The 144,179-nt window shown below is 40.4% G+C and overlaps 2 protein-coding genes across 4 annotated transcripts; both read left to right on the top strand.

Annotated features, from left to right (window-relative positions):
* The first annotated feature begins 55,954 nt into the window (after nucleotides 1-55,954).
* On the top strand, nucleotides 55,955-94,637 carry AGTR1 (angiotensin II receptor type 1). 3 transcript variants are annotated; one of them, XM_069975389.1, is made up of 3 exons: nucleotides 55,955-56,068; nucleotides 75,861-75,912; nucleotides 91,208-94,637. In XM_069975389.1, exon 3 carries the CDS (start codon nucleotides 91,252-91,254, stop codon nucleotides 92,338-92,340), a length of 1,089 nt encoding a protein of 362 aa, XP_069831490.1. In that variant the 5' UTR covers nucleotides 55,955-56,068; nucleotides 75,861-75,912; nucleotides 91,208-91,251; the 3' UTR covers nucleotides 92,341-94,637. The 3 variants fall into 3 exon arrangements, with proteins under 3 accessions (XP_069831490.1, XP_069831489.1, XP_069831491.1); XM_069975388.1 differs by lacking the exon at nucleotides 75,861-75,912 and adding an exon at nucleotides 56,145-56,177; XM_069975390.1 differs by lacking the exon at nucleotides 75,861-75,912.
* Nucleotides 94,638-110,996: 16,359 nt separating this feature from the next.
* On the top strand, nucleotides 110,997-125,033 carry LOC138794943 (carboxypeptidase B-like). Its single transcript, XM_069973880.1, has 11 exons — nucleotides 110,997-111,089; nucleotides 111,165-111,240; nucleotides 113,129-113,253; nucleotides 113,421-113,517; nucleotides 113,601-113,702; nucleotides 114,728-114,829; nucleotides 115,070-115,180; nucleotides 115,269-115,359; nucleotides 118,757-118,959; nucleotides 124,191-124,275; nucleotides 124,736-125,033. Exons 1-11 carry the CDS (start codon nucleotides 111,025-111,027, stop codon nucleotides 124,918-124,920), a joined length of 1,242 nt encoding a protein of 413 aa, XP_069829981.1. The 5' UTR covers nucleotides 110,997-111,024; the 3' UTR covers nucleotides 124,921-125,033.
* Nucleotides 125,034-144,179: the final 19,146 nt, after the last annotated feature.

Below are 144,179 nucleotides of genomic sequence, written 5' to 3'. Positions count from 1 at the left end.
AAGGTTTTCCTTTCTCTCTGTGCTGTGGCGGTGCCAACTGTCTGTGGGTGGGTCTAACACCACTCCAGGCTACTGTGACAAGTGCCCAAGTAATCCTATCCCCCCCCCCAAGCTACCGGCTACCACATAAGGACTCAACATGCAAAAAAGAGCATTTTTTTTTAGCAATTTAAACAATATTTACTTAGCAAACCTATGCAGACAAGAGCTGCCGGCAATCTTCTAATTAATACAAAAATTCCAATTCAATTGGGTTGTATAGACACATTAGCATATAATTATAATAGATGTTAAAAGCTGCAAATGTATCCCCTTCAGCAAAAATGTAAGACGTGTGTGGCCTGGCCAGTGTTACAAAAAGATGTAAAATGTAGAATTTTACCTCGCACACTTCTATTGTTTACCGTCTATGGTATATCTTTCTGCTATTCTCTCATCCTCTTTTCCTCTCAGCAAGGAGATAGAGTAAAACAGGTTGAATTCTCATATCGACATTATCATTTCAAATCTCAGGACATTTACCATAAGGCAGCAATTGTGAATCTAGTGTGTTGTTTCAGATTTGGGATAAGGCTAAACTGAGGTGCAGAGTCTGAGGGGTCACCTGGTAGGCAACTTTCAACCCCTGAAAAGGGATCTAGACTTTCCTGCAGAAAAGCCTGGGTGACTCTGCTCAAAGTAATCTTTGAAGGCAACATCCAACATACATAAACATGGGCGGAGATTTATCAAACATGGTGTAAAGTGAAACTGGCTCAGTTGCCCCTAGCAACCAATCAGATTCCACCTTTCATTCCTCAAAGACTGTTTGGAAATTAAAAGGTGGAATCTGCAACCGAGCAAGTTTCATGTTTGATAAATCTCCCCCATGGTGCCAAAAGAGTAGACCGATTGTGTATCACAATATAACAAAGAAAAGGCACAATATAACAAAGAAAAGGCAAAAAATAGAGTAGTAGAGTAGTAAGAGAGAATATATATATATATATATATATATATATATATATATTTGTGGTGGAAGATCTTCAGCACACTCTCCTGAGCTTAGAGTTCCTGGCATAATCATTTATCATGTTGCCATTAGTTCTGAAACAGTTTAAATGTTTGCGCTACTGTATTGACACAGTGCGTCCCCATAAGGTCCTCATACACCATAGACTATTGTTGGCTGTGCCCGCCTCTGAGAGTTCAGCTGTCAGTTATTGAAGGTGTTAGGTGTATGGCCAGCATGCTATGGCAAAGACTACGCAACAACAGAGGTCAGGAGAAGTGATGCTAAAGAAGGTTTATGACTGTGAAGGTGAAATGTTTATATATAAGAACAATATAAGCTCTTATATGAAGAAGAAAAAATCTAATAAATAAATAAGGGGGTTGGGAAGGGGTTAATGAATTACAAGTATGTATGACAGGCCGTTTATTCCATCTACAATCCCACACTTATGCCAGTACACAAGGGGAGTACTGGATGATTCACAATATATTAGAGTGCTGTCAGACTGTACGGCTGTCAAGTTGGCATTTCATGCATGTAACATTAGAGAAGCAATAAAATTGTTATTACTGAATATAGAGAATGTCTGTCATGGGAAATGAGGGAAATGTTTACTTCAAAATCAAAAACAGATAAAGTCAGTTAGAAAACAAATATACTGTGAAAAATATGAACATATAAACATAAGTTTCTTGCAGGTCAAGTTTTCCTTTTTTTTATTAACACCCTTCAAATTACTATATATTATATTTTGAAGCTAAAAAAAAAAAAAAAAAGGATTTGTTCTACGAAATTAAAAAAAAAATGCAGTTTAGCAATACAATATGTTCTTTCAGCTCCATTTAAAATTACCTCCTTTTTTTTAAGTCTAAAAAAACGGACGTCATTTAGCTGTTTGGCTTCCCCTGGCAATGACAGCTGTTGGTCTATTATTCTAGTTTGGGTTACTAATTGGCCTTTGGGTGTGGCTTAATTAAAAGGCCATTGAATTTAATAGTAAAAACGGTGAAAGGACAGTGACAAAAGAAAAACTGTGTACGAACTGCTAATATAAACATCCGCTGTTTGCAAAAGATGTCCGAAAATAATCATCATGATCATTATTTTTTGATGCATCAAAAGAGGTATAGAGGCTAAAGATGAGAACATAGTTTTGCCTCTTTATAAATCACTGGTCAGACCACACATGGAATACTGTGTACAGTTTTGGGCACTGGTATATAAGAAGGACACAGCTGAACTGGAGCGGGTGCAGAGGAGGGCAACAAAGGTCATTAAGGGAATGGGTGGGTTACAGTACCAGGAGGACAGCTTATCAAGCTTGGGGTTATTTACACTAGAAAAAAGACGTCTTAGGGGCGATCTGATCACAATGTACAAATATAGGAATGGACAGTACAGAGATCTTTGTAGTGATCTTTTTACTCCTAGGTCTGTAACCATGACAAGGGGGCATCCTCTACGTCTAGAGGAAAGAAGATTTCATCATCAGCATCGACGCGGGTTCTTTACTGTACGAGCGGTAAGACTGTGGAACTCTCTGCCACATGATGTTGTCATGGCCGATTCATTAAATAAGTTCAAGGGAGGCCTGGATGCTTTTCTTGAACAATATAATATTACAAGTTATGGGCATTAGATTTCCGGTGGTGCGTTAATCCAGGGATTGTTCTGGTTGCCATTGGAGTCGGGGGGGGGGGGGGGGTGTCTCCCTGTGGTGGGGTAGTTGTCGTCTGCCTCATGGGGGTTTTTGCCTTCCCTGGATCAGCACAGTGGGATTTCCCTGGGTTGAACCTGATGGACTCTTGTCTTCTTTCAACCTTATTTACTATGTTACTATGTTATTTTGAAGTTTGCGGTGATAACGACCATTATTTAATACATTGTGTGCATTGGACGTCCCTCATCCCATTGACTGCAATGCATTGCATTGCAGTCAGTTAAATCACGGCAATAACAGACATTATTTTAAATTGCAAAAGTGTCCAGCTTTTCTCCACTTTTGACATTGTGTGAACATAGCCTGAATCTAACAATGTTAAATATGAATGATTTCTGTTTTGGTTTACAGATAATATTAATAACTGTAATAACAATATTAATATTCTTATTTATTATTATTATTATTATTATTATTATTATTAATAATAATAGAGCACCCTTAATTCCAGAGTGCTATACAATAGATAGGGGTAACGATCAGAAACAACAAAAGATCAAAACACATTACATGGAGGCAAATGGCAGACTGCTACATGGTGAAGAGGACCCTGCCCGCCAGGGCTTACAATCTATAAGATTTAAATACGCTTACTGCAACATAATAAAGATGACATCTGTCGTTGAAACCACCCTCAAATGATAATGAGATGTCTCTGTTAGCCCTGTTCTAGTCTATAAAGCACAGCTAAGAAGTAAACTGAGTGCAGGGATGCCAGCCCATTGGGCATTTGCAAGTCTCTAGTGAGTAAACTTTTCTAGAATCATACTTGAAAATAAGCATTTAATTTTTACATGATACAAATAATAAGTATAAAGTTTTATTCAAATAACAAGTCAGACAATCTTTTTATTATTACAGTTAAAAAGTTTAATAATTAATTTGAATGTCTCAGTCTTATTAAAAGTGTTCTTGATCATTGTAATGAACAGCTCCATAGTTGTCTTCAACTCAGTATGAGACAAATTAACACGTCTTTAAAAAGCATCAGCATGTTAGTGCAGATGACGTGTGCAACCCTATTAAAGAACCTACGAACCATCAATCATTCTATTTCTGGGGAATGGAACAGGATATTGCCAATTTTAATAATACATTTACATGACAATTGAAGGAGGGGGGGGAGACTTATTTTTTAGGAGGTGTAATGTTGCCCATGGATACTGTTTACATGTTCTCATTTTTTAAGCATGGTGCTGTGTTAAAATGTCCCTAAGTTTAACCTTCCCATGCCTAAATTTACATTGGAATGATAGGTACAGGGTAAACCATTCTCAAAGAGGCAAATATCTGCCACCAGATATTTGCCTCTTTAACTTATTGTAGTTGTTTCACTAAGATGCATGGCAATAATCTTAGCTAGCACAGGTAAAATGAATTGCCAGGTGTGTAATGCCTAGGCATGCCAGGTCTACCAAAATAAAATCGCCCCTCAATAATTTACATGTGAACTAATGGGGTACATTGTGTATGTTATTATGATTTATGTAAATCAGAAAATAAAACAAAACCCACAGGGCCTGTCAATATAATCAGAGTGGGAACAAGCCAAAAAGACAGAAATGGCTGCACATCGCACCCATGGCTGACACGAAAGCTTAATGAGCTACATTTAAAACCAACATCAGAAGTTAGTATATAATTTGGCCAAACCATATTGCCTCATGTACCACGTGCAGGTCTTCTGATACACATGAGTCCCCAACCAAAAAACATCACTGTGCCGGTCAGCGACCACAATCCCCGCAAAGCGTTTGCAAGCAGAGAAGGGGGGCCACGGAATGGCCCTGCAACCCCATTGTCACAGGACCAGACCCTAAAGGGCCCCCCCAGACCCCGCAGGCGCCACCGGTGGAAAAAGTGGACGCCAAGCAACACAAGTGTGAACAAGCTCTTACCTCTCTCCATTCCTCTGCAGGTAGAATGGGAGAATAATAAAATTTAGCCTAGGGGCACTAGTATCAGCCATAGGTGTGAGGTGCAGCGCTCTTTTTCTTCCCTGAACCACATTTTGTTTCTCTCTTTTCTCCGTGTTTTGCACTCCTCCTGGTGAGACCCACATGACCGCAATTAGCAGGAGACACCTGAGTGCACATGGTTTTAATCCCTCCTTTTCCCATTCTGTCTGCAGCAGCTATGGCGAGCGCAATACCTCATCCAGACTTGTGCTATTTGGGGGCGGCCTTCTCCGCCGGCGGTGCTGGCCGGGTTCTGGTGTGGTGTTTTTGGGTCTGGTATTGTGGCATGGGGGTCGCAGGGCCGTCCCATGGCCCCTGTTCCCTGACTGTGCACGCCTGCGGGGTTGGTAGCCACTGACTGGCACGGTGTGGACTTAGTGTAGGGACCCATGTCTATCAGATACCTGCACGATGGTACAAGGGGCAGTATGGCTTGATCAATTCATACACAAAATTCTGATGTGTTTTTTATTTAGCCCAGGGGCACTAGTATCAGCCATAGGTGTGAGGTGCAGCGCTCTTTTTCTTCCCTGAACCGCATAATCAGAGTAGGCACTTACTTTTGGGCATAGGGGTGTTAGGAGAGATGAGTCTAAATTTAGCTTGGAACACCCATTGGGTTTTATCTCCTGATTAAATGGCTAATGGTTATATCTCGGCACTGAAGCCACAGACTAAAATAAGAGTTATTTTGACAGATTTAGGATAATAAGTCCCATCATATACTCTTTTACTATCAAATTTATTTGTCAGCAAAAAGCTGCTGACCAGTCCACTTTAAAGTTTTTGATTTGCTATTTTCTGTATTATATCTACAAACTTGACTGTTTTTGTAACTCTTATTAACTTAAAAAAGAGAGACAGGCACTTTGTACCTGATCCCTTCAAAATAGGAGGAGGTTACAGTTAGTGATAAGGGAACATGTTCGTAAATGTTCGTATATTCGTACAAACAAGACACTAATTGTTCGTGTTCGCGGATCACAAACAATTTGTTCAATGATCGGAATAGGTATAACGATCATTTTCAAACATATTTGAACATGCGGACATTTATCTTGCGATGCACAATTTACGCTTTGCACCTGATAATCTGTACAAATGTGCATCACTCTAGACCAAAATGTACGCACTGGCGTTATTTACACATTGCACCTTATAATCTGTATGCATGTGCGTAGACCAAAAGGTATGTTTCTGCTGTACTTTCATTATTTGTTCATGAATGTTTGACGAACTCAAACCGATCAAAGACATTTTTTTATGTTTGTGACTTTCTGATCGATTGTTATGTTTAATTTGAAGTCTGATGCTTGTTAGATTTATGTTCTTTGTTTATTTTCCATTGGTTCCAGTGTAATTTGATGCAAAGTAGTTTTGGAATAATTATTAACTTTTTGACAATGTGAATAACAGAGAGAAAGATAAGCTAGGATACTGTCCAGAAAGCTGTGGTGCCACGTGTCAGAAACTGATGTTGCTTTTTTAATGGTTTTATTGTTCATATTTGGATTTAGTATTTTGTATTTATACTGTAGGGATTCACACAAGTCCAAACAAATGGTATGTCAGTCCATGTCTGCTATTTTACTTTGGTAACAGAAGATTTCTTGGTTTATTTGTTAGGTCGATTTTGGGTCTGAATTTATGAAACAAAGACTAAAATTGGTTTGGTAGGTTTCACTAAACTAAAGTCTTCATTTTGATCACAATTGCTATAAAGCTAGGTAAACACCTTTTTTTCTCTTTAACCACATACTGAAGATCACAGTGAGGCAAGACAGGATATCCAGCAATAGTATCATAAGCCAGAGGTAGCTAGAGCTTAACTCTCTAAAAATAAAAAGCTTCAGTATATTCACCTGTTCCATTTCCCTAGCTGTCCCAGTCTCTGGCCCTCTCAGTTTTTCCAATTATGTTGTATCGATACAGGAACTTTCCAGCTCAGCCAATCAGTAACCAAGGTGAGACCCTGCCCTGGCTACTGATATGTCAAGCAGGGCAGATCCTGCATAGTTTCAACATTATGGGAACCAGGAATAAACCCAAACAAGCCCTTTTAGTTGTTAATGCTTCCTTTAAGTAGTTACGGAGGGCCATGAGGGACTGATGATTTTTTATTGCAAAATGTTTAATGTTTCCCGCACGAGGACGTAACTGTACGTCCTCGTGCGGGTGCGGGCATTCAGAGCGGGGCTGCGCGGCGACCCCGCTCTGAACCGCCGCGATCCCGGGTGCCTCATGTAGTCCGGGATCGCGGATATTAGATAATCGGAGGCAGCTGTCAAAGATGACAGCTGCCACCGATTACCGGATTCAGCCGTTCCCTGGTGTCTAGTGGGGGAGATCGCTCCTCCGGGACGTTGTCGCGGAGCAGCGATCTCCGTTACTGAAGCTGGCCGGGGACCTCTCCAAGATGGCGCGTCCCCGGCTCGGCACTCGTTTGTTTTCGACTGCAGCAGCCGAAAGCAAACGAGTGCCGATCTCATTGATCTTTGCTGTATAACTATACAGCAAAGATCTCAATGAGAGATCAAAGTGTATATACTAGAAGTCCCCTAGGGGGGCTTCTAGTATATGTGTAAAAAAAAATAAAATAAAGTGTTGTTATCAATAAAAAGCCCCCTCCCCTAATAAAAGTCTGAAGCACCCCCCTTTTCCCAGGTTATAAATAAAAGTAAATAAATAAACAAACATGTTTGGTATCGCCGCGTGCGTAATTGCCCGAAATATTAATTAATCACATTCCTGATCTCGCACAGTAAACGGCGTAAGCGCAAAAAAAATCCCAAAGTGCAAAATTGCGCATTTTTGGTCGCATCAAATCCAAAAAAATTGTAATAAAAAGCGATCAAAAAGTCGCATATGCGCAATCAAGGTACCAATAGAAAGTAAACATCATGGCACAAAAAATGACACCTCATACAGCCCCATAGACCAAAGGATAAAAGAGCTATAAGCATGAGAATGGAGCGATTTTAAGGGATATATATTTGTTAACAATGGTTTGAATTTTTTACAGGCCATCAGATAAAAGAAAAGTTATACATGTTACATATCGTTTTAATCGTAACGACTTGAGGAACCTATAAAACATGTCATTTTTTCCATAGGACACATGGCGTAAAAACACAAAGAAAAAGAATTGTGTTTTTTTTTTTTCAATTTCACTGCGCATATCATATGCTGGTTTCGCAGCATATTTTATATTTTAAGCCTGGTCCCGAAGGGGTTAAATGGCCAGTAAATCTTTTTGATTTGTTACATTTTTTTTCCTTACTAGATGAATTTTAGGATTTATTTCTAGTTCTGGTGTCTCTAGATGAGACTGTATCTAGTCAGTAGTGTATTCCCTTTTATGTGTGGTAACACACTTCACATAGCACATATAACCTAACCTAAGTAGCTGACTATTATATGGTCACTGTATGGAAGTGTAATCAGTTATGATTTTGACCTTTCCATAATTGTAGGGTAAACCAGGTTAAGTATATACATATCTATGTCTGTGTAGATCAGTGTTTTCTTTTTATTTTTTCACTAATGACACTCCCCCCCCCCCCTCCCCTTGGTATTTACTGCGCTGGTTGCCCATTCAGCATAGAATACAGTTTTAACTTCTCACTCTTATCTCCAAAGCTGACCACAATGCTGCACATCCCTGCATCTCCTTCTTAGTCCCCTAGCCACAAAGAAGTCCTTGACTTGTACAATAGCATTTATATTTTCTTAACACTATGTTTTTCTTGCTATCATGATGGTATTTCTCCAGAAAGCAGCATTTACCTCTTACTATTCACACATGTGGTGAAAATCTGTATATGAATTGTCAAAGTGGACAAATCAGCAACTTTCTGGTGTCTAAAGACTGAGATATCACAGAAATGTGAAGGGCACAAGGTCCAGACATGCAGTTCATGACATATGGTGTGGAAAAAATGTAGGACTATTCCCTTTCTTGAGTAACACTTTCAGTTTTCTGTTTTATATTCATTTTCAGGTAGACCTGTCATTAGCTTTTGCTCTCTAAAGTAAAGTGTACAATAGGACTTCTTACCCTAAATCTCAATCCATCGTGCCAGAGCTGAGACAAAAACTTTAGAAGTGTTATGCAAATTAGGGCAGCAAATACTTAGCCCAGGGGAACACCTGGTGGCCTTTATTTTGCATCATAAATGGACGGAATTTAAATCTCAGCACTTGAACTACAAATTGCAACATGTTATATCTAGAGATGAGTGAACCTCGAGCATGCTCAAGTCCATCCGAACCCGATCGTTTGGCATTTGCTTAGCAGGGGCTGGTGAAGTTGGATAAAGCCTTAAGGCTATCTAGAAAACATGGATATAGTCATTAGCTGTATTTATGTTTTCCAGACAACCCTACAGCTTTATCCAACTTCAGCAGCCCCCGCTAATCAAATGCCGAACGATCGGGTTCGGATGAACTGGAGCATGCTCGAGGTTCGCTCATCTCTAGTTATATCTTCAGAATAAGAGTAAGAAGTCCTATTGTACAGCAAATTTACTATAGCCTTCAAAAAGCTGCTAATGGGTCAACTTAAATGTAGTGATATACCTCTTCCATTGCACTTACATTTTACTAGCTACTGTGCGTATGAAATAGTAATTGATTAATAGAATGGTTGTAAGTAGTTACAGTTTTTGCACTTGCACTTTAAGGCTATGTTCACACATCGTAAGAGACCGGCTGGTCTCTGAAAAGATCATCCCGGCTGGTGCTGCAGTACCGGCTGGATGATCTTTATGGCCACAGAGTTCTGATGCGGGCACATCCGTGCACCCCCACATTAGAACTCCCCACAGCACACTATAGAGCGAGCGGCTGGAGCCGCTCGCTTCACAGTGTGCACTGCGCTCTGTAGTGTGCTGTGGGGAGTTCTAATGCGGGGGTGCACGGAAAACTAACATTTCAGTTGTTTGCAGTGCCACTAGAGATCCCGGACAGAGCGTACACTATTCCATAAACAGCAATGCAACGTGTATTTTAGTAATAATCACAGCTGTTGTACAACGGTCATGATTTTACGAAATTATACGTTGTGTAAACATAGCCTAAATATGCATATGTTACTCCTTTACCTCTATACTCTCTATTTCTTCACAGGCATTAAATTGATATTTTATAGTAACTTTGGATCATCCACTAATCTATAATGAGTGATATTTTATAATGGATGTTAATTTGTTGTGCTACCAGTCACCTCCAAAGACTGTATTGTTGTTCTCTCCTTCTTTATATTATTTTTAATACTTTTTATTTACTTATTTATTATCTTTTATAAAGATAAGTCTTCAAAAATGTTTGCTGGGTATAAGTTTATGTGTTTGTAAGATTTTTAGGCAGACCTACTCTATATCCTTTCTTAATCCGTCTCCCCTACTATCACTATGCCCTCCATCCATTTTCTTAACAAGTTCTATTACTAATACATTCTTACACATATTTTGTAAGTAATATTTCCATAGCTGCCCTTTTTATCTAAGAAACATTAATTCTAAGTTTTAAACTATCTCTTCAATGTTACGCTATCTATTGAATCTCTACAAAGCTTTTTCTAAATTTCACAAGTTATTAAGTCCTTGATGTAAAGAATCTTTGGAAGCTTCATTTACAATGTTTTACTTTGCTTTTATCACAAAACATTAATCCTGTGGGCACCTACTATATATTTGCAAAGCAAACCCTTCTTGATGTCGTGAAGAGGGTTATATTACGTACTGTAGTGTAACGGGGAAAGTTCAGACCCTAAAGGCTTAATCAGAATGAATTAGCTTTTTAATACAAAGACACAATAGAGCGAGTACACTTACTTAGGCTATGTTCACATTACGTATGAGACCGGCCGTTCCGTGACCCCAGCCGGGTCACGGAACGGCCGGTCTCTGGCCGGATCATCTTAAATACCGTCCGGGTGATCTTTCTGGCCGCAGAGCTCTGATGCAGGCGCATCAGCGAGCGCCCGAATCAGAGCTTCCCATAGCGCACAGTGAAGCGAGCGTCCAGAGCTGCTCGCTTTACTGTGTGAACTGACAGGTCTTTCTGCGGCCGGAATTCACTGAATTCACTAAACGATGTGTGTATGCTCTGGACGGGATCCCATTGCACATAAGGCTTTGTTACACACCACAAAACTACGGCCGTAGTTCTGCAGCGAGAACTACGGCCGTAGTTTTACGTTGTGTGAACATAGCCTAAGGCTGGGTTCACACTATGTATATTTGAGGCTGTATTTGTGAGGCTGTATAGCAACCAAAACCAGGAGTGGATTGAAAACACAGAAAGGCTCTGTTCACATAATGTTGTAATTGAGTGGATGGCCGTCATTTAATGGCAAATTTTTGCTGTTATTTTAAAACAACGGCTGTTATATTGAAATGATGGCAGTTATTTACCGTTATATGACGGCCATCCACTCAATTTCAACATTGTGTGAACAGAGCCTTTCTGTGTTTTCAATCCACTCCTGGTTTTGGTTGCTATGAGGACCTGACTTGAGGACCAAATACTGCCTGAAGTATACAGTGTGTGAACCCAGCTTAATACTGTATACTGAACAGTTTTACTATAAAGTGGTCAACCCCTGTTTTACACCTATGCATACTGTTGGATCAACATTTCTGAAGTCTATGAGCATGCATCCTAACATCATGATTGATGGCCATCCTAACAAAAGGCTGTTAAAAATTACTCTACATGAACTTTAAAGATATGTCAAAAATGGTGTACAGGTCTCCCCATCACACACACACACACACACACACACACACACACACTAGGTCTCTCCTACACACATATGAAGAAATCTCTAGAAGTCTAGTCTAGCAGGGAGCAGTTTGCTATTATCTGGAGATAGAAACAAGGTTCCCCTCTAATATGAGGAAATTGGTCCCTACCAATCTTGTCTTTCCTTAAATCTAAATTGCAGAATAGTCTGGGGGCCAGGGAGGTGAGTGTAGGTTATTATTTTCAATCACCCCTTCACTGAGTATATAACTAAAAAGTCCCCTGCCTGGACAACCCCTTCAACATAAGATACATAAGATAGGTATCTAGGTACAATAAAAGTCTAGGCTGTGAAGCTATCTTATGTTGTGTGTTAGTGCAGAATACTATCGTAATTCTGTATGTTTATTTCCTTTTACAAAAACAAAAATTGATCCCTGGAGAAAGGAAGAAGGAAAACATTTCTTAGTCTTTCCTTTGGGAATGTATTTCTTCTTGGAAACCAACTATGCTGTTCTGTTGTAAACATTCCTAATGAATGGGAAATCAAGGTTTTAAAGTCAAGGATCACCATTGAACACTATTATAGTTAATTCATAAAAAATTGTAAGACTTTGTTTAGTTATTGGCAATGTATCAATAAATGAAACTTCTAAAACATTAAATTCAGTGACTATTGACTGAATCTATTTCAATGTGAAGGAGAAAAAGCCTATGACTTAAAGATAATAGGAATTTTGCTAGCCATACTTATAGAATGTCAGTACAGAATACACAGAACCAATGGTTGATGGTAGCTGGTCTCACAGCTTGTACTGTATGAACTGATCTTGTGAAGCATTAATCGTATCTTATGCCAATAATGTAATGAGATTTCATAAGATAAAAGCAGAGAAAATGTGGACCAAAACTTTTATAAGAAATTTCTGTGATCTCACTACTACCAAATGTATTATGGTTGATTTAAAGCGACTCTGTACCCACAATCTGTCCCCCCCAAACCACTTGTACCTTCGGATAGCTGCTTTTAATCCAAGATCTGTCCTTGGGTCCTGCAGCCCAGCAGCTATCAGTTTAACAGCGCCCATTGCTATGCAATGGATGCTGTTAAACATAGTGTGGACATAGCCTAATAAATTGACCATTAATGCACACACAGTAGATTAAAACTGCTTTAATACACAATTGTACAATTAGTACAATTGTAAAAATAATAAACATACTTATGGCTTGGCCATGGGCACCCTCTCACACATATGGATGGACTGCCTGTCTGTTAAAACATATTGGGACGCCATATTGGCCGCCGTTAAAAAAAAGTTACAGGTAAGCAATTTTTTTTTCCCGTTCGCTAATCTTGCTTTGGACCCCTTCTTCCGCCCTGGCTGGCATGATCTGGCAACCGATCTGCTCACTGCAGAAAAATTACTTATCCCAATAAACTGGAGGTCAGTAGACCCATCCATGTTTGACAACTGGCTATTAAAGGTGAACACCTTAAGTAGGATGGTGGGGTTTGAAAAAATGTGGTCTCCTTGGGAGTTCAGGAAGCTTTAAAGTGCTAATTAATAATATTAAAAATGCTTTACTGGATCTAAAACTTACTGCATATTACTACAGCTACGTACTATGAGGTAATTCCACATTTGCAGGAAATGTGCCCTGGTAAGCAGCTAATAACATCAATGCATTCTACTGTGCCTAACATGTATATAGTTGGTCTATTGGTCTATGACCATGGTTGCCACTCCCCCCCCACACACACACACACACACATACTTACCACAGGATAGGACTCTCATGGTAAAAGCTCATTGGGCAACAACTAATCTATATGTGGTGTTAGCAGACACTATAATATGCAAATATTGTAATATCGTACTGTACCTTGTTGGATGGATGTTAACTGAGTATTAGAGTTTTGGAATGACTATTCTCCCTATCGTCTCAATATTATGTTTGATATGATATTTTACCCTATCCTCTGTTTTCCTGGTGTTTTAGAAATGTTTTGGAAAATTTGCAAAAAAAAACTGATTTGGAAAATAAAAATAATAAACATACTCATCATTTACAACCAGCTTTTGCAAATAAAAAAAGCCTTTTTCACTCGTTTATCAAACATTGTTTTCACTCATAAATTACAGCCATATTTTTGTATAATTTTACCATGTGTGAACATAGCCTAAGGGACAAGCGTATTAAATGTAATCTGGACTGGAATTGTTAATGGTTGTATTTTCTCAGGTAATTGTCACCCAAGCGAGTAGGATGTCATGGTGTTGCACTGACAAAGTCTGACTGTTTATCTCTACACTAAATCGGAAATTAAAAATTGTATATTTTTGCCTAGTCCTTTTCCCCTGACTGTGTGTGTGTGTGTGTGTGTGTGTGTGAAGCATGTTCAAAACCAGTGAGAAAATAAAAATAAAATGCAAGTTCCCATGCCCCAGCGATGATTTTCCTGACTAGTCTCATTAAGCCTATGTAAGAGGAGCAAAACACAGATGGTCTTCATATATGCATCACTGTGTGTTTTACATTTCTTGACCTCATACTGAATCTCTACATGATTTCTGTGAATTTATGTTACAGAACACTTTCCAGGCATACTTACAGGAAGGTCAATATAGACATTCCCTCTGAGTACCAGATATAACATCTGACCTTAATTGCTTTAATCTTCTTGTATATGACAAAGGGTGAAACATAATAATCGTTCATTTGTATATGTCCTTTATTAGTGTAAGACATGATTTTGAATATACATTCATTTATTGATGTTAATTCTTCCCCAGGGTTTTAACTGTTCATTCTAACTAATTGAATGTTTCAAAGAAGAAGAATGCATTTATACATCTCACTCAAACCCCACTATTAATAATAATATGAATTGTGTTAAAAATTATTGAGTTACTATAACTTTCTTTAGAAAAAATAACAGTCTGTGACAGATATCCTTTCAAAAAATAACGCTGAAGTATATCACAATGTATAAACATGTAGTAAGTAGTGTCAGCTCACCGATTGCAATCTCTCTGGTGCCCGGACTCACATATGGCTCGATGCGTGGATATGCAACACTGAAGGAAAAGTTCAACAGTCCAGCACTTGGCAAAGAAGTTTTTTCATTTATTCAGTTTCATTGCAATAAACAGCAGAACATTAACATGCAGTGACCCCACAGATTAGACGCGTTTCGGGCGCATGCGCACTCTTGCTCACCTAGTGCCTCCCCCTCATTACCTCCCTTAAATAGTCACCATGCAGGTGTACATACAAGTGAATAGAGGAATACAATTAAAAGAACTAATTTCACATGCTGTGAATACATGGACAAAGAATATGGTTACTTGTTTGTAAGAGGAATAAGAATATTAAAGTCCATGCACCATATGAATAAAAGCACAAACATAAACATTAACATAGACATTAACCCCTTAGTGACCGCCGCACGCATATTCACGGCGGCCACTAATGGGCTTTATTCCGATGCGTAAGCCTTTTTAACGGTGGGCGCATCGGAAAAAATTACCACCCGGCAGCGGCTGCAGAGCGGCTGATCAGCGGTCAGTTTGACCGCTGACACCCTCCTGTAACTGCCCGGAGCGGAGGATTCTCTGCTTCGGGCAGTTTAACCCGTTAAATGCTGCTGTCAAACCATGACAGCGGCATCTAACTGGTGTCAGTGTGTCCCGGTCGGCGCCGCGGGTCACTTACGCGATCGCGATGTCCCGCGGCGCCGTCCGGTCCTCAGATGTCTCCATGGTGATCCCGGGGTCCTAATGAAGGTCCCCGGGGTCTCCATGGAGATGCCTCATGCTGACAGGGTTGGCCGTGGCTATTGCCTGTCAGCATGAGGCATGATACAATACATTGCAGTACATTAGGTACTGCTATGTATTGTATCAGTGATCAAAGTATTTTACACTAGTGTACAGTAATGTACACTAGTGTAAAAGTAAAAAAAAAGTGAAAAAGTGTGCACCAAACACAACACAGCCCCCCCCCCAATAATAAAAATGCATTACATTCCCCATACACAATAAAAGTTGAGATAAAAGTGATCAAAAACACAAATCATATACATATAGGTATTGTTAGGTCCGTAACGACCCAATCTATAAAACTATATCAATAATTACACCGCATGACACACGCTGTAAAAAAAAAAACAGTACCAGAATAGCAGTATTTTATCAATCTGCTTTAGAAAATATATTATAAAAGAAATCAAAAAGTCATATACATATAAAACTTGGTAATAGAAACTACAGATCATCCCGCAAAAAATAAGCCCAAAACCAGCGCTGTCACGCAAAAGATAAGAACACTATGGATCTTGCAATGTGGCCACAGTTTTTGTGGGTTTTTGCTAGTAAGATAGTTTCTATTGCGCCAAAGCGGTAATAGTTAAAAAAACCTACACAAATGTGGTATCACCGTAACCGTAGCGACCCAGAGAATACATGTATTATGTTATTAGTGACCGCCGATACGGATTTTTACGGCGATCACTAATGGGCTCTATCCTGCTGCTGAGGGGTTGAGGTAGAATGTGGGGTCAGTCCCGGCCAGTCCCCTCACCGGCGAACGCCGTTATTACCAGTATAACGGCGGCCATCTGTAACGGGCATTGCCAGCGCAGCTGAACGCTTTCATCTCTTCTCACAGTGAATCCACAATGAGAGGAGATGAAAACATGTCCCCCCCCTGTCCCCAGAATTAACCCTAGTGACCTGGTCACTGACCCTCCCCTCACTGGGCGGCCATCTGATCCTAGATGGCCGCCGCCATCACTGTGAACAGACTCTGTTCACGGTGATGGATTCCTAAAAATGATCAAAGCTCCATTCTCTCCACCACCGGAGGTGGCAGAGAGCATGGGGCAATGATCGGGGACCACCCGGTGTGGTCCCAGTACAAGAGATCAGCGGTATATACTATTCACTGCTGATCGCTTGTTCCAAATGGTGCCGGCACTTTTTTACCCCTGTCACCAAAGTCAAAAGCCGCCCCGGATTAGCTGTAACCACTCCAGATTACCCGTAACCACCCGAGATTTCCTGTAACCACCCCAGATTACCTGAAACCACCCCACATTACCTGTAACCACCCCAGATTGCCCGTCACCTCCCCATATTGCCTGTAACCACCCAGATTGCCCATAATCCCCCCCCAGACAGCCTGTAACCATCGCAGACAGCCCGTAACCACCACAGATTGCCCTTAACCATCGCAGACAGCCTGTCGCCATCCCAGATTGCCGGTCACCACCCCAGATTGCCGGTCGCCACCCTGATTGCCGGTCGCCACCCCAGATTGCCGGTCGCCACCCCACCTTTCCAAAATGGGGTGACTTTTGGGGGGGTGTTATTCTGCTGACACTACAGGGGCTCTGCAAACGAACCTGGCGCTCAGAAACTTCTTCAGAAAAATCTGCACTGAAAATGCTAATTGGCGCTCCTTCTATTCTGAGCCCCGTTGTGTGCCCATACAGTGGTTTATGCCCACGTATGGGGTACTGTTCTACTCAGGAGAACCTGTGTTACATATATTGGGGTGAGTTTTCTCCCCTGTTCCCCGTGAAATTGAGAAATTTCTAACTAAACAAACATATTATTGGAAAAATTCTATTTTTTCATTTTTACCGTCTTATTTTGAATACTTTCCTCTAATACCTATGTAGTCAAAATGGTCACCACACCCCGAGATGTATTCTTTTAGGGGTGTAATTTCCAAAATAGGGTGACTTTTGCGGGGGTTCTATTCTGCTGACACTACAGGGGAGCTGCAAACGCACCTGGCGCTCAGAAAATTCTTCAGCAAAATCTGAACTGGAAATGCTAATTGTCGCTCCTTCCCTTCTGAGCCCCGCTGTGTGCCCATACAGTGGTTTACGCCCACATATGGGATACCATTGTACTCAGAAGAACCTGTGTTACAAAATTTGCGGTGCATTTTCTCTCATGTTCCTTATGAAAATGAGATACTTTAATCTTAACAAATATATTATTGGAAAATTTCTATTTTTTTCCGGCCTAATTGTGAATACTTTCCTCCAGCCCCTGTAGGGTTAAAATGCTCATTATACCCCTAGATTAATTCTTTAAGGTGTCTAGTTTCCAAAATGGGGGGTTACAATATACAAGCCTCCTAAATCAACTTAAAAAAAGAACTGGTGCCTAAAAAAAATCAGTTTTGGAAATTTCATGAAAATTTCATAATTTGCTGATGCATTTATAAGCCCCGTAACACCCTAAATTAGTGAAATATGTTTACGAAATGAAGCCAGAATAAAGAGGACATATTCCATAAAGTGACTTACTAACTAATTTTTGTCATGTGACTTTCTGTTTTTTAGAAGCAAAGAATTTCAAAGTTCGTAAAGTGCAAATTTTTCTAATTTTTCATGATATTTTGATGTTTTTCACAAAAAAAAACACAAGACAGTGACCAAATTTTGTCACTAACATAAAGTACCATATGTTAGGAAAAAACATTCTCAGAATCGCTAGCATACGTTAAAGCATCACTGAGCTATAAGCGTATAAAGTGAGACAGGTCAGATTTTGAAAAATGAGCCTGGTCATTAAGGCCCAAATAGGCTTGGTCCCTAAGGGGTTAATAAGTACATTTCGTTCAAAATAATTGAATGGATACATATTAGATATCAGGCACTATTATGTGCGATAATGTCTGGGCTATGTGAATAATGCCCTAGCTGTATCTCAACTAACTAACTTTTCTGGCTATCCCAATATATTTGTGTTTAGTACTTTGCATGTATGTTGTGACCTTTTCCTTTAGTGTTGCATATCACAATGTATACCAGGAGGACATAATATGTCGCAGCAGTTGGTGTGAATAAACAGTCACTTTTTCACCTGAAAGGCTGTCTCCACCATTATTTATTTTATTATGTCCGGACACAAAGGGTCCAGTCTGGTGAAGCCATCCATTTTTTGCTACTGATTTTGCTTAACCCTTAGGCGACCTTGGACGTACCCGTACGTCCAGGGCCGCCTCCCCGCATTCAGAGTGGGTGCCGCATGTAGCCCGGGATCGCGGCTATTAGCGGGCATGGTGTGATCGCCGTGCCCGCTAATCAGGTAATCGGATGCAGCTGTCAAAGATGACAGCTGCCTCCGATTACCGGCTGCAGCACTTCCCTGGTGTCTAGTGGGTGAGATCGCTCCTCCGGGACAACGTCCGGGAGCGATCTCTGTATCCGATTCCGGCCGGGGACCTCTCCAAGATGGCGCCGTCCCCGGCTCGGCACTCGTTTGTTTTCGGCTGCGAGTGCCGATCTCATTGATCTTTGCTGTATAACTATACAGCAAAGATCTCAATGAGAGATCAAAGTGTATATACTAGAAGTCCCCCAGGGGGGCTTCTAGTATATATGTAGTAAAAAAATAAAAATAAAAAAGTGTTGTTGTCAATAAAAAGCCCCCTCCCCTAATAAAAGTCAGAATCACCCCCCTTTTCCCATGTTATAAATAAAAATAAACAAATAAATAAATAAACATGTTTGCTATCGCCGCGTCCGTAATCGCCCGAACTATTAATTTATCACATTCCTGATCTCGCACGGTAAATGGCGTAAGCGCAAAAAAAATCCCAAAGTGCAAAATTGCGCATTTTTGGTGCATCAAATCCAGAAAAATTGTAATAAACAGCCCCATAGACCAAAGGATAAAAGCGTTATAAGCATGGGAATAGAGCAATTTTAATTGACATATATTTGTTAACAATGGTTTGAATTTTTTACAGGCCATCAGATACAATAAAAGTTATACATGTTATATATTGTTTTAATCTTAACGACTTAAGGAACATATATAACAAGTCAGTTTTACCCCAGGGCAAACGGCGTAAAAACACAAACCCTCCAAATAAAAGAAATGCGTTGTTTTTTTTTTTTCAATTTCACCACACTTTGAATTTGTTTCTGGTTTCGCAGTGTACTTTATGCAAAAATTCAGCCTGTCATTGCAAAGTACAATTAGTGGCGCAAAAAATAAGGGCTCATGTGGGTTTCTAGGTGAAAAAATGCAAGTGCTATGGCCTTTTAAACACAAGGAGGAAAAAATGAAAATGCAAAAATTTAAATTGGCCGGGTCCTCTAAGGACTTGTGATGTTGTTTTTTCTATGCAATGACGCTTTAACTGTCTAAATAATACCGCCATGTAACTGACAGAGATACAAAATGGCAACATAAAACTTACACCCAATAACTTAGTGTAATATCCCTAGAGACCATATAATACTCTTATATGTCTCCGTGTGGACTGAAAATAAAACGCTTCAAACTTACCTGCCCCGCTCCCCCGCCACTGTCACCGTCAAGTATTTGGATGCTCACTGTGCTGCTTGTCACTTTTTGCCCACACAGTTTCTGCTGGCACAAAACATCAGAAAAAGGAAGAAGGATAGGGATAACAAGACCAACCACTTTTTAATTATTTTAGATTTGTGATGCCGAGTACATACATCATAACGTGCTGTCCTAGTCTACTATTTCCTGAATATACTGTCACACAACACAACATACACAAATTGTAGCATTTAAAGTAATGGTAAATAGCAGGCAGTGTTTAAGAGAAAAAAACATTTTAATGCACTGTTAGACTTTATAGGACTACATATGTACGTGTACGTGGCATAAAGAGACTATTTTGTTCAGCTCGTCATCTTAGAGTGACATGAATTATAGTTCCTATGCAGCACATTGATCCTTTTATGGAAATACTGAAAGAAACGTTCTCTCTTCAGATCCACGTTTCCATTCATAAGTATTTGCATCTGTGTTTTGTTATATCATATTTAACTTCAACTGAACAGAACATGTGAAGAACTGAAGCCCAATACAGTATAAGGCTATGTTCACACTACGTATATGTCCGGCCGCATATTTTTCGCGGCCAGACATATAAGCGAAAAACTCCGGCCGGGATTTACGCAAGTTGCGAACGGCTACGTACGGTCCGCGAACTTACGCCCGTATGTACGTACGCTTCCCGAGCGGCGTCCGTAGCGATCTGACAGCGGTATTTTACTAGGATATCTTCGGCTAGCCCCGGACACCCCACAGAACCTTTTGGATCAGCAAATCAAAGTGTAAAAGAAAAGAACCACTCCGTACGGGACCGCATGTTATGCTACGGGCGTAAGTTACAGCATTTCCGTCCTGAAACAATGGTCTGGTTAATTTTATACGGCGCCGCATATGATCCGGGCGTAAGTTCTTACGTAGTGTGAACTGTACAGCCGTAGATCCTATACTTTCCATTGTACGTAAACTACGTAAATCTCCGGCCGCTTATTCACGGAGCGCGCTACGGTCGGAAACTTACGTAGTGTGAACATAGCCTAACTATGCAATAATAAAACAATAAATAACAAAGAAATGATGTGCATGCTATATGACAAGCAGTCCATCTGTTACCAGCTTTTGTACTTGTCATTATGACACTCCAGCATTTTATTGTAACGTTGAGTATGAAAAGCAGAAGAAAGTATTATTTGTCACTTTGTTAAAATATAGATATACATATAGTTTTTTTTATTTGTACTTGGTCAATTTTTTAACAATTCTTTATTTAAGGTTTTACAATTAACATCACAATTGGCATGTAATTGCTGGTGTACATACGTAGGGTACATATAGCTATTAGTGATGAGCGAACAGGCTCGTCCAAGTTTGGTACTCATTCGAGTATTAGGGTACTCGATGGTACTCGGATGAGCATCTTGCGATACTCGAGAAAATCTCATCATCCGTTTCCTGTAAGTTTTGGCGCTTTTTCTCAGCCAATAAACATGCAGGACACTCTTTGGTACATCCTGCGATCACGTGGGACCCATACATGTCGATAGCAGCGATTGGTTGGCCAGATCAGATGACCCTGCCAGATAAAAATCTCGGCCGCCGAGGCTCGGCTCACATGCGTGCTGGAAGAGATTAGGGACAGAGCTGCTGCTGGTCTGGGAGAGTGTTAGGGAGGGAATTAGTGTTCCAGTAGGCAGGGAATACTAGCGAAACAACCAAACAGCCCTTTCGTTACTCGAAACGAGCACTTGACTATCGGGAGATATTCGTCTCGAGTAATGAGCACCCGAGCATTTTAGTACTTACTTATCACTAATAGCTATACAAAAACAGTAAAGCGATCCATTAAGGGCGTAAACAAGGAAACAGGCGAACAGAGTGCCAAACGAGTGCCAAACAATCTTTAGGAGAAAACGACTGTCATCATGATCCAGATAGTGGACCTGCGAGTGATCAAAAGGCACAATAATAGGTCCAAGCTATGAAAAGAGCAATGGCCATGACTGGTCAAGGGATAACCTGCGAATCCAACTCTTGATTGACTGGTCAGTTGGTCAATTTTTAAAACGAAACAAAGAGCAGTTTTGCATGTACTAACCGGCTGGTATGGGGCTAATGATTACAGTGTTACCTTTCTTATCCAGATCTGTCGCACAGTTGTGTTGTAGATATATTATATATCGATAGGGCATGCTCTCTCATCTCTAATGCCTTGTCAATGTTCTAAGATCTAAAGATGGATTAATGGATTAACTTGAAGGAACGCCACCTTTCCTAGGTGTTGCGAGAGTTACTTGCATATAATTTCCTCCCAGAATTCCCAGTGGAGCAGGAATGGCCTTTGAGTCTTAACGTTTAGATTTTTTTTGTGAAAAACTCCAAAATGTTGTGAAAAATAGTCTCCGCCAATAAGGAAAACAGTAATACTACATAAATTATTCATTAATTCATATCTATAACATGTCTGCTTTATATTGGCAGCGTTTGGTGAACATGCTTTTACTTTTTTAGGATGCTAGAGGCTATAAATGTTTAGTAGCAATTTTACATTTTTCATGAAAATGTCAAACTCAGAAATTCTTCAGGCACCAGTTCAAATTTGGAGTATATTTTAGAGGCCTGTATACTAGAAACCCCCATAATTTACCCCATTTTGAAATCTTCACCCTTTAAAGTATTTAAATTGACAGTCATACAGTTTTTTAACCCTTTGGGCATTTCACAGGAATAACTCCAAAGTAAGAGGGAAAAGTTTAAATTAGTTTCTGTGCAGAGATTCCAATGTAATTTTTTTTTACCACACCAATTACCATTACCGATCCACCAACGCCGGTGATTGTCAGTGCTGGAACCCCTTTGGTGGTCAAGTGGCAGTTACACTAAACTGTCAGCTATCAGCGTGTCTCCCAGTCACTGTTTGTGTAAACATTGAGCATCGGAAGCAGGTCAGTATATATACGTATATAAGTCCTGGTCCTGAAACTGACCTCCTTTCAGGACCTTATATAACTGACTGGTGCAGCAGGGGTTAAGGAGGTCCCTTTGACCCACAAATGTAAAAAAAAATGTATCCAGAGAATGCTCTCAAGAAAAATTAAATCATTAGAAAATGGAGGGTCTTGTAGTTAATTGCAAGGTACCTTCAGTCATATAGCTAGCTAAGTGAAGGTCTTTCTTTTTACCCCAGAATGCACAGCTGTTATTTATTTATGCTATTGATTATATGTTATATTAGGTTTGTACTTTACTTTTTATGTTTCAATAAGGACACACCTTAGCTTTGCTCGCTTTACTTCTGTTACAATGCTTAACTACTAAGGCATCTGAGCTTTATGTGGTTTACCTCTATTAGCTCATGGCGACAATTGGCCTGATCCTTAAGGCCATTTCAGGCTCTGTCTTTAAGGGGTTAAGGACAAGATAGAAATTGTAAGCATGCTATATGTCTCACAGGAAAAGAGCTGCTCTACAGTTAAAACAATGAAGTCCAGATGGCTCTTTTAAAAGTGACCCAAAGCACATGTGCACATGAGGTGCACTTGTGGTCCGTTTACACGGAGCGATAATTTGCCCAATCGAACGATTAATGATTTCAAAGTAACGATGTGTTTTTTTATAACGATCAGCGATTAGATGGAACGATATATCATCATGTAGGGTCAATCGGTGAAAGACTGTTTAGACAAAGCGACCTGCGAATTTTCAGTGAACGACAAACAAAGATTTGAGAACTTGCTGAAAGATCACAATGAACGATTTATTGCTCGTTGCTTGATCGTTCGCTGTGTTTACACAAGCCGATTATCGCTCAAATGCAATCGTTATAGCGAAAATTAGAACAATAATCATTCTGTGTAAACTCAGCATTAGGGCATGGTGGTAACTTAATGTTCACCCTATACCACCTGCTCCTATTCCATCCTCTGCAGTAGCCATACCTATTGGTGACCACTTAGCTGTGATGAATACAACAATAACCAATAAAAGGTCAAGATCATTGTTGGGTTATGTTCACACTTATTATGTCTGTCATTGGTCCATATTTTTTTAACTAAAACCAGGAGTGGATTGAAAACACAGTAATTTTCTCTGTCTTTTTCACTACAGTTTTTGGCTACAAATACTGACAGAAATAGTGACTAAAACACTATGGGGTAAAGTGAAACTGGCTCAGTTGCTCCTAGCAACCAATCAGATTCCACCTTTCATTTTCCAAAGAGTCTGTGAGGAATGAAAGGTTGGATATGATTGGTTGCTAGAGGCAACTGTGTGAACGTAGCCTTAAAGGACAACTCCCACAAAAAATTTTTTTTGCTCATTTAACACACATTACAAAGTTATATAACTTTGTAATGTGGTTAAATACCCGGCCTGGCCCCCTTCCCCCACTTTCGGACCCCCGACCCCCCACCCCGGAAGTTAAGGAATGTATACATTACCTATTACGATCGTCACGGTCCTCTTCTCCGGGGCGGCATCTGGTGACGACGACGTCAGAGCCGAGGGGCGGTCCGGGTCTTCTTCCTCCTTGGCGTCTTCATGCAAAGTGAATGGGGATGAAAAGGCTGCTGGTGCACATGCGCACCAGCAGCCTTTTCATTGGCTGGAGCGCATCACATGGCTTCCAGCTTGCTCAGCCCTGATTGGCTGAGCTTGCTGGAAGCCATGTGATGCGCTCCAGCCAATGAAAAGGCTGCCGGTGCGCAAGCGCACTGGCAGCCTTTTCCATCCCCTGGACCCGGAAGTCGCAGACATCGCTGGATGGCGGACGGCGGCGACGGAGAGGCGGACGGCGGGCGAATCGAGTGGCGATCGTCACCGGAGAGATAGTGAGTATGGTGTCTGTGTGTGTCTGTGTTTTTTTTTTTTTTTGGGGTCCCGCGGGAGTTGTCCTTTAAGGTGGAGTTACTGCACTAGCATGAGATTTGAATTAAGCAACAACAGAGGGACGGCTCAGTCTTCTTCATTCGCCATAGCTATAGCAAGGAATGGAATGCAAGCAGGAGTGGGCAATGGGTTATTTGTATATTGCTTTAAAGTGGTTATACCAAACAACAAAGCAGCATATCAAGTTAATAATTGTACAGTTCTTCATATAGTTAAGTGCCCTATTAATCCATCCTAGTGGTTTGTGGGAGAGCTAGGTTTCCTGTACTATTTTAATTTTTTAACACAATTTTGAGCTACCACAACAGCACTGTTGCAAGCCAACATGGAGAGGGATCTTTTGTAAGATTTACCTTATATACATATACATTGAAAAGGATGAGATAACCTAATTTGGACCCTCTACTTACATTGGTTCTTTTGCAGCCAAATATGGACAGTACTTGTTATTAAGTATAATTGGATGCTCGATCCATTTCCAAACTGAATATACAAGAAAAAAAAAAGAAAAATATATATATTAAGTCAAAGATACATCCCTTTATAAAGAATGCTTTTAATATACTGCACAGTCCAGCAATGACTCTGTAGCATAAGCATATTGAAAAGAAAGGGTATAAATTAATGGATTTACCTCAAATAAAGTTACACAAAGCAGAAATTATGGCTCCTGTTTCATGGTGCTCTTTGGTGCAAAGGAGTAAGATACACGTTGATATAAACAGTATATTTCTTGTCTTGTACTCACATGGCCTGTATTCTGAGTGTGCTTATTCATGGAATCTGTAACTTGTAGGAGTGAGTCTTTTATATTGCTGCACCCACAGTCATATAAATCACCTCCCTTCTTTCTGGGAAAGGCGACTCATACAACATTGCTTCAGCAATAAATGGACAGTGCACGTACCATTTTATGCATTAGACAAGGTGTTCAATAATACTAGAAACATAGATTCAGAATATACAGACTATGTAGAGTAACAGATTTTTGTACAATTTTCATAAATATACTGTACATTTCCTACACTGCTGTTATTGAAGGAGAAATATTTTTTGTTTGAGCCCTTGTTCATCTCCTATGACTTTCACACCACTATCGTATTCTGGTGTGCATGGGTTGTCATGGAAATGTCCTTAAAAACGCTGAGATCTTGCCAATGCCTGGGACATTTCCACAGCAACCTAAATTGCACTTTGGCAGGTTCACTTTAACGCGAATGTGCTAGTTCAATCAACATATTAAGCTCTTTATACAGTCTTATGGGCACTGCTGTGCTCAGTGCCGGCATCAACACAGGGCAAGTGACGGGGCCCACAGCGCCTCCAGGGGCCCAGAGAGGGAGAGGGGCCTGGTGTTCTAATGTTCAGGCTACTCACTGTAATGCAGGGTGAGCACTGAACATAAAAAGACAGAGAAAGGACAGGGCATATGAGAATCCTGCAGAGAGAGAGGGATAAAGGACCTGATCACATGACCTGCAGGTCCTATAGGGCTGGGTTAACACTTTCGTTAAGAAAAAAAAAAAAGATCAAAATCTGGATCAAAACGCATCCGTTTCTAGCACACACAAAAATGTGATTTTTGCATAACCACATTTTTTTGTGTGCTGAAAAAGGGATATGTTTTAATTGTTTTTTTTTTTTATAATGCAAGTCAATGAAAAGGCATATCAAAATGGATACACACTTATGCTCCACTTTTTTTTATCTGTTTTTCATCCATTGTTTCTGGTAAACTGATCCATTAAATGGACAGCAAAAACACAGTGTGAACCCAGCCTTATTTGAAATCCGGGTTCAGTCTCCTGAAGGTAACTTATTGAAAAAAGAGATTTTACACAGGAAATTCTGGTCATTTGCATGCTCACAGAGAAGGCATTAGATTGACAGCTGCATTGAGCTGTGACAATCTGTACTGGCTAGGGCGCCCTGCGTTTGGTCTCTTTTTTTCAACCAGCGCAAGACTTAAAATCTGCCTTCAGGAGATCGTACCTGGGTCTCATGTAAGTATAGCTTTGTTTTACAGCATGGTAAAAAAAAATAATGATGAATTGCAAACTTGCTTTATTTCACATCCCATGCTGATTTAGATTTTATAACCTATAATGACAGTGCCAATTTAACCCCTTAACAACTGTGGGCATACATGTACGCCCTGCCGGGGGAGAGGGGGGTGACGCTGCTAAGCAAGCTCAATGACGGGCCGCCGCAACGCGTGACAGCCTGCCATTAACCCCTTTAATGCTGCAATCGTAAGTGACAGTAGAGTCTCCTGTCACTTACCGATCGGGATGGCCAATTGCATGGCCAATCGCATGGCCTGACTGACGGAGGTATACTGCTTACCTCTTTGCAGTCTGATCTTCAGTCTTCTGAAAAAGGGTTAAAAAAATAATTAAATTTTTTTAACCCTTTGAGGACCAAGCCCAAAATGACCCAGTGGACCGCGCCAATTTTCATTTTTGAGTTTTCGTTTTTTCCTCCTCCCCTTCTTTGATTTTCACTTTGATTTTCTATCTACAGGGCCATGTAAAGGCTTGTTTTTTTTCAGGAATAGGTGTACTTTGCAATGGCGTCTTTCATTTTACCATAACATAAATGACAGAACCCCAAAATTATTACTTATGAAAATATAAATTGGTGAAATTGTAAAAAAGAATGCAATATGGTAACTTTTGGGGGGTTCCTTTGTCTACATAATGGACTATATGGTAAAAGTGACATGATACCATAATTCTAAAGGTTAGTCCGAATACAACCATATGCAGGTTTACACAGATTCTTTTATGATATAGATATATATATATATATATATATATATATATATATATATATATATATATATATTTTTTTTTTTATGAAACCCTTTCTTTTTTTTTGCAATTAATTATTAATAAAATGGTCCTTTTGTGACTCTTATAATGGTTTTAGTTTTTCACCTATGGGGTAGTATGGGATGTCATTTTTTCTGCCATGATCTCTACATTTTATTAATACCATATTTATGTAGCTCAGACATTTTGATCATTTTTTATGAATTTTTTAATATATATAATGTAACAAAAAAATCGGCAATCCTGGCACTTTTTCCCTTTTTTCATTCGCAATGATGATTGTTATATTTTAATACATTAGACAATTGTGTACGCTATGGTATATATTATGTTTATTTATTAAATTATTATTATATGTTTTATTTATGAAATGTGATGGGGGTAATTTTAATTTTTATTGGAGGAGGGGCTTTAGGCTATTTTTTAAAACATTTTAACTTTTATTTTTTTACACATTTTAAGTCTCCTTGGGGGACTTATACATGCAATTATCATATTGCATACACTGATTATTGCTTTGCCATAGGCGTAGCATTGATCAGTGTTATAGGCGCTCTGCTGATTGCGCCTGTCTGTGGCAGACTCAATAAGCAGAGTGCCAATCAGACCGCACGCAGAAAGGTAAGAGACCTCTGGTGGTCGGTAAAATCTACTTCTGTCACTTACACTTAAATGCTGCAATCGCACCGCGATCACAGTGTTTAAGGGGTTAATGACAAGCTGCAATGCAATCAGTGCAGCCTTTCATTAACGGTGATGGCCCAGCTGCTCACTGCAGCCGGCACCCACCTGCTATGAAGCTCACTCTGCACTGGAGCGCTCTTCATAGCTCCTTAGAGACCCAGGATATACAGTTACGTCCAGGGTCGTCTGGTGACAGACACCCATGACGTAACTGTATGTCCAGGGTCGTCTAGGGGCTAAAAATGCCCCAAAGCCCCTCCCCCGATAAAAGTCTAAATCACCCCCCTTTCCCATTTTATAAATAAAACACATAAAAATAATAAAATAAATAAACATATTATATGGCGTAAACAAAAAGCGATGAAAAAAATGCCAGGATAGCTGATTTTTCATTACATTTATTAAAAATAATAAAAAGTGATCAATAGGTCCGATCTAAACAAATATGGTACTAATAAAAACTAAAGATCATGGCTCAAAAAATTACACCCCATACCGCCCTGTAGGTGAAAAAATAAATGCACTATAGGAGATACAATTGGGGCATTTTAAATATACCTATTTGCAAAAAAAAGTTTTACTGTTAATAACAATAGCAAAACATTAGAAAAGAATGTAAACATGCATATCGCTGTATTAAGACTGACCTAGAGAATAAAGATAAAATGTCAGTGTTGTTGTAAAGTGCATCACGTAAACACGGAACCACCTCCCACCCCCCCACCCACCCCCCCAAAAAAAACTTAATTGCATTATTTGTCCCAAATTCCCCCAATAAATGATATTTTGTTAGATCCATCATTAATTTTATGGTAGAGTAAAAGGCTGTATTACAAAGTACGCCTGTTCCTGGAAAAAAACAAGACCTCACATGGCCCTGTATTTGGAAAAAATAAAAGAGTTATAGCTTTTAGAAGGCGAGGAGGAAAAACAGAAATGTTAAAATGTAAATACACATTTACAAACAATTCAATAAAATATTTCATAACCCAGGAAATAAAATTGAAGTTGTCATTTTTATATTTTTAATCAGACAAAAATAACTTTTTCAAAGAGCCTGTAAGGGTTGTTGTAGTGACCCGGTACAAGCACCTTAGTCTCTATTGCACCTAAGTGGGGTAACTCCCTTGGGTTCACACAAGCAGGATTAGGTATCCACTGCAGTTAGTGTATTTCCCACTAGGTGAATTTGCTAGTAACTTGTTTCTATGCACAGCTGAAGCCTTTCAAGGGTTAACTATTGTATGTCACATGTTGCCTTTTATCCACTCATAGGTGCTTTACCTTCTTTCTCTAACTTATGCTTTCCTTCCTCTCTCTACACACACACACACACACACAAACACACACACACACACACACACAACCCACCAATCACAGGCAGGGTTAGACAAACCCCTTTAGTTAGGACTTATTTCCCGGTTAGTGCAGTTAGTTCAATTGTAGTCTGGATTCAGAGAGAGAGAGAAAGAGCACAACAGACAGGTCTCTACAGGATGTAAGCCATAGCCTGGCTTTGGCCAGGTCCTCTGAGAGGGATACAACTAAGTACACGTACAGTTTCTTTCTTATGAGCACCAGAAGCGCTATGCAATGCTAAAACTATACACGGGGAGAGGAGATACATAGGGATAACATTGTGTACACCAGGAACCTCTTTAAAAAGTGCAGGGAAGTTACCTAAGGAGTCATAGAAACTGACCCCAGTGGAACCAAGGTACAGAAAGTTTACTTACTCCACTGCACAGTGCAGGACAACTGGGAAGTCTCGGGAGTCTTCTTAGCCCAGATAACAAGGCCTGGGGCTCGTATTAACCACCTAGGACAGGTAGCCCGCAACTAGGGGGCAGAAAATGGTCAGACTAGAAGTCACCCATGAGTACGAGTATTCTCTATTTCTTCTTCTACACACCACTACTGTTCGAGCAGAGTACATTTCTTCATTGGATAAGGCCCCTCTGGCAACCCCTCTCCTCTATCCTCTCTACTGCAAAGCTCTCTTCTTTGAAGCACCTTACCTCTACCTCAACTACGAGCACCTGAGTCTCTTACAAGATTGTATCTTCTGTATTGCACTGGACTGTATCACAACCACAAGTATTTTCCTTGTATTGCACGATGTTCACCTAAGTAAACTATTCTATTTCACTAAAGCAGTGGGCTTTGGCCTATTTCTTTCGCATCCACACACACACCTGTACACTTGTGTTAATCACCTTTTTTGTGCTGGTAAGGTGCCAGACTGTCCGGGTTGGGTCCTACACCACTCCAGGCTACAGTGACAAGTGCCCAAGTGACCCCAGACCCGCTCAGCTACCACACCATGGTACCAGCTGACCCGGCAGGGAGACCACCAAAACAAACACTCCCCGTGCCTCCCCCATTGTATTTTTAAGTTTCTCAGGATATCTTAACAAACAGGTTAAAAAACAAGCTTCAAAATAATAGTGACAGTATTTCCTAAGAATAGTTCTGCTGTGTTAACTGCATTAGACAAATGTCATTTAAAGAAACACCAGAATGGCTCACCTGCTCCAGCGTGTTGTAGTGGAATGGCATCTGTTGACAAGTGCTCAGGAACCCTGCACACCATCAGACGAAAAGACAAATGTCCTCTTAGCTATCAGTTAAGTTTAATATTATGGAGTTTGGCTGCAGATGAATAAAATTGCTTGAGTGATCACCACATCAGTATATCAAACAAGGACCATGAAACTGTATTCAGATCTGGACACCATGACTAAAAAGTAAGTAATTATTTACTGTTTAAAGGATGCTTGATGTACTTTCTGATTCAGTGTCCCCAGATGTCTGCGCAAAGTAATTGTTAAACAACAACACAAGCATATTACTATTCTACATGGGGGATATTGAAAACTTTAAACATTGTTTGGTAAAGAGTAATAGCACCCAAATGTATTATAAATAGCCCAGCAAACATATAGGAATACAAGGGGCAATCAAGGCCAAACAAACCAAAGAGAAAAACTACAATACAGTTAACAGGCTCTGGAGAGAGGAGGTCCAAGGAAAGGAGACTGGAGCAAACAAATACCACAGAAATGTGGAGGATAGGGGGGCGGAGCCTAGCTGCCTATGGAGTAGCACGCGTTTCTTTGTGCTCCTCTACCAACTTTGGGTCTTCACATCACAGGGTGGAGCCGGACACCCCAGAATGAGCAGAGCCACCAGAGACAAGCACAAGAACACCCGCAGAACCTCTCGAGTGCGGAATCTGCAACCCGACATGGAGAAATACCTCAATAAAAGGTCAGCCTCTCCTGCTCCGGCCGGATCCAAGATGGCGTAGTCGGGGAAGAAGCAGCCCGCGCAGACCCGCGACTCTGATAATGATAGCGTGGGCGACTCTTCTGAGACGGGGGAAGAGGTAGAAGCCGGACCGGTCTCCAAAAGCTCCATGCGGAGGTTGGTGGCCACCATAATCCGTGAACTGTCTGACCTACGCCACGATGTGCAGCATATAGGCCTCAGAGTGGAACAGGTAGAGACTCAGCAAGCGGACATTATCCGCCATAGCGCCGTGGTCGCACAAAACCTTAACTCTTATGGGGCCCGACTGAATGATGCTATATTGGCCATAGAAGACCAGGAAAACCGCAATCGGCGGAAGAATATTCGCTTCCATGGTATCCCTGAATCCATTGCCCAAGAGGCCCTGCCCCAGATTGCGGCCTCTATATTTACAGACTTGCTGGGCACTGATAGAGCTGAACCTGTAAGAATTGAGCGCATACACAGGGCCCTGCGCGCCAAACCGGCCCAAGGCGAACCGCCCCGAGAAGTCATTTGTGGCTTGTTGGCCTACCCTGATGCTGCAGCTATCCTCAAAGCAGCGAGAGAAAAATCCCCCTTGTCTATAGAGGGTTTTGACTACCAGATCTTCCAAGATATTGCTGCCTCCACTCTCAGCAAGCGACGCCTGCTTAAGCCACTACTGGACGCTCTCCGGTCCCGAAACATCCCCTTTCGCTGGTTGTACCCGTTTGGACTGGGGATTATGCTACAAGGCAGAATGCTGGCGGTCCGCACGCCACCTGACCTAGACGCGCTCTGGACCAAGCTGGACATGGAGCCGCTAGACATCCCCTCGTGGCTCCCAGTGCCTCTGTTATCGGACCTACCTTCACTACCCGACCCTGCTGTTTGGTCGGTTAAAGGCAAGACCAAGTCTCCACGACAAAAGAAGGATCGCCGCAACCTGGGAGAGGGCTGATCGCCCTTTGATCGCTCTACAGTATCCTGACTTTCTACTTGCTTGCCCACATATACGTGAGACTCTGTTACTCGGCTCTCCGAGCTGTTCTTCACCTACGCTACTTGTTTATGGTTTGTTTAGTTCACTTTTAGTAGTGTTCACTCTTTAGTCCGGTTCCACTAATCTGTTTATATAGCTTTTTACCCTATCACACCCTTGGTTGGTAGTAGTACTAGGCCCATGGTTGTACTTTCTTCCCCTCCCCCCACTTGCCTCTCTACTCAGAGGCACGCTTATATTTTGCTTTCTCTAGTTATCAGTGGACCCTAACCCTGGGTCGTGTTGCACTATGTAAATAGGTTTGTTACCTTTGTTATCCTCCCCCCTCCCCCCCACCCCTCCCTCACCCTGTCGTGTCTCCCCCTGTCTGGTTTCCCTATGTCTGCGGTTTGCTCTCCTTTTGGGATGGACGCTGCACCATCTCCCACCATCTCTCATGATCATGGCTAGCTTGAACTGTATCTCTTATAATGTGAAAGGTATGAATATTCCACAAAAACGCTCGCAGGTGAATAGACTCATGAAGGCTCAAAAAGCATCTATCCTTTTTTTGCAGGAAACTCATTTTAGAGCTGCCAATTTGCCTAAAATGTCCAACGCGGTCTTCTCCCAGTGGTTTCATTGCCCACACCCTAACAAAGCAGTGGCTGGCGTGAGCTTTGGCATCTCTAAACATGTTCCATTTATACTTTCTGTTCAGCAGACTGACCCTAATGGCAGATACCTTTTCCTCAAAGGTTCTATTGCACATGAAAAATTCTCCTTTGCTTGTCTGTACGCCCCTAATGCAGATCCCGTTCCTTGGATTTGTGAGACCCTACGGCTTTTTTCTACTTTTTCAGAAGAGACCTGTGTGGTTGGCGGTGATCTCAACACCCCTTTGGAACCATCACTAGACTCGACTTCCACCTCCTCTCATGTTTCCTACTGCAAACTGGGCCGCCTGAAAAGAGAACTAGCCCACATGCACCTGGTCGATGTCTGGAGATTATTGCACCCCACAGGAAGAGACTTTTCCTTTTATTCTAACCCCAGGAACTCATACCACAGGATTGACTTTCTCTTTGTATCCCAAAGGATCTGCCAAAAGGTGAGGTCTGCTGAAGTAGGTACTATTACAATATCAGACCATGCCCCTGTTTCATACGTTATCTCCATACTTGAAGTGCAGTGGGCGCTAAACGAAACACTCCTCAGTGACCCCCAATGCTCCACTGATATACAAACAAAACTTAGATTGTTTTTCGCCGAGAATGATTCACCTGTCATCTCTGCCCCCATTTTGTGGGAAACCCACAAAGCAGTGATGAGGGGAGAACTCATTGCCCTGGCCTCGGCCAGGAAAAAGGAAAAAATGAAGCGACTTAATTCCCTTTTCTTACAAATTTCTACTCTAGAATCCCTCCACAAGAAATCCAGAGTGACTCAAACTTTAGCTGATCTAACCTCCCTACGTAACCAACTCAAAGACCTACTCAATGCGCAAACTGCTAGAGCCTTCATGAGATCTAAATGTAAGTTTTACCTACATGGTGATAAATGTTCACGCCTCACCTCGTTCCTACTGAGAGAACGAGCTTCTCAGTCCCATATTGGAGCCATTCGCTCCTCCAGGGGCTCTCGGGTTACTAAGACGGAGGATATTGCCTCTGAGTTCTCCGCCTTCTACCAGTCTCTCTATAATTTACGCCCCTCACCTTCTGAATCTGCCTATACTGAACACATATCTCAGATTAACTCTTTCCTGAACTCTGTCTCCTTACTCTCCCTCTCTCCCTCCCAACAATCCTCCCTTCTAACCCCCATCATCTCGGAGGAGGTGGAGAGGGTCCTCGGCTCGATCCCCTCAGGTAAAGCCCCCGGTCCAGACGGCTTTCCCATCCTATATTATAAAAAATTCAGTGATATCCTCATACCTCGCTTTGTAACACTCTGCAATTCTCTGCTAATGGGTCACCCCCTCCCTAAACAGGCCATATCACCATCATTCCCAAAGAGGGGAAAGACCCTGAACTGTGTGGCAGCTATCGCCCTATCTCTCTCCTCAACACAGATGTCAAATGGTGGGCTAAAATATTGGCCTCCAGACTGAGTAGCCTTTTACCCTTCCTCATTGGCGAGGAACAAGCGGGTTTTGTACCCGGTCGTGAAGGTAAACATAATACAAATAGGGTGATAGCTGCCACGCACTTTGCTAGATCTACCAAGACTCCGCTGGTCCTTCTCGGCACATATGCCGAGAAGGCTTTCGATAGAGTTAACTGGCTTTATATGAAGCATGTTCTACTAAAATTTGGCCTGCCCCCCTCTTTCGTCTCCGCTATTTTCTCCTTATATTCCTCCCCATATGCCAAACTAAAAATAAACGGCACCCTCTCCCCGATATTCCACATAACTAATGGTACCCGTCAGGGTTGCCCCCTGTCCCCCTCCCTTTTCATTCTGGTTATGGAAACTCTCATACAAAAAATCCGCTCTGACCCCAAAATCTCCGGCCTCAGGGTAGGCTCCTTAGAACATTCCACAGCTGCCTTTGCTGATGACCTCCTAATATTTCTTTCCAACCCCAAAAGCTCTTTTCCAGCCCTGATGGATATTTTTAATGCTTTTGGCCAAATCTCCGACTTTAAAATTAATTATTCTAAGTCTGAAGCACTGAACGTCTCTGCCCCCGCCTCTGTGATCTCCTACTTGAAAGCCCATTACCCCTTCTTATGGCCGGACAAGGGCATCAAATATTTAGGTGTATTTATCCCCCCCAACCCCTCTCATCTATTCTCAGTTAACTTCCCCCGCCTACTCTCTAAGATCTCCTCTCAGCTTAAAAACTTCCAGCTCCCGTTTATGTCCTGGCAGGGCCGGCCTTAGGGTAAATGGCGCCCTGTGCGAAACCTTTTTTTGGTGCCCCCCCCCCCCCTTAAGGTAATATAAAGCTCCTTCAGCCTCCCACCCCCGCCAGACAACACCCATCACCCTCCCCCCCAGCCATTCATACAACTACCACCCCCAGCTCCCCACACAACTATCACCCCCAGCCCTCCCCCACACAACTACCACCCCCAGTCAGGGGCGGACACAGACTGCAGTGGGCCCCTGTGCAAAAAATGGGCTTGGGCCCCCATAACCAAAACATACCCTCCTGCCTTAAAGTAGGGTACACACAGATTAATATGTTAGCCCAGCTATTCATAACAGGTTTCCTGGATTCCCAGGAGGGCCCTATGGAGGATTTTACAAAGTGAAACTGGTCATATAAGAAAACATAACATCATATGCTTACTTCTCTGCGCTCCTCTTGTGTCCTGATGCGGTGTCGCTGGTGTCTTTAGCCGACATTACTTCCCAGTTCATCTCGGGAGTGACAGCCCACTCAGCCAATCAATGGCCGTGGGACTTTTCCATCTCAGTCAAAGATTGTCTTGGGAGTGACAGCCTACTCAGCCAATCTTGTTTCGGATGTAACGGCGGCTAAAGACAGTGGGAGACACCAGCGAAACCACACTGGGACACGGGAGGAGCGCATAGAGGTAAGATCTTATGTTTTCTATGTTTCAATCACGCTGTTATGGTTTCTTATATGGCAGCATGATGTAAAAAGTGTGCAAATGCCGCATAACCCCTTTAAGGGGCTAAGAAAGTATACTAATGCTATTGAAAGTATATTTTTTCAGTATACCCTTGGCCTCTTTCAGGTTAATGGTGTGCACATCAGTCAGACTCACACACATATACACCACTATCCACCCTGCATCCACAGTCACACACATATACACCACTATCCACCCTGCATGGGCACAGACACACATATACACCACTATCCACCCTGCATGGGCACAGACACACATATACACCACTATCCACCCTGCATGGGCACGGACACACAAATATACACCAATATCCACCTTGCATGCACACAGTCACACACATATACACCACTATCCACCCTGCATGCACAGTCACACATATACACCAATATCCACCCTGCATGCACAGTCACACATATACACCAATATCCACCCTGCATGCACAGTCACACAAATACACCAATATCCACCTTGCATGCACACAGTCATACACATATACACCACTATCCACCCTGCATGGGCACAGACACACATATACACCACTATCCACCCTGCATGGGCACGGACACACAAATATACACCAATATCCACCTTGCATGCACACAGTCACACACATATACACCACTATCCACCCTGCATGGACACAGCCACACATATACACCAATATCCACCCTGCATGCACAGTCACACATATACACCAATATCCACCCTGCATGCACAGTCACACATATACACCAATATCCACCTTGCATGCACACAGTCATACACATATACACCAATATCCACCTTGCATGCACACAGTCATACACATATACACCAATATCTACCCTGCATGCACACAGTCATACACATATACACCAATATCCACCCTGCATGCACAGTCACACTTCAGTTCTCCTACTATAGTCACCCACCATACCTGGCTGGATCTCTTGGGCTTTTGCCTCCTGACTGGAAGCCTGGGACCATCACCAGACAGCAGAGGGGAAGGGCTGAATAACCTCTGACCTCTGTAACTTGTGCACCGGCAGCTATAGGTCTTATCAGCACACACAGAGATGCTGCTATATTTTATCTGCTGCCCGGACAGCTAGGTGAGGAGGTCAGCAGCTGAGCAGCAGCTCCTGACACATTGTACAGCGTCCCGCTTCTCCTGAAGTACAGTGTCAGGGAGAACCAGCCTCGGGACCCTGTGTGCAGAAAAGCTGCCTGACAATAGCACATGGAGCCTCTGGGGTCTAAGCCTGGCGGGGGGAGGGCGCTCCGGCAGACACACAGCACATCTAACTTTTATTTGTAGTTAGATGTGCTGTGCAGCTCTCTGCCGGAGCGCCCCCTAGCTAGCCGGGGGTGAGGCGCCCTGTGCAAGCGCACAGCTCGCACACCCCAAAGGCCGGCCCTGTGTCCTGGGTAGGGAGGAAGAACTATCTAAAAGCCTATATTATGCCTTAGCTATTATATCTCATTCAATGTGCCCCTGTCCATATCCCAAAATCCTACTTCACTAATGTGAGAAGATCCTTCTCTCGCTTTCTTTGGCGTAATAGCAAACCTCGTATTGCCTATGACAAACTCACCCTTCCCAAGACTATGGAGGGTTCGCCCTCCCTGACCTTAGGAAGTACTACGAGGCCTCTCTTTTAGCCAGATGGCTTTCCCTAGTCCGTGCCGCCTCTAACCCCGTTAGGCCTCCCCATATTGATTTAGAAATATCTCTTCTATCCCCGTCTAAAGAACTGTTGCTTTGGAACCCATCCTTATTGAGCCCTGCCTTATTACATAACTGCCCATTGCTGACGACTACCCTTTCAGTCCTCAAAGACCTGTGTGGTCGAGCCGAAACCTTCTCCATCCCTTCCCCGCTTACCCCTCTCCACCTTTTACCCGCTCTTCACTTTAACTCTCTAGCCCCCCCCCACCTCCTCTCTGGAAACATTTAACTAAACATCGCCTTAGGGACCTGTTTAGACAACTCAATCCACTTGATGTGTCTACTCTGTTACCCGCTAGGCACTTCCAATCTCAACATATCCAGAATCTATGTCAGTCCTATGTTTCTTTCACTCTGAACCTGAGAGGTACCAACTGGCTGGAGAGATTAGTGTTGTTTCCTAATAACCCATTGAGGCCTATCTCCAAAATATACACAGGTCTCATATACCCCCCCGGATGACCAGTTGCCTGGTTGCCTTTGTGAGTGGGAGCGAGAATTGCAGACCTCCTTCACGGCTGAACAAGCCAAATTCATGATGATACATTCACATGGGTTTTCCCCCTGTATTCGCATTCAGAAATCCTCATTCAAACTGTTCTCTCGCTGGTATAGGACCCTTTCCTATTTGACCATGGCATTACCCCCAATGACCTTTGCTGGAGGTGCCTAAGACACAGAGGGACCATCTCCCACATCTGGTGGTTTTGCCCACTCATTCAGCCCTTCTGGGACCAGGTCTTGGTGCTGATTGCATCACTGCCAGGCCCCACGTTGGACATCACCCCGAAACTAGTCCTGTTGTGGGCACCTTCTGCCCATTTTTCCCCTAAAAGGGAGAACCTAGTCACGCAACTTCTGGCCGCGGCCAAAATGATGATACCCTTATATTGGAGGTCAACTTCCCCTCCCCCAGTTGCCAGGTGGATAGAGAAAGTTGAGCATGTTAGGCGCTTGGAGGAGGTCTGTAGTTGGCAATCCCTTTCACACGACAAGCACTCCACCTTATGGTCTCCCTGGACATCTCTTCTGCAACGGCACTTTAGTCCATCCTCGTCTCAGTAGTTTGCCCACACATTCAACCCCATTACTCCCTCCCCCCCTGATTATGTCGCCCCCTGTACCCTGGTTTTCCCTTCCCTTATCCCTCCTGTTCACCCCCCCTCCCAACTGCCCTAGGTCCTTCACTGTACCGTTACCTGCTGTGGTTTTCCCCAATCTATGTATATCTTGTTTAATTGTATGCTTATGTGGATGGTTGGAGAGGCCCTCCCTCTCTGTTCCCTACCCCTTATGTTGTATCCTGTGTTTATATGAAAATACATGTTTTCAATAAAAGAGATTTGATAAGAAATGTGGAGGATAATATTAGCCTACGCCTAGTGGGATCCAATGCTAATCTTTTCTCACATCTACTCATGCCCTGCAGGTTACTAATGGATGAAAACTGATCAGAGCTATGGTTGCAATAATAAAGTTTAGCAGATGGCTCATTTCAAGCCCTAAAATCCTACAAATGCAGACTTTGTACTCTCAAAGAAAGGGCCCCAGCAGAAGCTGACCGTATACATGAGATAATATCTGACCAAAGTGGCTAATTTGAACCATTTCGGTTGTTAAGTATTTGTAAGTTAAACATGGACAATTGTTTGAAATGGAGAATAACTATGTATCAGTATTTCAATGGGTAATTCAGAGATATCAGTTTAGAATACAGGTGTCACACTTTGGCTTTGACTGTCATACTGGGATTGGCAGTTTATAAAAAGCTGAAGGCATTTATTGTGCATGTTGTGCATTTCTGCATGCATTCACAGATATATGATATTGATTCATTTTTGCTCAATAAATAATTTTAATATTTAATATTTTTGACACACTTCTTGAATCAGCTTTTTTTTCTACTTTTTTTCTGTAGTTTTAGGTCAAATGTATGAAAAATACAGAGAAATAGAGAATTCTGAAGGGTTCACAAACTTTCAGGCACCACTGTTACTGTTGCTAATCTCTGGATTGTTTGACCTAAGCTGGCTGTACTGTTTCTCTGATACAGTTGCGTAGCTACCAAAAAGGCAGACAATGCCACTTCTATGGAACCTGTGCACAAAGGGGGTCATAGGCTTCCTGCACTGACAGTTTCTCGTGTGGCCATGCCAGGTGAGTATGTGTGTCGGGCATACAGAATTCATGGTGCCCCTTGCAATTTTTTGCTATGGGGCCCCATGAATTCTAGTAACACCTTTGCTCTGATGGATTTGATTCTGGACAAGACAGGGCAACCTGCATGCAGTTTGCAAAAAGAAAGCAGTAAAGTACAGCTAAATGGGAAGCAATAATAAATAAAAACATGGAAGCAAAACAAAACATTCAGTTTTGAAAAAAGTCAAGTAAAAGAATAAATATTGTTTTTACTCCTAAGGAAAGCACTAGAAGATATGTTGCCTATCCAGTGACAAGTAACAACACAACTAATTGGCCATGCAAGAGAACACAAGCTGTTTGTCTCTTCTGTCTGAGGATTTTATTAATGACTCATTGTTAATTCCTGAACTAGATGTTCAATAATGATCGTTCTGTCGTCAGTCTCTTGTTAATAATTGAAAGTGAGAAACATTGCCTTCCGAACCCAGAAAAAGCAGAACTTTATCTGCAGCCGCTCAGTCAGTGTCTTTTGTAATAAGAAAGTAACCTCTTCTAAGTCATTAGTAACCATGAGCCCTACTGAGCCAATTTCCTATGTCTGATGTTAATGGTAAAAGTAATAGGTCCAGGTTCTATGTTTTTAAAATTAGGTAAGGGGAAATGAACACATTTATAATTTTGAGCTGCAGTGGGGTTCAGCCTGGATTTCCTGAACTGCCTGTGAGGATATTTCAGTAATTTAATTGTGCATAATTACTTTACAAAGACGCATTACATGGCCAATTAGTTTTCTTCTCCTTTTTAATTAAACACATTTAAAACAAGGCCTAAAGTTATCGCACAATTATGAGTCCATCATTTAGGAAAAGTGGCCGGATGGGCATTGTATGCATTATTATAAGTCTATTTTTATTATAGCTTGGCTGTATTAAAGCACTATGTTTTTTTTTTTAGCTTTGAAGTGAAATAAAGAAAAAAAATATTACATTTTTGATAAAACATACTGTAAAGTATGACATGTTAAAGATGTAGTCCAGAGGCTATTTGCCCAAACAGAGACCTGTGCACAGGCAGAGTTTTAAAAAAAAAAGCTGTGCCGATTAGTGTCAAACTTATTAGATTCGGCAACATTTTCCGAACCGGAACATTTGGCATTTGACTCCCGGCGGCTGGAAAAGGTGGATACTATTCTAGGGATTCCTGAAAAACATAGATACAATCATGGTCTGCATCCATGTTTCCCTGGCAGCTCTACTGCTGCATTTAACTTCTCAGCCAAAGGGAATCAAATGCAGAGTGTTTGGAAAACATTGCTAAACCTAAACAATTTCACAGGTCCACTCAGCACTAGTGCTGACCTTTCCTGATCTTCCGTCACCACAATGATCCACAGTCCTGCTGCACTCAGCACATCCTGTTGTTAGTCTTGATACAAGGAAGTGTCCACTCAGCCAATGACTGACCGATGTGGGACTATGACTTTAAAACCTTTCTGACATATGATAAATATGTGTGTCATTTGTTAGGTGGAGAAGAAAAAGCAGGCTATCAGCTGCCCAAAAAATACATCATACACAAAAAGCCATGGTCAGGAGCAACCCCAGCATCTAGGTTATTACAAGAATGGTGGTGTTCCTGTCCTCTCTTCTATCATCACCCCTTTGATGTAATGAAAGTTTGCCCTTGGTTGTCATGAAAACCAGGGGCCTTCTTAGGACCTCTGTGACTGCCATGTCAAATCTACTATTACAGGCTGTACTAGGAGATTGCAGATATGCAGGAGTTAGAAAAGGCTAGCAACATGACAAGTTATTTTGCATGCTTTTTCTAGGGAACATTGTGCCAAATACTTGTTACCAGCTGGATCGCCACCAGACAATAAAACACTAACAGACAGAATTGAAGAGGAAAGTATTTAAAGGAACACTAAGTGTATAAAATATCCCATAAAACACTCCTTGGATTTGCCACATTTACATAAATTTTCATACATTTGTTGCATGTGGGACTGTCCGTGTGTCGGACACTGAAAACAATGACAGCGAGGAGCTCGAGTAGATTTCATCAATTTACACTAGGAGGTTTAATTGTAATGACTTCTTAGATATTTTTAAATTAATTATATGTAACATTTTAAATAGTCACATAATTTGTGCACAGTAAAAGCACTCCATAAAAAAATGAGCTAATTTATCAGACATCATACAATATTAGGCCACATTCATATGCTGTAACACAGCGCCTTTTGTGTGGCACAGCCCTGTCACAGAAAGGCCACTGTCTGTGAAATTCACCCCAGCCGAAACTGCGGTACTGGCCGGATAAACTGAATTGAATTGTAATATGGGCACATTCGGGTGTGCCCGCATTTCTCTTAACCATAGCAGACAATGTAAAGTGTGGCTGGAGCCGTACTTTACATTGCCTGCACAGACAATTTCATGCAGCCGCTATTCAATGAATAGCGGCCGCACAAAATTGTCATGTCAGTTTTTTGTGCGGCTGAATGGAATCCTGGCCAGAGTGTATAAAGTGTGTATACACTGCGTCTGGGATTCCATAGAGTTCAAAGTGATCCGCCTCTGTCATTGAATAACATCCTTTGTTGCAAACCTTGCAAACCTGCAACAATGGTAGTTATTTATTGAAAATATGTTTTGTGAATGTGGCCTTACGTTACATTTGAAAAAAATTCAAACTAGCATAGAGTAGAAAGTGTAAGCTCAAAAAAGGAGTGTAAAAAAACTTGCAAACATGTAATCCCCTTTAGTGTGCCTGAGTGTTTTTTCTATTCAATTTTTATCATTCATTTTTAGGTTTAGCATTCTTTTGAAAGGAATTTTTTTACAAGATGCAAGAATTCTGCGTAAGGCTATGTTCACACTACGTATATTTTCATATAACTGCGACAGTTGTTGCCAATTGCACCAACGGCTGTGATTTATGCTAAAATATACGTGCCAGCCGGGATCCCTAACGGCACCACAAACAACTGAATAGCGTCCGCAGAAAACCCTATCAGTGCACACTATAGTGCGCTCCATAGTGTGCTGTGAGGACTTCTGATGCGGGTGCGGGGATCTTTGAGGTTTTTACATGCATGCTGCAATATTGTGTTTAACTTCTGTCATGATAAATTGAAATCAGTAACAAAAAGAAAGTGGATACATCTTTACAGCTATAGGTCGAAGTTAGCTTAGATTCTGCCATTGTATTGACCATAGTATCTGGATTGTTAGACACAAAGAAGCATTTTGCATGTGCAATTTTTAGGGTGTTGATTAGAGATGAGTGAACCTCGAGCATGCTCGAGTCCATCCAAACCCAATCGTTCGGCATTTGATTAGCGGTGGCTGCTGAACTTGGATAAAGCCCTAAGGCTATGTGGAAAACATGAATATAGTCATTGGCTGTATCCATGTTTTCCAGACAACGTTAGAGCTTTATCCAACTTCAGCAGCCCCCGTTAATCAAATGCCGATCGTTCGGGTTCGGATGGACTCGAACCCGAACCCGGTTCGCTCATCTTTAGTGTTGATTTATCGCCATGGTATCTTTAAATCACTCTATGTGACGCTTGACACTGTACCTGGTGATGTTAGACCTGTATGCATTCAGAGAGCTCTTTAGATTTTTTTCACAAATGTTTATAAATGTGGAATTCATTGGTGGGTGTCTGATTTTATAAAACAGTCAATAGGAATGAATAAAATACCTGAATTCTTTGTGCAAGATGGTGGGGCCCAAGTCTGTTTTACAAATAGTGTATATGGTACCATTTAATATTCTGACCAGCACAAGGAAGATTATCCAACCCAATTAATGGGGTTAGAAGATAAACAGATATATTTCTATATTATCAATCTTAGCAAGACATTTCCTGTAAAATAATAACGCAAAGACGCCACACTTGTCCCATTGCTTGTAATTATGACTATTACTCCACAGCCGTAGCCTGATCACAAGGCAGCAGCTGTTTGTGATGACTTATTCATAATGTGACCTCATGTAAATGAAGATGAAGACTTAATGAGCACGTTACAAAATTCAAAATGTTATTTGAAAATCAAGACAATTTACCGATTGTAATAATCCAGGACTTACTGAAGGGTTTAATAATTTGTTTGTGCGGAAGATCAAAATTAGAGATGTCTTTACTGAATGTTCCTTGTACTGAAACATAATTTATGTACAAAAGGTTAAATCTGAAGTTTTAAGTCAGATTTCTTTTTTCTTACCCCTGAAATCCGTGTGAGTCTCCCTAATAATAATGCCACAATAATGATAAATCAGGTTACATGAGCTAAGCCAGATAATTCATTCATATACTAGTATCCTGATTATGGAAAGAGGAGAAATACTAGATGTTCCCATATGGAGCGTTCAGCCATCCATATTTGGCAGGATCTGCAAGGAATTTTATGTACAACCATTTAAATGTGCAGTCATTTACTGGAAAAGATAACTTGTCCTATTATATTTCTAGTTCTCTATTGCCTTTGTTTACACAGACAGGAATGGATTTGAAAAGAGTAGAAATCTCAACCTTTCCATTAGAACCTGTTCTCTGTTTATAGTCTGTTACTGGTTTTGGCTTCAACAATCTGTCAGATAAATATGTCTCTATGTAAACATACCCTAATTAAGACCAATTCTAATATACATATGCAAAAGAAGAGCCAGTGGAGCCTCATTTTTAGAGGACTAGCCAGATATCCCTCCGGGAAGGACCCAGCCAAGGGGTGTCTCCTGTAGGAAAACCAGCATATTAAATGGCCCTGTAAGTTAATGTAATGACAAGGAAAAAAAACAGGCCAGGTATTCATCCACAGACAGCTGTTTCGGGGTGTTGCCCCTCATCAGTGTGGAGCAGGATTCTGGCTAGATGGGAGCAATGCCTAATAAAGCCATAAGAGAAACAGATCACTGATCTCAGGGACACCAGCCAAACGATAACACTGCCGGCTGCTGGCTAACATGCTCAATGCAGTGAAATCCTAGGTGCATTGCTCCCTGGGAAACATTAATATGCAAAAGAAGACCCCATTTAAGAGTCTCAAAACACAGGACTAGCCAAATATCCCTCCCGGAAGGACCCAGCCAAAGGGTTGGGATGGCCTTGGTTTTTCCCTGGTGATTACATTGATTTATAGGGCCACTTAATATTGTGGTTTTGGTGGTTTCCCTCCAGGAGCTGGCTGAGTCCTTCCTGGAGGAATATTTGACTAGTCCTGTGTATTGAGACTCTTAAATGAGGCTCCTTGGGTTCTTCTTTTGCATATTCATGTTTCCCAAGGAGCAATGCACCTAGGATTTCACTACATTGAGCGCTTTAACCGGCAGTGTTATGATTTTGGCTGGTATCCCTGAGATCAGTGATCTGTTTCTTAATTCTAATATAGTCTGCAAGGAAAGAAATAAAGCAGCCCAGGGAGGATGTAGCCTCTGATTGCCACAGCTCTTCTCCACTGCTTGAGTGTACATATTACTATGTGTGTGTAATGTATAAATGTTCCTGAAGTTGATATGTTGGAAGCAAAAAAAAAGGTTGAGGAGCCTAAAGATCTAAGCAACTGTGGTTCAGTCCAGGGTGCATAGGGGGAAAAAAATCTTATCCAGGTAGACCCCACTTCCCAATCTAAAAAATCTGCTGCTAATGTATTTGTGCCAGATACAACCCTTCCTGTGAAGCCTTGATGGGTCTATTTTGGTAGAATAAGGGGGACCTACTCAGTTGTATGAAAGTGATTAATTTGAAATGGCTTATAGAGTAAACACTGTACAGTATGTGTAGTGTGTTTATGTATATACTGTATGTATACTACAGTAGCATTATTTATGTGTGGAGTATAGTAGTGCAATATATACCTGCAAAGTGTATCAGTACTATGTCTGTGTGTTATAGCGGCACAATGTATGTGCAAAAATTGCGCAAGCATATTCACCTGGTACTGACCAGATGTCACAAATGATAAATTTGGTGGTAATCCCGAATTAAGCAAACTTTTTGCTGAATACTCAAAACAGGCAGATTTTTTTTTTATGGATCTCCACAAGACTCCACCATAAGACACTAACAGACAGAGAATTGAACAGTAAAGTATTTAAATGAAACACTAAGCGAAGAACATAACAATCAAAATATCCTAGTAATATATCCCATAATACTCTCCTTTGATTTAATTCTCATAAATGTTATACATTTGTTGCGTGTGGGACTGTCTGTGTGCCAGACACTGAAATCAATTGCAGTGAGGAGTTAGAGTAGATTTCAGCTACAATGTACACTAGGTGGAGAGGAAAGGTTTACTTGTAATGACGTCTTAAATATTTTTAGATTTATTATATGCAACATTTTAAATAGTCACACAATTTCTGCACAATTCTCCCCAATGGGTGGAGTAAAAGAACTCCATAAAAAATGAGCTAATTGATCATACATCATACAATATTAAGATATTGTTACTATTAATAATACTATTATTATTATTATTATTATTATTATTATTATTATTATTATTATTAGCATAATATTAATAATATCTAAACAAATTACATAAACACCAGTAAAAGTAGTTTTTTTTAGAATTTGAGGCATTTTATTAAGCATATGAGAAAAGCATTAGAATGCTTTTGAATCTGGTCTTCAAAGGGTTAAATAAACAAGTTACAAGTGACAGGTTCCCTTTAAGTCCTATGGCTTATATTCTTGTGCAGTGTATTTTCCCCTCTGATTGTTAATACCAGCAAAAAATTTTGTTCAGTTTCAAGCAAGTATTCATACGGTGCCATTATACTTTACCCTGTTATTACAGTTTGTGCCCCTTAGTGTTCATTTTTCCCAGAAAAAGTTATTGGGTATTTGAGAATATGTAACATAAAATAAGAAAACAATTTGACAAGTGAAAAAAAAGCTAAAGTACCGATTTTAGCCTGGAGTGAATATACCAATTGTGTGACTATATAGGAACAAAAGGCACAATAGAGGAGATTTATCAAACTAGTGTAAAGTAGAACTGGCTCAGTTTACCCCAGCAACTTTTTTTTTATTAATGAAAGTAATAATGCCATCCAAAACTGTCATATTCTACACTGAGTGTTTTTTTTTACAGTGCTGTTATATTTAAAGGAGAAGTCAAGTAAAAAAGTTTTTATTAAAGTACTAGAAAATGTGCCCGGCGCTGCCCGGGTATAAAGTGTCAGTGTGTATAGGGGGTCCTGTATACCTGTAGTATAGAGTTGGTGGAGGTGCTGTATACCTGTAGTATAGAGTTGGTGGAGGTCTTGTATACCTGAAGTATATAGTTAGGGGGTCCTGTATACCTGTAGTGTATAGTTTGAGGGTCCTGTATACCTGTAGTATATAGTTGGTGGAGTTCCTGTATACCTGTAGTGTATAGTTTTGGGCTCCTGAATACCTGTATAGAGTAGGTGGAGGTGCTGTGGCAGTGTTATCCAGTCACAGTATGGCGGTATTGGTCAGGCCTGATATGGCGGTGTTATCCAGTCACAGTATGGCAGTATTGGTCAGGTCTGGTGTGGCAGTGTTATCCAGTCACAGTATGGCGGTATTGGTCAGGTCTGGTATGGCGGAGTTAAATGTGATGTCTGGAGCTATTACCTACCAATCCTGATGCTAATTGGTAAGTGAGGATGGGGTGTCCTCAGGTTTAGCGCTTAGGGCAACAGCAGCTGGTAATACTGCCCTGTATACATGTACTGTATAGTAGGAGTAGGGGGTCCTGTATACCTGTAATGTCCTGTTTGCATGTACTGTATAGATGGAGTAGGGGGTCCTCTATACATGTACTGTATAGATGGAGTAGGGGGTCCTCTATATATGTACTGTATAGATGGAGTAGAGGGTCCTGTATACATGTACTGTAAAGATGGAGTAGGGGGTCCTGTATACATGTACTGTATAGATGGAGTAGGGGGTCCTGTATACATGTACTGTATAGATGGGGTAGGGGTTCCTGTATACATGTACTGTATAGATGGAGTAGGGGGTCCTGTATACATGTACTGTATAAATGGAGTAGGGGGTCCTGTATACATCTACTGTATAGATGGAGTAGGGGGTCCTGTATACATGTACTGTATAGATGGAGCAGGGGTCCTGTATACATGTACTGTATAGATGGAGTAGGGGATCCTGTATACATGTACTATATAGGTGGAGTAGGGGGTCCTGTATATATGTACTGTATAGATGGAGTAGGGGGTCTACCACTTATTTCTGTGGATCTATTGTGAGGCAGCTGCCCTAGCAACCAAAACTCCCTGTGAAAATGAAAGCAGTAATCCTATTGGTTGCTAAGGCTCCAATTGCCGTGTCTGCTGCAGCTAATTATATCACCTGTGTGTGCAGTGAGGAGATTTTCCAATTCATCTCTATGGGGCGCCGCTCTTCCCCCTCCCCCTCCTCTCCTGTACATCTGGCGGGGACGGGACCTTCGCTAAAACCTTCCCGGGCTCCCAATGTATCTGTGTGCCAAATTTGGGGTCAAACGGTTCAGGCGCTTGGAAGTCTGTATGGGACAGACGGACAGACAGACCGAAGGACAGACAGACAGACTTTCATTTTTATGATGTAGATTGTATTGCCCCTCAAAAGTTATACAAATCACCAATATACACTTATTACGGGAAATGCTTATAAAGTGCTTTTTTCCCTGTACTTACTACTGCATCAAGGCTTCACTTCCGGGATAAAATGGTGATTTCACGACCCGACTCCCAGAGCTGTGCAGGCTGTGGCTGCTGGAGAGGATGATAGCAGATGGATGCTCCGTGTCCTTCCAGTACCCTGTGTCCCTCAGTGTCCCCCTGCGATCATCCTCTCAAGCAGCCACAGCCCGCACAGCTCTGGGAGTCGGGTTGTGACATCACCATTTTATCCAGAAAGAGGCGCCTTGATGAAGTAGTAAGTGCATGAAAAAAAAACAATTAATTTTTTTGCTGGACTTCTCCTTTAAGTCTGTGTCCAAACATGTCATCATTGAAACGTGGAGCATCGCTAAGGGGTCATTCACACTACAGAATGTTTTTACATCAAACTTTGCTTTCGTCAAAGAATCCACCTTTTGCAGCAATTACAGCATTGCACACCTTTGGCATTCTAGCTGTTAATCTGTTGAGGTAAGCTGGAGAAATTGCACCCCACGCTTCTAGAAGCAGCTCCCACAAGTTGGATTGGTTGGATGGGCACTTCTGGCGTACCATACGGTCAAGCTGCTCCCACAACAGCTCAATGGGGTTCAGATCTGGTGACTGCGCTGGCCACTCCATTACCAATAGAATACCAGCTGCCTGCTTCTGCTGTAAATAGTTCTTGCACAATTTGGAGGTGTGTTTAGGGTCATTGCCCTGTTGTAGGATGAAATTGGCTCCAATAAAGCGCTGTCCACTAGGTATGGCATGGCTTTGCAAAATTGAGTGATAGCCTTCCTTATTCAGAATCCCTTTTACCCTGTACAAATCTCCCACCTTACCAGCACCAAAGCAACCCCAGACCATCACGTTACCTTCACCATGCTTAACAGATGGCGTCAGGCATTCGTCCATCATCTTTTCATTTGTTCTGCGTCTCACAAACGTTCTTCTTTGTGATCCAAACACCTCAAACTTGGTTTCATCCGTCCACAACACTTTTTTCCAGTCTTCCTCTGTCCAATGTCTGTGTTCTTTTGCCCATCTTAATCTTTTTCTTTTATTGGCCAGTCTCAGATGTGGCTTTTTCTTTGCCACTCTGCCCTGAAGCCCAAATTCCCGCAGCCGCCTCTTCACTGTAGATGTTGACACTGGTGTTTTGCGGGTACTATTTAATGAAGATGAGAGTTGGGGACCTGTGAGGCGTCTGTTTCTCAAACTAGAGGCTCTAATGAGACTCTTTTTCTACTCTGGTTAGAGCCTGTTTGTGCTGTCCTCTGAAGGGAGTAGTACACACCGTTGTAGGAAATCTTCAATTTCTTAGCAATTTCTCGCATGGACTAGCCTTAATTTCTAAGAACAAGAATAGACTGTCGAGTTTCAGATGAAAGTTCTCTTTTTCTTGCCATTTTGAGCATTTAATTGACCCCACAAATGTGATGCTCCAGAAACACAATCTGCTCAAAGGAAAGTCAGTTTTGTAGCTTCTGTAACAAGCTAGACTGTTTTCAGATGTGTGAACATGATTGCACAAGGGTTTTCTAATCATCAATTAGCCTTGTGAGCCAATGAGCAAACACATTGTACCATTAGAACACTGGAGTGATAGTTGCTGGAAATGGGCCTCTATACACCTATGTAGATATTGCACCAAAAACCAGACATTTGCAGCTAGAATAGTCATTTACCACATTAGCAATGTATTGAGTGTATTTGTTTAAAGTTAGGACTAGTTTAAAGTTATCTTCATTGAAAAGTACAGGGCTTTTCCTTCAAAAATAAGGACATTTCAATGTGACCCCAAACATTTGAACAGTAGTGTACACTCATGTTGGGATGCCATAAAGACTTGGGGAACTGGTAAACATCCATTTACTTATTATTATTTACACCTGTGACACTGATGATTGGGGTATGTGATGTAGGGGATACTGTATATGTATATTGAATGCATTACATACACAGTGAAGATATGTAAATTTATGTGATACACTGGATCACTGCTAAATATCTGTAATTAATACTTAATTAATACACAACTGTTACCATGGATTGTGATTGCTGTGAGCACATACTTAAAGGGGTTATCTAGTGCTACAAAAACATGGCCACTTTCTTCCAGAGACAACACGACTTTTGTCTCCAGCTCAGGTGTGGTTTGCAATTAAGCTCCATTCACTTCAATGGAACTAAGTTGCAAAACCCCACCCAAACTGGAGACAAGAGAGGGGCTGTCTGTGCAATTAAGTGGCCATGTTTTTGTAGCGCTGGACAACCCCATTAATTGTGAGCTTGGCACAATGTATTGATGGTTGATAAAAGGCTATTGTGTACAGTCGAAACATAACTAGGGTGTGAATAAAGCCACCAATTCTTTCACTTTTCAAGTGCTGTCTTCTTCTATTGATTTTTAGGTGTAGTATTGAAACCTCCATGGTTAAAGAAGTCCGGCCAAAACTATTTTTTAATATGTTATTACTTACGGAAAGTGAGACAAATTTCTAATGTACATTAATTATGGGAAATGCACATATATGGCTATTTCCCTTAATTTAGTAGATCAGGGAGACTTCAGATTCTCTAAAAAGAGATGACGTTACGAACCGGGGGTGTAATTACAATGGATCGCCTGCAGGGGCGCACTATATACTGTATAGAAGTCAATGAGTACCATTGACTTCTATATATAGTGCGCCCCTGCTGGACACTCCATTGAAATTACAATGGATGTGTATGTAAATGTAATACAGTATACAGTGTTTTTGATTGAATACATTTATGGAATACTTTGGGGAGCAAGTGTCCTTGCTCCCCAAAGTATTCCATAAATGTAATCAACCAGTACATAACAGTAAGCACGCCGCCGCCACCGAACGATCGCCGCTACCGAACGCCCGCCGAACCGCCGCTCTGGACTACGCTCAACTACTACTCTCATCAGAGAGAGTAGTTGCTGGGTTCTATCGTCGCTGCCGCTGCTGGGGCTTATGTCACCTTCGTAGGGCGGGTAACCCGACACTGCAGGGCAGAAGGTGGTTCTATCAACATTAAGGTCGAAACACGGGCACAAATATCTTCCTCTCAAGTATTCTTCTGAAGTATGTCTTCTCTCAAGTTCCGCCAGAGCACATTACTACACTGGGTTGGGGCTCTCCCGACAAACTCCTCTTACCTCCTCTAAACTCTTCTACTCTTCTCAATGCTAAACCAAACTAGCACTGCTATTCTACCTCAGCACTTAAGTATATCTCAGCACAGATTCAGTGAGCTTAAGTCACCTATTAAACAGCTATCCCGTTTTGCGATAGACTTTCAGTAAAATCACTTTATTTATACTAATTTGCCTCAGTGATCATTGCACCAGCACCTACATACACCTGTTACACCATCTTTGGGTTATTTTCCCCTTTCTGTGGGTGGCGGTACCGACAGTCCGGGTGGGTCAACTTCCCACTCTGGACCACTGTGATAAGAGCCCAAGGGACCCATCACAACCTGGAAGGTCATAAACAAAGCAGGTATACCATCACACCTGTGTGCTGAACTAGCACTGGAGTCAAAACAGTACCATCAATGGCTGAGCTATATTCCAACCACCGACTATCATCATCCCGGCAGTTGGGTACTAAAGAACAAAATAACGACACCGCACCCGGACCTTAGATCATAGCGGATCTTGCTGCAAAACACATAGTGAGATTTCCGCTGTGATACGTCCTGTGTGAAGGCACCCTCAACCAGTGTTTTCATGCACCATGCACCAATCATTCATCAAGCATTTTAGTTAGCACCACCAAATTGTATTGTTCTGTTTCAAGCAAACTGTTTTACACCACCATTAACCTTCAGCCTGTGTCCAAGTGAATATTCTATTTTTTTTTCTGATATGGAGCCTTGTGACAGTCAGGAAGATTGTGACACTACACTGTGGGGGCACAGGAACAAGCATAGATTCTTTACTGCCTACACTGGTCTATTTTTTTTTTTTTTTTTACGTACTCCTTTTATTCTTGGTTCTAATAGTGTGTTAGTGCTGCTACTACCTTCCTTACTCAGTCACACATAGCCTGTCTTTCCCATAATATCCTATATTAAACTGCTGCTACTACTACTGATAGCCTTGCACAGTCACTCATCTCCTGCTTGAGTTGTTCACCTTCTTAATGCCACCCTGACTACAGAGGACAACTCTCAACTGCTACCAGCTGCAGGGAGCTGCCACTAATAGCCAACATGGAGCAATCTCCAGGACAGCTATTTAATAAAGATGAGCGAGTATACTTGTTAGAGTATTGAGGTGTTCAAAAGTACTGAGTAATGCATGATACTCGTGTAAAATAGCAGGTCTCCACCCTGCATGTTGGTGGATTAAATTAGCAAATAAACATCCAGGGAAGGGACTGGCACATCCTGCTATACCGCAGCCATGATAGCTGCTGGTTTAGCAGTGATTAGCCAGCCGCATCAGTTTATCTGGGTGTATATAGACCTAGGTCACCTAATATATACATATATATTTATATATTCCATAGATATGTGCAATATACTATTATACAAGTGATATGTAAATTCAGGCTATTTACTTTGATTCATGTCCCCTCTCCCCAATTTTTGTGTGTGGTGCTGTTCCTTCGTCTCCAATTTTTAATGTAATTTTTAAATTGTGTAATAATAAAGATTTATTGTGATACATTATTCATTGTCCAGCAAAACATTTTTTGGGGATCCCCTAGGGATTCCTGTTTCTTTATGCTAATGCTTGATTTACTTGCATTCTATTAGCTGAGAGTGAGAGATGCTGGAGCAGGGTCAGCAGTAGTGTAAGACTTGGTTATTATTATTATTATTATTATTATTATTATTATTATTATTATTATTATTATAGTGCTTGAAAAGCACTATATTGTAATCCGTATTCTTCTTCTTCTTTTTCTTCTTCTTCCGTTTCTTCTTCTTCCAGCCATTTTTCTGTGCGTAATACAGCCCGAACTGCTTTGCGCACAGACTCCGTTCAAACTGCGTTTCAAAGCCCTCGGCGGTGTGTGGTGTGCTATCTATTTTTTATTTCGATCAGATTTGTCATTTTTAAATACCCCGAATTTCCCTTAGAATATAATGGCCTATTGCAAATAATGGCCACACTCTAACCGCTAACAGCCAATCACAACACATATGCAAATAGCTGAAATATAGCAGCCAATAGGAACTCTAAGGTCTTGTCAGGCAATGTCTCACACCATCCACAGTCACATGTCCACTATTGGCCAATAGAAGATGTAATATATGGAAGGTCCTTAACGATTTTGTCTCACTAACATGAGTAAGATTGTCATGGTAACCGAACAATGATCTTTACCATTATAAGTACCCAGGTCGCTCTTAAAGGGACCCAGGTCGCTCTTAAAGGGACCCATGTCGCCCTTAAAAGGACGCAAGTCGCTCTTAAAGGTAACCAAGTCGCTCTTAAAGGGACAGGAGCCATGTCGCTCTTAAAGGGACCCAAGTCGTTCTTAAAGGGACCCAAGTCGCTCTTAAAGGGTCCCATGTCGCTCTTAAAGGGATCCAAGTCGCTCTTAAAGGGACCGTACCCAAGTCGCTCTTAAAGGGACAAGACGCATGTTGCTCTAAAAGGGACCCAAGTCGCTCCAATAGATATGGGACCCATGTCACTCTTAAAGAGACCCATGTCGCTAGAGCAACCTGGGTCCCTTTAAGAGCGACCTGGGTCCCTTTAAAAACAACCTGAGTCCTTTTAAGAGCCACCTGGGTCCATTTAAGAGCGACCTTGGTCCCTTTAAGAGCCACCTGGGTACCTTTAGGAGCCACCTGGGTCCCTTTAAGAGCCACCTGGGTCCCTTTAAGAGCAACCTGGGTCCCTTTAAGAGCAACCTGGGTCCCTTTAAGAGTGAAATGGGTCCTTTTAAGAACAAAATGGGTCCCTTTAAGAGCAACCTGGGTCCCTTTAAGAGCAACCTGGGTCCCTTTAAGAGCGACCTGGGTCCTTTAAGAGTGACTAGTGTCCATTTAAGAGCGACCTGGGTCTCTTTAAGAGTGGCCTGGGTCCATTTAAGAGAAATGGGTCCCTTTAAGAGCGAACTGGATCCCTTTAAGAGCCACCCGGGTCCCTTTAAGAGCAAAATGGGTCCCTTTAAGAGCAAAATGGGTCCCTTTAAGAATGACCTGGGTCCCTTTAAGAGTGAAACGGGTCCCTTTAAGAGCGACCTGGGTCCCTTTAAGAGCGACCTGGGTCCCATGTTGCTCTTAAAGGGACGGGAGCCAAGTTGCTCTTAAAGGGATGGGACCCAAGTCGCTCTTAAAGGGAAGGCACCCAGGATTAAAGTTTCTCTTAAAGGGAAGTCACTGGTAAAGGGGTGCTCTTTTCAAGCACTATGTATTTCCCTGGAAATGCAAATCTAGTAATTATTAATATTTTTTTTTTTATTTATAGAGCGCCCTTAATTCAAGAACGCTAAACAACCCATAGGAGTTAACAAAGGTCTTGATGTGTGGATGAGATCCGGATGTGTCGGGTAGCGAGTTCCAGAGGATATGGGAGGCTCGGGCAAAGTCGTGGAGGCGGTTGTGTAAGGTACGAACAAAAGAGGGAGGGGGGAGAACTTAAGCAGCGACCTGGAAGATCGAAGGTCGGCAACTATTTAAAAATGCTTTATAGGAGTAGTAATATCCCTGTGTGACACAGGAAAAAAGCATCTGACATAGAGTATAGGACAATACAGTGCTCTTTGGAGTCTTAGGTGCATCCATGCATGCTCCCCCTGTGGTTCCTGTTCCATTTCCATGGTGTCTGTATCACTTTCTGAGGTTCTCAGGTGAACCAGACACTCACCCCTCTGCTAAGTAGGAGCTCCTGAAAAAAAGTTCTAATCTCCTATTAAGTTTAATAGAGTTCCTCACTCGATCTAGCATTCAAGTATTGAAAAATACTCACTTATCTCTACTGTTTAACCATTTAAGTGACGCTGTCAAAACTGACAGTGGGATCTAAATGCCACTGCTTTGTATCATTGGTGGTGCAGTTTACTGATTTACTTCTCGTCACGCCCCTTTAAGAAGGAGAGACAACTATTATTTGTTTGGAGTAGTGATTCATGAAAATATATGACAAAGATAGGAAAAGTAATCAGATTCTGTGACAAACTTTATTTTTTATTGCCTTTTTGAAAAAAAGAAATAAAAAACATGTTAAAAATTACAAAGACAACACCAGGAACCCTATGTAACACTTGTTTCTAAGCAAAATCTTCCAAGTGTCTTGTATTTCCTATGAAGGCACAAGGATTTCTATGCCTTTAAATGTTTGTTCATCCTGTGTTTTCCTAGACAGTGTAAGATGAGATCAGCAGAGGCGTGCCTTGCTTCTGATGTAAAGGATAAGGCAGAAGTCGCTCTAACTGCTGTACAGCTGGGAGTGAATGACCACAAAATTAACTCTGCTTCCCTGAACATCACAGATGTTAGTATCCTGGCTCTGTCACCTGGGCTCAGCTCTAGTTGTAATTCTGCACCTGAGGGCTGGATTCAGGTAAGAGAAGGACTGTATACTATTTTATGACATGTTGTAGTAGAGTGTATTAGATACTGACTAACTTTCCTTATAGGTTTTCTGCTTGTGTCCTCAACAAGTAAAACAAGTAAGTGCTTCTTTTCTTACTCTCCTTCAGTAACACTATACAGATACTGTATAGATATTACATTAAAGTTTGCTACAGTACAGTATGCTATGGCTTTAAATGTCAACTTAAATATGTCTCTATTGTGGTCTTTGGTTAAATATGAAGTTAAAGCTTACTACATGTGTATATTATGCTTATTCTGATTTATATGTTATCATCTGCTTCTTTCTGAATTACTGTTATATCTACTGTTAATGATGCTGTTTGTGCTGGGATAACAATAACTCACACAATTTTCCCTATTTCTTCTTCTTCTTCTTCTTCTTCTTCTTCTTCTTCTTCTTCTTCTTCTTCTTCTTCTTCTTCTTCTTCTTCTTCTTCTTCTTTTTCTTCTCCTCCTCCTCCTCCTCCTCCTTCTCCTTCTCCTTCTTCTTCCTCATCCCATGTGCAGCAGTAATAACAAAAAAGGTTTTTTTTTTTATATCAGTGAATAATGTCATGAGTAATAATCCTTTCCACTAGCTGTGATGTTCCTTTACAAAGCCATGTTTTCCAAAGTGACATGAAATAGTAATAAGCTTACAGCTACTTTAATGGAACTTTCTGAATATTGATACTTTTGAATTATTTAACGATTCAGTTACTTTAGTAATACCATTATATCGTTGTTGTTGTTGTTGTTGTTGTTGTTGTTGTTGTTATTATTTTTTGTATTGCAATTTAAATGACATTTCTGGAGTTTCTTTCCTTATAAATTGCTCATATCAGTTATTTCATACTGAATGTAAGCATATACAGTACTATAGCAGACAAGTCATGACAGCTGCCTGGTACGCTTTAAGAGCAGTGATGATAACCTTTCAAGGACTAGATACTACTACTACTGGATTATTGGCCATGTCATATTGATTAAAACAGATCTAAATCTTTCCAGGTCACTCTCTGATAGTAAAGCAGATAAGATGAGCTGCCAATATTAACCTTACATGTATGCAAAGGAGCAGGAGATATGTTAAGTTGTGATACATGTTCCTGAAATGTCTGCATACACCCAATGCAAAGTAATGACATATCATAGATGCTTTATGCTGAGTTCCCCCTTACATTAGCATCTACATGTGCTGTACAGTATACAGTCTTATTTCTGGCAGTAAAGTAACTGGCTACAAAGCCCGGTGTCTATTCAGTAATGAAACAGAAAATGGGCAGTATTAATTGCATTCCTTTCACTACAATATCCCCAATTTGCCTTTTCACATAAATACAGAACATCTGTTGCCGCACAGTTGCTGTGTTAAATGTTCCTTTAAATAAACATTGTAACACATTGTAGATTACATTCTTGATGATTCTAGATGTACATTCAGGAGACATAACAGCAATACACCGCTAACTGTCCCCAACTTGTGTATTTGTTTCTCTACTGAAAAGGATAATGCAAATACATACAAGTAATAGATCATGTTAATCCATCTATTCTATTAGAGAAACTCTGGTTTAGACTAAAAACACACTTTCCACCGTGTGATAATTCATGTGGGAGTCCTTTAGAATGCCCTAGTGAATCACTTCTTACATGTGTTGTTTGCCAGGCAATGGGCCAACAATCTTTAGGAGACTACAACTGGAAGGTGATATTGCTTAATATCTACACTCCTGTGGAAATCAGTTCTCATCCAGCTGAAGGACTATTGGTGTTTATTCATCAAAACATCCAGGTTTATGAAGGAAGATGCTAGCTAGCCCTGATGTGATAAGGAAAATGTATATGGAAATTGTAATGCTCCTCTTAATATCTGGCTAGGTTTGCCAGTGCTAACAGAAACCCCTGAAAACATAGCATCAGCATATCCGTTCCCAGCACCCAAGTGGGAAAGAAGACCATAATTCCCTGATGGGACAGTAACATTGGTTAATATTCATTTGTTTTTAATATGTAAATTCTGAGGAAGTGTAAAAGATTATCAAGAGACTATGAGTTATTTTCCAACTACATCTGGTCACCAAGTCTCAACGTGAATCTCTATAGTTAACCCTTTGGGGAGAACATCACACTATAAAATATTAAATACAGTAGTTTGGTGTCCCTCAGCCTGTTGCTAAACTTAAAACTATCATCATGCTCTCACGCCATTAGATTGTCCGTGCATGGTGGGAGTTGTTGTTTTGCTACAGCTGGAGAGCCACAGGTTGGGTACATAGCAGTACTTACCCACATATCTTATTCTCATAGCAGTACTTACCCACATATCTTATGCTCATAGCAGTACTTACCCACATATCTTATCCTGATAGCAGTACTTACCCACATATCTTATCCTCCTAGCAGTACTTATCCACATATCTTATCCTGATAGCAGTATTTATCCACATATCTTATCTTCCTAGCAGTACTTATCCACATATCTTATCCTGATAGCAGTATTTATCCACATATCTTATCTTCCTAGCAGTACTTATCCACATATCTTATCCTCCTAGCAGTACTTATCCACATATCTTATCCTGATAGCAGTATTTATCCACATATCTTATCCTCATGGCAGTACTTAACCACATATCTTATCCTCATAGCAATACTTATCTACATATCTTATCCTCATAGCACTACTTATCCACATATGTCAACAAATTTATTTTCTTCTAATGAGTAAATAAACATTTCATTTCATGAGTATTCTATGTCAGTAGTACATTCATTCCTGGTATGGTCAAGCGTGGACTTTTTTTTTTTTTTTTCATGTAGATGAGTTTGTGAAAGATGGAAGTTTTCCAAAACAAACTGAGCTTCTATATTAATGGTGAGTGGGTGTATAACAAATTAGAGTGTGGAATGCTGATTTTAACATGCCTGCCTGCAAATCTATCTAAAAGCGGAAACTAAAGTATAACTTTACATACACATCTCTTCATCTAGAGACATAGATAGATAGATAGATAGATAGATAGATAGATAGATAGATAGATAGATTTTTTTAATGGACAAGATAAGTTGTAGAAATTAAACTGCAAGTTGTATGGTAACAACAAATAGTGGAGTTATGTACAGCTCCACTCTGGATGTAGATTACAGAGAGCTTTTATGAAGTGACTGCTTGAGAATGTTTCCTACATGGTGATACAGAGAACACCCTGTTTATTTAATAAGAAATATTTCTGTCTGTGCTAATAAACAACATAAAATAAATGACCCTTAAATTCACATTCCATAATATATTATAAGCAACATAAGTCACAGGAAATCAGAGAATATTAGATGTTTGTTTATTCATGAAGAAAATGTTTTATTAACAGAAAACAAGTAAAAGTATTCAATATTGCCAAGATCAGGAATCCCAGTATTACCTTTCCCTAACTCACTGGCCTCATTGAATACACAATGCAGAGATTAGACTAGGTTTTTTGTGGTCTTACCAAACAAGTGAACATATTTTTTTTGGAACATTTTACGTCTTTTTATTACTAAACTGTATGTTCATAACATCTCCCACAAGATGCTGTAAATGTGTGACATTAGTGCCCTAAGTTCCCTAATCTTGCAGAAAGTATCAAATTATTTTCAATTGTCACAAACACATTGAGCAATAATTGACACAATTTAAAATAATGGACCTTTACTTATACTGCAAGACTACAACACATTATGGCTATGTTCCCGCACAGTATTTTTGCTCAGTATTTTGTAAAACCAAGAGTGGATTGAAAATACAGAAAGGCTATATTAACGCTCTGTTGAAATGTTATTTGACAGTAAATGATGGCCATCCATTAAATTTCAACAGTGTGGGAACATAGACATTCTGTGTTTTCAATCCACTCCTGGTTTTGGTTGTAAAATACTGACCAGATGATAAAAAAAGCTGTATTTTGCAATAGCAGGTTGTAAATAGTAGGCATGTTTATTATTTGGACGGTTGTAATCAATTATAGCCATTATTCTATGTTGCAATTTGCAACAACTGCTGTAATTAATTAAAAAAATACTTTACATTAGAAATGAACGGAATCCCGGCCGGAGTGTATACACATAGTATACACTCCAGATTGCAAACGGCCACAAAGAAAACTGACATGTCAGTTTTGCGCGGCCACTATTCATTGAGTAGTGGCTGCACAGAACTGTCAGTTCACACAATAGAACGTGCGGCTCCAGCCGCACTTTCCCTTGTGTGCTATGGTGAAATAGGATGCGCCCGCATCCTAATTCAACATAAATTAATTCATCTAGCCCCTACTGCAGTACCGGCCGGGATGAACTTTACTGACATCGGGCGTTCTGTGACACGGCCAGTGTCTTACAGCACGTGAACCAGGCCTTAGGCTACGTTCACATTTGGTATAAGACCGGCTGTTCCGTGACCAGGCCGGGTCACAGAACAGCTGGTCCCAGAAAAGATCATCCTGGTCAGTACTGCAGTTCAATGAATAGCGCCTGCAGAAAACTGACATGTCAGTTTCTCGCTGCGCCACTAGGGATCTCGGCCGTAGTGTATACCATTCCATAGACGGCAGCATAACATATATTTTCGTATTAATCACAGCTGTTGCAATCGGCAACAATGGCCGTACTTTTACGAAAATATACGTTGTGTAAACATGGCCCAATATTGTATTTTTACCTTAAAGTTAGGGCAGTAATTACCTTTATTTTAAAGTGTGTGAACAAGTAATTTTATTGACTTCTGTAATTTCTTTCCTCTAAAATATTTAACCATAGACATTAATGGCATACATTTTGTTAGCAGTTTTGCTTATCTCTCATGCTCTTACCAAGACTAGGATTCCTTATCAAATATTTATAGTTTATCTTGTTGCTATACCTTAAATGAAGGCGGACATTTAATAAGGTGATAGGACAATTTAAACCTTTGGCTTCGCTGATGGATATTTGCAGTTATTAAAGCGAGTTATCCCTTAAAAAAAATACAGCATGCATGCCTTCTCCCTCCCACATCCCAGCCCTGCCCAGCATGATGGATGTCCAAATGTCAGTTCCAGTACTGAGCTCTATATGTCAGATAGATGCCCTTCAAGGAAAAATAGCATCCTCATTCTATCTATCTATCTATCCATCTATCTTGGCAAGTCTTGCTTTTTCTTTCTGGATATGTGGTTGTTTGCTAATTACATTTATCAAGTATACTCAAGGTGGCAGTAATGGCTTATACAGTAGGCCAGTTGGTATCTAGGGATATTCAGGGGTTGAGAAACAGTTGACTTACAGTAACTTATGTGAAGAAGCACAGCTGCTATATAAATTACAATGGGGAGACAGATGAAAGGTAGAAAACACATTTTTGAGTCCTTGATAAAATTAGAACTAAAACTGGAAGTGTGTTTTAGACTCTACCGGACTAAAAAGAACATTAATTAAAATTGAGTCATAGTTATAGGTCAACTTGTGGTAGAAAAAAAAATAAAGATTAGACAAAGCTACAACTGCTAGAAATGATTACTGTACTGCTCTGCACAGATGCATCGTTATGTATGTAGGGGCAACTGGGGATCTAGTGGTTGGATGATCCATTACAAGACTACCTCCTTCATTACTACTGCTTAGCATACAGTATATATTGAAAATTGCAAGTTAGAGTTAGAGGAGGTAGCTGTCATGTGAGACAGGAATCAGTGCAGTCTTGCTCTTACCCACTCCACTGTGCCTACCTTCTTTGATGATCTAAACTTTAGTCCCCAACTTGGCAACAGTCCCTACACAGGGATATGTGCAAAGTAGAAGAAGATTGACATACCGCTGCAAAATATTGCTGCCCCGTTAAGCCCCCGAGGGCCTGAGCATACTGTACCTGCTCCTGATACTGTATCCTGCTGCAAGTTTGTCTTTCCATTTAAAATAACTGTTTAGGGATCCGCGGCGGAACACCAAGAGGTCAGGCAGGCTAAGTCAATACCCTGAGGTCACGTTGGGTCAAAATTGTGCCACAGCGCTTATTCTAGCAGTGCCATTTATTCCTCATACTGCCACACTGTTCCCGATATCGCCTCCTAAAGGGGCCGGGTCACCAGGGGGAGAATATATTGCTGCACTGGGGGTGCTGTGCCCACCTCCAGTGCACCAAAGTAGCACATTTGCATAGTTACTAAAAAAACAAAGATTTCGGGAACCAGGCACCAATATGAGGAATAGATGTTATTGCTAGAATACGTGTGGCTGCACTGTTCAGATGGTATGTTAATGTTTCTTTACTAAGTCTTGTGGTACCTTTCCTTTAAACGTGTTCTTAGAAGTCCTGATGTTGTATGAGAGAAGTTATGTCCTTTTAGCTCATATTTAAGCAGCTGTCATCTTGTGGAAAGAGAGCTGTGCTGCAGGAGCAGACGCCGATGTTGGCAACGGTTTGTTCCACAAAATGTTGCAGGTTTCGGTGTCTGCTTTTGCAACACAGGTCTCTTTCCACAAGATGACAGCTGCTTAAATATGAGCTAAAAGGACATAACTTCTCTCATACAGCATCAGGACTTCTAAAAGCATGTGTTGGGAGAATATTACCTTGTGCAACTGTATTTTATAAAGTATTGGATAAATACACGTGAAGCATATAATCGTTGGTGTATTTCTTCATTGGTTGGACTGTTACAAGGTTCACAAGCCCTCGATTACACACAAATAAGAGAGAAGAATAGTGCAGCTTTATTTGTTATATTGTTGGACATTACTGCAAGGAAGCATGGGATGCTGGTTCCTGCTCTGGTTCAGCATCTTACCTCTGACAAACTTATCTCTATCGCCAAGACAGACAACTCTCCTGACAACTAGGGAATGTCTCAGGGAGCGCATAGCAAAGGACAGATGGGGTGCAGAAGACAGGCCATGTAAGTTTCTGATAGTAGTATTGGTAAGTGACTTTTTTGTTTTATAGCAGCTAAAATCCTGCTGACACTGTTAGATTGCCGTTAGGCCAAGGAGACACATGGTACCTCTTATATATCTATCTGTGCTTCCACAACATGGAAATATGCTTTTATTTGTGAAAAGTAAGAAAGAGGCTTTTCCAAGCTCCTGACATTCTGGGCGTTGGATTGTTTCCTCATTCCCTCTCTCATCCTTCTCCCCGCTTAATCAAGAGTTATCTGAAAACTAAATCCCAAGCAGGAATAGTGATGGGGCGAAGCTGCAATTCCTCAGCTTGGGGAAACCTTTTTGACATATTGCACCAGCAAATAAAGGCATTTTATACATTATGGAAGCAAAAAAGACAAATGAAAGACAAATGAAATTTTTCACCCATTTTTGGGCTCTATTAATGCACCAGTATTCGACAGGTGAATATTTTTTAGATGCAACTTTTTTTCTGCCTGTTTTGTGTATTCACCCATAAATTCCCTTAATCTGGTATTTGCACCCAGTTTATCATTTGCAACCTTTTAATGGGAACCAATCAGCCCTGTGCAGTCTGCGGCACATACTAGCCGTGGCTGCAGCAGAAGCTTTATTCTAGAGAAAATGCTACAGGTGCGCAGCAGGCAAAGGCGGGCAGGTAGTCATCTGGGTGGCTCTCCTCCCTTGTCTAGTCATGATCTCTGCCTGTCAGCATGCTCACCCAGTTGACTGCCTGCCTGCCTGTGCCTATCACGCGCCAGCGGTTTATAACTTAGTTTTCTCCGGTGTAAAGCTGTTGCTGCAGCCACGGCTAGTATGTGCCGAGTTTTATACAGTGCTCCAGGGAACCAAATCAGCCCAATTGGGCTCATTGGTACCCTTTAAAAAGTTACAAAAACTGGTGCAGGCTTACATCTGGTCAGCACCAGGTGAATATGTTTGTGACTTTTTACTTAGACACATTTAATATGAAAGTGGACTTTTCCATAAATCACAAACAACATATTGGAACAAAAAAAACAAACAGTTTGGAACATGAATTGTAGCTGACAGATTAACACATGTATAAAACTTGGTTCACTTAAGCTCCTACACTTACTTTTAGAAAATGAACAGTGAAATTAAACTTCCCTTTCACAGTAATTATGGCTTGCACTGTATACAGCAAACACACGGGTGACTGTTTTGTATATTTAATATGTCCAAACATGGTATCAACTTTTCATGTTGGCTGTGAACAAGAGCACATGACATCTGCTAGAAAAACTTTGGCTAGCTCCATAACCTCCTAAGACTTTAATACTCCATAAAGGTTTAAAAATATATCTTTCCAATAGTACTAAAAATTACATTATTTTGTTGCTGAAGTTTTTGTGTGGCGCATGACTATAAGCTTCTGGAATTGTATCTAACATGAAGAAGAATTCAAAGGCATTCTGTTGGCTCCTGGGGCCAAGCTGGACGAACAAAAAGTATTGTTCCTACAAAAATAAACAGCAATTTTTTATACTGAGGTGCTCAAGACAGATATTATAACAGTCAACTGGGAGATCTCTAGCAAGGTACAAACTTCAAGGACAATCAAACACATAAAAAAACACACACACAACCCTATTAGAGCGATCAGTGTCACTCATGTTCATGTAATTGTAATTGTTCATGTAATTGTATCAAAACAAAATGTATAAATCCACAAACCTAATTACATACTATTGTAGAAACATGAAGCTGTGATGTCCCCCTAATGTTATCAGGGCCCGGGAGCTATACCATAAGAGATAAAATAGTAACTAGATAATGGGCTGTAATAGCGAGCTCCGGCACCATAATGTACTTAAGGAAGCGATTAATGAAAGTTAGTATTTTGCTTCGATAAAACAATACATTCTGAGTGGCACTTATCCTATAATCTGGTGTATATGACTGTACTTGTAGCATACGTATACATTAGCCATTTTATAACCAATGGCTCAAGAGTTGATTTTAATGATACTTTAATGTTGTTAGTAGATCTAGTTTACTATATAGAAAAACAAATCCATTACTGGCTGAGGGTATTGTTTCATCTTACAAATTACTATCACAGTTACTGTACATACTGTAAATCGGTTGAAGGCTGGAAAAGCAGTGAATACAGTCCCGGGGACGTTATGTTTACAGATGAAAGTCAATGGTGTAAAACTAAACTTGACTACTAGCATTACTAGAAATTTGCACACTGCATTTTGGTTCAGATTATGTACCCATTGTACAGATTCTGAAACGGCCTTTCCTAGCTTAGTGTCTAGTGCCAAATTAGTGTGGGCAAAAGTTGCATCTTTTGATTATTTTTTTTTACCAATGACAAAAATAAGCAATATAACTAGATGTCATATAGTTAGTGACAAAAATTATGGGGTGCATTGATTAAGACAGATGTACTTGTACACTAGTCTTAAATTAGGTCCCATCCCTATTCACTATACTGAACTAAGAGATGCACAAAAGGTGCAAAAATATACACCAGCTCTCAAGCAGGTGTAGACCTGTGCCATGATTTATGCCTGCCATTAGGCACGACTGACAAAGTTGTATGGTGATGGCCCACCACATTTGTGGCTTCGCTCACATGCATCTGTCACAATTAAGAACCTGCCCTGGCACCGCCCATCACCTTGGACAATGGAATCTATCAGGTAATGTTGGCACGGGATAGCAAGTTGAGTACTGGGAAGGTAATACCTTTTCAGCTTCTCACACAACCCACTAAAGTGCCTTGTAATGTGGGGTTTGGACTTGGTTTCTCTTAGAAAAAAGACAAGTGCAGACCAACATAGTAGCAATAGACCAGTGGACTGAACTTTTCCAAAATATTTTCCAACCAAACATGGCAGAAGTGAGAAGCTCCTGTTCCTTGTTACTTACTTTGTTAATCGCTTTCCGAACAAAAAAGCAACTTGATTAATTGATAATATTATTAGCTTCTGTTTGAACTCTCTGCAACTAAATATTTTAGTATGTCATGTACAACTATCTCAATGACCTATATGAATTTCTATAATAGCGTCTCCTCTAGGCGCCTGTGGTAAGTCATAGGTCATAGAAAATAATTCATTCTTCGTTTCTCACTTGAGTAAAATCTAGCAGCATTTAGTCAATGCAAAGATGAGATCATACAAAGATTAAATTATACTGATTTATTGTAAGTTGGTTAACACAGTTGACAATCTAGAAAGTCATCTTAAGCTAGCAAAACCTGAAACTCCTTTATGGCCATCTTCTATGTGGAGACTACTATGGTTTTCCTCCTAAAATAGCTAGGGGACAGTCAGGTGAATTTGGGCTTTCATCTTACCATTGAATATACAGACTCAAGTCACCCAGCCTCTTCTGCAAAAGAGATCACTTAAATGGTACTGTACAAATAATGTTTGGATAGGGGATACCTTTTTGTGCTATAACCCCTTTAAGCTGGTTTAGCACAGGTCAGCTCTTTCACTTGGGCCTTTTTTCGTGGCACACCCCATGACATTAACCTTGGTCGTCCCGTAACTCATTATATAACTTATTTCCAACTAAACACAACAGAAAGAGGACACAATTCTTAGTTGGGAACAGGTCAGAAAATATGCAAGAAAATATGACTTTACTGAAAGAAGAGTGGATGCTTGGATCAACCTTCCAGCAGATGTGGTTGGTAAATCTACAATAACTGAATTTAAACCTGCCTGGGATAAACATATATCAATCCATTAAAAGGGCAGACTGGATGAACCAAGTGGTCATTTTCTGCCGATAATCTACATTTTCTATGTTGTCTTCACTCAAGTGAACTGTATCCACTGATGATATAGCCTTCCTACTTTTTTTCACAAAGTTTTCAGAGGACATTCCAGGATAAAGCTAGATCTTAAAGCATGCATGACATAATCATTTCTGCAGTGTGTTTGAGAACAAGAGGGGTGATGGGAAAGGTATGAAAGAGCATCTGGAGTAAATGTGCCTTTCTCATTTATGTTTGGAAATCTGTTTTCCCTAAGGCATTGCTTTACATTTTGTAATATCCTATATATCCTGCATCCAGAAAGTTTGAGATACAATAAATATTTACGCCTCCTTAAGGAATTAGAAAAGGATATCACCCCTGAGAGAATCCCATGCCATTTTCATTGGAATGTTCTCCCCACAAAGAAGAATTACATATGTTTTCTATTTGCACGAAATGTGTATTTTGCATCCTTTTTACTGAATTCAAGTTTAAAATAACATGTTTATTGTTATCCAGTCTCATCCAGTGAGAAATTCTAGCTGAATCTAGTTTTAACAGCCTTTAACTAAAATCACGTACAAGGCTAAAGCTGGTATTCTGAGATTGATAATTAATATCAATTAGGCTAGGTTCACACTGCGTTTTCAGCATCCATTTAACGCATCCGTTTTTTGCAAAAAACGCATGAAAAACGGATTGCAAAAAACTGATTCATTTGTGTGCATCCGTTTTTCCATTGACTTCCATTATAAAAAAAAACGGATCCGTTTTTTTTGACGGACCAAAACGGACAAAAAAACGTTGCTGACCCTATTTTTCTGGACGTTAAAAAAAACGGATCCGTTAAACGGATGCTGAAAACGCAGTGTGAACCTAGCCTAATATATTATTTCGCCATCTTCTTTCCTTGGTTAATTATAATATTAGATGAGGACTATAAGGATTATCTCTATGTAAACTTTTTAGCACCAAAAAGTAGCTCCAATGACCTTAACCGCCATTTTAGACACTTTTTAGACACATCTGTGGCTTATTCGACAAGGGGTGTGGCTTAGTGGAAAGTGTGTTTGGCTTTGCATTTAAAGGGGCTTGGTTTGTGTTCAACCCCATGTGCAAATATTGTGACGTAACTTCTAGCACTCCAAGGCTTGGTTCACACTACATAAAACACTGTCCGTTCTGTGACCCAGCTGTGTCACAGAACAGACGGTGTCTGTGAAGATCATCCCAGCCAGTACTGCAGTACCGGCCGGATGAACTTCAATTCTATTGAATTGGGATGCGGGCGTATTCGTGTGTGCCCGCATCCCAATTCACCATAGCACACAATGAAAAGTGCGGCCGGAGCCGCACTCTCCATTGTGACAACAGTCAGTGGTGTGCGGACGCTATTCAATGAGTAGCGGTCACACGACACTGACATGTCAGTTTTTCTTGCAGCCACTAGGGATCCCGGCCGGAGTGTATACTATGTGTATACACTGCGGTCGGGATTTCCTCTGTCTGTAATGCAAAGTGAAATTCTATTGTTACAATGGCCATGATTAATAGAAATTTTACATTGTACAAACGTTGTGCATCACATTTATTAAACATAATTCTCCACTGCCTGCGTGAAACCAAACTACTGAGTATATGTAGGCACCAGCACTGGACATAAGGTGGATGTTCTCAGTGGGAATCAAAAGACCAGCGGTTGCCATAACAAGTATCCACCAGCAATATCTAGTCAAAGAAGTATTTTTTCTAATGGTTCTAGATAAATTTTGTTTAATGCATTGGTCACACATTAGGATTTGGATGGATTTCCAGTAATTTTGATGGCAAAAGTAAAGGAGTATGCATTTGTGGATAAATGTGTTTTATGGAAGAGAAAAAAAAGGGGATTGAGAAAGATCCTTAGACTTCACAGGCTAAAATGTGCTGGTTTCCTAACTTAACTGGCAATAAAAAAATAATAAATCCTATATTGCTTGGGGTTGATACAAGTAGGGGGGTAATGTTATATTACCTATCCTCAGTCCCCATAGCTCCAGCAAGACCTACTTATTCAGCCAAACCAAACACCACTACAGCCAGTGATTGGTTAATTGCACAGGTCCTACTCCGAGCCTATATATATATATATATATATATATATATATATATATATATATATATATATATAGCTTTTTTTGCTTTTTTTATACTGGCCAAGAAATAAGCTTTTTTTTAAATGCCAGAATACCCTTTAACCCGTTGACGACCCTGGATGTACCCATACATTCTGGGGCAGGTAGGGGGGTTTAAAGAGAGGTCACTGCTCTGAACTGTGTGGCTCCCACCTGCTATCAGCAGCCAGGGCCTGTGGCCATTAGCGGGCGTGGGTTGATTACCGCTCCCAGCTAATTGGCTATTTAAATGTAGCTGTCAAAACTTGACAACTTACCTGGCAGTCTAGTGGTAGGATCGCCTCTCCCCCACCCCCACGATGTGATCGCAGAGGGGCTATCCCTGCTTTTGGCCCCAATGATGCTAGTCCCAAGTTAGCAATCGCTTGCTATGGGCTCCAGCAGCCCATAGTAATCGCACACTGGTCTTATTGATGAATGCTGTACATATGTACTGCATTGATCTCTATGAGAGATCAGTGCAGTTATTAAAGAATCCCCCAGGCGGACTTCAAGTTATTATTAAAAAAAAAACAAAAAAAAAAACGTAAATTTGAATAAAAAAATCCTATCCCATAATAAAAGTTAAAATCACCTCCCCCCTTCCATTTTATAAACAAAATTAAATAAATAAACATATTTGGTATTGCAGTGTGTGGAATTACCCAAAAATTTTATGAAAAGTGATCAAAAAGTTGCATATACGCAAGGAAGGTACCAAAAGGAAGTACAGATCATAGTGCAAAAAAGACACCTCACACAGCCCCATAGACCAAAAAATAAAGGCGTTATGAGGATAGTAATAAAGCAATTTTAAACACATTGTTGTTTTTTTAAAGGTTTAAATTTTTTAAAAGCAGCAAAATAAAATAAAAGTTACAGTATATAAGTTGCCTATTGCTGTAATTGTACTGACTTGGGGAACAAGGCTGAACAGGGTAAGGTCATGTGCACACATCGTAAGAGACCAGCCATCAGTGCATCAGTGCAATTCCATATCAGAACTCTTCGCTGCACACTATGGAGCGAGCGGCTGGAGCTGCTTGCTCCACAGTGTGCACTGACATGTTAGTTGTTTGCAGCACCGCTAGGGATCCCGGCCGGAGTGTAGTATTTCTAGCGGGTAATGGCACGTATATTTCGTATAAATCACGGCTGCTGTACAAAATTTTACGAAAATATACGGTGTGTGAACATAGCCTAAACATGAAACCCCCAGAAATGAAATTTTTTTTTTTTTTTTTTCAATATCACTGCGCCTCATCCACTGGTGACTCCCTTGTGATGATAGTATAGTATCCTTTTTCATACATCTTTTACATGGCTGCAGTTGTATCTTGTACACATCTGAACAATTTGAGCAGATTTCTGCACATTAACCCCCACTACAATAAACATAGGATAGCTCCCACATTAAAAATGTATTCCTGTTCAAAACTAGAGAATAGGGTGTGTTTTTTTTACAAACCTTTTAGAACAATATTCCATGTACCAATGAACTCCAGAGAATGACACTGCAACAAAATTAACCCCTAGTACCTAGTCATAAAGAATACACTTGACTTAAAACAGTGAGCTTTCTTATGAAGAGCTGTACTGCGAGACATGCTAGATTTATTTATAGACAGAGATACATTTTTTTTGGTAATGTGGAATCTGTTTAGTGGTTAATGTTTGTGTAATAGTATCAGGAAACATTTGTAACATTATAAAACCACATGTAAAAACATTCAAAACAACTACTGTTGAGATCTACCACAATCTATCAAGTCATCTAACTTGTCAGATGACCCCAAAATACTATGATACTTCTTGTCCTGAGGCTGCACTAAACAACTCCCAAAATGTTGTTTATTTGGATTATGATTAGTTTGATACAAGATGATGATGATGATGATGATGAGATAGAGCATTCCAGATTGTGAGTGACTGCAATCTCCAATCATCCAAAGCATTGAGAAGCACAGACATGTACTCTGCTGCTGGACTAGCATAATAAAAGATTAAGACATCCACCGCAGCCTCTATAAAACCCAAGGACATATATAAAGGACATGATAATTGCCCAATGAAAGCCTAGTACACATTACTGCATGTGTGGGATATATAAAAAGTCTACTTGCTTTTCCACGCTCATTATGCAGACTATTTATGGCACTAGTAAAGCAGTTGTTTCAGTAACTTTGGTTTATTATTATACAGAGCCTTATCCTGCAAGTTATGCAACTGGTGTATTAAAAGCTGTAGTTTTACATGATAACCGCTTAATGCCTGTGCAGGCAGCGCTTAAACTTTTTTACTTACCCGAAGTATAAACTGCTTGCATGTGATGGCTTTCTATTCTGGTTCACAAACAAGGATGCAGAGTGAGGCATTCACCTTGTGATGTCCATAAGCCCTAATAAGGTTTACAGATACTATTTGCCCTCGTAAGACAACCTCTTTAAAAATGCTAAGTAGACATGTTCAACAATTAGGGATGAGCGAACCTAAAAGTTCAGGTCCGAATCTCTATGTTCGGGTCCCCAGAACAGAATATGGATTTCAGTGCAGAAATCTGTGTCTGGCATTTAGTTTGGCACAACAAGCTTTAAGGCTGTGGAAATGCATTACCACAGCCTTAACCCATTGGGTGGAGGGAGAGAAATTATACTTACTGTCCTGGGCTCCGTTCTTAACCAGACTGGCACACAGCACTTGCTGTGTTCCAATTGGCTCTTTAAATCGCTGTAAAGCCTATTAGCAGCTGCAGTGGTGTCCCGTCTGCATTTTGTCCCCATTTAACCCTTTGGGTGCCAGACTGAACAGTCTGGCCTCTAGGGGGTTAAGTCAGGATGCATAGCTTTCCCACTTAACCTGCTGGGAGACAGACTGTTCTCTGCTAAGAGGGAGTGGTTAAACTTACTCTCCATGGCTCCAAGCATGCAGCATCTTTTATCTTATCCTTCATCTGTGATCAGCCAGTGATCAGCCAGTGTGATCAGCCTGTGATCAGTGGTTAAAACAAGACACCGCTGCAGCCGCTCACTGGCTGAGTAAATATTAAAGGACTCTCTGCTCAGCCTATAAGTCGCTATAGCAGTGTTCCGCCTCGGCCGCTGATTGACTGATTGAAGATGAAGGAGTTGACCTCACAAAGATAGAAGATGCTGCACATGAGGAGCACAGAAGAGTGTTAAACCACCCCCAACAAAGTACAGTCTGGGCCCCAGGGGGTTAAGTGGGGATGCTGTGCATGTTAACTTAACCTCCTGGAAGCTAAACTGTAATTTTTTGGGCCAAAAATTTAGGTCCCCCTTGATTTCAATGGGCTCCGGATTTGGGTCTGGGTTCAGTCTAGGTACCCGAATCAGATTTTTTTTTTACCGGTTCAGCCAGTACTGAAGCGTTAGTGTGGTTCTTATATAACGTAGTCATTTCCTGCTATTACCTTTTCTGGCTGCATCTACAGTATCTTTTTCAGAACATTCTGCCCCCCCCCGTCAGAAGTCCAGTAGTTCATATTATTTTTGCAGCATGTCGACCCCTTTGTGTCAATACGTCATAGCTGGGCGCTGGCCAAGTGTCTGTCCCCTATTTAAGCCAGCCCACAGCTCTGCCTATGTATGTGACATAACTTCCTGGCTTCCAGCATCCAATGATTGCTATATGAGGGCAGGGATAGTGAAATACGGGGTGGGTATTTGCTATAATGGGTGTGTAGATTGGAGGACAGTGGGGCGTGCTGCACCTTGGGAGTGCTATGATGCAGAGACAGGGAGTGAATGAGATTTGAACACCTGGACGGATGCTGACCTGATCTGTATTTCCCAACCGTGAAAATGGTTGCCGGCATGTGCATGGGGCCTTACCTAATAAAAGTATCATGTCCCTGTCTTATCCTTTCCTTGAATAAGATTTCATTTTAACAATTCAGTTTTTGCAATGGAGACTTCTGAATGTGAGGGCATCTGAGCACAGTTCGGGATCTTCTATTGATGGGTGCAGATGCAAAACAGCAGTGGTCCTAAATAATTCTAAAAGATGAACTCAAGCAAAACAAATAGCATGTTTAAAATATATGAACATGTACTTGCCTTTGTCTTCTTGACCCTTTTTTTGGCAAGCCCCTAGACAGCTATTACAGCAGATGTTTTTTAAGATTTTAGCTGTGCTGTCATGTTCCTTGCTCTGTAAACTTCACATTAAGACAACTAAATGTATAATGGTGTTTGTGTGTTGTGTCCTGAGTTGCAATAATATAGTCAGCTTTATGTGAAATAAAGAAATTAGAATTTAACAAATTTATTCTTTATTTATGGACTTGGGGTGGCTTAAAATAATGGGGTCTGATTGTTCCGGCATGATAGACTATTCTATCCCTATTGCTCCTGTATACCGCACAACTCCTTCCTAGAACTCCTGTATGTTATCCCTGACACTCTGTCAGGCCACACCATCCCTAGTGCTCCTTTATGTCAAACTATTCCATGCCTAGTGCTCCTATATGTCTGACCACTCCGTCACCATCTCCCTTTGTATAAAACAGTCCTTTCCTCTCTTACATTCTACATAAGGCATAGTCTTTCCTAATTTTTTTAGATGCCATATTACTCATTTGTCAGCATTTATGTGCAATATACCAGGTAACCCTGGGATCACCCCGTGCCAAGAAATTGCTTCCTCCAATGATTTATGTGCCAGATCACTCTTCTCCTCCATCTCTTATAACACAGCACATTCCATTTCTAGCTATACGCCCCATGTCTGTTTTCTCAGCTTTTCTATGATCAGAGTACTTTTTCCCTAGGTCCCTTATATGCCAACCTATTCTTTCACCAAATCTCTTAAAAACCAGTCCATTCCTTTACCAACATTCTTATATACCACTCTATTTCTTTATCAGCTATACCAGTCAATTCCTTATCCACTTATTCTATGTACCACACCCATCCTTTTACCACTCTCACTTACTGTATGTCAAACAGCTCCTTTATCAAATATCCTATGTGCCCAACAAGTTCTAATTCCTTCTATATACCACACTGCACACTTTAAAAAGTTCACACTTCATTTATGGAGAAATCATTGATATCCATTAGGATCCCTTCAAAAAAAAGGCATGCTGATGTATACTGTGACAGAGCCCTATTTATTTCAATGGCCTGAATGTAGTCCCCTAGTGACTATATTTGATCCACTTTTCACCAATATCAGCAAATTTATTGGGACCCTGAGTTCCGGGACTATTGAGTTCCAGTAAATTACCCTATACCAATGGAAAGAGGCCCACATGTACTCACTAGGTGACTATGATTGGGCCATTGTGATCAAGAGTTTTTCTGAGAATTGTGAAATGTGAATTTGAAAAGTGAGGTAAGAGGAAACTGTGCAAGGGACCTGACCATGTTATCGTGATATACATGGTGTAGGTTAGGAGTCAATCTCCAGTGTTAAAGGGGTTATCCAGCGCTACAAAAACATGGCCACTTTCTCCCAGAGACATCACCACTTTATCTCCAGTTTGGGCGGAGTTTTGCTTCTCAGTTCTATTGAAGTGAATGGAGTTTAATTGCAAACCGCACCTGAACTGGAGACAAGAGTCGTGTTGTCTCTGAAAGAAAGTAGCCATGATTTTGAAGCACTGGATAACCCCTTTAAAATGAGTTTTATGTAGGACAGTACCTTGAACATAATAGCCTACATATATCAATCTGATGACAAAACTGTCAGAGTTTGCCATAGTAACTAATCTTCACGAGCTCTGGTAAAATAAAAGCTAAGCTGTGACTGGTTACTGTGGGAAAACCAGACAGTTTTTGTCCTCACATTAATAAATGTGGGCTGTTATTTTCAGGATACTGTTCTACATAAGACAGCTCTTGTTTTAACACTGGAGATTGACTCCAAACCTACACTGTGTACAGCTCCATAACATGTACAATTTCCTCTTACCTCACTTTCCCATTTCACAATTCTCCGAAATTATATCAAAAAGTCTTGGAAATGTTTGCAACAATTCCCCTGTATCAATAATGAGTTTTTTTCCCATGTACAAAGTTCTGTCTCACACTTTTGGCTGGCAGAATTTTTGTAAAGTTAATAGAATAAACAGTTTAAATAACTCCACAAATACATAAGTCTCTGCTCATAAATCCTGGACATGATATTTCTGGCCAGAAACTTCAAGCAACACTTAAAAAATAGATCCATGTGTGTGTTGGAATGTCGGAGGACCCAACTCCTCTTCTTACTTATAACATCACATTGTATGCAAAAGAAAACCCCAATAGTAAAATAAATCTTCTATGTTCCAATGTATTTGGTTTCATGAAGATCTTATTTTAAACTACTAGAAGGTGTTTTGGTTTATCCTTTTAATGTTTTTTAAATATCCTTAAATTCTGACATTATGTCTATGTATAGAATAGGGGACAATAAGCTGATAAGTGGAGGTTCAACTGCTAGGATAACCCCTTTAAGCTACTAGATTGGAGATACATGATAATTCATGGTCACATGACCAAAAATCTCTGCGTTTCACTGCCTATTGTGCAACCCCTTCACTCAGTAATAAAATAAAATCAGTAATCACATGTAGTCTCCGCCTCAAACATTATTAGACCTTTGTTTTATAAAAGGTGTGGATAACGCTGCCCCTTTAAGAGTAGGATATGTGATAAGATGTGATATGGTGTAAATAACCTTTAGCACGCTGTAGAAAAAATGTTCAGATGATCTATAACAGGTATAAAAAAAATCCCAACTGTATTTTGAGTCTTTAACCCGTTAGTGACTGTCTGCCCTATCTTTCCCATTCTGTAGTATACCAATATACTTTAGATTTCATTATAAAAAAAATATATTTACCTTATCCCAGAACCTGAGTTTGCTGAGTCTTTCCCAATATACATTTTCCTAAATTCTAGCAGGGTCATTACAAAGTCATCCAAGGCTTGACATCTAACCCTTTTTCTTCTTTTAAGATGTGCCAAAAACTTGCCACATGAGACATTAATTTGAGGACATCCACAAAAGGTCAGTACGAGTCTTACTTTTCAGTATTTTTACATATGTTTTCTATCCAGTTGCTCCTTATTTTGTTTAATCTTGCCAAACTTTCTCATGGTCTATTTTAGCAGATCTCATAAAACCACAGTGTTTCTTCTCATCTGTATGTTATGTTGGCGCAGCTTAATTTCAGGCTCAAAGGTATATTCCCGAGTATTCAAGGATCATGAACTGTGTTAGATCAAGCAATAAGATGTGCAGAGCACTGTCCCCTTTAAAGGGGTATTCCACTAAAGAGCTAAAAAAAAATTATATTCTCCGAAGTCCCCCTGAATATTTTGAAATGAATCCAATCTATCTAGCTGCCATCATCTCTGAGCTATACGTTTTTCTAAAAGCTGATCTATATGCAAGATGGCGTCGGCCAGGAAACTACATTTCCCAGCATGCATTGCACCTCTCCATCGCTGGCTCAATATGCTTCTCTTTTACATTGTAAACAAAATATCCATCTATCTATCATCCACAGCCACACTACGGAATTTACACAGTGCAAAACCCCACAAGATCCTTCTATGCCCCTCCTCTCACAGCACAGCTCTGTTAACTCCCTCACTGCTGGACAGCTAGCTATGTTGTGTGCTGGCGCTCTCTTAGGCTGGGTTCACACTATGTATATTTCAGGCAGTATTTGGTCCTCATGTCAGGTCCTCATAGCAACCAAAACCAGGAGTGGATTGAAAACACAGAAAGGCTCTGTTCACACAATGTTGAAATTGAGTGGATGGCCGCCATATAACAGTAAATAACGGCCATTATTTCAATACCACAGCCGTTGTTTTAAAATAACAGCAAATATTTGCCATTAAATGATGGCCATCCACTCAATTACAACATTATGTGAACAGAGCCTTTCTGTGTTTTCAATCCACTCCTGGTTTTGGTTGCTATACAGCCTCACAAATACAGCCTCAAATATACATAGTGTGAACCCAGCCTTAAACTGCAAGGCACAGGTAATTAATTAACCCTTGACAGTGTCAGACTAGCTTACCCTGGGCCACATATCTATCTACATAGATAGATCAGAAAGAGAGAGAGATTAAAAAATAAATAAAACTGTTTCCTTTTTCCTATACTGCTCTGGAGGCGGCCACTGCTACTGTTCTGTTGTTTAGAAATGAGGTGTTACAGCTTGCCTGGCAGTGGAAGAGACCAAGATCATGGGACTTTGGTCTCAGAAGGGAGGGGGAAACTGAGGAGCCGAGACCATGTGGACCAGGAAGTGAAGATTTTCTGCAGCTTCAGGGTTTAAGTCAGAATGTGCTGGAGACTAACGGTCCCATTCATGTAATAGACAAACGTACAATATACAAACAAGCTTAGGTTATGGGTGGTGATAGAACAGGGATAAATTTTATTAAGTGGAGTATCCCTTTAAGATATTCTCTCCTCTGTTATTAACACTAGCATGAACATAGTAATTAACCCCTTCACAGTCACCATACAACTATTTTTGTTACCAAATTCCAAAAATCTGCTTCCCCTGTTGGGTTTACTTGTGCAGGTTTCTCCTTTCCTATATCCCCAAAGAAAAAATGAGCATGTTGGAGGAGTTGGTGGACCTCCCTCCCCTCAGTACATCTTCCAGGTCATCACCCCTTAGGTTCATTACCCTTGTTTAGGGTCCAAGTAATCAGATTCAGCTTTTTCCCTGAAAGTGGAAGTTGTCGCCTTGCTCTCCTCAAGTTTCCTTGACCACTTTTCTACTTGGTCCATCACTTCCTGTCCTCTGAAAATACTTCACTTATCATGAGTGATTTTAACATCAACATTGACATCCGCATTGCAGACACCAGCAACCTTGCCATGCCAAGAATGCACTTTCCTCAGTGGTGCTCTAGGTGTACTCTAGGTGTGCTTTCTTCAGTGGTGTACTCTAGGTTACTGAAGATCTGTGGATGAAATCTAACATATCAGCACACTTAATCTATTATAAAAATCATTGTAACACTGCCATATGAGACTCACCAGCCAAACTCACCACTCTGCCGTACTCTATGCTCATCCCGGGGCTGCTTGTGTTTTCCGCTGTGTTCTTCCACATTCTGCTAGATTGACACCTCTAGCCATTAGGGGACGCAGGTGGCTAACTGCTCTGGATTTATAGAGTCTCCATGGGCTACTAGCCTATTTTTCTTCCTGAGAGCATTGTGGGATCTCAACAAAATATGTTGTAGTGGCTCTTATAATTTTAAAATGCACTCCCAGTGTCTGTTCCAGTGTTATGCTGCAGGTCTCACTGACTTTATTATAGAGAGGGCTCTCTCATTATTAGATAGTTACTTATATATAGACACTTGGGAGTGCTCATTTTTAAATCACTACTTTTCTTTTGTATGCCAATTTTAATAGATTTATTAAAAGTTATATTTTAATAGGGTGAGGTTACATTTAAGGGGGTATCTATGACTCACGCCTGCGGGCCTGTAGGTATTTGTTTTTTTTTGCAATTGCTACTGCCCCAACTCTGCCTCAGTGTTGGGGTATATGCACACAGAGTAATTCTGTTGGAAAACTCCCTCTCTGCCAGCACCATAGACTCCATTATATGCTTCGGTGGATTCCGCTGCCTGCCCAAAGAATTGACCCCTCCCCATAGACAACACAGGAGTACTTGGGCGTGCTGAATGCTCCTATATTTGAAGAGGACAGACGGCAGGCAGGATTTAAGTCAAGGACCTCAGTTATTGAGAGTATATGGCCACCTTTACACAGCCTTTTTTGGCTTCAAGTATTCTTCTCCTGGTTTCCAGCTTTTCTTCCTTCGTTCATGTTCAGGCAGTTTTCTTTCGCTACTTTTGCTCAGTGTGAACCTTAGAGCTTTATCCAAGTTCAGCAGGCACTGCTAATCAAATGTCGAGTGATCGGGTTCGGATGGACTCGAACCCGAGCCCGGTTCGCTCATCTCTAATTATTTCCAGTCTGACATGGTGCTCTTTGCGGCCACCTCTGTTTATGACAGGAACTGTCAAGAGCAGTAGCAAGTCCCCATAGAAACCTCTTCTGCTCTGGACAGTTCCTGCCACAGACAGAGGTGGCAGCAAAGAGCAGACTGAAGAGAATACACCACTTCCTGCAGGACATACAGCAGCTGATAAATACTGGAAGGCTTGAGATTTTTAAATAGAAGAATATTACAAATCTATATATCTGTCTGACACTAGTTGATCTTAACTCCTGGCCTGGGCTTCCATTTCTGCATTTTGTAAAACCAAGAGAGATAATCACAGTGAGGTCACCAGCAACTTGACCTCAGATTAACGCTTCCAGCATCACATAGTACAGAAACAGCCAGCCAGGGACACCGTTTACTTGATAAGTCTTGGAAGATGAGGGGGGGAGGGGTTTAGATCGGAGACAGAGATAAAAATTTATACACAGTTTTCTGTGTCTTCAGCAGAAAGCAGCAGGCTCAGAACTGAGATAAGGAGACTGAAAAGATGATAACAAGTCTGGAATTAATTGTTAGTCCCCGATGGGGCATGATTCAACATGTATTTCACTTGTTTGGAGTATCCCTTTAATAAAAGAAGATTTTACTCAGTGGTCAGTGATGTTCATAAATCTTTTTTGAAACAACCATATGTAAAATTGCTCAGCAATATTTGTTATCTTTCAATGTGGCCATTTGCTAGAAAAGTTGGGGACCTCTGTTTATATTATGGACATATAAATTATATATAATGAAGTGCATTTGTATAAAAAAAAAAAAAAAAGAAAACACTGGAGAGAATATAGAGAATATAATGTGAAATATTTGTCCTCCCTCCTTCTTGGACAAGAAATAAATGACCCAAATGAGCCTTCTGGATAGCTGCACTTTACCACAATCCACAAGGTCAAACAGGAAATAATTTACTTAGTGATTTGGCAGACAAAAAATATTTGAGAACTCCATTGCCAATTTATCCCGAACATTAACAAAAGAGAAAGGCTCAAGTCATTATCACAAAAAGGCGAATCGCAAGTCTAGAGAAGTGAAAGACAAAATATGACATTTCTACTAGCAATTTCCTTATTGAAACGGTATGATAGTATACTCTAATAGAGTAATACTGTATCTTACAACTACTAAATACAAAGTGCCAAAATTACTGAAGTATCTCATAGTTAAATGATGCCTATATCCCACATAAGCTCTCTTAGCCAGTCAGCCGTTATGCCAGTTATTGGACACTTCCTGACATACCTGTATGAATCCCTGTTCCCTATGTCTTGTACAAATCCCTATCCCTATTCATTACAGGCCCCATAATGACCTTCTTATGAATGCCTACAATTTCTCCCAGTAACATCCACATTTCAATAGGCCTGCCTTCCTTTTCAGAATTACTAACTGACTGGACGGGATTTTTATTTTTAGATCATATAATATCCTCCTAAAGATTTTATCTGTTTCTTTGATTAAATGTTTCACTGATGATTACAATTTTACAATGAATCTAGAAAACTAATACCACTACAAAGTGACATCCAATCATCATACATTAAACGTATACATGAAATATAGATTATATAGAATTTCTGAGTTCAGGATGGTACATACTCTAGAGACTGCAGCTAATAATCAACTGACTAAAGGCCATATGAACTCTTCATTTGAATTGGAATACGGGCACATTGAATTAATCCGGGACGCATTCCAATTAACCATAGCAGACAATGTAAAGTACGTCCGGAGCACTATTTTACATTGTCCGCACAGTCAACTGACATGTCAGTTTTCTGTGCGGCCGCATGGAATCCCGGCCGGAGTGTATACAGTGTGCATACACTCCAGCCGGAATTCCATAGGAAAAAAATGGGAATTTGCCTTTTCAATAAATACCGGTCAGTGTTGCAATCTGCAACAACGGCTGTTATTTATTGAAAATATACAGCATGTGAACGTGGCCTCGTACAGTATGTTTTCTGAGTATAAGTGTTTATGGCATAAATTTTAAGCAATACACAGTTGTGTGTGTAGTACAAGTCACAATATGTTAAGTTGCCTGGTTTTGCTGCCCAGGAGAGATGAGCCAGTTAACGTCCTAACCACACAGTAGTGGGGCTCCCTCTATCCAGGGGTTAACATACATATATTACACATATATTACAACTATTACTATTGTATCGAACAAAGAATTTACTGCTGGTGAGTTTTGAAATGAACTGCATGAACTGCTGGATTAACTAGAACAAAAGGTTATTGGAAATCTGCTGTTTCTCACACAGAAACAGAAAAGTCAGCAACAGAGCGAGCCATACAGCCATCACTAGAAAAATTGCATAATAAATATCTGGCTTAATGGGAGTTTTCTGTCTCTTCCACATGTTCATTAATCATGAATTGCAGCTCAGCCAGCCTTATGTGGGTTTCCTACACAATGAACTCTGCAGACTGTAGCTAGATAGTGTTAATACTTGACATACTTATATACTTATATACTTACATACGTATAGTTTTACGATCAACTTTGTCCATGTGACGTCAGATGAACAATAATATTACTGTATCCTATCTACCAAACTATAAAATATGATACAATATGACGTCCACAAAAACCTTCCAGACCGCTAAATACACTATAGGGCACAGACATCAAACTTGCACCCATGGCGTATGCAACAGAAAAATGGTAGATTGTTAACTTTTCTATGGCGTGTGCCAGCCACAACCCTCGCTTGCCTCGCATGCCAAATTTATCATGGTTTATGCCTGAAAAGAGGCATAAACCATGCAACAATATTATAATACATAATAGTTTTTGCCCATACCCAGCAACAGGTTAGGCCGGGTAATTTAGGGCGGAACTTTATTTAAGATCAAGGTATGAGTATGCCAGTTCTAATAAATCTGTTCAACATTTTGGTTTTTTTTTGACATTTTACAGCGATATAGGGTAGTGCTGCGATTTGGCTTCTTTGTTGTGCTTATGGGGTAAAATACCTCCAAACTATGTCATTAAGGCTATGATTTAATCTATAGTAGGGTCCCAGATTTCTATGTGTGGTATATTATGGCTCTTTACAAATCCCCTTTTTCTTTTCTTAGAAGCTGTATGCAGTCATAATACAACCAATGGGTTTAAATGAGGTGCGTTGCTTGTGGAAGTGCTGCAGGCTGCTTAGTGTCTCATGTTGCCCTTGCATGTGACACTTGAATGGGACAAGGCTGCATTACTTTGCACCACTGCTGCTTATAGTATGGTGAGTGCAAACGTAATGAAGCATGCTTCACTCCTATCTAATTACAGCCATCCAACTGGTGAACAGACCCGAGAAGTTGGATCTTGACTAGTCTAACATACAGTATCCTGAGAGTATGCTATGAACTTTATAAGGCTGAATAACCCCTGAATCCCCTTTAATCTTTGTGATCATTTCTTATATATACAGTCATCAGTTCCCAAACATCTCAGCGTTTGAACGCTTCAGTATTCGAACGATATTTCCCACTGAGGTTTTGTTTGGTACTCAAACATTGTTCGGTATCCGAAGAAAATCAGGGGAGATAACTGCCAGCTGAACTATTGTTTATCTGATAGTTATAGAGGTGTTTGAACACAAAGGTTACAGGAGCAGGGATTCCTGTCATAATGAGGGGAATCCCCACTCTAAACCAGTGTGTAGCCCCCAGAGGAGCACTTCACTGGGCATTTCTGGTGACCCCCAGCTCCTGCACAGTGATGTTCTCCATCTCCAGCTGACCTGCATGCTCAGTTGCAAAGGAGAAATCTGGCTGCCAAGTGAGAACATTACTGTACACAAAGTTCTGGTCACTCCCATTACACCAAAAGCATCCCCCTTCATACTACCAGCAGTCCATCAGTCTTGTGCAGGAGGAGAATGAGAGCAGCCCTGAAGCTCCTGCACAGTGAAGCCCTCTCCAGGCGGCCAGCATGTCTTCTATGCAGCTCGGCGGGGAAGTAAGTCACAGTGCAGAAGCTCTGGGGCTGCTCCCATTCCCTCCTGCCCAAGACTCTGGGGTACAGGTCCTCATATATTTCTTATCCATTGCTCCAGTCAAATACCTCCTTATTGCCGTCATGCGGGTACATGATATGAGACCCTCTTTAAAGTGATCGTTACGGTTCACAGAATAAGAAGGAGAGCGCCTCTCCAGGCGGCCGGTGGACTCAGCTGAATAGGAGACATGCAGGCTGCCTGAAGAGGGAGGTCGGCACTGTGCAGGAGCTCCGAGGCTTCTCTCATTCTCCTCTTGCACAAGACTAATGGACTGCTGTAGGTGTATTAACCTGAGCTCCATATACAATGACGTCCTCTCTCCCCTGGCGACTTGTGTTTCCCCTATGCAGCTGAGCGCGCTGGTCCCTTGGAGAGGGAGGACATCACTATGTAGGGACTCAATGTCACCAGAAATGCCTAGCGGGGAGCCCCTCTCTGGCTGCCGTCCACCGGTTTACAGCAGGAATTTCCATCATTATGACGGGAATCCCTGCTTTTTTTACAGTAAGTAGTACTAGTTCAGGGGAGGTAAGTGGTGGTGCTATTGTAAAAAAAATAAATAAATTGTTTTTTAAAAAAACAAACACATTTACATTGCTCCCTATAGGAACATGCAGCTCGGCCCTCAAACTGCTCGGTTCTGGAACAGCTTTCCAGAAACAATTGTGTTTGAAAACAAAGGTATTACTGTATTTTCAATCCATCATTTCACTGACTGTAATTTATCAATTATAGTTTATAGACTACTATATAGACATTATACACTTTGCGACTTATAAAAGGTTTGCCATGCTTCCACTTTTATCTACAGGAAAGAATATTGTAGCATTCTGTGCTGTTAATACTGCCAAGGAAAAAGGTGTTTGCTTATTTTTTTTCGCTATAAACTGATATTTTTCTTAAATAAACTGATACAAGGATGTGAATGTATTACCATGTAATGTTCTCACAAAGAGTTGTATTCCTACATTTTTATGCAGTTTTTGAAGCCAAAAAATAAAAAGTCTCAGACTTTCTTTTATATATGTCCTCCAGTTATGAACCATTCTTGTCATTGACTTCAAATACAGCATAATTGATTAATATAGGAACACACCTTAATTGTTGCAAACCAATTGATGGTTAGTTGACAAACTAAAACCAAAAACTTTTGTTAGTAATTTACTGGTTGGGGCAGTCCTCGGGTCGTAAGTTACAACCGAGATGTCGCTTTTGGCCATGAATTGTGTATATTCTTTGTTTACATTCTGAGCTGTGTCTGAACTGTTTCTTACTTCTTCTGTTCTGCTATTTGTTTTCCCTGCCCCATCCATGTCTGTTCTGCTATGTTTCATCTTGTCATGTAATGGTTAACCTGGTCTTGCCTCAGTGACTGACAGCTAGTCCCTCCAATCGCCTTCTGGACCGGGTTCTGGTCTCCTATTTAAGGTCTCTGTTTCTGTCTGTACCTTGCCAGTTATTGAGTTTTGTCTCTTGCCTGCTTCCCTTTGCCTCTGTTGTTGTTTCTTGCTACTCTGCCTCTGCCTCGTACTTTGACTATTCTTGCTTGCCGCCCACCCTCACTTTACCTTCTTACTCTTGAACATTTTTTATTAGTTTCTGATTTTGTACTTTTGCTGGCCGACCATTGTGTCCTTGATTGCCGACTATTTTTATTGTGTTTGTGCATCTTGTCTTTTGTTTCAAGTATAGTTGCCTGCTGCTGCTGCTTAGGGCAGATAGATGCAAGTAGGCAGGGACAGTGGGTGGGGCTAAGCTTAGGGTCCACTGTCCGCGTCTCTCCTGCATCTTTCTGTGATCCGATTGGTGGCACTTCATTAGAATTTCCTGTGGCTGTAGAGCTAAATAGTTGCTTCTCCGATATTTACCACAAACTCAATATCTCCAGTAAGACAGTACAAAAGTACAATAAGACCACTTTTACACAAGCATATTACAGGCACATTTGTGCACATATTATAGTGATGTGTCCTGGTCTGGCCTCCAGTTTACTGACCTGAACTCATAGCATCACAGATATCTAATGAGTTGTGAGTTTAGGTCATTAAAGTGTAGCTGTCATTTCAGGAAATGTTTGTATGTACATGGGGAGAAATACTATCTGTGGCCATAATATAAAGCTTTGGTTATCCAGGCATGATGGGAATAGTAGTCTTACAATAGTTGGAGTACAGAGGGTTCCCCATCTCTGCTCTAAGCTGTGAATCTGTGGTGAGATGTGTTACTTACAGTAGCTCCTGTCTTTTCCCTGTCTCTCTCCAGCTTCTGATCCCTCCAGCCACTCTGTCTCCTATATCACCCCTCACCTGTCCTTTCTACATAGACTTTGTTCTAAACAAGTTAAGGCTATGTTCACACAATGTAAGTTCCGTAGTAATCACGGCTGTTGTTGCAATGGCCGTGATTAGTACGGAACTTACGTTGTGCTGAAGGCTGAGGGAATCCCGGCCGGCGTGTATACACATAGTATACACTCCGGACGGGATCCCTAGCAGCGCCTCGAGAAACTGACATGTCAGCTTTCTACGGCCGCTATTCATTGCATAGCGGCCGCAGAAAACCCTGTCAGTTTACACAATGGAGCATGCGGCTACGGCCACATGCTCCATTGTGAGCAGTGGGGAATTCTGATGCTTGAGTGCACAGGTGCTACGAATTCAGCGGTGCTAAAGATCATCCAGCCGGTACTGCAGTACCGGCCGGGATGATCTTTACTGAGATTCCATTCCGTGACTCATACAAAATGTGAACATGGCCTGAAAGTTGTATTTGACAGAACTATAGTAGTATGCAAGAGCCCTACAAGTTAACCTTTACATTAAGGCTACAGTATCTATACACACTGTTTCTTTGGCCATGTTTTCAAACGCAAAATGACGCAAAATTGTATCCTTTGTAACTCAAAGAAACTTTAAAAACTGTGTGCTTTTTAAATATGAAATGTAATAGGTAAATGTCCGGTATTTTACAGTTACTTCAATTCAAATCTATAATTATCATGGACTTAAAGAGTTACTCGTACAGACATACAGTATCCAAAGTTTGGATTAGTCATTATCACAGTGTGTTGAGACCAAACTTATCTTTAGATATAGATGAGAGAAGCATGCTATAGACTTACAAAGGAGCCTGACACCTGCACTCAGACAAACTGAGTGCTGATTTAATAAGTGAAGGGCACTGCCGCATATGGTCCCATTGACTTACATTGGGATCTCATCAGAGTCATATGCGCAAAGCCAGGAGAGAATGCAGTTAGTGTACATCAAACTCATTCTAGCAAGTGGTCAGGGTCTAAGCCCTCAGGCCCCAAGTGATCAAAACTTTCTATGACAAAAAGACCCTGCCAGGTCGAAACATTGCTGTTATGTACTTGACTGTCATTGTTGGCCTTATGGCATGCATCTCCCCCTTTACTTTTGCTTTCCAAAATATGTTTTGATGCTGTTGGACTTGAATTTCAGGTTATGTCTCTATTTTAGAGTAAAAGTTACAGTGCCCATTTAAGTGCAAGGATTTTGGTATATTGGAATCAAGAGACTCATAGATGTCTTTAAAAAAATTCAAAAACATAAAAAATGTTAAAATGTCCCATGGGGCAAAAAAAAAAAAAAACACTTAAAAGTTTGAGGCATTTTTGCCTGTAAAATATTTGTTTTTAAGCTGCAAAGCAACAAAAAAATTACATGTACACATAGGGGAACATTTATTAAGTCCGGCTTTTTTTATGTCCCTCGCAGAAGTGCACTGTCTCTATATAAATCCTGTGCGCAGAGAGCCTGTCTATGCGCACAAGGTGAGACCTACACCAGCTCAGAGCTGGTGTAGGTTTCACTGTCATTTTGCTTCCGGAAAAATTATAAATGCGGCGCATGCAGAGGCCGCACCCCTCTCACCCAAGAAGCACAGATGGTGCCAATGCGAACGAAATATTCGCAAATAGACCATTTGCGAATATTTTTATGCCGATAGGGACCATCTGCACCTAAAAAAGTCTTTGTTGGTATTAGTCACCCATGTTGTACATGTTTGAGCCTGATAATGGCCTATGGCTCCATGGGATTTTGCTGTATACACTGTAGCCTATTATATTCCATACTGTCACTAAATTCATATGTAGAACTTTTTTTTTTAGTGTGTGTGACACATACTGTAAAATGCTGAGTTTAAGGAGAATACTGGATGAGACAAAAGCTTCTAGTTTCCAGCTCTCATCCCAAATTAAAGCCTTTGTAAAGCGTTAATCAAGTAGGATGTAACCAAGGAACACTTACTTCCCATTTGTTTTCAAGCCTTTAATTGGAATGAAAGGTGAACTGTCAGACTTAATTGAATTTCCTGCATTTCATCTTGTTGTATGTGTGACACTGATCGTAGTAGCAGAGCTGTTTTATAGGTGGATCTAAAATAGTATGTCATTCTAATTATAGCCCAGGGGTTTTGTAAGAGGTAATGTCATTTGTGTGTGATCTACAAGGCCAATCGCAAGGCCCTAATGTGCTAATATATAAATAGAGAGATGGTTTATTAAAGGGGAATGAGCCATTTGTAATCATTAATATTTTTTATGTTTTTCTTGTTTGTTTGTTTTTACTAAAATTGAGAAACATGTATTTTTTTGGCCTTTTTAAAGCTCAAGCTCTGATCACTTATAGGCTATGTTTACAATGTTAAAAATATGGCCTTTTTTGTGGACAGCTGACTATAAATAACGTTCATGCTTAATATTAGAGGTTGTCATTAGCAAACGACATCCGGCTTTTTGACGCCTATCCGGAAAGATGTCCATTGGGAACATTGTAATAAAGTGCAAAGACCCAGACCCTGTCAGTTTTAATTTAAATCAGGTGGCAGCTTTAACATTTTTAATTTCTATTTTTTTCTAGTACCTATCAGCTGCTGTATGTCCTGCAGGAAGTGGAGTCTGCCAACTCTGTCCATTACAGGACTGTCCAAAGCAGGAAATTCTATGGGTATTTGCTACTGCCCTGGACAGTTCATGACTTGGACAGACGGGAGCAGAGAGCACTGTGTCAGACTGAAAAGAATACACCACTTCCTGCAGGACATACAGCAGCTGATAAGTACTGGAAGAGTTGAGATTTTAAATAGAAGTAATTTACAAATCTGTATAACTTTTGACACCAGTTGATTTGAAAACATTTTTTTCCACTGAAGTATTACTTTAAAAGGTGTACACTATCCATAAGATAGGTGACAACTAGATCACAAGATCCTTTGTCTGCATGTTTTGGCCCTTCCCTCTATTTGGTGCCCAGCTATCGTCCTATTGTGTTCTATAGTCAGAAGCCCAATGAAGAGTGAATGGAGTTGGAGCCGAGTACTGCACAGCAAGTGTCTGTAATAGAAATATGCCCCTAAATATAAAACAAAACACAGAGGGGGAAGTTATCTTATCTGAAATTCCAACCATTTCTTTTCTCAATTAATTAATCCACATGCAACGTCATGCTTACTACAATGCCCCCCTGTATGCAGGCATAAATTGCAATAAATTAGGCTCATGAGAGGTCTATTGGGCTAGTGTGGTGCCGACGCTGCCAAAACCAGGCATCAACATGGGGTGTCTACACTACCCGGCGTACACTAGGCACATTCCTTGATAAATTTCCCCCCTTAGATTCTATTTTTAACACATTAGGCAAAAATTGAAGGGCAGCTCTCCAGTTATTTGTGTTTAGTCTCAACTAGAAATAGGTTTTCAGACTATGTTCCCACAATGTCTTTTTTAGGCAAAATAATGGACATTGTTTGGTAATGATGGCGCTAAATAATGATTATGATCACTAGTGACAGCTGTCATTGTAAAATAGCAGCTATTATTTTGCCTAAAAAAGACATGGTGTAAAGTAGAATTGGCCCAGTTGCCCCTGGCAACCAACCAGATTCTTCCTTTCATTTTCTAAGGAATCTGTGAGGAATAAAAAGTGGAATCTGATTGGTTGCTAGAGGCAACTAAGTCAGTTCTACTTTACACCCCTTTGATAAATGTTCCCCATTGTGTGAACATAGCCTTATACTGATTTGTTGTAATGTATCTATGGATAAAAAGTGTAACCATTACCCTCCAACCCAGACACTCTAATATGATTTTGTACTAGAAGTCCTGAAGAATAGAAGTTTATTGCTGTTGTTGTTATATTTGATAACCACTAGTTACATATAATATGAGTTTTGCCAGCTGTTTCAATAACAGTTGTTTCTCAAGCAGTGAGATCTGGAAACTAGAGACCTGCTCTATAATTAGCCTCTGAGCCCTGATAAGATTAGGTTAAAAAAATCAGCAATGCTTTATGTGTCATAGGCCAAAGCAATATAGCGACAGGTAATATTATCATCAAACCGAACGGCATGGGTGACTGTACGGCAAGAAATATTGGAAGATACAAAAGTGCAACTTGACAAATCTTTAAGTAAGCAAACAAAAAATTAAGATTTTGCATCTTTGCTCTGTTATCAAAGCAAGGTGACATTTAAATAAAGTGTTCTATTTCCCAGCTTCCGGATTTAATAGACCATTATACCGTTCACATAATAGGCATTGCATTTTAGCCTTCTGCCTTAATGAAAATGAAATTAAAGATTCATTAAAGTAAGAATTATAGTTAATATTCTAAGGTGATAGTCATTTTGTACAGTGCAGCCTTCTCTTGAGAGACATTAGAGGTTTTTCACTAATGGAAAATAATAGCACAAGGATGTCTTTTTAATACCATTAACTGCAGGACATAAATAGGCATCAGAGAAAAGCAAGTCACTGGGAGCTCAGGCCAGGGTAAGAATCATATAAATAACCACATATGACTTTCTAACTACAGAGCTGCATTCAACAATGAATATTGGTAAAACCTAATATTACTCAGCTCTGTCCAACTACAGACTCTGTACAACTACATGGATAGCGTAAATAGATGCATAATATTAAGCCACAATCAGCACTATAGGGTAGCACTGGGGGCTGGGGGGCATAGCAGGCATAAATCATGGCAAAAATTCACACCAGATCCAGAGCTGATATAGATAACTGTGCCTGGCTTGCAGCAGACTCGGGTCCGCCAGGTTTACTTAGAGGCATGTGCCTCTTGGTAAATCTGATGTGGGGCATACAGTATGAGCGAGCCTTAATGTAATACCGGCCTATGGATACACCGGTCTTGATAAAATCCCCCCAAAGATTATGGGCACCTTTAGACCGACCGTATATAGACAGGACTATATCTTTCCATCATGTTCAATTAACTGAATTTACCACAGGTGACCACAATCAAGGTGTAGAAACATCTCAAAGATGATCAAGAGAAATAAGAGGCCCCAGAGCTAAATTTCAAGTGTCATAGCATTAGGTCTAAATACTTCATAGAAAAGTAGAATTTTTCCTTTTTAATATGTTTGTAAATATTTTGAAATGTCTGTTTTCACATTCTTATTATCAGGTTTTAGGTGAAGATTTATAAGGAAAAGCTTGATATATATTTATTTTATTTTAACAGAAGGAGTTAACATAGCAAAATGTGAAAAGGGTCTGAAGACTTTCTTAATGCATTGCATATTAAAAACATAATATACTTAAAGTGTCGTTATAACTTAAAACCTAAATCAACAGTAGATGTGTTATAAAGTAAGTGTCCAATTCACATTCGTTATTTTTTTGTTGTTGTCATGGAAAACATGGCACTTCATGTGTTCTAACTAATAATAATGAATGCATATTGCCAACATGCTTTATTTCACATAGGCTATGTTCACACAACGTCAAAAAGAGAGAAAATGAGCCTGATTTTGCAATTTAAAAACGTACGTTTTTGTAGCGATTTCAAAGGCTACAATGGTAATGCATTGAAGTCAATGGGAAGACGGACGTCCAATGCACACAATGCATTTGATAACGGACGTTTTTACCACAGACGTCAGAATAATGAACAAGATCATTATTTTCGGACGTCTTTTGCAAACAGCGGACGTTTTTTATTAGTTGTTCACACACAGTTTATCTTTTGTCACCGTTCTTTCTCCGTTTTTACTATGAAATTCATTGAATTTTTCAATTTAAACACACCCAAAGGCCAATTCGTAATCCCAAACCAGAATAATGTACAAACACCAGGGCAAGGGAAGGCCAGGCTGCTAAATACCGTCACGTCATGGACATCATTTTAAACGGAGCTGAAAAAACGTTGTTTGAACATAGCCATATACTGTTGATTTACATTTGGTAAGTTATAGTGACAGTGACACTTTATGTGCATACTCGTTAATATATTAATTTTGCCTTTGTTTTCTTATTTTTCAGGTGTAAAGGAAGAGAAACAAGCCATAACACATATACACCTCAAAATGCAGAATATATCAGCACATCAGGTTGAACTTATGTGCTCCAAAGCGGGAAGGCACAGTTATATATTTATCGCTGTTCCAATAGTCTACAGCACAATATTTATCATTGGAGTTTTTGGGAACAGTCTTGTTGTCATTGTCATTTACTATTACATAAAGATGAAGACAGTGGCCAGCATTTTTTTAATGAATCTAGCTATCGCTGATTTGTGCTTTGTGATCACGTTACCATTATGGGCAGCCTACACAGCCATGCGCTATCACTGGCCTTTTGGCACCTTCTTATGCAAACTGTCTGCAGCAGCCATCACCTTTAATATGTATACATCTGTATTTTTGCTTACGTGTCTCAGCATTGACCGCTATATAGCCATTGTCCATCCAATGATATCTCGTGTCCGCCGAACAATAGTGGTTGGTAAGGTCATTTGTATTTCCATATGGATCATTGCATGTTTGGCAAGCCTCCCTACTTTTATTTATCGTACAGTGATCCCCCTCAACACGAATATAACAGTGTGCGCCTTCTTCTATTCAGCCAACTCTTCACAAGCTGTTTTGACTGGGATAAACATAACAAAGATTGTTCTTGGATTCTTTGTCCCTTTTCTGATCATCTTAACAAGCTACTCATTAATTGGCAAGACACTGAAGGCCACCTTCCATGGCCAGAGGGGCAGGACTAGGAATGATGACATCTTTAAGATGATTGTGGCCATCGTTCTGGTGTTCTTCTTCTGCTGGCTTCCACATCAGGTTTTTACCTTGTTGGATATTTTAATTCAGCAGGATGTAATAAAAAGCTGTCAATTTCAAGACATTGTAGACACAGGGATGCCTATCACTATTTGTATTGCCTACTTTAACAGTTGTCTGAACCCTTTCCTCTATGGGTTTTTTGGAAAGAATTTCAGGAAACACTTCCTGCAACTTCTTAAAAACATACCACCCAAATTTACGACACATGCAAGTCTCAACACAAAGATGAGTATGCTCTCATATCGCCCATCGGATCATCACAGCGCCTCGGTCAAAAACTCTTCACATTTGAGTGAACAGGAAGAACAACAAAACACTGGAAATACTTAGAAGGGGAATTTTTACAATTCAAGGATTAAGAGTCAGCACAATTGGCCACTGAGCCTTTGAAATGAATGTTCAGTTGTGTTGATTTAATAATGACTCCTACAAGTCCTCCTATAGGTATAACATGTATCCATTGGCCACAAAACCTCTGCTGTATAAAGAGAACGTGCAGTTTAGTGTATTCGAGTGGATAGAAAGGAAACAGTACAGTATGAACTTTCTACAAACAAGAATGAGTCAAATAAAATATAGGAGTGAATGACTGAATGAACAAACTCAAGATCATTAATAACTATACCTCATTTTCTGCAAAGAATGGTTTCATATTATAGCAATCTTATTTTTATGTAGTTCGAATTTACACAACTAGATACACACACATTATTTTATATTCATGTTTATATTGAGAGTATGTACATAAGAAGTCAGTGTCACAAATACATTGTTTTCTTTAATTCATTGTGAACTTTATATAGATTCATGTAAAGGTTTTTATGTCTTTGTATACATTTTTATCAGACAATATGTGTTTGTATGTATGATGTATATTTATTTAAAGGAGTCTGTCACCGGGTTTATGTTGACTTACCTGGGGGTATCATGAACCTGATCGCAAGGACTCACACTTTAGGTGCCATCATTTAGGCTTCTTACCTGGGATTGTGGAGCAACTACAAACTTTGTAGTGTGCAATATTCTTGAGCTGCCACTCTGGACCTCCTACTAGTCACTGACTGACAGCTTCCTGTCTATGCACAGAAATGAAAAAATCTATTACTGGCAGGTTGGTAGTGGCTGCTTATGGATATCACAGGAAACATAAACCTGACGTTAGATTCCCCTTAATGTGTTGTTGATGCTGGAAAACTCCTATGAAGAATCTTCACCCAGCTGTGTTAATGCAAGTACTGTTAAGAATTATTAATAAGGAAGCATTTCATTTTATGGATACAAAGTACAGAACTAACCACGTTGTTTATGACAGAACACTTATGTTGGTTAATGCAGTGTTGTCATCCAAGGGACAAAATTAAAGGGGTTAACCGGCAATCAACCTTTTTAACACATTTGTGCTTAAGCAGGTTGGAAAAAAAAAAACACCTATACTTACTCTTCTTGCTTCCTCACTACCATTACAGTCACCGAGCACTAGTCACTGATGCAGCAGTGTTCTTTGATAGGGAGGCCAAAGACACTGCTGTGGCTACTGATTAGCTGAGCAACCAATGGCTCGCGCTAACTCCGATACTAGAAGTGTGGTGCATTGGGACCTGGGCTCTGTGACAGCAGTGGAGGAGCAAGGAGGGTAAGTACATGTTTTTATTGTACAGTATGTGTAAAAAAAAAAAGTAAAAAACCCCTTTAAAGTTTTTTTTTGTAAACAGCACCAGTCTTTAAGTTGTATCTGGTATTGCAGTTCAGCCTCCTTTAATGACAATGATATGAGCAGCCCATTGAAAGCATGAAGCTCATTCTAGAAAACAGAGATATTTTTTCCCCAAATCCTATTTAACACATATAGTGGTTGAAAAAGTAAAATGGTTGATAGCCTAAATATGTCTTTGAATAATAAGGATTATTAAGATATGCCAAACGGGCTTCTAAAGGATCAAAATATAGCTGTCAGCACAATGACCATCAAGCTTTGATCTAAACAGCTGACCTGTTGCAAACAGACTGGTTGCTAGAAATAAACCACCTTACACCGTCAACATTTAAGCTATTGCTAGACGGTGTGTCTGCCCATGAACCACACATCTGTGCTACAGTGTAATGCAGTATTGCCTAGTGGAAATCCATGCTGATTTTTCAATTTTGCCTGGAGTTTTCCATTTTTCTTATTTGTTCAGCTTTATTAGCCTAAAAATTGAGCCCATGTATCTCTACAATTAACTTATCTGTTCTTAGAAAAAGGCTATGTTCACACATCAAGAAAATGGCAGCCCTATTTATTGCATGGCCCTTATTTAACAACAAGTAACGGTAGTTATTATACCAAAAACCTTTGTGGGTTTACGACACAAGTGCCAATGTACTCCAAAATTCTTGGCATAGTATGTTCCTAAGGTAAACCAACCAATAGGTGACATATGGATGTGAAAGATTTGTCACAGAATCATTAGCACAACATAAATGCCATGAGTAAAAACAGCATAATGGGAACAGAAATAAATGTGCTAGTTAAGATATTTTCACTTGATTTTAATCATCTTTTATTTTCGCTACACATTTAGAAACAGGTGATAATTGTAGATAATACTATTAATCTCTCTGTGCAATCAATTTTCATTATTCACATTTAGACCATGCTATACAGATTTTACATTTTGTATATTACATTTCCACGCCATCTGGCCCTAAGGTTACATAAAAAGCAGACTACTATACTACAAACTGTACAAATAAGCATCTGGTTGCAAATGAATCACACATGAATGTATTGGTCATGTTATTAAAATATTTTCATCCTGTTTTTAAGTAAAAAAAACAACATTATAGATGGGATTTTCGAATGCAGCTGTGCATATTTTCTATGTAAATTCATGTTAGAAGGGAATATGTAATCAGAAAATGGGATAGGCATACCACAAAGCTTGTATTGTTATAACTTTTTTATATTGCACTCACCTCACAGATAGCAATGGTAGTTCTGTATGCTGCATCTGCAGCTTTACTTCCGTAAAACAAAAAAAAAAATATGCCTTTTTCCGCTGTCTAGAAGGGTCAAAGAGGAGTGTCAAGAACCCTTTAGTCCTCCAGTCGGAAATGCCTCTCTTGCTTATTTTACACCACTCCCTCTGCCCTGTTCCTCTTCCCACCCTGATTGTCACATAAGAAAGGGGCAATTTTCATTCTGACTAGGCATGAGGGAGCAAAGTTTCATAATAAAGCTTCATATTAAAAATTTGTGGGAAAAAAAGATTGATCTGTTAAGCTGTATGAATTTTGTGCCAAAAACTTGCATACCTGCTGAACCAAATTTTTAAAAGCTTTGCTCATCTCTAATTCTTACCACTAAACTTCCTGCTCTGTGCGGATAATTTTCCAGCAGTTTCTCCCTTCCTTCATTACGGAGAGAACTAGAGTAAACCTTAACACAGTAAATAGATATTGTTGGGACAGGCCATTTACAGTATGTGATGATTATAGCTTACAACCCCCCTTTTTCACACAATGCCCTCTGCACAGGTCACAGAGTATACCTAGAAAACTCTCCCATAGAAATCAATAGGGTCTTTTACAATATATTGTTCCTATATCCATGGAGCGTGTTGTAAAGCATATCTCTAAATGCTGCTAAAAGCAGCTCAGGCAAGAAGGTCACCTGCATAACATGGTACTAAAATGAAATATACAATACAGTCAGAAAATAAAAACAGATTAGAAAAAAGATAACTTGATTCCACACCAAATCCATAAAATTCTTCTTTTATTGTAATAGAATCCATGACATAAAACATGCAAGGTGATCCCTCACCACAATGACGTTTCGTTCTTTTACAATAAAGAAAAGAATTATATGGATTTGGTGCTGAATCAAGTTTTGTTTGCTGCGTTTGGCTGACGGTGGTCTCTGGATGATTCCCTGCACCTATGTCCATGAGCATCAGCCCAGGTACTGATATATTTCACAGTCATTAAGGACACACGGGGTTGTAGCAGTAATACTACGTTTGCACTTTAGAACACAATTTAGTATCGGTCTGTACTATATAATTATAATAATAATTATAATAATTACAGTTATACAAAATATTGTTTTACAGGACTCTAAGATTTGCAAATAAATAGGTCTGGACACAAGTACTTAGCTATAGTTTACTGAAGTAATAAAGGCAAATACAAAGACAAAGCAAAAAGAATTACAAGAAGTACAATAATCAAAAAGCTATAAGCTACTGTATGAGTCAAGAATGTAGCTGCCTAGGAGGAGGCCATACATTGGATGCATACCCAACGCATACCTAGTTGGAGAGTGTTTTTCCTTTTTGAACATAGATGAAGTATGAAGCTCCAGGAGCCAACCCCTCCCCCCACACACCACCTGTGCTTAGTGTATTTGATTTTTAAACACTTTCTCCACCCCTTCTTACACTTTCCAGAAAGAACCTTCACTTCTCTCCCTTAGACCCAAGCAGACACAAACCACTTAAAGGAATGTCACTGCCCACGCCCTTTGTTCTTGGGGAGATAAGCTGCCACCAGAGCTGCCTGGTTGCTGCTTATCCCTCCCCTCCCTATAGAGAACACTGAAATATTCAGCAATTAAGTCTGGGAAGGACGGGAGAGATCATTGTCAGCCAAACAATTGTTAGGTCAATAGTTATTGGAGATATACAAGCACCTAAAATGTGGTCATTTGTAGAAAATGTGGACCCTCACCCCCTATAAATACATGTCTAAACAAAGCTATAGTAGGCATGTAAATATATAGAAAGATAAATGTAACCAATGCTCCTTGCTTCATAGTACATAGTATGTTTACACAGAGTAAATTGGTTTGCAAAAAAAAAAATACCTATAAATCATTTCCATTAATCTGAATGTTTTTTTTTCCTTCAACTCATGTGTGGATTTTTTTTTATTTCATATAGGTGGAACATGTAGAGAAAGTTCTGCAAAAATATTGATCACAAGGATAGTATATTCATACAGTCAACATTGGAAACAGAGAACAGCTTGTTGTCAGATCACCTTAATCAATTTAGATAAGCGTTCCTATAATAACATTGTTTGCATTAGATTATTACATTTTACAGCTATTAGTATAAACATAATTTTATATTATATATGATAAATGACTACCAGCGCGGGCACTGTGCAAACATCAAACCAGCAAGGAATGCTGGGTCAATGTTTGGCTATGTTTACACAGTATTTTGTTCAGTATTCTGGTCAATATTTTTTCAACCAAAACCAGGAGTGGATTGAAAATACAGAAGCTGAGCAAAGCTTTCCATCATAAATCCATTCCTGATTTTGGTAGAAAAAATACTGTCCAAAAGACTGACAGGAATGCTATATGTGAACATAGCCTTTGAGTCCAAATAATGGCCGTTATTTCCTAATGACAGCCATCATTATGAAATAAGGAAAATGAGATCATTCAGACGTTTATAACAGCTTTGGTAGGTTTAAAAATTGTCATCGGTCGGCTGCACATCATCCTGTGTCATAGGTGATATGCAGCTGACATGTTCACACAACGTTTTTCCACTCTCTTTAAAATTACGTCCGCTATTTTGAGTTTAAAATTACATCTGTCACTTAGCTGTTTGGCCGCCGTCAGCGCAATGACAGCTGTTGGTACATTATTCTAGTTTGGGTTTACTAATTGGCCTTTGGGTGTGTCTTTAATTAAAAAGTCCTTTGAATTTCATAGTAAAAACAGTGAAAGGGTGGAGAAAAAAGAAAAACTGTGTAAAAATAAAACGTCCGCTGTTTGCAATAGACATTTGAAAATAATTGTCATGTCCATTATTTTGACATCCGCGCAGGCAACGTCCGTCATTTTATACACTGTGTGCATTGGCCGTCTGTCATTCCGTTGACTTCAATGCATTGCATCATCTTTTCTCTTTTTTGACATTGTGGGAACAAAGCTGACGAATGACTGAAGTAAAGGGCCACACAAATGTAGCCTGGCTGACAGATACTGAGCCCTGTAAAAGGTTCAGGAAATGTGTGTTGGTCTAGGATATCAGCTTTCATATTGGGCAGGGGTTGGGGTGTGTAATATCCAACCTCTAAGAATAATCTAAAGATCAGATTTCTGTCACTGGCTATGTGCCAATTACAAAATGAACTTGCATTGGTGATATATCCACATATAGTGTATGAATAGTGGCACATCTTGTTCTAGTACTCAGTAGAGATCAATCAAAAATCAATCCTTTTTTCATCAATTAAAACATGGAGACACAAAAACCCATAAAAACATAGGAAACACACACTTTTCTGGTCCCTTTGAGCCTTAGGGATCCATTCCACGGAGTGATAATGTGCCGAATCGTCCCGATTCGGTCAAATATCACTCCGTAATAGAGAGACCGATAAGCCAATGATCATGTTATCGGCTGATCATTCATTTAGGTTCAAACCTAAAATCATCGGTCGCCAACAATTTCACAGACATCATACTTTACCTGTCCAGGCTGCAGGTCTTCTCCTTCTCCCTTCTCATCATCGGTAATGATGTCCCTGCAGCCCTCGCTAAACGATTGTCGGGCCGTGGAGTTGGCCTAGCAAACGAGCGCCGATCTAGCTGTCTGCCCATGTAAAAAGACTAGACGTAGTTATCTGTCTCTTATGGTAGAACATAGTTTTACAAAGGTGGAGTTAAATGTGTTCAGAACAGACTAGAGACATCTATCAAATGAGTCATGTTTTAAATAAATATAGTGAAGACTATAATGTTTTTACATTGTGCTAGAACTCATCACAATGGCAATGTTGGTGCAAGAATATAAAAATCTACATATAGGGGATGCAGGTATACAATGTAGATCATACTGTATCTCAGATAGACGTTATTGTCACTCACAATTTGATTATATTTCAAAGTCAACACTGTACCCATAGTGAATGTTATAGGTCATGGGTCCTTGAATGTATTTCTATTATTACATTGTTCTTAGTTTTGTGTTCAGAAAGAGAATTCCAATAGGTCTTTATATATTTAAAAAAAATGTTTTTACTTCTGCATCTTGAATGTTTTCTGGTTTTAACTTGGTAATAAATCAGCTTACAAAATCACAGCCAGTTTTGGATGGGAGAGCACAGATTCCAATATATGTGAAAATATGGAGAAGAAAAACTGAGCAAAATTTTTTATCAAAAACCTATTGTAAAATGTTTTGTTAAATCAAACCAGCACGATACAATAACACAAATGCATTCAAATGTATTCATAAACTTATTCAACCATTGATCATTTTATTAAGCTTAAATGTTTGGTAATACATTGTAATTTAATAGCATATATCACATTATTGTTCTTTATCGTGATGTTTTGTATATATACATATATGTTTTTATATATGGTTTTATGTCTGGTAGTATTATTTCTGAACAACTAAAAGGTTCAACTGTTGTGTTTTCTGTGAAAAAATGTGTGCTAATTTCAGTGTTTAAATAAAATAACATTTAAACTTCATATTTGTAGTATATTGCCAAATACATTGCTTAAAGCGAATATACCACTAGGTACATCGCTTTGTGTTTTTTACATAAATAGACTGGCGGCGGTACAGTTACGCTGGGGTCCTTTTTTTAAACCACCACCTGGTTCCCGTGCATGGTGCTAATTTGTTACCGAGCACCATCCGGGCAAGAAGCACTGGAGGTGGGCCCACCAATCCCCAGTGTGACAAAAACCCCTCCTCTCTTTAACACGGCTCCATTAGAATCAATGGCACTGTGCAGAGAGAGGAGGCACCCCCAGTGCTTCATGCCAGGCCGGTGTTCGGGAATAAAGCCATAAACTATAAAGCTCTGGAGTGGGCTGGATTTTCTCATTGCAATGGCAATATTCACTTGGGATTGGCAGAATTTAGTAATAAACAACTCAGGCTTAGGCAGAACATTTTCCCTATTCTTACATATTTTATTATATTCTAAGAAAGTGTCGAAGAGAAAATGAGACCATAAAGATTTATGTGTTTTGAAAATTGGACAACCGAGTATGCTGAATAATTTTTATGCATTTTGAGGATTTGTTCTATTTCATATTTAGTTCCAAAATGAAATAATTCCAAAGAAATGAATTTTAGAAAGTAATGACACAATCATTTGTTAGAAATCTCATTTAAATGTGTCTTCATTTTTGCAAAGACAAAAGATGAATCCAAGAAAAATACTTATGAACGCAGTGCAACAAATGCCTTAGATCACTTTATGGCACTTTAGCTTCAAATAAAGTTATAGGGCCCCGGGGATCTGCTGCAACATGAAGACTAAGGAAGAAGGCATGTGGAGTTTTTCCTCTGCTATATTTATTCGTTTCTGGTGAGCAGACAAGAAGATATAACTAAACTGAAGTTAAAATGATTGTTCTAATCTTTTTAATTAATTCTAAGAATTCTGTCCTTACGCTAAACATCTGAATGCTTATGGAGTCAGGGAAAACAATGAACATTACTTGTAAGCATAAAACATTCTTGTGCTTACTGGGAGATGTTATATTTGTTTGGTTTATATAATAGACTGTGTTCTTTGCCAATTGTCATCAACCTGGCACCAACCCTGTCATGTGGACACCACCTACTTTCCTTCTATCATATGAGTATTTGGAGTAAGGTCCTAAAAGTCTTTCGGGCCGCAGTTCTCTGATGCGGACGCATCTGCTATGTAGTACGCTCCACAGTGTGCACTGACAGGGTTTTTTGCGACCGCTATTCAATGAATAGCGGCCGCAGAAACCTGACATGTCAGTTGTTTGTGGCGCCGAGTATGTGTATACGCTCCAGCCGGGATTCCATAGACAGCAATGCAATGTATATTTTCGTAATAATCACGGCTGTTGTACAACGGTCGCGATTTTACAAAAATGTACGTTGTGTGAACATAGCCTAATTCTGTATGGTCCTTTGAGTGACGATGTAAAGTTGACCATACATATTAAATAGAGGTAGTTGAACCCTACGGTTTTAGGCTATGTTCACACTATGTAAAAACTATGGCCGTTGTTATGAAATACGGACATTGTTTTTACATAGTGGGAGCATAGCTGGTGCAGCACCATAGATTAGGGGTTGTAAGGGGGTAGACTGATAAATACAAAGAGGCAGCACTTCAAATTGGGGCACTAAGGAGGCAGCACTACAGATTAGCACCCTAAGGGCCAGTTCACACGGAGCAAACATGAGCGGAGAGGAGAGGGAGCGGACAGGCGCGCGCTCTCCCATTCGCTCAAAGCAGCACACTGAGCACAGTGGGATTCCGTGACGGAGAGCTCCGCCGCGGAATTGCGCCGTGTTTGCTCAGTGTGAACCGGCCCTTAGGGAAAGCACTACAACCAGGGGCACTGATGCGACAACTGACTACTGACTAGGAGGCATTAGGTAACTAAGATGGTAGCAGTACAGGTGAGTAACAACATTCCTAACTGGGAATACTAAGGGGTACCCTTTCTGAGTAGAGACACTAAGAAGGTACTTTTGCTGAGTAGGAAAACTAAAGGGCACCATTTCTTTAGTGGTGACATTAACCCTTTCATGATCTAGGATCATTGATGCCTCAATGCCCAGGTCGTGATTTGACATCAGCTTATGGGATCATAATGATCCCATAGCTGATGTCCCCTATGTCTGCCCCCTCTCCGCTGTCCCCTGTCGCTGTCATAATCTTCTGACAGCGGCAGGGGAGAAAGGGGAGGGGGCAGAATGCCCGGAGCACGTCCTGCCTTCCCTCCTGTCCCTCGCCAGCCTCTATAGCTAGAAACTGGAAGCCTGAGGCTTCCGGTTTCTATGGCTACCATTGGGGCTCTGCAATCAGTTCGCAGAGCTCCGATGCACAACGGAGAGATAATTCTCCCTTTGTAGAGGGAAAATTGTCTCTCCGGAGCCCTATAGATACTGCGGTCTTGCTAAAAGTTCCGGTGCTGAGAGTTCCAGCAGGTCCCCGGCTATCACTGTTAGCCGGGACCCGCCGCAGATGACACACGCATAGATCCTACGCCTGTGTCATCCTCTGCAGTAAATTAACGTCGATGCGGCACCAGGCATAGGCTGCAGTGAAGTTAGTTTACTGTGCAGCGGCGGGAATGGGTTAAAGGGGCACCTTTCCTAAGTGGAGAGGCTAAAGGTGAACTATGAATGTGTTATTTCTGTGTGGGGGATACTAAAGGCCTGTAACTGGCCTCTTTGCCTGTCAATCATCCCACTGAGTGCAATAACAGACAGAGAGCGGTGACTACACATGGACAGGGAGCAATCCAGATGACTACCTGCCTGCCTCTGCCTGCTGCATGCCCGGCATGTAATTTTATCCGGTATAAGGCTTCTACTGCAGCTACGGTCGGTACGTGCCGTGGGCTACACAGGTGCTATATACAGTTCTCCAGGGAACATATCAGCCCAATTAGGCTGATTGGTTCCTTTTACATCAAACATAAAGAGTGAGAGCCCTGCTCTTGAGAGTTTACAATTTATAAGGAAAGGGTTTAAGACGAAAGGCAGGAGGGAATATACTGGGTTGTGTGCTGATGAGGTTGTGTGCTGTAAAGGTTGTTTTATATCTATGCTGTCCTCAATATAATGTTTTGTTTTTCTGGAGGGGGCACTGCATTCTCCCTGGGGGGTGGGGGGTCTCATAGAGGAGGGGAGGAGGATACTTCTGAGAATTAAACCTACCATGTGGGGGACTAATAGGGGCTCCATTGAGAAGTAACCAGCATATGGGGCAATATTGGGATTTGGGAAGAATTAGCTACTATATGGAGCACTATTGGGGGCCTAACTACTATATGGGGCACAATTGGGGGAATTAACTAGTATATGGGACAGTATTTGTAGGGATTACCTACTATGGGGCACTTTTGGGGGATTAACTACTATATGGGACACAAGTATAGGATTACCTACTGCATGGGGGTAACAATGGAGTAACTAATGTGTGGGGGGACTATTAGAGATAACTACTGTGTTGGGAACTATTATGGGGTAACCTCGGTATGTGGCACTATTAAGGGGTACTGCTAGGGAAACTAATACTGCATGGGCTGCAGAAGGGGGCATTATTACCATTTGGGGCACTATGGATGTTCACCTTGTATAGAGGTGGGTAGGTGGTATTATAAGTCATCATGACAGTCTGAGCCAAGTGAGGAAGAAAACAAAAAAGGAAGACTCCAATCAGAAAAGACGTCACTTGCGGGTCACTAGGATATACTGTAACTGTGCTGTAATATGCTCAATGTATAAATGGCCTGCATATAGGGTGGTATTAGTCATTATGTGGTGGTAATACAGTATCATGGTAATACAGTACAGTGGTCATGGCATGGCTGTAGTATTTGCTCCCTTTTATAGCATTGGTATTATTACCTTACTATTGGTAGTATTACCTTTTATTTTGTAAGATGACGACTGGGCGTATAAGACTACCTCTCTTCCAATGCACACCAAATAAAAATTTATATAAAACACTAGACAGTAGAGAGATCTAAGAGACAGAGAAGGAGGTACAGTAATATCGATAGGACATAAGGGCAGGCCAGACCAGTGAAAGAGGTGTGTTTTTCTGGGCACAGGGCCACTCTATATTATCTCTTTTTTCCATACCTCGGAGGCCTGCAGTTTGCTCTGCCCTTCATACAGTAACCACATACGTCAGGGATGCAGCTGTCTTTTTAATATTCTGGTTAGTGTGTTCATTCCCTATCATGTAAATTGGGCATAAGTGCCTATATGTCATAACCACTTTAGACTATGTTCACACAACAGGAAAATGGCCTAATGCTATGTTCACACACCATAAAAAATAGGTAAAATACAGCCGTATTTTCAAGGTAGAAATACAGCCGCTATTTCAATATAATAATGTGCTTCATTGTGCACCACACACACCATATAAAACTACAACGTAATTGATTACCACTGTCCAAATAACGGACCTGCTTTAAGAAAATATGGCCCTTTTTTCCTACATGGTTTTATATTCACTCAAAATTATGGTCGTATTTAGCTTTTATTTTACTGTGTGCGAACCTAGCCCTAGGGATAAAGTTATAGCTGAACATCCCAAGTTCTTTTTCATTGACCATTAAATGTCTGTAAGTTTTTGCAGAAGATTTTCCATGCTAATAATAGTCAACTCGAGACTTGTAATTTTGTCTTCACTTTAATGATGTGCTTTGAATTGTTCCTGTGAGAAAAATCTGTTTAGACAGTTTTAGTTACTGAACTGCAGTGCAGTGCTCCAGGGTAGCCACTATTCATTCAGCCATGTACATGTCGCTGCTATCACAAAGAAAATATGACAATGACGTTCTAAATGTCACCGCTTTCCAGACTAGGGACCGCTTACATGTGATAGAGACGTACTGTGAGCCTTTTATTAGCTTTTTGTAGTCATAATAGGCAAATACTGTAACGTGACCCAAAATAAATATTGCAAGGGAAGTATAATTTTTTTAAGTAATTACATAAACCTTGTGATCTTCAAAATGATGTTATGGGAAGCAAGTGCAGAGCAGTCCAGTCATCCATTTCTTCAATGATATTTTTAAACATGCCTTCGCTTTCCTACGAGTATTTCTTGTCAGGCTTGTAAGCAGCCACTTCACACAGACATAAACCTATAGATAAATATTATGACAGTGTACTTCTGGTGCAAACACCTACAGGATTTATTGTAGGGGTGAATTCTGGAACAGTTTATAAAATTGGTAGTAGGAAGAAGAAATTGTGATTTAACAGACTTTATATAAACATAATGAAACGTTAAAGTGACACTGTCACCCCCTTTGTGCATTCTGACATCTCTACACAGGTGTAAAGGGTAAATTTAGCAGTTTTCATACCTTATTTTACATCATATGTCATGGTGCTTGTGCAAGTAAAAAGTCATCTTTTATCAACTGCAGATTATGTTAAGTGGGCCATTGGAACAGGCTGGCCTAAAGGTCTAGGCTCCACCCCCTCTAGGTCGGCCCACCAATGGGCGCCAAGGGGGCGTTGTGGGCGGGGTGTTGTGGGGCTAATGCTGCTTTGCCCCGCCCACTTAACACAATCTGCAGTTCATAAAAGATCACTTTTTACTTGAACAAGCACCATGACGTATGATATAAAATAAGGTGTGAAAACTGCTAAATTTACCCTTTACACTTGTGTAGAGATGTCAGAATGCACAAAAGGGGGTGACAGTGTCACTTTAAGTGCAGTGAAGCTTGTATTAAAAAAAACCCTCAGGTCTGCTGAACAGCAGGGTCCAGTCCCACCAATGACCTGTCCTCTTGAGATAAATGTAAAACATTACTAAGTGTGTTCTGTGATCTTTAAAAGAGGTAATTACACAGGAAGTGATAGTCTCCTTTACCTACTGGTGTCACATGTCGCTGCAATGCTGTACAGATCACTTTACAGCAGTCTCCCCTTTTCACTACAGACACAACAGGAAGTTTCACCTTAGTTGTAGCCCCAGTGATGAGAATTAGAGATGAGCGAGTAGCGAAATATTCGAAAGTTCAAAATTCAATACGAATAGACCGCGATGCTCAACTATCCGATCGAATCCCATTAAAGTCTAGGGGAATAAAATGCTTGTGACTTGGTCATCTCCAAGTGGTTGAATATGGGTTTCCAAGTCCACCATGACACCTCAGGAAATGATGCCAACACCTCTGGAATGCAGTTGGGACAGCAGGGGAAGCATGTCTGGGTGCATCTAACATGCCAAAGTCGCAGCATTACACCACTATCACGGCCTCAGTTTGGTTGAATTGGCTATTGACATACAGAAAGAGGAACTCCTGTCAAAGCCAGGTGTCACAGCTCATGTATGGATCTTATGCCTTCTACTTCTGTACAATACTCTGGGCAGCTACAAACATTTGCTACACTGGGAACAAAATGTCCGGGCCAGCAAATGAAGTCAAGGAAAATAGTGCCGTATACAGTAACGCTGCTTACTTTGAGGCTGTTCAGCATACAAGAGTCGGGATTCCTCGCTTCTGTATGCCACATCGAAGTGATTCCACCAAAAACAAATCCCAAGTATAAGATTTAAATCAACCCAAATTTTTAAAGCAATTGCGAAATTCCATTTATTATGAATTAATTCACTCATCTTTTACTACAACTTAACAAAAATGTGAGCAGTTACATTCTTGGCTGCTATAATTTCTCCACTAGGGACATGTCTCTTAGTACTCACAGTACAAATATTTCAACAGCCGTTCAACATCCCCTACTTCAGTTCACACAGCAATAGAGTACAATATTAAAATGCTAGCTAACTGCAGATCATGGGCTAGATTATCTCCTGACACAGGCCTTTGATATGTTAAAATAATTTAGCATTTCTTCTTTAACCCCTTCACGTCAGCAATCTGTATATATACGTTCCTACTGCACATACCCCGTGCAGTAGGAATATACATATACGTTTATGACTGTGAAGTTTTTTTTTTGTGTGTGTGGGACCGCTGCAGTGAGAGCAGACCCGCACACATCATTTTACCGGGAGCTGAGCATAATGAGAGGCAGCTGCAATTTTTCAATAATTGCTTTCGATGCATGCAAAGTAGATCGTTTGTGTCCGCTAGCTTGTAGTAGTGCACCATTAATACACATACACTGTAAAGTCAAAGTTCTCTTGATTCCAGAGCACTGTACATGTGATAAAAGGTTAATATACAGAAAATATTATAAAACGGGGAAAAAAAATAAAAACAGTAAATGAGAGACTGGTACATAGGGATAGAAGATTCTGCCTGCTACAAAATATCAATGTTTTTCCCAAGAACCCTGTATTTTGCTATGCCTCTATTATTACATTGTATTATTTATACATGGTCACTTGAGTGTTTACATTCCCTTTGTCAACTGGATACATTTCACTCTTATCAGTACAGGCTTTATAGGGGAATGATCTGTTGACATGAGAATTGGTAATACCCAGTCGTCAATTTATATATACATTTCCAAGAGAAATAGAAAAGGAACGGCACAATGCTTAGTTCTCCGATGAATCAGAATAGGGAATACAAGTTTTACTAAAACTAACATTTCATGAGAGATGTCAGGGCCTCTTCTGGCTTTGGCTCAAAAAACTAGATTAACTACTAACAGGCAGAAAGAATACAAGTTATTGGATCTCAGTTACAGTATATAGGCTTGTCGGAGGTGTGAGAGATTACTCAAATTACATATACTAAATTTTCACTCCATGTTCAGATAAATATGTAAAGAATCCACTCTGCTTAGTGAGAAGTCTAGAGCCTTAGAGCAGTAGGACTGTGTGATTTCACATATCGCAAACATATAGACTATTGCATCAGTCTCCAGCATGAGTCTCCAAACTGCGGCCCTCCGGCTGTTGCAATACTACATTTCCCATCATGCCTAGACAGCCAAATCCAAAGCTTTAGCTGTCCCGGCATGATGGGAATTGTGATTTTGCAACAGCTGGAGGGCTGCAGTTTGGAGATACAGTATGTGCTATCACTCATTCTGCAATGCAAATTTACTTACTAAAAATGAGAATATTTATTGCAATAAGGTAAAGACACAAAACTTTACTCTATGATAAGTTTTATTCACACTGTCTGCTACCTTTATTCGGATATTTTGTGCTGGATATTCTTATAAAAAGTATTATATCAAGAGAGTAGGGCATTTAAGTAGAAGCAGCAATCGTGATTTGCTCATCTCAAACAATTTATTGAAACAAAAGCCAACAATAGGGGTGTTATACCCCCAAACAAGAAATGTCAATGTCTCAATAACTTGTCATTTGCTCTTGAGCATCAATTACAGCTTGACAACAACAACAACATCTCATGCTGTTCACAAGTCAGCTTAATGTCTGCTGAAGCATGGCATCATATGTTACAAGCCTCTACATGGGGACTCCCATAGGTTTTGTGGATTTGGGTCTGGAGAAAGCACAGGAATCTCCATTTAACCCCTAGGGGACACAGCCAGTTTTCATTTTTGCGTTTTCGTTTTTCCCTCCTCGTGTATATAAGGCCATAGCGCCTGCATTTTTCCACCTAGAGACCCAAATGAGCCCTTATTTTTTGCGCAACTAATTTTACTTTGCTATGGCAGATGTAATTTTTGCCTTAAATGTGCCGGAAAACCAGAAAAAAATTATATGTGTGGTGAAATTGAAAAAAAAAAAATATTTTTTTTTATTTGGGGGGGGGGGTTGTTTTTACTCCGTTCGCCCTAGGGTAAAACTGACTTGTTATATATGTTCCTTAAGTTGTTACGATTACAACGATATGTAACATGTATAACTTTTATTTGATTTGATGGCTTGTAAAAAATTAAAACCTTTTAAAGAAAATATATGTTCCTTAAAATTTCTCCATTCCCAGGCTTATAGCGCTTTTATCCTTTGGTCTATGGGGCTGTGTGAGGTGTCAGTTTTTGCGCCATGATGTGATCTTTCTATCGGTACCTTGATTGCGCATATATGACTTTTCGATCACTTTTTATTACAATTATTCTGGATTTTATGCAACCAAAAATGCGCAATTTTGCACTTTGGGATTTTTTGCGCTGACGCCGTTTACCGTGCGAGATCAGGAATGTGATTAATTAATAGTTCGGGCGATTACGCATGCGTCGATAGCAAACATGTTTGTTTATTTATTTATTTTTATTTATAAAATGGGGAAAGGGGGTGATTCAGACTTTTATTAGGGGAGGGGATTTTGTGTTATTAAAAATAAATTTTTCTTTTACTTTAGACATATACTAGAAGCCCCCCTGGGGGACTTGTAGTATATGCACTCTGATCTCTCATAGAGATCCATGCAGTATAGTTATACTGCATGAATCCATGAGATCGTGTTCTACTGCTTTTGGCTGCTGCTGCCATTACGGCGAAGACCCCGGCCTGGGATGAATGCGGGGATCGCCCCCCACAATCGCGCCGCGGGGGGGCGATCCCCCCACTAGACCACCAGGGATGGAGATGAGCAAGTATTTAGAAGCAGCTGTCAACTTTGACAGCTGCTTCTAACTACTTAATTAGTGGGCACGGCGATCGGACCGTGCCCTATAATAGCCTCGATCCCAGGCTACATGCGGCACCCGGGATCGCGGCCGCGCGACCCCCCTCTGAACTCCCATAGCGGCACGAGGACGTTCAATAATGTCCTGGTGCAGCTATGGGTTAAAGTCCCCCAGTCTCCAGCTGCATCGATGAGATCTCGGTGAGCTGGGGCATTGTCATCCATGAAGGTGTCATTAGGCCTGTGTTGTTTATGTAGAGGCACACTGATTGGATTAATAATGTTATTCAAGCAGTATGGGCTTGTCACTGTACCAGTACTAGTCAAGTGTAGGACAGTACTGTATTGACTACATACACCAGCCCACACTGTACCACCACCATCACCAACAAGGGCAACAGTAGCTGATGCATAGTGCTGTCCTTAATATCTCCAACATAATTGGTGGCCATCATCTGGGCTTAACATGAAAAAACTTTCATCAGTGAACAGTACTGAGGCCCACTGGTCCCTCATCCAGCATAGATGCTCCCTAGCCCATGCAAGACTATCAACCTTTGTTGATTTTGGTACAGTGTGGGCATATTAGTCTGGTCAATAGTCAATATTGAACCACCCTAAACTTTGTAAACATTTAATTCAATCTAATTTTGTAAATATAACTTCAGTGTGCTATTAGATGGAAGAAAGATGTGTGATCTAATTTTCTTTTGCATAAGTAATGGATAATGCATTAAAGCAGAATGTGTTGTTGTTGGGTTTTTTCTCCCCGAGTAGCGTCAAGGTTGCTCTGCAGAGGGAAAATGATGAAATATCAGCCAATCATGGTGGCAATGCAACTATTGATATTGAGACAAATGTTGGAAGAGGTCATGCAGTTTCACAGAAATCCCAGCACAGGAGGGTTGGCGGAGGTTTCGGTTTACTGAGGAATAAAGGAGTGTACCAAACAAGCTAATTAGCATAAAATAAAATGTTGCACCTGAGTGCTACGAAAAGGGTTCCATGTGCTTATTACCTCCCCTATTAGACTCCATCAGCAGGTTAGGATTCCCTTTAAAGTATATAGATTCCCTTTAAAGTTTACTACAAATGGTTTTAAAAAATTTGGCCCTAACCTCTAATAATGTTAAATAAATAAGAAAAAGTATAAATGAGTTACTTTTAGACTGGCCGATGTAATTAGATTTGATTTGTCATGAAATTACAAAGCGCTGCTGTAACAGTGAATTAACTTCAATTCAAATGATCTCTCCCTTTCTTATTATCTGTTTCAGAGAAACCCCATAGCTCTGTTATCATGAATGGTTTTACAACATTACAGGGGTACTTGTTGCAGAGGTTTGCATTACTACACTGATCCCTCCTTCCTTGTATGGCAATCATTTTATATCAATAGCTTTATCCCTCTTTATGTTACGCTTGTGCTATATCCTGCATATATGAGTACAGAAGATTCTGAACAAATATTTGAGGTTGGGTGGGGAGAATATGGATGATAAAACTGAATTGCTTTGAAGTAAGTAGCAGTTTGAAAAGAATATGGCTCCATACCAGTTGTGTGATTATACAACTAGAAGACTTTTCTAACTCGTCCTTTAATTCTCCAAAAGACTAAACCTTCACGAAGACCAAAGGTCCCATTTGATAATTTTGTAAGCTAAGTGGCTATGGTAATAGCATAAGTTTCATCCCCACACAGCTAGTAGAATATTGTGGATACACCAAAGATAAGCTGATCACTGGAGACATTTCACATTCAGTTTTCCTGTTGGAAACTTCTGAGAAGGCATTTCTACACAGCGGCTTATGAACTATTAATACACAGGTGCACAAAAACAAGTCAATGGGTAAATACAAGAAGGTCAATGCCATAATCAATCATATATGAGATAGACCAATGGGCGTGGAGCCTCTCTCTGCAAATCATGAGCCAGGTGAACTATCTAAACAGCATATATAAATAGGAGACAGAACTAACATTCCCTATCTTTATCACCATGTGGACCATACTACTCCTTGCGAGTATTGCGGCTGTATCCGCCGAACCCAGAAGCTTTCATGGGTAAGCACAATGTTTAATGTGGACTTTATGGATAAAAATCTATATGGGCATTTACATTTATTAAAATATTTACAGGGAGAAAGTTTTCCGGGTATTTCCACAGGACTACAAGCATGTAGAACTCATCAAAAGTTTTGCTGAGAACACAAAGGTATGGTGATCCCCAGCATATCTCCCACCATTTTCTCAAAGACTGCTTCATCAGCTGTGTTATTAAAGTTTCCATTAGCAATACTAGACTGGATCTACACGAAATTGTATAAAACCTTGGAAGGGGTATATAGTGCTTTGATTTGTGGAGTGTATAAATTGTACTCCCAATCCTTGTTGGAACAGCACACAGCTATTTTTAAGAATGAACTCAATTGTTTTAACCTTCATCCTTTTCATCTTCATGTCTGATGAATTTCTCTTTCATCTCTATTCTAAATCAAACTTCAAGCACCTCTGTCCTTGAACGTTAGAAACTACAAACAAGTCACCAAGGAACATTGAAGCGTTGTAGCTTTAATTCAGGGTTTTACTGTTTCCATTGACCCCCATGTGATTAACACTTTCTGACTTTTCTGATGGTCCTTGTAGGGTTAAATAACTAGGGTTAACTGTGAAAGGCTATGTTCCCACTAAGTTTTTTCTTCTCTGTTGAAGAAAAGAAAAAATAAATAATTTCACTGTTTGGCGAAACAGTTTAGGTGGACTAATTTGCCTTTGGGTGTGTCCAAAGTCCATTGAATTTAATAGTAAAAATTGTAAAAGGAGAGTGAAAAAAGAAAAGCTATGATGTTTGCAAAAGACGTCCGGAAATAATTGTCATGATTGCACTTCATGTGACTTTTTTAGGTATATTATATTTAATTTGATTTTATATCCTCTTATCTGTTTATCAAGGGCCCTGTGGTACTTAGTACTACTTACTATTACTATTATTTGATATCTGTTTTACTATTAAACATTTATGGGCTAGTATCAGTAATTTTTAAAGGACTGAATACAGTTAATTTGTTCAACAAATTCATCTAATTTTGCTTTGAGGACTGATATTTATAGACATCATACCCAGCTCTGCTTATGGCGATGGACATTACAGCACAATAACAGGCTGGGAAGGGCAGAAACTGGAGGCAGGACTGAGAGAGACTGGAGGCGTGTCTGAATGAGAAGAGAAGGCACACGTCACGGGAGGGGGGGGGGGGAATCTTCAAATTGGTCACACCGGGCCTGCCTCCAGCGCACAATGGACCTTGTTACAGGCACATATCATGTGAATTAGGCAACCAATTTGAAAAGATCCAATAGGGCGGTATGTAATTCTTAATTTTGCCCTTAAGGTGGTACGTATACTTTAAGTCTACTATCTAATAATCTATGGTTGCAAACCAGCTGTCCCATGATCACAAGAGAGTAACTATAGAATGGGTTGTAGTTGCACTTGGGTCCTGGTACCTGATGGATCCTTAAAAGGATACGCCGGCGAAAATCTTTTTCTTTTAAATCAACTGGTTTTTAGAAAAGAATATAGATTTGTAATTTACTTCTATTTAAAAATCTCAAGTCCTCCCATAGTTATCAGTTATCTGGTGCTGTATGTCCTGCCAGAAATGGTGTATACTTTCCAGTCTGACACGGCGCTCTGTGCTGCCAACTCTGTCTCTGTCAGGAACTGTCCAGATCAGTAGGAAATCCCCATAGAAAACCACTCCTGCTCTGGCTAGAGGTGGCAGCAGAGAGCACTGAGAGACTGAGAGACTGAAAAGTATACACCATTTCCTACAGGACATACAGCATCTGATAAATACTGGAAGACTGGAGATTTTTTAAATAGAAGTAAATTACAAATCTATATAACTTTCTGAAACCAGTTGATTTGAAAGAAAAAGATTTTCGCTGGAGTATCCCTTCAAATTTTTTCTAATTGAAGTTCCAAAAAAAAAAGAACAACATTTTGTGACAAAAATGTCTTGAATATTCTGGGTCTTGAATAGAGTTTGATTCAGGATTTTACGTCCCCAACAAATAAACTTTGGTTTCACATTTTCCAGCTCGACTTCTGGGTTCCAGACAACGTTGACCTTGTAGAAGCAGGCAAACGTGTAGATTTCCGTGCTGAAGGCCTTGTGTCCTATGATATTCAGGCTCTTCTGGAACAAAGTCAGATCCCCTATGAGTAAGTTCAGCATCAGGAGTAGATAATTTCTAATTTTTATAACATACAAAAAAACTGAAAGAGAATTTTATGTAAAGCAACAGTCCAATAAAAACAGCAAATTTAAACCACTTTTTTTTATTTCCTTCTTATTAGTGACCTGAACGAATGATTTTCTCTTCCCTTAGGATTTTGATCAGTGATCTCCAGGAGGCTTTGGAAAAGCAGCGTGATAGCAACATCCGTGCTGTACACAGCTATGAGAAGTACAATGATCTTGATACAGTAAGCCCGTCTTCCACAACACTCAAACTATATTGATACAATGAGGTTTGGTTACAATTCATCTAACTGATGGATTTCCACAGATTAATGCTTGGTCTGCTAACATTGCTGCTCAGAACCCAGGTCTGGTAACCCGTTCTGTGCTTGGAACCTCATATGAAGGCCGTCCTATTTACTTGCTCAAGGTAAGTTAGTTAAATTTACATGGGGATGAAGCCTCTGTCATGAACCTTGATTCTGCAGGTTATAATGCTAAAGGCACGTTCAAATACTCCCAGTGGAAAAAAAAAATAGTGACATGTTCATTTCCACTTTAATTTACATGGGAATATGTGCAGGTGAATATATATGAATATATGCCTTCCAAAAAATGTAATCACCTGGCCTGTTTACATTGGATCGATTTAAGTCAGTGAGGGCTTTGTGCCAGTTTATCCAAAAAGGCAGCATGCTGACCTAAGACTTGGGGCAACTTCAGAGACAGCACCAGGAACTTCAGGGACCTCTGCAGTGACCTGGGAATAGTTAGGAGAACACCTGGGAGCGTGGAGAGATAATTAATAATGTCATTGTTTTCTATATACTTTCATCAGCTGCCAACCACTCATCTCCTATTACACAGAGCAATGCACAGTTGACGACCAATGATTTTTAAACTAGCTAAAAAACATCAATCAGCTGATGATCGGCTGATCGATATCTTTATTACACGGAGCAATATCCGCCCAATTCTGCCAGATTGGGCAGATAATCACCCTGTGTAATAGAACCCTTAGCAAGTAAGTAGCAAGCTCCAGAAAGGACAATAATAGACAGTAGTATAGGATATATCTGTGTATAAAGTCAGGTTCTGCTGGTCTCAAAAGGCATTGAGGAAGACAGATGTGCCAAAACCATGTGTGTGCGGTATCAACAGGAAATGATGAGTGTTATGCTGCCGACTAGCCAAGAGTAGTAGTGTTGTGTTGTATTGTCACATGGCGCATTGTACAATTAACCCTTGTGAGCACAGCAAACATTACTCAATGTTTTTGCTTCATGATGGGGACATACAAGGCGGCATGCAAAGTGCATCGCAGTATTTCATTTCATTTTTTAAGCAATGCTCCCAACCACACCCAATCTCCACCCAAGCACACCCAGCCTATCAATAAAATGTGGGGGATTTACCATATTAGTTGCTTTATTAATTGCTTCCTTTTCTTAAAAGGTTGGAAAAAGTGGAAAAAACAAGAATGCAGTGTTCATTGACTGTGGATTCCATGCAAGAGAATGGATCTCCCCTGCTTTCTGCCAGTGGTTTGTGAAGGAAGTAAGTTACTCAATACACAATCAGATATAAGCCAGTAAACTCGCTCTGATATAAAGCTTAGCAAATTTAATTAAAAGTACATTATATATTACAGATGTGCATAACAAAACATGCACCCTCCATGGGATCTAAAAACAAATAGCACCATACAATAAAGTGGAAATTATATATGTCGGCATCATATCCTTGAAGACAACTGTTAATCCAGAGCTCTATCTATGGTATCTCTCTTTACTATAGGCTGTTAACTCTTATGGTTCTGGCTCACAATTTGACATCCTTCTCAACAATCTGGATTTCTACGTTCTTCCAGTCCTGAATGTTGATGGCTATGCATTTACCTGGACCACAGTAAGTAACTAAACATACAAGAATGGAGTTAGCTGGAAAAGTTGTTACATAATTTCTAAGTCTTTGAATTCGAAATTATTCTCAATAGAACCGTATGTGGAGAAAGACACGTTCCGCTAACAAAAATAGCAGCTGCGTTGGAACTGATCCCAACAGAAACTTTAATGCTGGATGGTGTAGTAAGTGCATTTCCACCTCTAGTGAAAGATTCTGCCATTTTTATGCACATAAACTATATTAACCACTTAAGGACCCGTAACGTACCGGTACGTCATGGAATCCTGTTGCTTAAAGCGTAACTGTCATTTAAGGGTCATTTTTCTAAAAACAATAAATATCTATAGTACAAGCAATTTTAATAAACTCTGTAATAGGTTTTATTTACCAAACAACATTCCTTCTGTACTGAAAAAGCTGTTTTATTAGGTCTTACTTATTAGTAGAGATGAGCGAACCTCGAGCATGCTCGAGTCCATCCGAACCGGAACTTTCGGCATTTGATTAGCGGTGGCTGCTGAAGTTGGATAAACCCCTAAGGCTATGTGGAAAACATGGCTGTAACCATGTTTTCCAGACAACCTTAGAGCTTTATCCAAGTTCAGCAGCCCCCGCTAATCATATGCCGATGCGGATGGACTCGAACCCAAACCCGGTTAGCTCATCTCTACTTATTAGGTATCACTTTAGAAGAAGCAGGATTTCTGTGTCCATTATGTGGCTATGGAGAGGGGAGGGGCTGAGAGGAGTGAGAGAGCAAGGAGCAGTTCTGCACAGCAAAACACCCTGCAATCTTCTCTCTGTAAGTTCCTAGATAAGCATTGACCTTTCTGACCTCTGAATCCAGCATTTTAAGGGGCCCAGACAGTCTACAAACAGCTGACCTTCATGTTTCCTCTTCCTGCTCACTCATCTCCCTCTGCCCCTCCCCCCTCCATAGGGATATAACGGACGCAGCAGAACCCGTCTTCACTGGCTTCTCTGTAATGAAGACGGATTTGCCTGATAATGCACAGATAAGAAGTGAGGGGGGAGGCTAGGAAATTGCTTTTTGAGTACAGAAAGAGGCTTTTTTGCCTAATAAAACCTATTACAGAGTTTCTTAAAATCACTTATACTACTGATTTCTTCAAAAAAAAAATGACAGTTACGCTTTAAGGATCCATGATGTACCTATACGCCAATGGGTCCGTTGGCATTATGAAGTGAGCTCAGGGGCTTTGCCCACTTCATATAACATGGGGATCGGATGCTATCAGCAGTCAGGCCCTCACTGTTAATAACGGGTTGCCATGATCGAGTGGCGGCCCACCATTTACCCCTGCAGTACCGCGACTGCAGCACTTACATCAGTGAAGGGAGCACAGCTCTATGCAATAATCGCAGATTACACTGATCAATGCTATGCTAATGTTAAAGTCCCCTAAGGGGACATAAAAAGTGTTAAATTAAAATGTTTAAAAAGTTTTTAAAAATACACCATAGCCCCTCCCCAATAAAAAATTAAATTACCCCTTTCCCATTTTATAAATAAAAAACATAAAAATAAGCGTATGTAGTCATCCGATCCATTAAAATAAAACAATATTGTTCCCACACGGCAAACAATGTAAACAAAAAGTGGTAAAAAGCCGCCAAGATGGATGTTTTTTATTATATTTAATTTTTTTTTTTTTTAAATAGTAAAAATTGATCAATACATCTCATCTACACAAATATGGTGTTAATAAAAACTAAAGATCATGGCGCAAAAAAATGATGCTGGAGAGGATGATGGCAGAGGGATGTTCTAGTGCCATTTGTCCCTCAGTGTCCCTCTGCCACCATCCTTTCCAGCAGCCACAGCCCGCACAGCTCTGGGAGTCGGGTCGTGACATCACCATTTTATCCAGGAAGTGAAGCCTTGATGCAGTAGTGAGTGGGGTAACCTGCAGGTGCATACCATGCATGTGTTGGAAGGGAGCAAGGTTAAACTGCCATAGAATTTTGGGACCAGCTCACACACTGTGTAAATCCTGTGGCGGGGTGTCCATCACTCCTATGTGAACCCAGTGCCCGCACAAGTCCTGGTTGGTAGGTGGTAGAGATGAACAAATTTACAGAAATAATGAAGTGAAGCATTATTTCGGAAATCCACTCATCAGCCTGATTCAATTTAACTATGTAAAAATACTGCCAAGACACTATCATATGTTTCTCAACATCAGTGAGCTAGCCAAACCTTTCTTTGGAAAGGAACCACTAAGCCAAGGGGGATCTCCCATCAAGGAGACCACCTTCCAATGAGCCACTTGCTTCCATTTAACTGACTGCAACTCCATGCCGCTACATTTTAAATATGCACCAATAAGGGATGTAGCTAGCTTCGAGAGTACACTCCAAAAGAAAAAGCTGTAATAACCATGGTACTCAGGTGTAGAACACAGAATAGGAACTTTATCATGTTTAATTGTACCCTAAAACAGCATTTAGAAAGTGATATTAAAATGTTACCCTAACGTTAACCTAATGTTGCCCTAACATCTTTTTGACATCAAATATAAAATATATACCCCATTATGTCAAGGTATCCCATGATGAATAAACGTACCACAAAAGAAAATCTTAGGTATAGCTTTCTAAACTTAAAGGGGTAGTGCGGCGGTAAAGAATTATTCACAGAATAACACACATTACAAAGTTATACAACTTTGTAATGTATGTTATGTCTGTGAATGGCCCCCTTCCCCGTGTCCCACCACCCCCACCCGTGTACCCGGAAGTGTGGTGCACTATACTCACCTGTCACGTGCCGACCCCCGTCTCCGATCTTCAGCCAGTGACGTCTTCTTCGGGCGGGCGGCGAAGAGCTCCGACTGTCCCAAATGCCGTCCGCCCTCTGCAGCGTCATCCGATGCTCAGCCGTGATTGGCTCAGCATAACTGTGCTCAGCCAATCGCGGCTGAGCACAGTTGTGACGCGGCGGAGGGGGGACGGGCGGCAGCGACTCGGCCGTCTGTCCGAAGATGACGTTTGGCACAAAATGGTGGACGGCCCTCAACACGGATCAGGTAATGTATAATGCACCAACACTTCCGGGTACACGGGCGGGGGTGGGGGGACACGGGGAAGGGGGCCATTCACAGACATAACATACATTACAAAGTTGTATAACTTTGTAATGTGTGTTATTCTGTGAATAATTTTTTAGAGCCGCACTACCCCTTTAAAGGAGTGTTAGAGCAACAATGTCCTGGTAATACACAGTATTGCTAGAGAACTGATGGACTCTCCAACCAGGATAAAAGTGCATGAGAATCAAAAATACTGACTCTATGAAGAAAGGATATGCAGAATAGCTTGCACACTATCTTGGGAAGGTAGTATTTTTTTCCAGGCACTGTTTTACTCCATCTAGGAGTCTTAGAACACTGACTAGGGATGTATGCCAATCCAAATTTACTCTATGACATTGAAGAATAACATTACTTGCCAACAATGTTCTCTCCCACAATGCTACATATAGCGCTGAATGTTATATGCAGACGTACCACCACAGTATAGTTCATTTATATATTCATTCTTTTTTTTGTTCTTAAGCTGTGGGGGCTTCCTCAAGAGCCTGTGATGAGACATACTGTGGCACTGCTCCTGAATCAGAGGTTGAAACCAAAGCCCTTGCTAACTTCATCCGTGCTAACATTCCTTCTATCAAGGCTTACCTGACCATCCATTCCTACTCGCAGATGTTGCTTTTCCCTTATTCCTACACCTATGCTATTTCCAAGGATAACACTGAACTGGTGAGCAAGATACTTACATTTGGCTTTTTTTTAAATATATGTTACAGAAAAATGAGTTTATTAGACCAAGTTTTCAGTGTACCTGTCATAAGAAAAATACTTTAAACGTGTGAATAATCCAACAGCATCCAATATCGTTAATTTTAGTGAATTTTATTCATCAAGCAACAAACATAAGAGAAACATTTAGACCCAGCATGTCTTTGTCAGACCTCTGGCTAATATGTCATACAGACACGTCAAAAAATTTTAATGGTCTGGGTCTGAGTGTCCAGACCGCATCCAATTAGGAGAACTATCAAGGAGAAGTCCACATTTAGTACATTCACATCCGTCTCTGTGTCATGTGATCAGGATGCCTGCATAATGTAAGTCTTTGATGTTAACGCACTCTGACAGACACAGAGCAGGAAAAGGAACACACAGCAGCCTTGTCTCCACTCTGGTTCTCCTGATCAGTCACAGTCTGAACACTAAGGGAGAGATTTATGAAAGGGTGTAAATATACACCTGGTGTAAACTACCCACAGCAACCAATCACAGCTTCTCTTATATTCTACCAGAGCTGAAAGCTGAGCTGTGATTGGTTGCTGTGGCCAGTTTACACCAGGTGTATATTTACAGGGAGAATGCAAAAGTAGTAGAGGTGGTCAGCGCCCAGTAGAATGGATATTGTTTCCTTATATTTCAATTTCAGAGCTCGAAGGTATAACCCCTGGATACCGGGGTATGCACAATAAAGAAGAAAAGACTGGATTCCTTCAGCTCACGTAAAATCATTCAATTTTATTTCAATATTTCATTAAAAAGACAGCCAACGTGTTTCGAGCCTAACCTGGCTCTTAATCATGGCATCTAAATGGTAATGTTACAAGACAAACAAAATATTAGTGTATGTACAGACAAAGTGATTAAAATTACACATAACAAAGTGTTAGTCACAAAAGGAAATAGACAACAAACATATTACTGAGTAAGCACTGATTGTATAGCATGTATGTTAATATCATAGTACGCTTGGAATATAATTACATGGCATAACAGCCATATTCTGTACACTATTGTGACTGGATGAGATAAGACATACCATGTGGATTCAGAAAAATACATAAATGATATATAATGTAACTCCCATAAATACAAAGTATCAGCACATACTAGTTGGATACCTGGAATTTGTGCAATCATTGGGGAAAAGGAATAATGCCTCCCATATTGAACGGACACCACGGAAACAAAAAGTCTCTGTAATACACAAATGAAATAGATGCCTAATGTATGCAGAGACCGGTGGCACAAGTAGCATGATACTGTCATATAAACCATATATATCTATTGGAATATGGAGATATAGATGCATAGCCACTCACCTAAAGGGAACCAGAACAGCAGGAGAGACGCATAACGCGCCGCAGGAAAATGCGGCGTCTAAAGCAGGTGACTAAGTGCCGGGATAAATACCCGGCGAAACCGGAAGTGTTCCAACAACCGGATGTGACGCGAGACAACACTTCCGGTTTCGCCGGGTATTTATCCCGGCACTTAGTCACCTGCTTTAGACGCCGCATTTTCCTGCGGCGCGTTATGCGTCTCTCCTGCTGTTCTGGTTCCCTTTAGGTGAGTGGCTATGCATCTATATCTCCATATTCCAATGGATGTATATGGTTTATATGACAGTATCATGCTACTTGTGCCACCGGTCTCTGCATACATTAGGCATCTATTTCATTTGTGTATTACAGAGACTTTTTGTTTCCGTGGTGTCCGTTCATTATGGGAGGCATTATTCCTTTTCCCCAATGATTGCACTAATTCCAGGTATCCAACTAGTATGTGCTGATACTTTGTATTTATGGGAGTTACATTATATATCATTTATGTATTTTTCTGAATCCACATGGTATGTCTTATTTCATCCAGTCACAATAGTGTACAGAATATGGCTGTTATGCCATGTAATTATATTCCAAGCGTACTATGATATTAACATACATGCTATACAATCAGTGCTTACTCAGTAATATGTTTGTTGTCTATTTCCTTTTGTGACTAACACTTTGTTATGTGTAATTTTAATCAGTTTGTCTGTACATACACTAATATTTTGTTTGTATTGTAACATTACCATTTAGATGCCATGATTAAGAGCCAGGTTAGGCTCGAAACGCGTCGGCTGTCTTTTTAATGAAATATTGAAATAAAATTGAATGATTTTACGTGAGCTGAAGGAATCCAGTCTTTTCTTCTTTATTGTATATTTACACCCTTTCATAAATCTTCCCCTAAGGGTACTATAACACGAAGTGATTTTTCTAAATCAACGATTAACGATAAACAAACTCAAACAACCGCTATGGCGAACGACCTGAAATCCTTCACCCAATTACATGGAACGATGATCGTTACTTACGATCGTTATTGTGTTCGTCCTGTCATCGCCACTGCATTCGCCGCTACTGCGAACGACCGAACAACGTCTTATTACAATTTGCAAATGATAAAAATAGGTTAAAATTAAACAACAATTTAATAATTGTCTGCTATTACGCTAAACGAATATCATTCAAATCCGAACGATTTAACGATTTTTCGAACAATAATCGTTCCGTGTAATACCACTCTTAGACCCCAACCAATCAAAAATTTTGACATGTCTCTGTGACATGTCAAAAGTTATTTCTAATGATGCTTTTACAGATTTTCTTATTAGAAAAGTCTATAAAATCCATCCCCTCCAGTGAGCAAAGTTTTCAGCTGAGCGCGTTGTCTTGCTCACTCTAACAATCTGTGAATTTGCACCCAGATACCTTAGTCATGTCTTTATGATGTATCTTTCTTTTACTGGGTGTATAAGATGACCCCCAACTTTCCCAGTAAAATATAGAGTTTGGGATATACTCACTGTATAAGACGACACCTGGCGTATTAAACGACCCCTGACTTTTGAGAAGATTTTCCTGGGTTAAAAAGTAGTTTTATATGCAGGAAAATACTGTACTTATTTATCTCATTCTATTTTTTTTAAAATGATAATAACACTGTGGGTGAATTTTATTAAAGGAAAAGTCTGGCCAAAATTAATTTTTGATATGTTATTACTTATGGAAAGTTATACAAATTTCTAATGTACATTAATTATGGGAAATGCACATAAAGGGCTATTTCCCTTAATTTAGTAGATCAGGAAGTGTTAGAATTCTCTCAGATACAGTGACGTCACGACTAAAGGTGTAATTCCTATGGAGTGTCCAGCAGGGGGCGCTCTATATGAAGACGTCTATAGGACTTTATTGTTTCTATGGATGTCTATGTAAAGTAATGTAATGTAGTGTACAGTATGCTTTATTGAATGAATAGTGTCCTTGCTTCCCAAAGTATTGCATAAATGTATTCAATCAGTACATTAGGATATCATAGTAAGCCTGCCGATCTGCCGCACTCCAGCCGATCCAGACTATATACACTGAACTACTGCTCCCATCATCTGCTCATAGTATGAGCAGGTGATGGGAGTAGTAGCTGGGTTATGGCTATCACTTGCCTGCCGCCGGGCGCAGGGGGGAGCCACTCCCCCTCCTCCTTCCAGGATCTGGGGACCTCACCCCTATCCCATGGCTGACTCCCCGCCTGGCCGCCGCTCACCCCCTCACATACCGGCTCCGATGCATCCTGGTGTCCGCATTGACCGTCCTCTCCCACACGTGCTGGCCAGGAAGCATCGGGAGCTGGTATGTGTGGGGGGAGAGCGGCAGCCAGTCGGATCGGCGGACTCACTGTGATATCCTAATGTACTGATTGAATACATTTATGCAATACTTTGGGAAGCAAGGACACTTGCTCCCCAAAGTATTCCATAGATGTATTCATTCAATAAAGCATACTGTACAGTACATAACATTACTTTACATAGACATCCATAGAAACAATAAAGTCCCATAGACTTCTACATATAGAGCACCCCTGGACACTGGACACTCCATAGGAATTACACCTTTCATCGTGACGTCACTGTATCTGAGAGAATTCTAACACTTCCTGATCTACTAAATTAAGGGAAATAGCCCTATATGTGCATTTCCCATAGTTAATGTACATTAGAAATTTGTATAACTATCCATAAGTAATAACATATCAAAAATTAATTTTGGCCGTACTTCTCCTTTAAGTCCATTGTTAAATTTGTTGGACGCAGAGCCAGCATGTATGAATACATTTATTCACATCTGACCCCTCTGTGCCAGAAAATGGCTGCTGTTCAACATAATAAATGCCCACTGTAAGTGTATTCCAATTGTATTGTCCAGTTTTATATGGGAACCTACAGAAATGTTACTTTGTTATAATAGTTATGAAAGCTTTATTTGGACCATAAAACCCACCATTACAGATATAAAGTATTATTAGCTAAATGTGTGTAATCATATGCCATGACCATTATGTTCTGGTTCACACAAACACAACTGATCAATATGATGGCTCTAGTTCAAGCCTCATGGGCCCAGCATGGTCTCATCCATCTTGAATTAGTGGTTTAGCTAGGGAATGGATTAATCACTTGGCTCTTGGGGCAACCCGCAAAGAACTAGTTATACATACATATACATATAACATAAGTTAAAAAAAATTATGTATGTATCCTTGTAAATGTTATGATGTACGCAGCATTACTTTTACCAGTAAAAGTGTAAAATAGAACGTGCAATTGCTAAAAGGTGAAAATGCAAAAAGGAGCTGTAGACATGCACTGGAAAGTGGCCAAAGATATAGAATATCAGTAATGCAAATGTTTGGCTAGATATGACACCACAGATATGATAGAGTTCTTTTGAACGTAAGATACTCTTTCAATTATTTTTTATCTCTGGGATTAACAGTGTACATAATTAGTATATCAGCATTTACAGTGATGATGGTTTTTTTGCTGTTTAACTTTGCTTTAGTTCACTATCTCTTCAAGTCTATGGAAACAATGAATGAGATGCAATGGTAAACTCTAGCTGTTCGTCTGTGTAAATTAACGCTTGATTTACTTTGCTGAGTTATTAGAATCTTTGCTGGTCTTCCTCAGTCATATAGTCTATATTGTAATAACAGCCAATCATATTGTTATATTGTTTACATTTAACTCATCGGTGTCTGACACATTTCTCATGATTATTTTCTGTAGTTTTTCTTATGTAAACCAATCCATATACAAATCTATGTAACATGTATGCTTATTATTTTTGAAGAATAATGTTGCAAAGGGAGCAGTCGAAGCCTTAACTGCCCTGTATAAAACCAAATATACCTATGGTCCTGGTGGAACCACAATCTGTAAGTTATTACTTTGATAAGTTATTCTGAATGACAATATTTGCCACTGTGTATATAGTTATATATAGGATCTTCTTTTGGGTTCCCCATATCCGACAAATAATCAGGCATTCTTGGGACTTCACATAAGGAATTACTCCATGCCAGTACTCACAAATTCAGCAGAATACATATAGACTTTGTCCATTATATAAAGTGATATAGTAAAAGTAAAATCACTTATCTCATGATGGAGAGAATGGTCAGGTGTCCAGTCCTGAATAACAGCCGCCATAATCTCCCTGCAGTTCTGCACAGAGGAAAAATACATTATAATTGGTTACCCTTATATAGTATAGATAAGCCATGTAATTTAAAATGATCCTGAAAAGATAATAATAACAACTCAGAATTCCATATATGATATTTCAGATTGGATAACCACTTTAAGTGACATTTCTTTTGACTTTCTGAATTCCAGACCTGGCTGCCGGAGGTTCTGATGACTGGGCTTATGATGCAGGTGTAAAATACTCTTTCACTTTTGAGTTGCGTGACACTGGAAGATATGGCTTTGCTCTCCCCGAATCTCAGATAAAGCCTACTTGTGAAGAAACTATGCTGGCTGTGAAATACATTGCCAATTATGTCCAGAATAATGCCTAAGGGAAATGTATTATTCTAATTTCAAACCATGAAGGGACGAGTATTCATTTTCTTTTTGTATTTAATATTCTCTTTGTGATTCTGTTTGACTTCCCGGGCTTTAATTACCACATGATATCTTTAATTCATAGTCAACATAGAAATGAGAATAAGCAAAGCCTTTACCAACTCCCACAATTACATAAACATAGTAGCTCCCGGTGCTACCACATACAACACCACCTCCTTTGCACCCTTCATTTAGCCTTGACTTGGTAATAAACATCATTGTACTTAAAGCTCTGCGTCAATGTTTTAAGGTATCATTAAAGGAATATGATGGATGGGGGTTAAAAAAATTCCCCATTTAGTGAGGGAGTATACTTAGGGTACTATTACACGGAACAATATTCGGCCAAATCGGCCAGATTCAGCCGATTATCGCTCCTTGTAATAAATACAACAATCAGCCGATGACAACGATCATTGGCTGATGGTTGATACAGGTTAGAACCTATATTTGTCGGGCGCCGACTGACGATATACATTACCTATCCACGCTCCAGGGCTGCTCCTGCTGTCCGCTTCTCCCTCGATCCTGCGCGCTCTAGCTTCAGAGCGGCCTGTCAGCTGACAGGCCGCTCAGCCAATCACAGGCCGCAGCGGTCAGCTGAGAGGCCGCTCTGAAGCTAGAGCGCGCAGGACCCGGGGAGAAGCAGACCACAGGAGCAGCCCTGGAGCGTGGATAGGTAAAGTATATAGTTTAAGCAGGGGCTGCAAGGACATTGGTAACGATGTCCTTGCAGCCCTTGTTAAACGATTATCGGGCTGTGTAATAGGCCCATTAAACGAGCGCCGATCTAGCAGATCGGCCCGTGTAATACCACCCTTACCATCACTGGCCTGTAATTTTCAGAATCCTGCTATCATGCTAATTTCCACCACTACTCATTGCCCCAGACTTCTATTCCATACACTTATTTTCTGCCTACAACTCCCAGCATGCTTTACTGTAGTGCTATGAAACTGCGTCATTCTCACAAGTGACATGGCACAGTGGGGCATACCCCTGCTGTAAAGTCACACCCTGCTATTGGTGACTGGAGAGCCGGTCACAGACTCATTAAACCAAGAAGACAGGTGGCTCTCCAATTATAAATGCAGAGATTTGAGCAGAGAAGGAACATGCTGACTGCTCTAGGCCAACATGACAGTGAGCCCCACCACAAGAGATGTAAAAAAAAAAACTCAATGTCACCACCCACCTACCTAAAATTGATGTGACTAACTTCCTATTTAATATTGGGAGACAATCTCCCTTGCAAATATGTGGAGGACAACCTACCTAGAATGAGTAGAGTCTAGCATTAACCAACTAGGAGTGTACCTACCTATTATAGAGAAATTCTAGGAACAAAGCAGCCTGCCTGCCTCCTGCTGTGAATTGGTAACAAGTTCTTAAAGCGTCTCTGTACCCACAATCTGACCCCCCCCCCCCCCAAACCTCTTGTACTGCCAGATAGCTGCTTTTAATCCAAGATCAGTCCTGCAGTCCATTCGGCAGGTGATGCAGTTATTGTCCTAAAAAACAACTTTTAAACTGGCAGCCCTGTGCCCAACGGGCGTGGCCTAGATTGTGTATGCATTAGGCTGGCACAACCTCTCTGTCCCTCCTCCCCACCCTCCTCATCTTTAGTAATGCTCCAAGTAGATTGTCTCCTTTTCCTCACCTGTGTTAGCACGGCACATGGGCTGGATCGTTAGGCAGCTGTACAATGTTCAAACAGGAGTAAATGTTTCAGTGGCATTTCTAATGATGAAGAGGGACGGAGGGTTGGTGCAAAGGCACAGATACTCCCTTTTGGGCACGGGGCTGCAAGTTTAAAAGTTGTTTTTTAGGACAATAACTGCATCACCTGCTAAACAGACCCCAGGACAGATCTTGGATTAAAAGTGATGGGGGGGGGGGGGTCAGATTGCGGGTACAGAGTCGCTTTAAGTTAGTAGGAGTGAAAGGATAACCATTTTCCTGCGAACTTGTCCCCCCTTTTCCATATAAGGATTTCTCAGCACCATTCTTAAGCATATATTCTAGATATTTCATATGTTACCTAGGGGCATGGCTTAACAACCATGGTGCCCAATATCGCCGCCCACATTGGCGATTAAGGCTGCCACACCCTCTTTAACATTGTCAGTTTCTAGCCCCCACCACCTCCGCAGCCATTGGAATAAGCTGACCTAGAAAGGGCGCGGCCTAGTTCATCCTATTCCAGTGGCAAAGTAGGAGGCGGGGCCTAGATAGCAATGATATCACAGGGGGGCGAGCCTATAGTGCCAATGTGGGCAAAGATATGGTCCACCACGGCCATTAACCCTTAGGGGACACAGCCAGTTTTCATTTTTGCCCTTTTGTTTTTTCTCCTTGTTAATGTATGTATAAGGCCAAAGCGCGTGCATTTTTTCACCTAGAGACCCAGATGAGGCCTTTTTTTGCACCACTAATTGTACTTTGCAATGGCAGACGTAATTTTTGTCTAAAATATGCCGTGAAACCAGAAAAAAAAATTGTGGTCAAATTAAAACAAAAAGCAATTTTTTTTATTTGGGGGGTTTTTGTTTTTACACCGTTTGTGCTAGGATAAAACTGACTTGTTATACATAACTTTTATTTTATTTGATGGCTTTTAAAAAATTAAAACCTTTTTTTTTTTTTAAAACATGTCATTTTTTGGGCCACGATCTGTACTTTCTATCAGTACCTTGTTTCTGTATATGCAAATTTTTGATCACTTTTTATTTCAATTCTTTTCTACATTTGTTGCGACCAAAAATGCGCAATTTTGCACTTAGGCCATTTACTGTGCGAAATCGGGAATGTGATAATTTAATAGTTTGGGCAATTACGTACCCGGCGATACCAAATATGTTTATTTATTTTTTTTTATATATAAAATGGGGAAAGGGGGTGATTTAAACTTGTATTAGGGGAGGGGATTTTCTATTAATAAAATATATATAAATTTTACACACATACTAGAAATCCCCCTGGGAGACTTCTAGTATCACTACACTGATTTCTTATTGAGATCTATGCTGTATAGATATGAGATCTTTGCTCTATTGTTTTCAGCTGCTGCAGGAGAAAGCAATAGAATGCCCAGCCGGGATCAGCGCCATTACGGCGCAGATCCAAGCCCAGGGCAGATGCAGGGAGCGCTCCTCCGCGATTGCGTCGCGAGAGGGGAGGGATAATCCCCCCACTATACCATCAGGTATGGGGCACAGCAAGTATTTAGATGCAGCTGTCAACTTTGTCAGCTGCATCTAAATACTTAATTAGCGGACACGGTGATGGGACCATGCCAACTAGTAGCCACATTCCCAGGCTGCATATGGCGCGCGGGATTGTGGCAGTTCAGAGTGGAGTGGCCGCGCGACCCCTCTGAACTCCCCTAGCAATGCCAGGACGTTCAGTAACGTCCTGGTGCAGGTAGAGGTTAAACCCCGCCCCTAGGGCATTGTCCACCATCAATAACATGCATTTTTGAGAGGAGAAATCTACAATGGTGCTGAGACCTCCTTATATGGAAAGGGGGGGGCAATATCACTTTAAACCAATGTTGCCCAGTCAGTCATGCCTAGGAACTATATCATATTTCATAAGCTAAGACATACAGTGTAACAGCATGTAAACATCAGACAACAATAATTAGGAACAAGCAAATGCAAACAGATTAAACAATTAATAAATAGTTACTATGAAGACCAGACTTGTCTCTTATCCTTCAACATTAATTATACATTTGCTAAAGACTGTTATGAGAATCACTGCACTAATGTAGAGTTAAGAAATGTTTGTTCCTTGACCTTTGGACACAACTTGCTTAACAGTACTAATATTTGGAGTCTCCATTATGGAGACAAACTAGAAGACATTGTAACTTTGGCACAGCAATGTAATGCCATATTATTATTTTTATTATAATCTAATCTCTTTGTCTGGCATGTCACACTGGGACACAGGAAAACGTGAGTCATAGGTAACCAAATTGTCATGCATTAATGTGTCTTTCAGAATTGGTGTATTTGTAAGCCTCAACCTGCCAACACATTCTTCATCAACGAGGGATATGATGCAATGAAACATAAAATGGTGAAATGTGAGACAATAAATTATATTACACTATCACCAACTCTACAATGTTACCTAGTTCCCAAAATACATAAAAAGTCTGGACCATTATGTACAACATCAGTGCTGCCAACGACCAAAGAATTTATACGATGTTGATTACCATATTTTATGTTAGTACATGAATATCTGCAAAGTCCAGGGATTCAGATAGATTTCCAACATTTGTATGAAAAACTGTGAATAAATCAACGATATACAGATGTAGCAGGTGTCACTCTGGAATATTCTACTCCATGACATCCTGATTTATTTATTGGATTAAACAGTTTTAGTGAGTTTAGTGTGAAAAGTTCTATTGAGTCCCCAAAAAAGTGAGTTATGGTCACAATCAGCAATCTTCAAATAATGATGATAATAATAAGGCTAGGTTCACACTGCGTTTATGCTGTCTGTTTAACATTGACGTTTAAAGGAAAATGCTATGCTGCAAGATCCATTCTCCATTGACTTACATTAGTATTATTATTATTTTTTTATTTATTTTTTTTTTTAAGGAACTTTTTTTAACATACACAAGACGTGGTTGACCACACTTTTTCTGTACGTTAAAATTTTGCATACTGAAACTGAAACAGATACAAAAAACACAATGTGAACCTATCTGGGAATAAGAAATCAAGTGAAGGGGCTGCTCCAGGATTCCTGGTTTGTGTGGACTTACCCTGAAAAGAAACTTAAAAGTGTTATTATGCCAGGCAAGGTTGCATCACTCTTAAGTAGCAGCTTACATAAGGTATTATCCTAATCACTTGGCCGTAAGTATGTTCTGACATAACATATGAGCAAACAAGAACACCCTTAAGGGTTTTAGCCCTAATGGTGTTTTGTTTTTTTTTTAGGGGAAAGCGTAAAAAATGCATGTAAAAATAGGAGCCGTGGTAGAGCAAGCTCCATATCATCTTACAACTACCTACTACATATCTATCCCTATCCCATATCTAATAATGTGCTATGGACAGCCTTCTTTGTTTTTCCATACACTTTATTGTAGCATTATTAGATAAGAAATATTGTTGTATTTTGCTTTTATTTTACTGCGTGTGAACATAGCCTAATACTGGACATACTCTTTGGTTAACTGCAGGCCAATACAGGGCAGCTTCTTGGTCATTTTGGCAACAGGGCGAATCTAGAGTCCCGTGAGGTCTGGGTGGTGCATTAGCTATAGATCACTGCTGAGTGTTTGGTGTGGGGGGGGGGGGGGAGGGAGGAGTGCTATTAATCACCATGTTTTCCCAACTCTGGATACACCGATTTCCACTTTTCTAGATGGAGGCATGCTGTAGTGATGAGCAGAAAGAATTGAGCCAACCAGGCCTGTCTGTGGTCCCAGGTGGAGGGGGGAGGGTTACATCTATCACTGCTGAGAGTTGTGGTCTGGGAGGAAAGTTGCTGCCATAATCACCTAGCTGATGCTCACCTTGCATAGTGGTAAAAACGGCCAAACAAGGTTAACACAGGCTATTTTTCTTGTCCCTCTCATAAATCGAGTGTTCATGTATTCTCAATGAGAAAATGGAAATAAGATACTTCTCGCAGCAGCTTTTCTTCCATGAGAGTGAAGATTCGGATGTGTTTTTTCTTCCCCCCAATATCTGTTGTTGGGAAGAACTGAGACAATCCCATACACTTTAGATGGTTGGCCTGTCTCACAGAAATATGACTTTAGGACATGGGGGAGATTTATCAAGACCGGCGTACTCATCCTGCCCCCGTTCATCCCCCTGCACCAGTCGCACAGCGGATACAGAAATCAAAATCTCTGCCTTTCCTCTGGTGTAAGCCAGGGGCTCAATTGATAAATGTTCCCAAATATGTTTAAAGTACAGTAGAAAATGTAATTCATATGCTATAAGGAAATTAGTTTGGAAACGATTATGCAGATTTTTTCTAAATCTACGTCTCTCAATAGCTGTGTTAAAGTAATTTAGTGTAAGTATGGATGCATAGATGTGTAGGCGTACTCACTATATAGGAGTGTGACAAAACATCACATGAATAATAGATGCCTGTCTTGTCTGTAGATTTGATTCTTTTCACTATGCTATGACTTCACTGTTTGATTCTTAAGCCTATGCATACATACAAACACAGAGAGCTAATGCAATGAAACCGCTGAGTGGTATGAAATGTTCTCTGCAGGAAATGCGGAATGACATTTTGTAATTATCTCTCGGAGAGTAGGAGTCATTCATTTACTGCATGGTGATCACTGGGAAACACAAACTCCTCCAGACTTCATTCCAAAAACTGTATCTACTGTACACAGATGGAGAAAACGATAGAAAACATAAACATTTAGTAGTGTCCAGACTTCAATTATATCATTGCATCTAGAAAGCACATTTTATAGGATCATTTGTACAGTTGTTAGTGTTTTTTTATGATAGACATCAGTTCCGGACAGACAGATGGTTAGGAAGAATTTTCCACTAAGCATATCCATCTCAGAACCTGCATTCTCAACAATCTTCAGTGAAGGGGCCACAGCACTTTCTAAAGTTACTAATGTCATGAAGACATCCCCTAGAAAAGAGAAAAAAATCCAGTGATCAGCTCATCCCTATAGGCCTGACTTCTCGCCTCTGGTGATCTGTGTTATTTCCAAGGAGAGGCAGTCTGTAGGTTTACATTTCTTTTGCAGCAGACAGTGCGGGAGAATGGCAGCTTAACGTGTTTACCATTCAAAAGCTGTCCATCAATGTAATTATTGGATACAAATGGTGCACCAGGATGGATGGGGGTGAATATTAAGTATTGGGTGTGATTATACAGTCAGGAGTGTGTGTATAAGACCTTTTTTATACCACTAACTGTATAAATATGTCCATCACCTGATATTCACTCCCATTGTTAAAATTAAGTTTATTCTCATTGGACTATGGGAGAGACCATAAGCTCCAGCAGGGTATGTGTTTAGGAAAGAGCATGTGAGGATACATATCACTCTACTTCCTTCACTGCATCTTCGCTTGTCCCTTGTGCACAGTTGGCTACTATGAAGGAGTCAGAGTGAATCGTACTATTACGTGTTTCTCTATAGGCAGCCATTTCATGGACAGGGGAGGGGCCAAAGCTGGAAATATTTTAAAAGGTGGTCAGAAGATGGCCAACAATCGAATGCAAATATAAGGCCCCCTATAAAGTTTAGTAGCTCAAAAAGCATGTGGTATTTGCTTATTAAGGCCATGTTCACTCGGCGTAAGATGCCGGGGGTGATGTTTTTTTTTTAGTTTTCATGCTTACCAGAAATCCAGGTCCAGTCTCTTGAAGGCAGCTTCTTAGTCTTGTGCTGGTTAAAAAAGAGACTTAACACATGAAGTCTGGCCAGTACAGAAAGTCATGGCTCAATGCGTCAGTCAGTCAAATGACTGCCTTCTCTCTGAGTGCAGATCACCTTGGAAACACGGGACTTCCTCTGTTTCCACGGGACTCATTGAAAAAAAAGTCTCACAGGAATTGCCGTGTTTTCTATAATAAATAAAAAAAATATAATAATGAATGTAAATTGCAGAGTTGCTTTATATCACATCTACTTTTGATTTAGATTTCAAAAGTTGTGACGACGGTGACACTTTAAGACTAGTCACTGTAACATTCTGACAGTGGTTTACACTCCCAAAAAAAAATTACTGCTTTTGTGAGCAGCCATTGTGCTGCTCACTTCCATCCCTGCGTTCCTCCAGTAAAAGTTAAAATGCACAGGAGTTCCTAATGACACTACCGTGCCTAACCCAATTTATATTGGTAGCATTTGTTCTTTGTCTCTATTATTTTCAAATAATACCTCTTTAGAAAAGGTTAGTGTTCCCATTCATTGTGATTATTTGACAGTCAGGATTTTATTGTATTATCCTTCCCTTTTATCTACAATAAAAAAAAAAAGAGATAATCTGAGATTTTGTGTAATGGACATTTTTTATTCCAGAACAATAAATCTATAACGTGTAATAAAATGAATCACATTTTGTCAAATTGGATTTATGTTTTCTAAAGCTGCTGAAGCAACATCCAGTCCTTGCCTTGGTATTTACTGTGGTGTCATTCTGAAACCAGAGAGTGAAACTAGGTGATCTCTAGCTGATCTCATCCATAGCTTTCTTTCTATCATATAAGCCTACCTGAGCATTTACTTCTACCCACCTACTCCTACTTGAATGCTGTAGGACAGGATGGTGATGAAACTGGTGAGCACTGCCCTTGAAAGACTTGCTAAAGAGGTCATCCCACAAGGAATGTTACATTTATTTAAACAAAAATTATTTAAAAAAAAAATAGTATTAAAGGGATTTTATTATAATTCTCTGGGGATGTATTTAACACATCTTTTCTTTGACACATCTTTTCAACAAGCAATCCCCAGATCAGCCAATCCTCGGCCACAGTGGTGTCCACCCTCAGTCAGTGATTGGCTGAGCAGGCAATTTCAAGACTGGAAAGAACGACACAACTTCCTTTAGGATATACAGTAGTTGGTTGAACCTGGAAAGTTTGAATTTTTAAATAAAGGTAATTTACAAATATGCATACATTTCTTACACCAGTTGATTTGAGAATATTTTTCCCCTGGAGTACCCCTTTAATTGAAATAATCATATAAACTGAAGCGTAGTAGCGTGAACTCAGTAACTGTGGATTGTGTGCTTGAAGATCTTGTTACAGAAGCAAAAAGATCTGTGCACATAATTGGAGCATTATGGCAGGTACATTATTATTGGCACTACTGTTACAAAAATACTCTGCAGTCAGTTTTATCTTGCTGGAAATACTTTATGGTCTGGTAGAATAAGATGGAATTCTGAGTTATTCTACTAGCACAATACTAGTTTTAAATTTGAAGTGAGTTTTTTCTAATGTAATTGATAGATATAGGATACAGGACATATGATAGTTTGAGATATTGTGGTATATGATTGTACCATAAGAGTCCATATTTTGGAACATTTTTGTGTTATTACTAGCACAACTAGGCTTAGTTTCCTCAGTCTTTTTACATGAAAAACATGCATCTTTTCATAAAGACGTTTTTTAGTTATCATGATCATTAAAGACGTTTTTCATGTAAAAAAGACGCTGTGGAAACATAGCCTTAGACTGTAAGAACAACTAGACTGTGAGGTACATGAAATAAGCTAACAGTTAAAAACAGAAAGTGTAACAACAACCTACAGGTGCAAGTGCTTACCATATATACTCCCCCGGTGTACACAGGATAAAAACCTGCTCTATTGATATTAAAAAATGAGGATCTTAGCAATTTTCACACTAGCAATGGCCTCTCCTGGACTGAATAAGCCTTTAACTGGGCAGATAGAAGCTAAATTTCTATTTATAACACTTGACATGGGTGGAGAGCAAGCCAACAGGAAATAGCCGCCACCCCCCCCACACACACACACCCCACATACAACAGAGAAAAGGTAAAATTGGCCACACCTCTATGCCTATGTTCACACTGCAGATTGCATGCCGCATGGGGCTTAAAGGAAAAGTCTGGTGAAAATTTTTATTAAAGTATTGTATTGCCCCCCAAAAGTTATACAAATTACCAATATATACTTATTACGGGAAATGCATATAAAGTGCTTTTTCCCTGCACTTACTGCTGTATCAAGGCTTCACTTCCTGGATAAAATGGTGATGTCACGACCCGACTCCCAGAGCTGTGTGGGCTGTTGCTGCTGGAGAGGATGATGGCAGAGGGATGCTCAGTGTCCCTCAGTGTCCCCCTGCCATCATCCTCTCCAGCACCCACAGCCCGCACAGCTCTGGGAGTTGGGTCGTGACCTCACCATTTTATCCATGAAGTGAAGCCTTGATGCAGTAGTAAGTGCAGGGGAAAAAGCACTTTATAAGCATTTCCCGTAATAAGTGTATATTGGTGATTTGTATAACTTTTGGGGGGCAATACAACACTGAAATAAAATTTTTCGCAAGACTTCTCCTTTAAGTACAGACAAAAAATCAGAAAGTGCAATAGCAACCGACAGGTGCAAGTGCTTACCGTATATACTCCCCCGGGGAGTTAAAGCGACTCTGTACCCATAATCTGACCCCCTCAAAACCACTTGTACCTTCAGATAGCTGCTTTTAATCCAAGATCTGTCCTGGGGTCCGTTCAGCAGGTGATGCAGTTATTATCCTAAAAAAAAATACTTTTAAATTTGAAGCCTGTGCCAAACGGGAGTATCTGTGCCCTAACTTTGCACCACCCCTTGGTCCCTCCTCCCCACCCTCTTCATCATTAGGAATGCCACTGAAACATTTCCTCCATGCTGAACATTGCACAGGTGCTTAACAATCCAGCCCATGTGCCGGGCTGCCACAGGTGGTCAATAGGAGGCAATCTACCCCCTAGAGGAAGCATCATACGCGAAACGCGCGTCGGGGTGATCGCCGTCCTCATAGTCCGCCATGGGTAAGACTGTGTTACAATGTTATAACTTGCACATGTGTTGAAACATTGAAATTGTGTGACTAGACTGACAAGACAAGAGACATAATATAATATATGTAACATACATTTTGGGGTATGAGTGGCCAGACAATGTAAAGGTTTATCTTTGTCATATCCCTTTTGTTATATATATAATCTCTATTTATTTACATAGTCGGACATAGTGCAATCATTACATGTTGAGTCATATTCCCATGGGTACTGTGTAGGTGGTTGTTGTTTACTGGGTTTTTCTTTGAGCACGATTGACATCTAATTTTTGTTACGTTTTTTAACTGTATTAAATAAAGATTTAAATATTTTATAATGGAATCAGATGCCCATGTGTTTGTTTTGGTGGATAATAGGAGGCAATCTGCCTGGAGAATTCCTAATGATGAAGAGGGTGGGGAGGAGGGACAGAGAGGTTGTGCAAAGTTAGGGCACAGATACTCCCGTTTGGCACAGGGCTTCAAGTTCAAAAGTATTTTTTAGGACAATAACTGCATTACCTGCCGAACGGACCGCAGGAAAGATCTTGGATTAAAAGCCGCTATCCGAAGGTACAAGTGGTTTAGGGGGGTCAGATTGGGGGTACAAAGTCGCTTTAATATATAGTTAGTGTTAGCCCAGGAGAGGACTAGTGTGAAAATGCTAGAGCAGGACCATGTCTCTGAGGACACCTTAACATGGTGACATGGTACCCTCTGATCAAATAGTTTGCTAAGATTTTCATTTTTTAATATCTATAGAGCAGGTTTTTATCATGTGTACACCGGGGGGAGTATATATGGTAAGCACTTGCACCTCTAGGTTGCTGTTGCACTTTTTGTGTTTAAAGCGTAACTGTCATTTCAGGGCCATTTTTCTGAAAACATTAAATATCAACAGTACAAGCGATTTTAAGAAACTGTAATAGGTTTTATGTACTAAAAGAGTTTCCTTCTGTACTGAAAAAGCAATCTCCCAGCCTCCCCCCTCACATCAGATGAAGCAGGATTTCTGTCTCCATTATGTGGCTATGGAGAGGGGAGGGGCTGTTAGGAGTGACTGAGCACGAAGGATTTCTGCAAAGCACAACACCCTGCAATCTTCTCTCAGTAAGTTCATAGATAAGCACTGACCTTTCTGAAACCTGAATTTAGCGTTTTAGCTGCCCAGAGAGTCTACAGACAGCTGACCTTCATGTCACCTCTTCCTGCTCCCTCATCTCCCTCAGCCCCTCCCCCTTCATAGGCTTACAATGGAGAGAGCAAAGCCCGTCTTCACTGGCTTCTCTGTAATGAAGACGTGTTTGGCTGATAATGCACAGATAAGAAGTCAGGGGGGGAGGCTGGGAGATTGCTTCTTGAGTACAGAAGGAGGCTTTTTTGGCTGATGAAACCTATTACAGAGTTTTTTAAAATTGCTTATACTACTGATTTCTGCAATAAAAAAAAAACATGACAGTTACGCTTTAAGGCTAGGTTCACACTATGTAACTGTGCGGCTGTATTTTTTATGCGGCTGTAAATGTGCGGATGAAACTACGGCCGTGGGAAAAAATAGACATGCGGCTCAAAACATACGGTCATTTACTTGGAAATCTGGTTCAACTCAAAATAACAAATAAAATCTTAAGAAAGTGATGCAAACACCTCTGGATGCATCTGGGAAAGCAGGGAACACAGTTTACATGAATTGCTATTACCGGGGTTTGCGATCCTCTGCACTAATGCCGATGTCTCTCATGGTTAATCTATTAAAATAATAAAACACATTTTCGTTGTAATAAAGTTTCTTTCGTTGTTCAATAATTAAATTTAAACTAATCCATCATTTTGCAATTAAATATACTGTTAAAATAAATATATATATAAATAAATGTATATTTATATATATATTTTTTGACAGTATATTTAATTGCACAATGATGGATTCGTTAGAATTAAATTATTAAACAACGAAACTGAATTTATTTCATCGAAAATGTGTTTTATTAATTAAATATTAATTAGTACAGGAAGCTCCATAAGCCGTTAATTCATATTACCGGCAAAAGAGCATTCTGTACTAATCATCACTTTACTTTAATGAAAACATCAAATGTTTCTTCTAATTATGTTATCACAATAGCATTATTAGAAGAAACATTTAGAATTATATGTGCGCTCAGCTGATTGGCTGATCGGCTGAGCGCACATATAAAGAGCCGGTCCGCAGTACAGTGACTTCATTGTGCTGCAGACCAGCGAAGAGGACACATCGGGGTGAGTATACAGCTCTCCCCACCCCCTCCCCAGCACTGCACCCCTCCCAGCAAGGAAGGGGGGATCAGTTAACCCCTTCCTTGCTGGGATGGGTGCAGTCTGACATCAGTCTGGCCCCCAAGGGGTTAAGGGGGATGCAATACATCCTCCCTTAACCCCTTGGGGGCCAGACTGTAAGCAGCGATCTGTAAAGATGCTGCATACTGTAAGGTGCACAACACCGCTCACAATGATGGGTGTTGTGCTCCTGTTTGTGTGTTTTTTGTGTGTTTCTCCCTTTTTGTTTTTCAGATATCGGTATCCTGGGGATTACGTCGGATTCCGTGGACTACGTCGATGACCAGCGTTTTTTTTTGTTTTTTTTTTTAATAAAATGGTCAATGAGGGGTGTGGGGGTGTTTTTATTTGAATAAAAAAAAAATTTAACTTGGTGGGACCCTATGCGTTTTTTTTTTTTTAAATAAATAAATAAAAAAAAAACGCATAGGGTCCCCCCTATTTTTATAACCAGCCGGGTTAAAAACCAAACGACAGCAGCCTGGTAACACCAGGGTGGGAAGAGCCATTGGTTTAGGCCCTCCCCAGCCTAAATCTTACCAGCCTGCTGCCGCCCGGTCCAGGAGCGCCAATTTTGACGCTCCGGGACGACTGGCACCCGGCTCTTCCCAGTACCCCTGGTGGCATTGGGTACTGGGGTAATAATAGGGGGTTAGTGTTAGCCATTTTATACCGGCTAACACTAGGCCCCAACTTAGTAATGGATTCCGTCTATTAGACGGCTTCCACTACTAAGTCTATAAAGTAAAGAAATAAACACAAGATACAAGTTAAAAAATTTTTTATTCAAATAAAAACACCCCCACACCCCTCATTGACCATTTTATTAAAAAAGAAAAAAAAAACGCTGGTCATCGACGTAGTCCACGGAATCCGACGTAATCCCCAGGATACCGATATCTGAAAAACAAAAAGGGGGAAACACACAAAAAACACACAAACAGGAGCACAACACCCATCATTGTGAGCGGTGTTGTGCACCTTACAGTATGCAGCATCTTTACAGATCGCTGCTTACAGTCTGGCCCCCAAGGGGTTAAGGGAGGATGTATTGCCTCCCCCTTAAGCCCTTGGGGGCCAGACTGATGTCAGACTGCACCCATCCCAGCAAGGAAGGGGTTAACTGACCCCCCCTTCCTTGCTGGGAGGGGTGCAGTGCTGGGGAGGGGGTGGGGAGAGCTGTGTAGTCACCCCAATGTGTCCTCTTCGCTGGTCCGCAGCACAATGAAGTCACTGTGCTGTGGACCCGCTAATTATATGTGCGCTCAGCCGATCAGCCAATCAGCTGAGCGCACATATAATTCTAAATGTTTCTTCTAATAATGCTATTGTGATAACATAATTAGAAGAAACATTTGATGTTTTCATTAAAGTAAAGGGATGATTAGTACAGAATGCTCTTTTGCCGGCAATATGAATTAACGGCTTATGGAGCTTCCTGTACTAATTAATATTTAATTAATAAAACACATTTTCGATTAAATAAATTCAGTTTCGTTGTTCAATAATTTAATTCTAACGAATCCATCATTGTGCAATTAAATGTACTGTCAAAAAATAAATATATATATAAATATACATTTATTTATATATATATATATTTATTTTAACAGTATATTTAATTGCAAAATGATGGATTCGTTAGAATTAAATTATTGACCAACGAAAGGGACTTTATTACAAAGAAAATGTGTTTTATTAATTTAATATATTAACTATTAGAGGCATCGGCATTCGGCATCATTGCCGGCTATTTTTGAAGTACTCCGTACGGACCGCCTGTCAATCCACGGCCGCGTTTCCAGCCGCAAACAATGGTCTTGTTCATTTTTTACGGGTCTGTTTACGATCGGGCCGTAGATTCATACATAGTGTGCACTGTGCAGCCGTATATCCTATACTTTACAGCGTACGCATGAACCAACAAAAATACCGCCGCACAGTTACAGCCGCAAATACAGCCGCACAGTTACATAGTCTGAACCTGGCCTTAGGCTATGTTTACACTACGTAAGAGACCGGTCGGAGTCACGGAACGGCCGGATGATCTTTCGACCGCGGAGGTCTGATGCGGGCGCGCGCTGATTCGCCCGCATCAGACCTCCGCCATAGCTTGCCATAGCACACAGTGAAGCAAGCCGCCGGAGCCGCTCGCTTCACTGTGTGAACTGACAGGTCTTTCTGCGGCCGGAATTCACTGAATTTCGGCCGCAGAAAACTGACCTGTCAGTTATTTGCGGCGCGGCATAGATCCCGGCCGAAGCGTATACGATGTGTGTACGCTCTGGCCGGGATCCCATTGAAAGTAAGGTTATGTTCGACCCTGCAAAACTACGGCCGTAGTTCTGCGGCTAGAACTACGGCCGTAGTTTTATGTAGTGTGAACATAGCCTTAGTCTGTAATAAATCCACATGCAGCGTGCAACCTGCAGTGTGAACAGAGGCATAAAGGTGCTGCCATTTTTTTCCTTTTTTCTAAGCTAACAATAAGCCATGTCTTTAGTAATGAAAATGAATACAGAAATCATTAAAATTTTAAAACAACAATAAAATATACAACTAGCACTGCCACACTCAATAAATGAAACATTTATATGTTCATATTCATCGACAAAAACTAAATATGCATACAGAATCAATCAGTCACACAAATTGTAATAAGTTATTGTCAGCACAAGAAGATCCTATTGTCGCTACAGATGAGTAATAGATAAACACTTGTAGTTTAATAAGAGATTTATGATTCTGTGACACACAACATAATCCACAATGACAGCACAGAAGATTAAAAGGTGAAGATGGATCATACAATATATTGTGGTTTTGATAATGTAAAAGTAATGACTTTCCTTATATATTTATTATCAGCTCTAATTAATGCATTCAGGTTACTATATAGTAAATTTTATACATATGGACCAGAAGGACAGGGCCGTAGGGAGGGGGGGCAGCTGCCTCGGGCACAGAGACCAGGGGGGGCGCCATAACAGGGAGCAGAGAGAGAAGGATCACAGTGGATGAGGCAGCCTGGAAGCCTCCTGCCCTCTGTCAGTGTGGGGAGACAGGAGACGATTTTAACTTGATCAAAAGAGGTGTTTTCCATACTGTACTGTCTCCTGGCTGCTGTTTAGCTATAATTTGCGCAAAATCGCTGTGTTTTTACTGAGATTTCGCGCAAATCAGGGCTAAACAGCAGCTAGGAGACAGTACAGCAAAGTTACTGTGTAGATGGTAAAGGACCTTGACATGTGACTATGATGTCACCGCAGGTCCTGTATGTACACTGCACTATGGAGGAGGAAGAAAGAAAATACAGGTGTGTGGGAGGAGTCTGGGGAGGGGGGTGAAGGGTGCCCAGTCTGGAGTGGGGAGGGGGGCAGGGGGGTACAGGGTGACACCAGTCTGGGATGGGAGGAGACACACAAGAGAGTCCAAAGTCTATTTAGGGGTCTGGTTGTACATTAGTCTATACTTAACCCCTTAATAACTGCCCTCTCCAATTATATATCACATTTATATAAACCTCAACTACTATCTGCAGAGGTAGGGAACCTTGACTCTCCAGTTGTTGCAGAACTACAACTCCCATCATGTCTGGACAGCCAAAGTTTTAGCTTTGACTGTCCATGTATGATGGGAGTTGTAGTTTTTCAACAGCTGGAGAGCCAAAGTTCCCTACGCCAATCTATAAAGCACCTGTATCTGTATATACAGTGACCATGATACAAGAGTCATTTTTTAAAATTATTTCTATTTTGAATTTGGTGATACCTTACTGGAGGTATTGCTTCTGTTGTCTCCGCTGCTGAGTGGAGGTGATCGAACCTCGGGATATCCTAGGTTCGATCGAACTCGAACATTCACAAACCTGCCGCATTAGATTGCTAATGCCTGCCTGGTCCATGGGGAAGGAGGGAGACTGCCAGGCAGGCATCAGCAATCAAATGTGGCAGGTTTGTGAATGTTCGAGTTCAATTGAACCTAGGATTTCCCAAGGTTCGATCAACTCTACTGCTGAGCGTACCTGTGCATTAGGAGACGGCACCATAGAATCACATTACACTGGGTTTCACCCTGGAGATAGATCAGGAAGCTTCGCCTCCTAATTCACAGGTACAGACAGCAGGGAGCGGAGACAACGGCGCCTCCTCAGGTACAGACAGCAGGGAGCGGAGACAACGGCGCCTCCTCAGGTAAAGACAGCAGGAAGCGGATCGCTCATCTGAACAATTGCTTATCTAAACTTCATTTAAAAAAACATATATATATAATACTGTATATATATATATATATATATATATATATATATATATATATATCAGAATTGAAGAGACAACATGGGCCCCCCTGTGCTTACTGCGCACACAAAGGGGGGGGGGGCAAATTGAATCTTTGTCCCGGGTGCAGAAGGGCCTAGCTGCACCTCTGAGAAGGGGAAACTATGCGTAAAGTACCCAGAAAAGGAGGCTAATCTGACTATGGAAATGATATACATGTTCTCCCCGTCCCTCTCTTGCTTTCTGAGGGGTGCCCCGAGGTTGAAAAGGTTGGGAAGCACTGCTCTGATTATACAGACATCTCAGCCAATTGCAGAACCCTTTTTATTTGTCAAGCTAATGAATGGCTGATAGCAAGAAAAAATGGCAGCATTTATTAAAATTATTTCATGAATTGTACTCTTTAAGAAGTACCTATCATTTCATCAAACTGTCAGATCTTTATATTGGTGGAGATCCAAGTGATGAGATTTAAATCCATTTGAGCCAAAGCCAGAGGTGGATTCAAGTAAATGGGAAATACACTGCTCAAAAACACATCCTAGATCTGTATCTGGATGAAATATTCTCATTAAAAACTTCTGTACAAAGTTGAATGTGTTGACAACAAAATCACACAAAAATCATCAATGAAAATCAAATTTATTAACCAATGGAGGCCTGGATTTGGAGTTACACACAAAATTAAAGTGGAAAAACACACTGCAGGCTGATCCAACTTTGATTTAATGTCCTTGAAACAAGTCAAAATGAGGCTCAGTATTGTGTGTGGCCTCCATGTGCCTGTATGACCACCCTACAATGCCTGGTCATGCTCCTGATGAGGTTGCGGATGGTCTCCTGAGGGATTTCCTCCCAGACCTGGACTAAAGCATGCGCCAACTCCTGTACAATCTGTGACATTGGTGGATGGAGCAAGACATGATGTCCCAGATGCGGGGCAACCGCACCAGCATATGGTCTCACAAGGGGTCTGAGGATCTCATCTCAATACCTTATGGCAGTCAGGCGACCTCTGGCTAGTACATGGAGGGCTGGACGGCCCTCCGAAAAAATGCCACCCCACACCATTACTGACCCACTGCCAAACCAGTCATGCTGAAGGATGTTGCAGGCAGCAGATTGCTCTCCACTGCATCTCCAGACTATTGTGCAGACACATGCACATATGTGGCATGCTGGAGGTCATTTTGCAGGGCTCTGACAGTGCTCCTCCTGTTCCTCCTTGAGCAAAAGCCGATAGCCGGTAGCAGTCCTGCTGCTGGGTTGTTGCCCTCCTACGGTCTCCTCCACGTCTCCTGGTAGAACCTCCAACCTCTGGACACTACACTGACAGACACAGCAAACCTTCTTGCCACAGCTTGCATTGATGTGCCATCCTGGATGAGATGCACTTGTGTGGGTTGTAGAATCTGCCTCATGCTACCACAAGTGTGAAAGCACCACCAACATTCAAAAGTGACCAAAAAGCATAGGTACTGGCCAGAAAGCATAGGTACTGAGGAGTGGTCTGGGATCCCCACCTGCAGAACCAATCCTTTTTTGAGTGTGTCTTGCTAATTGCCAATAATGTCCACCTGTTGTTTATTCCATTTGCACAACAGCATGTGAAATTGATTGTCAATCAGTGTTGCTTTTCAAGTGGACAGTTTGATTTCACAGAATTTTGATTCACTTGGAATTATATTGTGTTGTTGAAGTGTTCCCTTTATTTTTTTGAGCAGTGTACTATGGCAGAATAGCAGGAAGATGAATCCCATTGTACATAATCCAAACTGTCTTTAGGGCTAGCTGTACACAGCCATAATATGGTAGCATCCATTCCATGAAGAATTCACTTTTTATTGAACAAAAAAATGATAATAATATTTATTATACACTGTACAATAGTTGTTATCACAAACCAACATAACCCAGGTGGGGGTCTTACATTTGGGAGATGCCTTTTTGTTTTAGGAAGAGGTCTTATTTTACTTATTATACTTGTCAGGATTGTGCAGTAACCTGGTGTGAACTGGGCATGTTTTTACTTCTATATGCCACACCTGCTTGCTTCTCAGCTT

This window comes from Dendropsophus ebraccatus, chromosome 6 (genome assembly GCF_027789765.1).
Source record: "Dendropsophus ebraccatus isolate aDenEbr1 chromosome 6, aDenEbr1.pat, whole genome shotgun sequence".
Lineage (NCBI taxonomy): Eukaryota > Metazoa > Chordata > Amphibia > Anura > Hylidae > Dendropsophus > Dendropsophus ebraccatus.
Note: the sequence above shows the minus strand (reverse complement) of the source record. Positions and strands in the feature narration are given on the sequence as shown.

Coding starts and splice junctions, on each gene's coding strand:
- AGTR1 (XM_069975390.1), top strand. CDS start 91,252: ATGCAGAATATATCAGCACATCAGGTTGAACTTATGTGCTCCAAAGCG.
- LOC138794943 (XM_069973880.1), top strand. CDS start 111,025: ATGTGGACCATACTACTCCTTGCGAGTATTGCGGCTGTATCCGCCGAA. Junction 115,181..115,268: donor ATGCATTTACCTGGACCACA/GTAAGTAACTAA, acceptor TATTCTCAATAG/AACCGTATGTGGAGAAAGAC. Junction 115,360..118,756: donor CTTTAATGCTGGATGGTGTA/GTAAGTGCATTT, acceptor TTTGTTCTTAAG/CTGTGGGGGCTTCCTCAAGA.